The 143,527-nt window shown below is 48.1% G+C and overlaps 2 protein-coding genes and 2 long non-coding RNA genes across 7 annotated transcripts; all 4 read right to left on the minus strand.

Annotated features, from left to right (window-relative positions):
• Window positions 1-29,867: 29,867 nt before the first annotated feature.
• On the minus strand, window positions 29,868-47,016 carry LOC107180465. Its single transcript, XR_006215321.1, has 3 exons — window positions 46,864-47,016; window positions 31,137-31,229; window positions 29,868-30,304 (listed from the first exon to the last, which is right to left on the minus strand). It is a non-coding gene; the product is annotated as an uncharacterized LOC107180465 (long non-coding RNA).
• A 3,000-nt stretch (window positions 47,017-50,016) lies between these two features.
• LOC122237123 lies at window positions 50,017-53,856 on the minus strand. Its single transcript, XR_006215322.1, has 3 exons — window positions 53,700-53,856; window positions 53,255-53,365; window positions 50,017-50,601 (listed from the first exon to the last, which is right to left on the minus strand). It is a non-coding gene; the product is annotated as an uncharacterized LOC122237123 (long non-coding RNA).
• Window positions 53,857-64,420: 10,564 nt separating this feature from the next.
• PCMTD2 (protein-L-isoaspartate (D-aspartate) O-methyltransferase domain containing 2) lies at window positions 64,421-86,288 on the minus strand. Of its 4 annotated transcripts, XR_006215323.1 has the most exons (8): window positions 86,149-86,288; window positions 81,649-81,737; window positions 81,145-81,475; window positions 77,365-77,467; window positions 76,173-76,344; window positions 70,461-70,584; window positions 69,233-69,322; window positions 67,215-67,272 (listed from the first exon to the last, which is right to left on the minus strand). XR_006215323.1 is itself a non-coding variant. In XM_042979861.1 (7 exons), exons 3-7 carry the CDS (start codon window positions 81,449-81,451, stop codon window positions 66,893-66,895), a joined length of 1,086 nt encoding a protein of 361 aa, XP_042835795.1. In that variant the 5' UTR covers window positions 81,452-81,475; window positions 81,649-81,737; window positions 86,149-86,288; the 3' UTR covers window positions 64,421-66,892. The 4 variants fall into 4 exon arrangements, 3 of the variants coding, with proteins under 3 accessions (XP_042835795.1, XP_042835797.1, XP_042835796.1); XM_042979861.1 differs by lacking the exon at window positions 69,233-69,322 and having other exon boundaries at window positions 64,421-67,272; XM_042979863.1 differs by lacking the exons at window positions 69,233-69,322; window positions 81,649-81,737 and adding an exon at window positions 85,570-85,694 and having other exon boundaries at window positions 64,421-67,272.
• Window positions 86,289-98,092: 11,804 nt separating this feature from the next.
• On the minus strand, window positions 98,093-136,937 carry MYT1 (myelin transcription factor 1). The gene is made up of 21 exons (XM_042979864.1): window positions 136,883-136,937; window positions 135,864-135,894; window positions 129,600-129,662; window positions 128,664-128,911; window positions 126,425-127,348; window positions 124,565-124,699; window positions 123,924-124,014; window positions 122,776-122,889; window positions 119,709-119,923; window positions 118,150-118,274; window positions 117,355-117,624; window positions 114,305-114,459; window positions 113,213-113,275; window positions 113,033-113,101; window positions 108,291-108,353; window positions 107,844-107,927; window positions 103,296-103,517; window positions 102,152-102,243; window positions 101,413-101,516; window positions 98,959-99,102; window positions 98,093-98,602 (listed from the first exon to the last, which is right to left on the minus strand). The coding sequence occupies exons 1-21, from the start codon at window positions 136,935-136,937 to the stop codon at window positions 98,462-98,464; spliced, it is 3,408 nt and encodes a 1,135-aa protein (XP_042835798.1). The 3' UTR covers window positions 98,093-98,461.
• Between the last annotated feature and the right edge of the window lie 6,590 nt (window positions 136,938-143,527).

Below are 143,527 nucleotides of genomic sequence, written 5' to 3' on the forward strand. Positions count from 1 at the left end.
TTAGTTTGAATTCCTTCACTTTGTCATTTTGGAGGAAGTAAAAACATTAATAAAAAAATTAAATTAAGAAATTAAAAACAACACAAAAAATCAAGTAAAAGTAGCTAGATCCTAGGTATGTTTCCATCTGGTGGTTGAAAGAAGTTTGATAGAATAGAGGAATAAAGGAAATAAGTGAAAAAATAAAAAATAATTTAAAAAGAAAAAGTTTAAAAATTAATATATATATATACACAACAAAATAGAATACAATGAAATGAAGAAATTAAATAGAATAAAAATATTTACAAAAATTTTAAAAACTTGGTAAAACTAATTTTTTAAAAAAAGGAAAATAAAAATATTTTCCTTTCTGTATGCAAGAAAAAGAAAAGAAAGGTGGAAAAGGAAAAAAAATCAAACACATGAACCAGCAGACAGAATGAAATCTGCATCAAGTTACATCCAGTTGCCCCTAGAACTCGAACTGTGAAGCACTCTATAATCCATACTCTAAGCAGGCAGAGAGGTTTGTAGTCATCTTCTAGGGCATGCGCTTAGAGGGCACAGTTGGGCAGGGCTTGATATAATAGTTCCATTTTCCACTAGGTGGTGCTGCTTCGCTTACTAGCTGGATTGTTGTGGCATGTGAGCATGTGCATGCACATGCATGAGACAGGTGAAACTGGCATCACCCAGCTTCCTAGTTTCTGGCACAGGAACCCTGTGCTCTCACCCACCCACAGTCAAGTACTCCTCCTTTGTCTCTGGCTTCCATCCACTTCCCGCTTCTATACTGTCTGTGACCAAGCTGTCAGCCTGCCAGGCCGCACCTCTCTCTCTCAAATTTTATCTCAGATGGGGCTGTGTTTCCAAGCCCCTCATTTCTGAGAACTCTTCTGCTTGAACCCACTCCGACCATCTGGGGAAGGGTCTCACTGAGCAATGGCTGGATGCTAGCTTGCCTCAGAAAATGGTCATGCGATCCTTGCAGTAGCAAAGGTTCAGAGATTATGGCAAATTACAACACATAGCTGGTACCAGGTTTCACTCCACTCTGACATCTTTGTTCTAATACCAGCAAACATGACTTCTCTCCAGGGTCTGCTGGGACTTTTGCCTGTGGGGAGGCTGTATGGCCTCTACCAAATGCCCTCCAAGCAGGGGAACCACTTCTCCATATGTGGCCCACAGACCCCTCGGTAAATCCTAATCCGTGGTTCTTTGGTGACCAATATGGCTTAAGACAGTGTGAAAATTCCTCGGGAGTCTTATCTGGGTCAGGACTTGATATTGGACCTGAAAATGCTAAGAGGTGCCTGAAATACCTTCTAGAGAATGGAGATTTCCTGGTCTCCTGAGGGAGGCACTCAGTCAGTACTATCTTAAAGTTGGATCTATATTGTTAAAGAGAGAGTAAATGGTCAAAATTTCCTTATGTAAGAGTTGTAAGTTAGGTGCCAACCTTCTGGCCCATAAAGGGGCTGATAAAAGCAAGTTCTTGTAGGCGTGCCCTCTGAGGGCTCTTCTCAGAAAAAGCCACCTGTTAGACCCTCATGCCCTCCTTATCCAGGATTGTCAGAGATGAAAAATCTTCCCCTTGAAAGGAAGACACATTCAATGTATCCATTGACTAAAATGCTTCATGGTGAATTTGATCCCATGAAGGTTCCATTTTCATTGGAATATTCTAAGCAAATAAAAAGACCTGAGCAAAGGTGCAGACAACCCTGATCAATATATAGAAGTGTTCCAAAACCTAACACAGGGTGTGGGGAAAGAAAAAGACACAGGCCATCCCTAGCAAAGAGGACTCTAACACTCTTTCACTGTTTTTCCTAATACATTCCAGTTATTGTAACTGTATGTGGGGGCCTCTCGCTCATTCATTTCCTGGGTCAATGACTATGGTGATTAGAGCCAACTGTCTCTAGTTAGTCTACCTCAGATTGGAGGCTTTCAGGAATATTCCCAAGCCGCTGTCAAAACTCCTTTTAATCGGTGGAAGTTCTCTGTCTTTTCTAGCCCAACACGGACTGCCTAATTCCATTTGTTGGTGGAAAAAAACCTGACATCTTCTCATCTGTTCAAGTTGACAGACTTTAGAACCAGGAGATCTCTCTCTCTCTCTCTCTGCCCTCTAGGCTTTTATCTGCCTCGGGCTTTTAGGAAGAATGTTACCTCTTCTGCCTTTCCCCCCTCCTCCTGTTTCTGCACCACCTTAGGTGAGGCCTGCATAACTGGCTCCTATACCATCCTCAGTGCCTCAGGCACCATTGGTTTCCCCTCCCACCTTTTAATATCAGGGAGTGAAGAGCATTCCCTTGGGCCACCCAATTCAGATCTCCCCATCAGTGTCCCAGGTAAAAACTGACAATAGGGAACAAATTGAGTGTCTTTTAAGTGGATGCAAGAGAAACTTAATTAGGTATACAAAATAATTTAAGTGTGTTGGCTTAATTAAAAGTAGAGTTATCAGCATTAGATAGAAAACTTTATCTAGGTTTACTAAAGGTCAAATAAGCTCATGTTATCTGTGTTGCAATTTGTTAGCAAAAAGATAACTTAAAATGATGGTTAATTCTTTCTCAAAATTTTCATAGGTAATTGTGAAGATAGCTTTCAAAGTCTTTGGTAACATGAAATATATCAGTTTTGCTAGGATGTAAAATTGAAATTGAATTCATTGGACATCTAGGTCTTTTCCAAATGAGATAAAGTGCTAAAGTATTGACATTAGTCTTTGGGTTCCAAGACCAGACAAATATATGGGCCACCCTTTGGGTAGGCCTCAGAAAGACTCACATGCAGCCCCCTTTCTGCAATGACATCTGGGCTTTGGATATTACATGGTGATATTCCACGTTCCATGCTAAGTAATCTTGCTCCTCTTCTGGACCCTGAGTGTAGGGTTAAGGTTCGAGATAGGGTTAGGGTTTGGTTGAGGAATCTGGTTAGGGGTAGGGTTAGGGTTAGGTCCCAGAAGACCCCAGGAGCTGAACCCACAGCAGTGCAGTAGTCTCCCCAAAGGGCTGAGTCGAGGGCATAAGGGGAGCTGCCGGTCAGGATTAGTCTTTGGGTTCCAAGGCCAGACAACTCTATGGACCACTGGTCGTGTAGGCTTCAGTAATCCTCTCGGGCTGCTGCAGCCGGGCCTTGGAAACAACATGGTGATGTATCAGGGTCTATGCCGAGTGGTCCTGCATGGTTTCATGACCTCTGGCTCGTGGTGTTGTCAGACTTTGGTATTGGGTCCCCATGGGGAGAGAGCCTTACCTAGGCTTAGGGTTCAGTCCAGGGACATCACCAGGTCCGAAGCAACTCCAGTCTCGTGATCTCCCTGGAGGGCTGAAGTGAGGCCCATGTGATGGTGCAGCTCAAGTGTAGGGTTAGGGTTTGAGATGGGGTTAGGTTTCAGTTGAGGGTTCTGGTTAGGGTTAGGGTACCATTACAGTTAAGTCCCAGGAGGCTCCAGGTTCTGAACCCACAGCAGTGCAGTTGTCTCCCCAAAGGGCTGAATGGAGGGCACAAGGGTGGGTGCTGGTTAGGATTAGTCTTTGATTTCCCAGGCCAGACAACTCTATGGTCCACTGGTCAGGTAGGCCTCAGGAATCCTCTCCAGCAGCTGCAGCCCGGCCTGAAAAACGACATGGTAGTGTTCCAGGTTCTATGCCGAGTGATCCTGCACCTCTTCTTGACCCCAGGCGCATGGTGTTGTCAGACTTTGGTATTGGGACACGTGTAGAGAGCCTTACCTAGGGTTACATTTTGTTCCAGGGACGTCGCCAGGCAGGAAGAGACTCCAGTCTCGTGATCTCCCTCGAGGGCTGTATTTAGGGCCTATGCGAGTGTAGGGTTAGGTTTCCAGATAGGGTTATGATCTGGTTAAGGGTTCTGGTTACATTTCTGGCTAGGGTTAGGGTTAGGCTTTGGGTTAGGTCCCAGGAGGCTCTAGTTGGTGAACCCACAGCAGTGCAGTTGTCTCCCTAAGGGCTGAATGGAGGTCACAATGGAGGGTACCAGTCAGGATTAGTTTTTGGGTTCCGATGTCAGACAACTCTATGGGCCACTGTTCGAGTTGGCCTCAGGAATCTCTCAGGCAGCTGCAGCCAGGCCTGGCAAATGACATGGTGAAGTTCTAGGTTCTATACCAAGTGATCCTGCACCGCTTCCTGACCCCAAGCGTGTGGTATTGTCAGACTTTGGTATTGGGTCCCAATGGGGATAGAGCCTTAGCTAGGGTTAGGTTTTGGTCCAGGGACGTCGCAAGGGTACTAGAGACTCCAGTCTCGTGAACTCTCTCTATGACTGAAATGAGGGCCCATGCGACATTGCTGGTCAAGTGTAGGGTTTAGGGTCGAGACAGGGTTACGTTTCAGTTGAGGACTCAGGTTAAGGTTATGGTTAGGATTAATGTTAGGGTTAGCTTTAGGGTTAGGGTGAGGTCCCAGGGTCTCCAAGCGCTGAACCCACAGTAGTGCATTTGTTCCCTGAAGGGATGAGTTGAGGGGACAAGGGAGGTTCCTGGTCAGGAGTAGTCTTTGGCTTCCAAGGACAGAAAACTCCTTGGGCCACTGGTCGTGTATGCATCGGGAATCCTTTTGGCAGCTGCAGCCAGTCGTTGGAAATGACATGGTGATGTTCTAGGTTCTATGCCGAGTGATCTTGCACCATTTCTGTACCTCAGGCCCATGGTGTTGTCAGACTTTGGTATTGGGTCCCCATGGGGAGAGAGCCTTAGCTACGGTTAGGGTTCGTTCGAGGGACGTCACCAGGGCTGATGCGACTCCAGTCTCATGATCTCCCTCAAGGGCTGAAATGAGGGCCCCTTGCGACAGTGCAGGTCAAGTGTAGGGTTAGGGTTCGAAATGGGGTTAAGTTTCGGTTGAGGGTTCTTGTTAGGGTAAGGTTAGTGTTAGGGTTAGGTTCCAGAATTCTCCAGGCACTGAACCCACACAAGTGCAATTTTCTCCCCTAAGGGCTGAGTGGAGGGTTGAAGGAGGTTGCAGGTCAGAATTAGTCTTTGGGTTCCAAGGCCAGGCAACTCTATGGACCACTGGTAGGTCAGGCCTCAGGAATCCTCTCGGACAGTTTCAGCTGGGCCTTGGAAATGACATGGTGATGTTCCAGGTGCTATGCAGACTGATCCTACACTGCTTCATGACCCCAGGCGTGTGGTGTTGTCAGACTTTGGTATTGGGTCCCCATGGAGAGAGAACCTTAGCTAGGGTTAGGGTTCGGTCCAGGGACGTCGCCAGGGCCCAAGAGACTCCAGTCTCTTGATGTCCCTCAAGGGCTGAAGTGCGGCCCCAGGAGACGGTGCGGTCACGTGGAGTGTTAGGGTTCAAGTTGGGGTTTGCGATCGGTTGAGGGTTCTGCTTAGGGGTAGGGTAGGGTTACAGTTAAGTCCCAGAAGGCTCCAGGCGCTGAACACACAGCAGTGCAGTTTCCTCCCTGAAGGTCTGAGTGGAGGGCACAAGGGAGGGGCCGGTCAGGATTAGTCTTTGTGTTCTAAGGCTAGACAACTCTTTGGGCCACTGTTGGGGTAGGCCTGAGGAATCATCTTGGGCAGCTGCAACCGGGATTGGAAAAAACATGGTGATATTACTTGTTCTATGCCGAGTGATTCTGTACCGCTTCATGACCCCAGGTGCGTGGTGTTGTCAGACTTTGGTATTGGGTCCACATGAGGAAAGAGTCTTAGCTAGGATTAGGGTTTGGTACAGGGATGTCGCCAGGGTCCAAGCGACTCCAGTCTCCTGATCTGCCTTGAGGGCTTAAAGGAGGGCCCATGCGACATTACGTGTCAAGTGTAGGGTTAGGGTTCGATATAGGGTTACAGTTAGGTTGAGGATTCTGGTTAGGGTTATGGTTAGGGTTAGGGTTAAAGTTAGGGTTAGGGTTAATGTGAGGTCCAAGGGCACTCTAGGCGCTGAACCCACAGCAGTGCAGTTTTCTCCCCAAAGGGCTGAGTGGAGTACACAAGAGAGGGTGCCGGACAGCATTAGTGTTTGGTTTCCAAGGCCAGACAAATGTATGGGTCACCCTTTTTGTAGGCCTCAGGAATCCTCTCGTTCCATTGTAGTTGTGCTTTTCAAATGACATGGTGAATTTTCCCATTCCATGGCGAGTATTTCTGCACCGATTCCCGATCCCGAGTGTGTGGTGTTATCAAACTTTGGAATTGGGTCCCCATGGGTAGAGAGTCTTAGCTCGGTTTAGGGTTCGGCCCAGGGAAGTCTCAGCGCCAATGTGATTCCAGTTTCCTGATCTTCCTTGAGAGCTATATTGAGGGCCCATGCGAGGTTGCAGGTCAATTATAGGGTCAGGGTTTGAGACAGGTTTAGGTGTAGCTTGACGTATATCGTTAGGTGTAAGTTTAGGGTTTCGGTTAGGTCCCAGCAGGTTCCAGGCAGTTACCTCACAACAGAGTTGTTGTCTCCCCGAAGGGCTTAGTTGAGTTCACCAGGGAGGTTGTGGCCAGGGTTAGTCTTTGGGTTACAAGGCCAGAAAATGTATGGGCCACTCTTCAGGTAGGCCTCAGGATTCGTATCATGCAGCTGCAGTCGTGCTTTGCAAATTCCATGGTGATGTTCCACGTTCCATGCTGAGTATTTCTGCACCAATTCTCAAACCCATGTTTATGCTGTTTCAGACTTTGGAATTTGGTCCTCATGTGGAGAGAGCCTGAGCTACGGTTAGCATTTGGTCCAGGGAAGTTGCCAGGGCCAAAGCGACTCCAGTTTCATGATCTTCCTCAAGGGCTGAATTGGGGGTCCTTGCAAGGGTGCTGGTCAAGTATAGTGTTAGGGTTAGAGATAGGGCTAGGTGTAAGTTGAGGGCTATGGTTAGGGTTACCATTAAAGTCAGGTTTGGATCCCAGGAGGCTCCAGGTGGTAACCCCACAGTAGAGCAGTTATGTCCCCGAAGGTCTGCATGGAGTAATCAAAGGAGGGTGTCGGTCAGTATCAGTTCTTAGGATCCAAGGCCACAGATGTATTGGCCACCCTTGGAAATGGCCTCAGGAATCCTGTCATGCAGCTGCAATTGCGCTTTGCAAATGACATGGTGGTGTTCCACATGCCTTGCCAAGTATTTATGTTCTGATTCTCGAACCCGTGTGTGTGCTGTTTTAGACTTTGGAATTGGGTCTCCATGGGGATAGACACTTAGCTAGGATCAGGTTTCAGTACATGGAAGTCACCAAGGCTGAAGCGACACCAGTGTTTTGAATTCAATGGAGGGCTGAAGCGAGTGCCCATGCACGACTGAGGATCTGGTTTAGAGTTAGTGTGCTAGATAGGGTTAGGTTTAGGGTGGGGGTTAGGGTTAGGGTTATGATTACAGTTAGGATAAGGTCCCAGGAGGCTCTAGGCACTGAAAACCACAACAGTGCTGTTGTCTCCATGAAGGGCTGAGTGGTGTCCCCAAGGGAGGGTGTCAGACAGGATAAGTCTTTGGGTTCCAAGGCCAGACAAATATATGGGCCACCCTTCGGGTAGGACTCAGGAATCCTCTCATGCAGCTGCAGTCACGCTTTGCAAATGACATGGTGATGTTCCACGTTCCATGCCAAGTATTTCTGCACCGATGATCTAACCCATGTGTGTGCTGTTGTCCGACTTTGGAATTCGGTCCCCATGGGGAGAAAGCCTTAGCTAAGGTTAGGGTTCATTCCAGGGAAGTGGGCAGGGCTAATGCGACACCAGTGTTGTCAATTAAATGGAGGGCTGAAGTGAGGGAAAATGTGTGGCTGTGGGCCTGGTGTAGAGTAAGTGGGCTAGATACGTTTCAGTGTAGGGTGAGAGTTATGGTTAGGGTTACGATTGGGGTTAGGGTTAGGTCCCAGGAGGGTCCAGGCTCTGAACTCACACCAGAGCAGTTGTCTCCCTGCTCCCTCCCTGAGGGTTATGGTTCAGATGACGGTTAGGGTTAGGTACCAGGAGACTCCAGGTACCTGAAGGGCTGAGTGAAGTTTACAAGGGAGGGTGCCAGTCAGCATTAGTCTTTGGGTTCCAAGGCCAGAGAGGCATATGGGCCACTTTTTTTTAAGTCTCGGGAATCCTCTTGTGCAGCTGCAGTAGCGCTTTGCAAATGACATGGTGGTGTTCCACGTTCCATGCCGACTGTTTCTGCACCAATTCGCGAACCCGTGTGCGTGCTGTTGTCAGACTTTGGAATTGGGTCCCCATGGGGAAAAAGCCTTAGCTAAGGTTAGGGTTCGGTCCAGGAAAGTCGCCAGGGATGAAGCGACACCACTGTTGTGAATTCCATGGAGGGCTGAAGTGAGGGTACATGGGCAGCTGCAGGTCTGGTGTAGAATTAGTGTGCTAGATAGGGTTCGGTGTAGGGTGAGGGTTATGGTTAGGGTTACGTTTAGGGTTTGGATAGGTCCCAGGAGACTTCAGGTACTGAACCCACAGCAGAGCATTTGTCTCCCCGAAGGGCTGAGTGGACTACACAAGGTAGGTTGTCAGTCAGTATTAGTCTTTGGGTTTCTAGGCCAGACAAATGTATGGGCCACCCTTCGGGTAGGCCTCAGGAATCCTCTCATGTAGCTGCAGTCGCGCTTTGCAAATGACATGGTGGTGTTCCATGTTCCATGTCGAGTATTTCTGCTCCGATTGAACATTTGTGCATGCTGTTGTCAGACTTTGGAATAGGGTCCCCATGGAGATAGACACTTAGCTAGGGTTAGGGTTCAGTCTAGGGAAGTCCCAGGGCCGAAGGGACTCCAGTTTCATGATCTTCCTCAAAGGCTGATTTGAGGGCCCATGTGAGGTGGCAGGTCAAGTATAGGGTTAGGGCTAGAGATAGGGTTAGGTGTAGGGTTAGGGTTAGGGTTAGGGTTATGGTTGGTTAGGTCCCATGAGGCTCCAGGCTCTGAACTTACACCATAGCAGATGTCTCCCCGAAGGGCTGAGTGGAGTTTACAAGGGAGGGTGCCAGTCAGGATTAGTCTTTGGGTTCCAAGGCCTAAAAAATGTATGGGCCATCCTTCTTGTAGGCCTCAGGAATCATCTCGTGCAGCTGCAGTTGTGCTTTTCAAATGATATAGTGATGTTTCACGTTCCATGCTGAGTATGTATGCACTGATTCTCGAACCCATGTGCGTGCTTTTGTCAGACTTTGGAATTGGGTCCCCATGGGGAGAGAGCCTTAGCTAAGGTTAGGGTTTGGTCCAGGGAAGTCTCCAGGGATGAAGCGACACCACTGTTGTGAATTACATGGAGGGCTGAAGTGAGGGTACATGGGCAGCTGCAAGTCTGGTGTAGAATTAGTGTGCTAGATAGGATTCGGTGTAGGGTGAGGGTTATGGTTATTGTTACGGTTAGGGTTTGGGTAGGTCCCAGGAGACTTCAGGCACTGAACCCACAGCAGAGCGGTTGTCTCCCCAAAGGGCTGAGTGGATTACACAAGGAAGGTTGCCGGTCTGGATTAGTCTTTGGGTTCTTAGGCCAGACAAATATATGGGCCACCCTTCAGGTAGGCCTCAGGAATCCTCTCGTGCAGCTCTAGTTGCGCTTTGCAAATGACATGATGGTGTTCCACGTTCCATAGCGAGTATTTCTGCACCGATTCTCGAACCCGTGTGTGTGCTGTTGTCAGACTTTGGAATTGGGTCCCCATGGGGAGAGAGCCTTATCTAGGGTTAGGATTTGGTCCAGGGAAGTCGCCAGGGCTGAATCAACACTAGTGTTGTGAATTCCATGGAGGGCTGAAGTGAGGAAATATTCATGGCTGTGAGTCTGCTGTAGTGTTAGTGTGCTGTTAGTGTGCTAGATAGGGTTAGGTGTAGGGTGAGGGTTATGGTTCAGATGACAGGGTTAGGTACCAGGAGACTCCAGGAACTGAACCCACAGCAGAGTAGTGTCTCCCTGAAGGGCTTAGTGGAGTAGACAAGGGAGGATGCCGGTCAGGATTAGTCTTTGGGTTCCAAGGCTAGACAAATGTATGGGCCACCCGTCAGGTAGGCCTCAGGATTCGTATCGTGCAGCTGCAGTCATGCTTTGCAAATGCCATGGTGATGTCCCAGGATCCACGCCAATTATTTCTGCACTGATTCTTGAACCCATTTGCGTGCTGTTGTCAGACTTTGGAATTGGGTCACCATGGGGAGATAGCCTTAGCTAAGGTAAAGTTCAGTCCAGGGAAGTCGCCAGGGATGAAGCGACACCAGTGTTGTGAATTCCATGGAGGGCTGAAGTGAGAGAACATAGATGGCTTTGAGTTGGCTGTACAGTTAGTGTGCTAGATAGGGTTAGGTGTAGGGTGAGGGTTATGGTTAGGGTTATGGTGACGCTTAGGTCCCAGGAGACTCCAGGAACTGAACCCACAGGAGAGTAGTTGTCTCCCTGGAGGGCTTCGTGGAGTACATAAAGGAGCGTTCCAGTTAGGATTAGTCTTTGGGTTCCAAGGCCAGACAAATGTATGGGCCACCCTTCAGGTAGGCCTCAGGAATCCTCTCGTGCAGCTGCAGCCGTACTTTGCAGATGACATCATTGTGTTCCATGTTCCATGCCGAGTATTTCTGCACCGATTCTCAAACTCATGTGGAGTGCTGTTGTCAGACTTTCGAATTGGGTCCCCATGAGGAGATAGCCTTAGCTAGGGTTAGGGTTCAGTCCAGGGAAGTCTCAGGGCCTAAGCGACTCCAGTTTGTGAATTCCATGGTGGGCTGAACTGAGGGCGCATGAGCGGCTGTGGGTCTGCTGTAGAGTAAGTGTGCTAGATAGGTTTCGGTGTGGGGTGAGGGTTATGGTTAGGGTTTCAGTTGGGGCTAGGGTTAGGTCCCAGGAGGCTCCAGGCACTGATCCCACAGCAGAGCAGTTATGTCCCCAAAGGGCTGAGTGGAGTATACAAGGGAGTGTGCTGGTCAGGCTTAGTCTTTGGGTTCCAAGGCCAGACAAATTTATGGGCCACCCTTTGGGTAGGCTTCAGGAATCCTCTCGTGCAGCTGTAGTTGTGCTTTGCAATGACATGATGGTGTTCCACGTTCCATGCCAAGTATTTCTGTACCGATTCTCAAACCCAGGTGTGTGCTGTTGTCAGACTTTGTAATTGTGTCCCCATGGGGAGAGAGCCTTAGCGACGGTTAGGGTTCAGTCCAGGAAGGTCACCAGGGATGAAACACCACCAGTGTTGTGAAATATGGATGGTGAAGTGAGGGCACATGGGCGGCTGGGGGTCTGGTGTAGAGTCAGTGTTCTAGATAGGGTTAGCAGTAGGGTGAGGTTTATGATTAGGGGACTAAGATTAGGGTTTGTGTTAGGTCCTAAGAGACTCCAGGCACTGAACCCACAGGAGAGCAGCTGTCTTCTTGAAGGGCTGAGTGGAGTACACAAGAGAGTTTGCCAGTCAGGATTAGTCTTTGGGTTCTTAGGCCAAATATATGGGCCACCCTTTGGGTAGGCCTCAGGAATCCTCTCGTGCAGCTGCAGTCGAGCTTTGCAAATGACATGGTGGTGTTCCACGTTCCATGTGAGTATTTCTGCACCGATTCTCAAACCCGTTTGTGTGCTGTTGTCAGACTTTGAAATTGGGTCCCCATCAGGAGAGAGCCTTATCTAGGGTTAGGTTTCGGTCCAGGGAAGTCCCCAGGGCCAAAGAGACACGAGTTTTGTGAATTCCATGGAGGGCTGAAGTGAGGGAACATAGATGGCTTTGAGTCGGCTGTAGACTTAGTGTGATAGATAGGGTTAGGTGTAGGGTGAGGGTTATGGTTAGGACTAAGGTTAGGTTTAGGGTTAGGACCCAGGAGACTCCAGGCACTGATCCCACAGCAGAGCAGGTGTTAACCCGAAGGGCTGAGTGAAGTACACAAGGAGGCTGCCGGTCAGGATCAGCTTATGAGTTCCAAGGCCCGACAAATGTAGGTGTCACTCTTCGTGTAGGACTCAAGAATCTTCTCGTGCAGCTGCAGTCGCGTTTTGGAATGACATGGTGATGTTCACATTCCATGCCAAGTATTTCTGCACTGATTCTCGAACCCGAGTATGTGCTGTTGTCAGACTTTGGAATTGCATCCCCATGGGGAGAGAGCCTTAGCTAGCCTTAGATTTCGGGCCAGGGAAGTCACCAGGGTGAAGCGAATCCAGGGTGAAGGAAGTCACCAGGGTGAATCGAGGGCCCATGCAAGGGGGAAGATCAAGTGTAGGGCTTGTGTTAAGAGATATGGTTAGGTATAGGGTGAGGGTTATTGTTAGGGTTATGGTTACCAATAGGGTTAAGTCCATGAAGCCTCCAGGCACTGACCCTACAGCAGAGCAGATGTCTCTCCAAAGAGCTGAGGGGAGTATACACAGTAGGGTGCCTGTCAGGATTAGTCTTTGGGTTCCAAGGCCAGACTAATGTTCCAAGGCCAGACTAATGTATGGGACGCCCTTCCGGTAGGCATCAGGAATCCTCTCTTGCAGGTGCAGACGTGCTTTGGAAATGACATGGTGATGTTCAACATTTCATGCCTATTATTTCTGTACCAATTCTCGAACCCGTGTCTGGGCTGTTGTCAGATTTAGAATTGGGTCCCCACGGGGATAGAGCCTTAGCTAGGGTTAGGGTTCAGTCCAGGGAAGTCACCAGGGCCAAAACAACTCTAGTTTCGTGATCTCCCTCAAGGGCTGAATTGAGGGCCCATGAGAGGGTGCGGGCCATGTGCAGAGTTGGGTTAGATATAGTGTTAGGTGTAGGGTGAGGGTTATGGTTAGTGGTATGGTTAGGGTTACGGTTAGGTCCCAGAAGGCTTCAGGCACTGAAGGCACAAGAGTGTAGTTGTCTCCACAAAGGGCTGAGTAGAGTGCACAAGGGAGGATGCCAGTCAGGATTAGTCTTTGGGTCCAAGGCCAGACAAATGTATGTGCCACCCATCCCATAGGCCTCAGGAATCCTCTCGTGCAACTGCACTTGTGCTTTGGAAATGACGTGGTGATGTTCCAAGTTCCATGCCGGGTATCTCAGCACCGATTCTCGAACCAGAGCATGTGCTCTTGTCAAATTTGGAATTGGGTTCCCATGGGATAGAGCCTTAGCTAGGGCTATGGTTCAGTCCTGGGACCACACCATGAACGAAGCAACACCAGTATTGTGAACTCCATGGAGGGCTGAAATTAGGAACATGCACATCTGTGTATCTGGTTTAGAGTTAGTGTGATAGATAGGGTTAGTTGTAGTGTGAGGGTTATGGTTAGATTACAGTTAGGGTTAGGTCCCAGGAGGCTCCAGGCACTGACCCCACAGCACAATAGTTGTATCCCTGAAGTGCTGAGTGGAGTACACAAGGGAGGGTGCCGGTCAGTATCAGTCCTTAGGTTCCAAACACTGAGAGACATATGGGCACCCTTTGAATAGGCCTCAGGAATTCTGTCATGCAGCTGCAATCACGCTTTGGAAATAACATGGTGATGATCCACCTTCCATGCCAAGTAATTCTGTACCTATTTTTGTACCCTTGTGCGTGCTGTTGTCAGACTTTGGATTTGGTTCCCCATGGGGAGAGTGACTTAGTTAGGGTTAGGGTTTGGTCCACGGACGTCACCAGGGCCTTAGCAACACCAGTCTTGTGAATTCCATGGAGGGCTGAAGTGAGGACACATGCGTGGCTGTGGGTCTGTGTAGACTTAGTGAGATAGATCAGTTTTGGTGTAGGGTGATGTTTATGGTTAGGGTTACTGTTAGGGTTAGGTCCCACTAGACTCCAGGCACTGACCCCAAACAGAGCAGTTGTTAACCCGAAGAGCTGAGTGTAGTACACAAGGGAGGGTGCCCGTCAGTCTTAGTAGTTGGGTTCCAAGGCCAAACAAATGTATGGGCCACCCTTTGGATAGGCCTCAGGAATCCTCTCGTGCAGTTGCAGTCGCACTTTGGAAATGACATGGTGATGTTCCACGTTCCATGCCAACTATTTCTGCACCAATTCCTGAACCCATGTGCTAGCTGTTGTCAGACTTTGGAATTGGGTCCCAATGGGGACAGAGCCTTAGCTAGCGTTAGGGTTCCTTCCAGGGATGTCGCCATGGCCGTAAAGACTCCAGTCTCGTGATCTCGCTGGAGGGCTGAATTGAGTGCCCATGCGAGGGTGCAGGTCAAGTGTAGTGTTCGGGTTAGAGATAGGGTTAGGTGTAGGTTGAGGTTTACGGTTGGGTTACTTTGGAATTGGGTCCCCATGGGGATAGACACTTAGCTAGGGTCAGGGTTCGGTACAGGGAAGTCACCAAGGCCAAAGCGACACCAGTGTTGTGAATTCCATGTAGGGCTGAAGTGAGGGCACATGCGCAACTGTGGATCTGTTTAGAGTTAGTGTGGTAGATAGGGTTAGGTGTAGGGTGAGGGTTATGGTTAGGGTTATGGTGACGGTTAGGTCCCAGGAGACTCTCCAATCACGTAGTTTCAAATGGCAAGATTTTATTCTTTTTTATGGCTGAGTAATACTCCATTGTGTATGTATATATACATATATGTGTGTGTGTATATATATATATTTATATACACACATACATATATACATACACTATATACTATACATATAGAAATACATATATACTACATATATACTATGTATATATGTATGTATATATATGTATGTATATATGTGTGTGTATATATATATATATGTGTGTGTGTGTGTGTGTGTGTGTGTGTACCACATCTTTATCCATTCATCCATCAATGTATATTTGGGCTTTTTCCATACTTTAGCTATTGTTGATAGTACTGGTATAAACTTTGGGGTTCACGTGTCCCCTCAAAATAGCATATCTGTTTCCCTTGGATTAATACCTAGTAGTGCAAATGCTGGGTTGTAGGATAGTCCTCCTTTTTATTTTTTGAGGAACCTACATACTGTTTTCCAGAGTGGCTGCACCAGTTTGCATTCCCACCAGCAGTGCAAGAGTTCCTCTTTCTCCATTTCCTCGCCAACATCTGTTGTTGCCTGAGTTGTTAACGTTAGCCATTCTCACAGGGGTGAGGGGGTGTTTCATTGTGGTTTTGATTGTATTTCACTAATGATGAGTGATGTTGAGGATTTTTTCATGTGTCAGTTGGTCATCTGGATGTCTTCCTTGGAGAAGTGTTTGCTCATGTCTTTGCCCATTTCTTCACTGGATTACTTGTTTTTTGGGTGTTGAGTTCGATATATTCTTCATAGATTTTGACTACTAACCCTTTATCTCATATGTCTTTTGCAAATATCTTCTCCCAATCTGTTGGTTGCCCTTCAGTTTTGCTGATTGTTTCCTTCTCTGTGCAGAAGCCTTTATATTTTGATGAGGTCCTAATAGTTCATTTTTGCTTTTGTTTCCCTTGCCTCTGGAGACGTGTTGTGTAAGAAGTTGTGGAGGCCAACATTAAGAGGTTTTTGCCTGCTTTCTCCTTGAGTATTTTGATGGCTTCCTATCTTACATTTAGGTCTTTCATCCGTTTTGAGTGCTTTTTGTGTGAGAAAGTGGTCCAGGCTCATTCTTCTGCATATCACTGTCCAGTTTTCCCAGCTCACTTGCTGAGGAGACTGCCTTTATTCCATTGGATATTCTTTCTTTTTGTCAAAGATTAGTTGGCCATACATCTGTGGGTCCAATTCTCTGTTCCTATTCTGTTCCATTGATCTGAGTGTCTGTTCTTATGCCAGTACCATACTGTCTTGATGATTACAGCTTTGTAATACAGCTTAAAGTCCAGGATTGTGATACCTCCCACTTAGGTTTTCTTTTTCAAGATTGCTTTGGCTATTCAGGGTCTTTTCTGGTTCCATAAAAATTGGATGTTTGTTGTAGCTCTGTGAAGAATGTTAGTGTTATTTCGATAGGTATTGCATTGACTATGTAGATTGCTTTGGGTACTATTGACATTTTAACAATATTTGTTCTTCCTATCCAGGAGCATGGAATGTTTTTCGTTTTTGTGTGTTTGTCATCTTCAATTTCTTTCATAATCTTTCTATAGATTTAAGTGTATAGATTTGTCACCTCTTTGGTTAGATTTATTCCTGGGTATTTTATGGGTTTTGGTGCAATTGTAAACGGGATCGATTCTCTGATTTCTCTTTCTGTTGCTTCATTGTTTGTGTACAAGAATGCAACTAATTTCTGTGCATTGATTTTATATCCTGCCACTTTGCTGAATTCATGGATCATTTCTAGCAGTTTTTTGTTGGAATCTTTCTATCAGGAAAGGATGCTGTATTTTGTCAAATGCTTTCTCTGCATCTATTGAGTGCATCAGGTGGTTCTTGTCCTTTCTTTTATTGATGTGATGAATCCCATTGATTATTTCGTGGATATGGATCCAGCCTTGCATTCCAGGTATAAATCCCACTTGGTCGTGGTGAATAAAGTTTAAATGTATTGTTGGATCTGGTTGGCTAATATCTTGTGGAAGATTTTTGCATCCATGTTCATCATGAAAATTGGTCTATACTTTTCTTTTTTAGTGGATCTTTGTCTGGTTTTGGAATCCAGGTAATTCTGATTCATAGGAAGTTTGGAAGTTTTCCTTCCATTTCTATTTTTGGGACAGCTTCAAGAGGATAGGTGTTAACTCTTCCTTAAATGTTTGGTAGAATTCCCCTGGAGAGCCATCTCGCCCTGGGCTCTTGTTTTTTGGGAGATTTTTGATTATTAATTCAATTCTTTACTGGTGATGGGTCTGTTCAAATTTTCTATTTCTTCCTCTTTCAGTTTTCGTAGTTTATATATTTCTAGGAATTTGTCCATTTCTTCCAGATTGCCCATTTTATTGGCATATAATTGCTGATAATATTCTCTTACTATTGTTTGTATTTCTGCTTTGTTGGTTGTGATCTCTCCTCTTTCATTCTTGATTTTATTTATTTGGGTCCTTTCCTTACTCTTTTTGATCCAACTGGCTGGTGGTTTAACAATTTTATTAATTATTTCAAAGAGCCAGCTTCTGGTTACATTGATCTCTTCTTCTGTTTTTGTGTGTGTGTGTGTGTGTGTGTGTGAGGGGTTATTGTTGTTTGTTTTTGTTTTCGTTTTCAGTTTCGATAGCATTGATTTTTGCTGTAATCCTTATCATTTCTTGTCTTCTGCTGGATTTGGTATTTATTTGATGATCTTTTTTCCACCTCTTTAAGGTATAAGGTTAGGTTGTGTATCTGAGACCTTTATTCCCTCTTTAGGAAGGCCTGGATTGCTAAAAACTTCCTCTTATGACTACCTTTGCTGCATCCCAGAGGTTTTGGGCTGTGGTGGTATCAATTTCATTGGGTTCCATGTACTTTTTAATTTTCTCTTTAACTTCTTAGTTCACCCATTCATTTTTTTAAAAATTATAGTTTTTATTATTTACAATTTACATTCAAATCAGTTACCATATAGTGCAATAGTTATTTCATGAGTAGATTCCTTAGTGCCCCTTACCCATTTAGCCCATCCCCCCTCCCACAAACCCTCCAGTAACCCTCTGTTTGTTCTCCATATTTGTGTGTGCTTCTGTTTTGTACCCTCCCTGTTTTTATATTATTTTTGTTTCCCTTCCATTATGTTCATCTGTTTTGTCTCTTTTTTTCAATATATGAAGTTTATTGTCAAGTTGGTTTCCATACAACACCCAGTGTTCATCCCAAAAGGTGCCCTCCTCAGTACCCATCACCCACCCTCCCCTCCCTCCCACCCCCCATCAACACTCAGTTTGTTTTCAGTTTTTAAGAGTCTCTTATGCTTTGGCTCTCTTCCACTCTAACCTCTTTTTTTTTTCCTTCCCCTCCCCCATGGGTTTCTGTTAAGTTTCTCAAGATCCACACAAGAGTGAAACCATATGGTATCTGTCTTTCTCTGTATGGCTTATTTCACTTAGCATAACACTCTCCAGTTCCATCCATGTTGCTACAAAGGGCCATATTTCATTCTTTCTCATTGTCACGTAGTACTCCATTGTGTATATAAACCACAATTTCTTTATCCATTCGTCAGTTGATGGACATTTAGGCTCGTTCCATAATTTGGCTATTGTTAACAGTGCTGCTATAAACATTGGGGTACAAGTGCCCCTATGCATCAGTACTCCTGTATCCCTTGGGTAAATTCCTAGCAGTGCTATTGCTGGGTCATAGGGTAGGTCTATTTTTAATTTTCTGAGGAACCTCCACACTGTTTTCCAGAGTGCCTTCACCAATTTGCATTCCCACCAACAGTGCAAGAGGGTTCCCGTTTCTCCACATCCTCTCCAGCATCTGTAGTCTCCTGATTTGTTCATTTTGGCCACTCTGAATGGCGTGAGGTGATATCTGAGTGTGGTTTTCATTTGTATTTCCCTGATGAGGAGCAACGTTGAGCATCTTTTCATGTGCCTGTTGGCCATCCGGATGTCTTCTTTAGAGAAGTGTCTATTCATGTTTTCTGCCCATTCCTTCACTGGGTTATTTGTTTTTCGGGTGTGGAGTTTGGTGAGCTCTTTATAGATTTTGGATGCTAGCCCTTTGTCCGATATGTCATTTGCAAATATCTTTTCTCATTCCGTTGGTTGCCTTTTAGTTTTGTTGGTTGTTTCCTTTGCTGTGCAGAAGCTTTTTATCTTCATAAGGTCCCAGTAATTCATTTTTGCTTTTAATTCCGTTGCCTTTGGGGATGTGTCAAGTAAGAAATTGCTACAGCTGAGGTCAGAGAGGTCTTTTCCTGCTTTATCCTCTAGGGTTTTCATGGTTTCCTGTCTCACATTCAGGTTCTTTATCCATTTCGAGTTTATTTTTGTGAATGGTGTGAGAAAGTGGTCTAGTTTCAACCTTCTGCATGTTGCTGTCCAGTTCTCCCAGCACCATTTGTTAAAGAGACTGTCTTTTTTCCATTGGATGTTCTTTCCTGCTTTGTCAAAGATTAATTGGCCATACGTTTGTGGGTCTAGTTCTGGGGTTTCTATTCTATTCTATTGGTCTCTGTGTCTTTTTTTGTGCCAATACCATGCTGTCTTGATGATGACAGCTTTGTAGTAGAGGCTAAAGTCTGGGATTGTGATGCCTCCTGCTTTGGTCTTCTTCTTCAAAATTACTTTTGCTATTCGGGGCCTTTTGTGGTTCCATATGAATTTTAGGATTGCTTGTTCTAGTTTTGAGAGGAATGCTGGTGCAATTTTGATTGGGATTGCATTGAATGTGTAGATAGCTTTGGGTAGTATTGACATTTTGACAGTATTTATTCTTCCAATCCATGAGCACGGAATCTTTTTCCATTTCCTTATATCTTCTTCAATTTCCTTCATAAGCTTTCTATAGTTTTCAGCATGCAGATCTTTTACATCTTTGGTTAGATTTATTCCTAGGTATTTTATGCTTCTTGGTGCAATTGTGAATGGGATCAGTTTCTTTATTTGTCTTTCTGTTGCTTCATTATTAGTGTATAAGAATGCAACTGATTTCTGTACATTGAATTTGTATCCTGCAACTTTGCTAAATTCATGTATCAGTTCTGGCAGACTTCTGGTGGAGTCTATCGGATTTTACATGTATAATATCATGTCATCTGCAAAAAGCGAAAGCTTGACTTCATCTTTGCCAATTTTGATGCCTTTGATTTCCTTTTGTTGTCTGATTGCTGATGCTAGAACTTCCAACACTATGTTAAACAACATCTGTGAGAGTGGACATCCCTGTTGTGTTCCTGATCTCAGGGAAAAAGCTCTCAGTTTTTCCCCATTGAGGATGATGTTAGCTGTGGGCTTGTCATAAATGGCTTTTATGATCTTTAAGTATGTTCCTTCTATCCCAACTTTCTCAGGGTTTTTATTAAAAAAGGTTGCTGAATTTTGTCAAAGGCCTTTTCTGCATTGATTGATAGAATCATATGGTTCTTATCTTTTCTTTTATTAATGTGATGTATCACATTGATTGATTTGCGAATGTTGACCCAGCCCTGCATCACAGGAATGAATCCCACTTGATTATGGTGAATAATTGCTTTTATATGCTGTTGAATTCGATTTGCTAGTATCTTATTGAGAATTTTTGCATCCATATTCATCAGGGATATTGGCTTGTAGTTCTCTGTTTTTACTGGGTCTCTGTCTGGTTTAGGAATCAAAGTAATATTGGCTTCATAGAATGAATCTGGAAGTTTTCCTTCCCTTTCTATTTTTTGGAATAGCTTGAGAAGGATAGGGATTATCTCTGCTTTAAACCTCTGGTAGAACTCCCCTGGGAAGCCATCTGGTCCTGGACTCTTATTTTTTGGGAGCTTTTTGATAACCGATTCAATTTCTTCGCTGGTTATGGGTCTGTTCAAGCTTTCTATTTCCTCCTGATTGAGTTTTGGAAGCGTGTGGGTGTTTAGGAATTTGTCCATTTCTTCCAGTTTGTTGGCATATAATTTTTCCTAGTATTCCCTGAAAATTGCTTGTATCTCTGAGGGATTGGTTGTAATCATTCCATTTTCATTAATGATTTTATCTATTTGGGTCATCTCCCTTTCCTTTTTGAGAAGCCTGGCTAGAGATTTATCAATTTTGTTTATTTTTTCAAAAAACCAACTCTTGGTTTCGTTGATCTGCTCTACAGTTTTTTTTAGATTCTATATTGTTTATTTCTGCTCTGATCTTTATTATTTCTTTTCTTCTGCTGGATTTAGGCTATCTTTGCTGTTCTGCTTCTGTTTCCTTTAGGTATGCTGTTCGATTTTGTATTTGGGATTTTTCTTGTTTCTTGAGATAGGCCTGGATTGCAATGTATTTTTCTCTCAGGACTGCCTTCACTGCATCCCAAAGCGTTTGGGTTGTTGTATTTTCCTTTTCATTTGTTACCATATATTTTTTAATTTCTTCTCTAATTGCCTGGTTGACCCATTCATTCTTTAGTAGGGTGTTCTTTAACCTCCATGCTTTTGGAGGTTTTCCAGACTTTTTTCCTGTGGTTGATTTCAAGCTTCATAGCATTGTGGTCTGAAACTGTGCATGGTATGATTTCAATTCTTGTATACTTATGAAGGGCTGTCTTGTGACCCAGTATGTGATCTATCTAGGAGAATGTTCCATGTGCACTCAAGAAGAAAGTATATTCTGTTGCTTTGGGATGCAGAGTTCTAAATATATCTGTCAAGTCCATCTGATCCAATGTATCATCCAGGGCCCCTGTTTCTTTATTGACCGTGTGTGTAGATGATCTATCCGTTTCTGTAAGTGGAGTGTTAAAGTCCCCTGCAATTACCACATTCTTATCAATAAGGTTGGTTATGTTTATGAGTAATTGTTTTGTATATTTGGGGGCTCCTGTATTCAGCGCATAGACATTTATAATTGTTAGCTCTTCCTGATGGATAGACCCTGTGATTATTATATAATGCCCTTCTTCATCTCTTGTTACAGCCTTTAATTTAAAGTCTAGTTTGTATGATATAAGTATGGCTACTCCAGCTTTCTTTTGACTTCCAGTGGCATGATAAATAGTTCTCCATCCCCTCACTCTCAATCTGAAGGTGTCCTCAGGTCTACAATGAGTCTCTTGTAGACAGCAAATAGATGGGTCTTGTTTTTTTATCCATTCTGATACCCTGTGTCTTTTGGTTGCACATTTAGTCCATTTACATTCAGTGTTATAGAGATATGGGTTTAGAGTCATTGTGATGTCCGTAGGTTTCATGCTTGTAGTGATGTCTCTGGTACTTTGTCTCACAGGATCCCCTTTAGGATCTTTTGTAGGGCTGGGTTAGTGGTGACGAATTCCTTCAGTTTTTGTTTGTTTGGGAAGACCTTTACCTCTCCTTCTATTCTAAATGACAGACTTGCTGGATAAAGGATTCTCTGCTGCATTTTTTTTTCTGTTCATCACGTTGAAGATCTCCTGCCATTCCTTTCTGGCCTGCCAAGTTTTAGTAGAGAGATTGGTCACAAGTCTTATAGGTCTCCCTTTATATGTTAGAGCACGTTTATCTCTAGCTGCTTTCAGAATTTTCTCTTTATCCTTGTGTTTTGCCAGTTTCACTATGGTATGTTGTGCAGAAGATCAATTCAAGTTACGTCTGAAGGGAGTTCTCTGTGCCTCTTGGATTTCAATGCCTTTTTCCTTCCCCAGATCCAGGAAGTTCCCAGCTATTATTTCTTCAAGTACACCTTCAGCACCTTTCCCTCTCTCTTCCTCCTCTGGAATACCAATTATGCATGTATTATTTCTCTTTAGTCCATCACTTAGTTCTCTAATTTTCCCTTCATATTCCTGGATTTTTTTTATCTTTTTCTCAGCTTCTTTTTCCATAATTTTATCTTCTAGTTCACCTATTCTCTCCTCTGCCTCTTCAATCTGAGCCATAGCTGTCTCCATTTTATTTTGCAGTTCATTGATAGCATTTTTTAGCTCCTCCTGGCTAATCAAGGGATTAGTCCCTTGATCTCTGTAGCGAGAGATTCTCTGCTGCCCTTTATACTGTTTTCAAGCCCAGCGATTAATTTTATGACTATTATTCTAAATTCACTTTCTGTTATATTGTTTAAATCATTTTTGATCAGTTCGTTACCTGTTGTTATTTCCTGGACATTTTTCTGAGGGGAATTCTTCGGTTTCGTCATTTTGGATAGTCCCTGGAGTGGTGCTGTTTTGTCTCTTAAAGTCTTCCTATGAGTGAAGTCATATGATTTAGTCTCTTTCTCTCTGAAGGCTGAATAGTGAGTTTTCAATGTGAATGTGGGGATAAACATGCATACATACATACATACATACATACACACATGTATACCACTAAGAAAGCCATTTATGAGTTGTTAGGCATGAACTATTTTCCACCATCTTTGTCTTCTAGTTATATTCATGCCTCAAGGTGTTTGCTCATTGCAATGCATGATCTTGCTGTGTGAGGTACAAATTGTTGTGTGATCAGTTTTCCATGAAAGTCTTTACTCATACCTGCCTTAACCACAAGATGCAAATGTTGAATTCGAGGATGTAGAGCTAAGAGACTTGAGTTCCAATAACTATCAACTAGAAGGTATATTTTCTGTTGGAGAGAAATCCCCATATGATGGCAATGACTTTGCATTGGTAAGGGAAAGAATACTTTCATGCCTTCATGGTTCTTGCCCTTTTTCTGTCTCACCAAAATCAAGACTCAGGTCATGTGCACGTTTATCAAGAAAACACCTTTTTTTTCCAGAAATTAAAAAGGCCCTGGAAGACAAGTGTAATGCATTAAGGTCTGTGAAAACCACAAAGGAAGCAAAAGTCAAACAGCTGAAGGAGAAAGCACATAACCTGGAAGAATTCTATGAACAAAGAAAAGTTCCTACAAAAAAAGTAAGATGGGGGCGCCTGGGTGGCTCAGTTGGTTGAACGTCTGACTTCAGCTCAGGTCATGATCTCATGGTCCATGAGTTCGAGCCCCGCGTCGGGCTCTGTGCTGACAGTTCAGAGCCTGGACTTGCTTTGGATTCTATATCTCCCTCTGCCCTTCCCCAACTTGCACTCTGTCTCTATCAAAAAAATGAATAAACGTTAAAATTTTTTAGAAAAGTAAGATGTTCATGTGAGAACTGTCACAAGGACTGCATTTTATGGGAGAATGTGGCAACCAGTAGAGATAATTATATTTATATTGGAACTGGGTCCAGAGTATTTTTGCCCAATGCATTCAGTAGAATTGTGCCTTCCCTTCCTACCTTGCTTTCTGTGATGTAACCTTCATTTTCCTTTCTGTCTTAAGTGCTTGTCACACATTGTGTCATGTATTTGGGGTGGAAGAGGGAAGGTACCATCATTAATAACGTTAATATCTGGATCGACTATGGATCCACCTACACTGTCCTATAGGTTTCAATCGCATCACACTGTTTTGTCACCCAGCAATTAGGTCATTTTTGTTCAGGACCAGACATGGGTCAAAAATGTGTGAGGAAAAAATTGAATTCTCTTGCTGCAGAAACAATGGAAGTTGCTTTCTGGAAAGTGGGTAGGGGTACCAGAAGTACTGGATCCCTGCATCCATTCTGCCAGTGAGATTGTTCGCTGCAGTCTCAATCCCTAAGAAAGTCAATTTGTTTCCTGTCCCCTGATTTTTAAGTGTAACTCTTCTGAGTCTTGACCAAAGCCTGCAGCCTCACCAGCTCATCTTTGCTGGACGCCCCTGAACTACACTTGTTTACTTCTAAGTCTGTGCCCGTAAAGTTGTTCAGCTTCTTTGCTGTTCAAATGTATGCCCCCCCCCCCCCCGCAAATCAATGATGAGTCCTAGGGAGTTTGGGTCCAACTGCCAGGCTGGCTTTGTCCCGGGCTTCCTTCTTCTCCATCTTGGTCTTATATGTCTTCATGGGGTTGTTAGATATTTGGTGCATTCAGTCACATGCTTCTTCCTTTGTACAGTATTTCCTTTTGTTCTCAGGAAGAGATGGGAGACTTTAGAGTCCCTCACTCATGTTGTAAAGTCAAGTCTTCCTTCTGGAAGTCTCCTTCTGGAGACTCACCTTTATGTTAGTCCTTCCCACAGCTGGGGTTAGGGCTTGCTCTCACTGGCATCTTGTTTTTGTTAATTCAGAAGCTCTTTCTGTGAGTAGGTACAGAACCCTGACCACCTCTCTATCTTCCCCTTACAACAGAGCCATTGCATTACAACCACTCCAGAAAGCATTTGCTGAAGGACTGCATGAGAGACCAGAAGGAAATCCATGTGCCTTTCTCTGCCTACTGCTTTTGTGTCATTTTCTAAGAGATTTTCAATTTTGCATGTGATTCTTGAGTACATCAAGTGTCAAGTTGAAACCATCTCAATCAACACCACAAAGAAAATAGTCTGAGGGCAACACAGCAACCCAGACTTGCCAAGCATTGCCCTTTTCTGCCTTCACTATCAACGGAACCAGTCTTGTTAAAGTAGATTTGGCTCCATGAAGTTGAGAGTTTTCCATCTGAAATATGTTTCCTGGAAGTAAACCCAGACTGTATGACAGTTCATATCAGGTTGTACTCCAGGAGATGTTGTTGTTCTAAGATTGGCCTTTTGAAGGTGGAGGCAGGGGTTGCAGTCCTGAACTCTAGTGATGTATGTGAGTGAGCTGAAATGTTAGGGCAACCATATTCTGGAAGGTCGTCTTTCAGGTGATTGCCTGTGTCATGGTACAACTTTTGGACTGAGAATCAGGGCTCCCCATGGAGGTGTAAGACTAGTGATGATCCCTTGCTTCATCCTAATGGGTACAGTTGGTCAGACATGGTTTTTCACTCACTGATGAAATGAGTTTTCACCATCTCAAACAAAAGACCAACTCTGGGAAGGCCAAAAGTGCAATGTTATTTGGTGACTTTATGATAAAGGAGAGGAAACAGAGAACTAAAAAGACAGTTCCAATAGCAGAGACATTACAACAGACAGAAGTTGAATTTTCTTTAACTTAAATGGGATGTTCATTTCATTTCTCGGATTGTGTTGTCAGTCTGTGCATTTATGGGAGAGGTGGGGGAAGGGATATTTGAATAGGCCTTCAAGAGTGCTGGGAGGTAAAAAGGGGGGAACTTCTGGACCTTGGCCTTGACTGTGTATATATCTTTCCCAACTTAGGAAGCTGAAAATGACACTGTGAACTGGCAGCAAAGAAGAATCAGCTGGCAGCTGCAGGCAAAATTTGAAAATAGCTACAGAAGGGGCACCTGGGTGGCTCAGTCGTTTAAGCATCCAACTTCAGCTCAGGTCATAATTTTATAGTCTGTGAGTTCGAGCCCTGCATCAGGCTCTGTGCTGACAGGTCAGAGCCTGGAGCCTGTTTCAGATTCTGTTACATCTCTCTCTGTCCCTCCTCCGCTCATGCGTGTGCTCACTCTCTCTCTGTCTCAAAAATAAACATTAAAAAAAAAAAGAAAATAGCTACAGAAGAAATAAACAAGTACAAGTGAGTTCAGCTACTAATTACCAGCAGCTCATGAAACCTCTGTTCATTTTTTTTGTTTTTAATCTTTTTGCAATGTTTAAAGTCAACATACGCATGGAGTATTAACAGATAAAAAAGTTAAATTTTAGAAAGAACAAAACAATTAAGTTTCTAAACATTTACGGATCTCAAGTAGTGGCCAGACTGTGTGGAAACCCTGTCCATGCTAACATTCCTCGGACGTGGTGTCAATTGTCATAATCTGTAGGAAAGCAGTGTGTTGTACAATGAATCATATCCATAAACATGGTAGTGCCATTTAATGGCCCTCATCTTTGCAAGCTTGGGAAACATGATGAGGATATAAGTTATAGAAGAATAGAGCTTTATGCTAAAAGACACTTGTCATATGATTAGTTAGGGAAAGATTGAAAATGGGAAGGAATTCTATGAACTCTGAACCCTACGGGCATGGAATAATGAGTAAGGAAAGGATGTAACAATAGCTTTGATCCTACTGTACATTGATAGTCATGTGAAAAGTGTTTCATGTGTAAGAATAAATTGTATCCTGGGACAGATATGAGGTTGTTGGTAACGTGGGCAGATTATTTAAAATCATACCCAATATTGGGCCTTATCTGACAAGAGCAATTGTAACTCACAGGCAACAAATTGAACAAACACGGGAACAGCTGCAGCAGGCAGAACTCATCTTTAGACACCAGGTAACCTGAGTTCTGCCTGACATACTGAACCCTTAGCACCTCATGCGGGGGGGTCTAGTGGCCCTTGGAATCCCTAACCACAGGCTTTTCTTTGTTGGCTTTTTCAGATCACAGTTCATGAGAAGAATGCTCAGGACAGCTAGGTAAGTGTTTTCTTGTTTCCTCCTCTTTCTTTGGTGCACCACCTTCTGACTGAAGGTGGATGTGTTTTTTCCTCCCCCAGATCAAGACTCAGATCTAGGACAGGGAGATGGCGGAGCAGGGCAGGGAGGTCGCTTACTTGAAATACAGGTGTAGTCATTTGAGTTGCGTTTTTATGGGTGTTTCCAGGGATGACCCCTGCACTGTTTGTTGTCTAGTAGACGACGTGGTGTTGCAACTCTTATAGAAGTCCATTATTTTTCTGTATCCAAGACTGGACAGGATGGAAGCAAAGAGGCTGCCTGAGGGATACACGAGGCAGAAACCAATGGCTGCAAGACCAGAGACGCAGAACCCTCCAAGGAGAGGTAAGGAGCACGTTGTGATGTGCCGCAGTCTAATTTCTGCTGTGCAGCCTGTTCCTGTGGGTGATCATCGTGTGGTCTGGAAAGAGTCACAAGCACGAAGGACAGCAGGTGGTCTGGAGGGGTGACAGAAGAGTGTTCTCCTCTGGTGCCGCAGGCAGTGAGGCACTTGTCCCTGTGACTGGTGGAGCTCATGCCCCTCCTCTGACGGTGACCCTCCCACCTCCTCTAGCATCCCCCTGTCTGAAGAGCCTGGCAAGGATGACAGGACATGGGCCTCATCCTTCTTCCCACCAGGACTCAATGTGAAGACTTTAGTTTATTTGAGGAGAAGGTCATTTATTCACTAGTTTTAATGGTCTTTATTTTTGTTTGTTTTTGGGAACTGTAGCCCTACATCCCTCATTTCAAATTCCATAGAGCTTAGCTTAGTCCTCTGATGGTATCAGTGCAACTCTGCAGCTTCACTGCTAACTTCTCATAGTTTTCCTTTTCTCAATAGTGTAAAATTAGTCTGTTATATAATAACTGCTCTCATGTGGAAGGCAGCTTGTAGATAAGCTGAGAGACTGTCAATTTGCCTCAAGTCTGAAGAAATGCACCCTTCTTGAGGATTCATTGAGGATATACACCAAACCAGTATTCTCAATTTTATTCTTTTTTTTTTAAGTTTATTTCTTTTGAGAGAGGCAGAGACAGAATGCCAAGCAGGCTCCACACTGTCAGTGAGGAACTCAACGCTGGGCTTGAATTCACAAGCTGTGAGATCGTGACCTGAGCCAAAATCAAGAGTCAGATGCTGAATCCAAACATCCTCATATTTATTCTTGATCTGTAATGAAGTCGTGATTTCCCATGGTGTATACTGAGAAACCTCTGTTTTACTGATGAATTCTAAATTGCTAGTTGTGCCTGACCTGTCTACAGTTATTTGATTAATTACAAAACAACATGAACTAAGGCACCATGAGGTCTTTATCAAGGTGAGGGAATGGTTCTCCCCCTTATCCTTCGGGGTCACCTGAGGCATGTGGTATACCCTCTGCCTCAGGTCAGGGACCCAAGTGTAGGGAAAAGTTTAAGATATTTGAGGAATGAGATGAGGGATTGTTTTCATTCCGCACAGTCCTCTAAAAGCAGAATAAACCTCTGTCCCTTCTAAGGTCTTTAGTAGATCGAGAAACTGCTGAAACCTCTGTGAGTTACAGCAGCTCTGACTGTACCAAGAATACAGACAAGGTAAATGCTGGGACCATTCTCAGTTGTAACTCTTTGGGGAAACCCTCATCTTTATGTACAGCACGCTCTCCTGGCCTTGTCTTTTTTTGCGTGTTGTGTGATATGTCTGTTTCTTTGTTTTCCAAACGCACACTCATAACCCAGGAGCCCACAAGCTTCTCAATTTTTAGTCTGTCACCTTTCTGTGGTAAGTTTAGAAGCCAAAAGTGCTTAGAGACTGAGTACCTTAAGGTTTTTCCATGAGTTTCAGGAAATAATGAGAGGAGGATGACCCCGCACTCCAAACAGAAGTCTCCTGGCCTGGGTGACCCCTTCCAGACCTGACCTCTGTGGGAAGAGTGTGGCTGCTGTGTCTTCCTTTCTTGATTCTGGCGAGGAGATTAACCTGTTAGAAAGTCTTCCATATTGTTTAAAATTCAAAAGTACAAAACGACACCATGACTCCAACTTTATATCGTGTGCCCTGTGCCATTTAGAGTGGTCCTAGATGAAGTCAATGTCATCTCTCATCACCTTCCCGTCTTTGTTGGTAAATGACTTGTCTGGAATCCTTCCGGCTATACCTTAGGTAAAAATAGTTTGAACACTGTGTCCTTCAATTGTGTTTATATGAGCAGTTTCTGGTTGTGTCCCCAGTCACTGTTAGAGCTGATACAGTCTCATGACACATACCAGGAGTTTTATACCAAAACACTTGCATGAAATCTGTTGTGTGATTTTTCTCCCTCTTTTTTTCTGTTGCACATAATGACTCTGTGTCCTGTAATATGCTTAAAGTCAGAATGCCCTATGAATTAAGATGAACACATCTGAGCTTTGTAGACATTCACCACAAGTAACTTGTTCCTCACAAAAACTCTCATTCCCCTGCAAGATTCCAGGCATCCTCCACTCCAAGAGGGAAGACTCCTTTCTCAGGGAGAGGAGCAGAGGACGCACAGTGAGGGTCCAGCTGCAGAACTTTTTGCCAGGAGTGGCTGTGATTCCATGAGCAAAATATGAGCCATTTATTCCCACTCATTCTTTTGTGTTCTTAATATACCAAAAGCAGAGCATCTGGAGTCACCGTAGAGGAGGGATGCAGGGTGAACCTGGACATGGATGGTGCCTGTCTGGAGAATGCTACTTCATTAGTCTGTAATTACTTCTGTTAACCCTCTAGGACAGGACCCTTGCCATTTTACTTCCGTAGACATGGGCAGTGATGTGTGGTGGCAGTAGGTTAACCTCTTGCATCTACTACCCCAAGCTGTAGGTGGTATCCAGTGGCAGGGACAGAGTTTTCAGGTACTGATGCTACTCTCTTGGATCCTGGTGGCAGAGAAGGTGGCAGGTGCTGACACCTTCTTCTCTGGGTTACAGCTGCTTTTGGTATTGGTTCTTTTGTCTGGCATATGGATGTAGCTGTCACTTCTGTTCTGCAGGGCAGTCTGGATCTTGGGGACCTCCTCCGTTAACTGGACGATTCTGCATGCCCTACCCTAGACACGCCCCGCCCCCATGGACTATTAGGCACATCCACCTCCTGGACCTTGGTGGCCCTGGGGCCACCCGAAACCCCTCCACCTGCAACACTTGGTAAGATGATCTGAGCACTAGGACTTGACTTGTAAAACATACTCACCTTATTTTTGTTGCTGTTAGGTCTTTGGCCAAGGTGCAGAGGCGGTACCACAGACCATTGTGATGCAAGGGGAATGTGTCTGCTGCCGTTACCACATTCCTCGTTTCTCAGGATCTCATCTTTATCATTTCCCCCACCATGTGTTGTTACAGGCGTCTCTTGTGGAGAAGGAATGGGGCCGTATGCAGAAAAGCAGACATAGCGCTTCAGCAGAAATGCCCCGTACACAGTCCATGTGCTGGGATCTATGAGGCATGAGGCACAACGTAACATATGTCCATCTAGTTGTGCCCACAGCCATCCATAGTTGTTCGATGAGTGATGAATACATCTGAATCAGGGCTTTTGGGAGTCTTCATCAAGTTATAAGGGATGGTTCTTCAAGTTCTTCTTGGGGATCACCTGAGGCACACGGGACACCCTGTGCATGTGGTTTGGGATAGCTGTTGGAAGAATGAGGGGAGCGTTTCTTGTTTTTCTTTTTGATCTCCAAACAGTCTACTCAAATCAGAATAAACCTCCATCCCTTCTAGGGCTTTTTGCAGGTCCAGGAGCAGGTGTCATACCCAACAGTGACATTGACACTGGCTGTGCCAAAACTGCCGAGAAGCACAAGGTAAATGCTGTGGCCATTTTCAGTTCTAAGTCTTTACAGACAGCCACATCTTTCTGTACAGGACACTCTCCTGCCATTGTCTCTGGTTTGCGTGTTGTATGGTATGTCTGCCGTTTTTGGTTTTTTTTTTTCCCAAATGCAAAATCTTTACCCCCGAGTCTACAGGCTTCCCTGTTTTCCATCTGGCATCTCTTTGTGGTAACTTTAGAAGCTAAGCGTGCTTAAGGGTGAGAACCATAGGGCTTTTCCAATGTGTTCCTGGAATAAATCAAGGAAGATGACACCACACTCCACTTGGAAGTCTCCTACCTTGCCTCATTCTTTGTGGATCTCCTCAATGTGGAATCATTGCTCTTGCTGTTTCTTCCTCTCCTGTTTCCTTCTGTTGAGGGTTTTAATGTGCTCAGAAAAATCTGTGGGTATCCTTACAATTTGAAAATGCAAACTGCCTTCACTCCAACTTATATTTTTGTATGTGTCATTTACAATGGTCTTAGACAAAGTAAATTTCATACCCATCAGCATTTTGGTAAACATGCTGTCCAGAGTCCCTTCAGGTGTGCCCTGGGCACAAATATCTGAACTATAAGAGGTGGCATATTTTTCATAGAAAACATGCATTGAAACTTAAGTTGTGAAGAGAAAAAATCCAAAATTACCTGTGTGGCAAGTCCCCACGGTGTCCTTCACTTGTGTTCACATGAGCATGTTCTCTCGCGTCCTGTGTCACAGGTACAGCTAAAACATGGAAACTTAACACCAGACATCAAAGTGCATTTGTGTTAATTTTGTCTTTTAGAATTTCAGCTCATTTTTCCAGAGGACACAATTACCCTGTAAAGTGTACTGCACTTAAGCTGAGAAGTACCTCCGAAGTAAAATAAACTAGCTGAACCCAACTAACATGTATAGGTTACCTGTTTCTCTAAGAGCACATTTTCCCAGGTCCTCTGCAGGTCCTCAGGATCCCCATCTCCCCATGTGTCTCTGTGCCCATGGATAGCACTTCCAGAGAGGAGGAGACCCCATTGTTGGGACAGAAGTAGTTTTGGCACAGGCAGGGGCTTAGAGGCAGAGCTTTGAGCCATGAGAGCTATGATTCCATGTGTGGACACTGGTATTGTCATTCCTTGTCATTCTGTAGTTCTTCATATATACAATAAACAGCCCTTGTGGTGGAGGGGGATGAAGGGTGGAGGGTGATCCTGGACACAGATGTCTTCCTATCTGGAATATGCTACTTTTTAAATTTGGCATTCAGTCTATAAATCTTGTAGAAAAAGGGCCCTTGCTGTTTCTACATTTCCAGACACATGGAGACACTAGTTTATCCCAATCACATCCATTCCCCACCTCAAAGCTGTAAGTGGAGCCCAAAGTATGGGTAGAGATTTTGGTGCTGATACTGCCCTCTTGGAACCTGGTGGTGGGGAAGCTAGTAGGATATGATCACTGCTTCTTTGGGTTTCTGCTTTTTGCTGGTGTTGGCGCTCTGTTCTGTCCTATGAACATACCTCTCATTTCTTTTCCACAGGCTATTTTGTATGCAAGAGGGCCTGGTCCTTCCCAGGATCGCCTTGCAGGCTGTACCCCATGCACCACCTTTCACCACGTCATGGGCTGTGGGCCAACTCCCCCTCCTCCACCAGCTCCTCCACCTACTCTATTTGTTAAGATGACCTGAACTGGATGAGTGGCTGGTAAAGTATATTCATCTTCTTCATGATTGACTTTGTGGGAATGATGTAGAGATGGCTGTGAGTCTTGGCAATCCAACTACAAACTGCCTGAGGACACTGTAGCATGTCTCAAGTTTCTCAGGACATACACTCAATGGGCGGTGTCATGTCCCTGAAATACGGTGAGCTATACGTTTCTCTTGTCAAATGAAAGAGGATTTTTTACACAGAAGCAGATGTATCGGCAGTACTGGTGAGTATGTTGGAGACACAATGTTTTGGGTTCTGTGAAGAATGAGGCGCACCCCTAACTTTTAGAGCATCAGGTGTCCTGTGTGAAAGAGGGGCATTCATTAAATGATGCAGACTTTGTGATCACCATGATGGAAACACCAGTGAAGGATCCAGTGCAAAAACAGGGGAACCTTGAATCACACAGGAATAGAAGGGAAGTTGAGCACAGTAAGCAGAGTTTGAGGAGGTGAAGAGGGGAGGGTGTTGGGGTCAGTGAGATGCAGTTGGAGGTCATTCCTGGCCACAGCCTGAGCAGGGAGTGTGAGGTCCACATGGAGCTGCTATGTGGGATCCAATATGTCAGTGTGTTGCCAGAGTGCACGCAGGTAATCATCTAAAAAGATTGCTGTCTCCCTGGATTTTCCTGAAGGTTCATGATATTTGTGGGGAGAAAAGCCCTGGAGATATGGGGAATTTAACTTTGTCTTATGAAAATGCTGTATGCCCAAGTTCATATCCCTCAGTGAGACTAAAAGTGGAGACAGGATCTAGATCAGCTGAGTGCCTGCATTGGCATTCAGCCTGGGTCAACCTACAATTCAGGGCTGGCCAGATGCCACCCCTGATGGACCCCTCTCATCACCCTGACTACAGCTTTGCATCTCCTCAAACTTCTCTCACAATATTCTGAGGCTTTGCCTGTGTTCCTGCTGTCTCAGCCCTAATACCAGTTCTCAGTGGGACCTACACAGAGCCTCAGCTGTGTTATCTGTGAAAACAGGGGTAATATATGTTTCTAAGAACACTAGAAAAAGAAGACATTAAATACATAAAGCATCTGCAAAATCTCTGGGAAGTGTCCCCTCATGCTTCTCACAGTTTCAATTAAGATAACTTTCTTAACACAGAGAAATAGAGCCAGAGAGACAGATAAAATGGACACACAGAGATGTGTATCCACAATGAAAGACCTAGTCAAAGCCACAGCCAGAGATCTAAGCCAAAGAGAAATAAGCAACATACCTGATACAGAATTTAAAGCAATGATCATAAGGATACTCATTAGAGTTGTGAAATGAGTAGAAGAGTGAGACCCCTGACATAGAGATAAGAAATAACAGTAGACATTGAGGACACAATAAAGGAGAAACACGCTTGCTGGAATGAACAGAGGGATGGAAGAAGCAGCAGAACAAACTAGTGACCTTGAAGACTGAGTAATGGAAATTAATCACACTGAACCAAAGAAAGACAACAGAACTGTGCAACGTGAGATGAGATTAAGGGAACCCAGTGACTACAGGAAAGATAATACTATTCATATTGTAGGAGTCCCAGAAGGAAGAGAAAATGGGGGGGAAATTTTATTTGAGGAACTAATAGCTGAAAACGTCCCTAACTGGGGGAGGGAAACAAACATCCACATCCAGGAGACTAGAGAACACCCATCCAAATCAACAAAATCAGGCCAACACACAAACATATTGTAAGCAAACTTGCAAATTACAGTGACAATAAAGAAAAACTCTTAAAAGCAGCAAAACAGTCCTTAACTTAGAACGGGAGACCCATAAGCCTAGCTACATATTTCTGAACAGAAACTTGGCAAGCCAGAAGCGAGTGACGTCACATATTCAAAGTGCTGAATGGAAAAATCAGCAGCCAAGAACACTCTATCCAGCAAGGCTATCATTCAGAATGGAAGGAGACACAGACTTTCCCAAACAAAAACTAAAGTAGTTTGTACCACTGAACCAGTCCTGCAAGAAATATTAAGAGGGATTCTCTGAGTGGAAAGGAGAGACCAACAGTGACAGTATAGAGGTAGAAGCCACAAATCAAGTAAAACATGAATATTTCTTTAAAAAACAGTTAAGGAACTCAGAGAAATGGATTTGAAATATAATAACATCTACCAAGAACCTAGGGAGGAGAAAATAATGTGTGCAAAGATAAATGACCATCAGCTTAATACAAACTACTTAATGCAGAAGAGGTTATATAAACACCTAACAGTAACTCTATACTAAAACCCGTCATAAATATGCTAAGAATAGAGAAAAGAAATCAAAATATATCATTAAAGATAATAAGCAAAACATGAAAGAAAGGCAAGAAAGTATCAGAGAAAATCATTACAAACCACAACAAAACAGGCAATAAAATGACAATACATATATACATATCAATCATTACTTTGAATGTAAATGGAGTGAATGCTCCAATATAGAGACGTAGGGTATAAGAATGGATGAAAAAAACAAAACAGATTTAGATGCCTACAAGTGACCCACTTTACACCTCAATAATGATAGAGGATAGAGAAACATCATACAAATGAATGTCAAAAGAAAGCTGGAGTAGCAATACTTGTATCAGAAAAAATACACTTAAAAAAGTATATAACAAGAGACAGAGGAGGACACTATATAACAGTAAAGGGTACAATCCAAAAAGAAGATAAACCAACTGTAAATATATCCCACAATTAAGTGGGATTTATTCCCAAGCTACAAAGGTGGTTCAATATTCACAAATCAATCAATGTGATACAATGTATCAAGAGGAGAAAGGATAAGAACCAGATGATCGGGGCATCTGAGTGGCTAAATCCTTTAACAGTCTGACATCAGCTCAGGTCATGACTTCATGATTTGTGAGTTCAAGTCCCGCGTCAGACTCTATGTTGAAAGCTCAGAGCCAAGAGCCAAGAGCCTCCTTCGAAATCTGTGTCTCCCTCTCTCTCTGCCCCTCCCCTGCTCATGCTCTCTCTCTCTCTCAAAATTAATAAACGTTAAAAGAAAAGAACCATACAGTCATTTCAATACATGCAGAAAGGAGCATTTGACAGAGTACAACATCCATTCATGATTGTAACCCCCTAAAGTAGGTTTACAGGGAACATACATCAACCTAATAAAGGTTATCTATGAAAACCCTGCAGTTATAATCAACCTTAATGGGGAAAATCTGAGAGCTTTTCCTGTAAGGTCAGGAAGAAGGCAAGGATGTTTACTCCTACCCCACTTTTAATAAACAAATTACTGGAAGTAATTGAAACTGCTATCCACAGCCAGCAGACAAATGAAACAAAGCAAAACAAAACAAAATAATAACATAACATAAAATAGAATAACATAACATAACATAACATAAAAACAATTCCAAATCCGGAAGAAGTGAAACTTTCACACTTTGCAGATTACATGACACTATATAGAAAACCCTAAAGAGTCCACCCAATAACTCCTAGAACTGATAAATGAATTCAGCAATGTCACAGGATACAAAATCATTGTACAGAAATCTGTCACATTTGTAGACAATACTGAAGCAGTAGAAAGAGAAATTAAGAAAACAGTCCCATTTATAGTTGCACACCAAATAATAAGGTATCTATGAATAAATCTAACCAAAGTGGTGAGCGACCTATACTCTGAAAACTATAAAACGGTGATGAAATAAATTCAAGATGACACAGAGAAATGGAAGGACATTCCATACTTATGGATCGGAAGTACAAATGTAGTGAAAATGTCTATACTTCCCAAAGCAATTGACACAATTAATGCAATTTCCATCAAAATACCACCAGCAGTTTTCACAGAACTAGAACAGTCCTATAATTTGTATGGAACCACAAAAGACTCCAATCTTCAGAGTAAACAACCTTTATGTGAAGTGATAATTATGGATGACATTTTGCCTCTGGATCTTCTGCTCCAAAACACAGTAACTCTGGCCTAAGCATTTGAACAAATGTTGGACATATCCCAACCAGGGATCATTCTACAAAATACATTCTACAAACCTACCCTCAAAACTTTGCAGATTATGAAAAACATGGAAAAAATCTAAAACTCGTCATGGCCAAGTGCAGCCTAAGGAGACAGGATGACTGTAATGTGCCAGCTGGGATGAGTCTGGGATAGAAGAGGTTAAAACTGAAGCAATCTGAATACAAATATAAACTTTACTTCATACTACCATATCTCTTTGGGATATTGATTGTGATCATGTACCAACTCATATGACATCAATAGTCAGAAAACAGTCTGATGTATGCGGAGACTCAGTAATAACTTCCCAATTTTTTTGGAAACTAGAAACCCATCACGAATGAAAAGATTATTAGTAATCATGGTTTTATGTTTTTAATACATAATATTATATGACTGGTTCTAATATTAGTTACTAGTGATGGACATGTACCTATTCTTGTTGTTCTTACTATTGTTTAATTTAAATAATAGCATTCATGTTACAGAAAACTGAATGCATGATATACAATTCATAGAAACATCTACCTCACATATTTTAAGATAATAATATATGTATATACCACTGTATTATGTGGTATGTAAATTAGTGTTTTTCTGATCTTAAACGAGCATGTCATTGAATGGCTTTCCATAAAGGTGATTATCCTAGATAATGAATGATACTCAGATTTTACATGATGTACTTCACATCATGCCTGAACATTGTAAAAAATAAAAATATACACACGGCCAGATGAATCATTGTGACTGGCTCACTTATTGTAAAGAATTCTTGCTTTAATATTTTCACGCATATTTTTAGCAGGAATACAAGAGAATCAAATATTTCCAAATCAAAGAGATATTCAAAGACTAGAAGAACGATAGGGAGTTCAAGGGGTTTCAGAAGGAAGACATGTGACTATGAATGGGGAGTCACATGCAAGCAGCTTTCTCTGGGCCACTCTGACATGTTTGTATGAAGATATGTGACTTGCCAAAGGGTAAGACCCAGAATTACAAGAGGGAAAGACAATGCTTTAGGAAGAGGTGACTTGGAAAAGGTGCTTGTGTGACTAAGTGATGGCTCAGCAATCTGGCAGGGGGTCCCTGGGTCAAAGACTTCAAAATCCAGCAGTGACCTAGACTCACAAAGATCTTAGTAACATGGATCAATGTAACTTAGAGCCACAAAGATCTTAGAGCCACAGAGCAGATCTTCACCTATGATTAGAAAATGGCCACAGTTTCACAGGATATGATCATTGGGCCGACAGTAGATGGCTTAAATATTATTTAGGGCTATACATTTAATTAAAAAACTGTATGTGTAAAATTTGGGTTTGGAATGTTAAGACAAATCACAGGCCCAACGTTACTTATGTTAGGGCCCCATGTCACTAAACTAATTTCATTCCTGCAGGAATGTAACCTTTAGCCAGTCAGCAAAGAATTTCCTAGTCAGTGCTGGAAATTTAACTGGTAGATCCCTGCCATTCCCCTCACGAAGTCAATCTTGCCTAAATAAGGTATTCCATGACACTATTTTTTTAAGTTTATTTATTTTTAGAGGGAGAGAAAGACAGCACATGCAAGGGAGGGGCAGGACAAGAGGGAAAGAGAGAATCCCACGACCACGAGGTCATGATCTGAGCCAGGATCAAGAGTCAGACACTTAACCAAACCATCCAGGCACCCCGAGATTGTGAGATTTTAAAGGTTAGCAGGCTTGCTGGGATACAGCCCCGGGGGGACTGGCCTACTCCTGCAGAGAGGCAGCCAACAACTTGCAGGCAGATGGCATGGAAACAGTGATCTGTACAACGCCTGGTGCACATAGTGGGGAGATTATACACTCATCATGGAGAGCATCCCTGAGAGGCAGTGTTCACAATCAGGGGACAAAGAGCTAGGACACAGGAGCTGTGTGGTGCCATTTCCCCACTCTGCCCCCCCCCAGCATAAACACGGAGCCGTCTGCTGGAAACAAGGTAATTCCCACACTGGCTGCTCAAGCTGCTTTCACCAACCCCACCTTCCTGTGCTCTGGTGAGACTGACCTTCTAGGTCATTCAAGCTTGCTTCAGTACCAATGGAGCTGGCCCCTTCCCAAGAAGACCAGCAGAACCCCATGACTATACCACCTCTCTTGACCAGACAGTTCTGCAGGGCTTCATTTCGAGTGGTAGTCATTTCAAGTCTCATTTAACAAGCAGATTGGAGCAGACCTAGATAAGAATCACCACATTCTGGCCAAGGACCATACTTTTCCCATACAACTGGCCTGAAGGATAGAGCAGCCAGTACACAAAACAGTGCATGCAACACACACCACAGACCCTCCCTGATGTGCCAGGCCCTGGACATTGGATGACCTCCTCTACATAAAACCATTCATCTTATAGGCAGGTAACAAATGAGCTTTGGCAACACAGAGAAGGCAAATACTCAGCCAAAATGACAAGACAAGAGGAATGCATCCCAAATGAAAGAACAAGATAAGGTCATGGGAAGAGAAATGGAAGGAACACTTCCAAACTCATTCCATGAGGCCAGCATGGCCTTGAGTCCAAACTGGACAAAGACCCCACTAAAAAGGAAAACTACAGACCAATTTCCCTGATGACCATGGATGCAAAAATTCACAACAAAAAGTAGCAAACCGGATCCAACAATACATAAAAAGAATTATTCAGCACAATGAGGTGGAATTTATTCCTGGGATGCACAACAGATTCAATATCTGCAAATCGACTGATGTGATACATCACATTGATAAAAGAAAGGATAACAACCACATGATCCTCTCAATAGATGCAGAATAAACGTTTGACAAGATTCAGCATCATCCTTTCTTGATGAAAAAAAAAAAACTCATGAAAGGAGGGATAGAAGTATCGTGCCTCAACATGCGAATGTCCAGATACAAAATTCCCACAGCTAATATCATATTCAATGGGGAAAAACTAAGAGTTTTCTCCCTGAGGTCAGGAACACGACAGGGATGTCCACTCTCAGCACTGTTATTCACCATGCAGTTGGAAGTCCTATCCTCAGAAATCAGACAACAAAAAGAAATACAAGGTGTCCAAGTTGGCAAGGAGGGGTCAAACTTTTCCTCCTCACAGACACGATACTCTCCGTGGAAAATCCAAATGACTCCACCAAAAAACTTCTAGGACTGATACAGGAATTCAGGAAAGTCTCAGAATATAAAATCAATATACAGAAATTGATTGCATTTCTATACACCAATAATGAATCAACAGAAAGAGAAATCAAGGAATTTATCTCATTTAAACTGCACTGAAAACCATAAAATACCCAGGATAAACCTAACCAAAGAGGTAAAAGATCAGTACACTTAAAACAATAGAGGGGCACCTGGGTGGCTCAGTCGGTTAAGTGCTGACTTCAGGACATGATCATGCATTTGTGGGATGGAGTCCCACGACGAGCTCTGTGCTGACAGCTTGGAGTCTGGAGCCTGCTTTAGAGTCTGTGTCTCCCTCTCTCTCTCTCTGCTCCTCCCCTGCTCATGCACTGTCGCTTGCTCGCTCACTCTCTCAAAAATAAATAAACATTAAAAAAATTAAAAGAACAAACAATACAACGTCTATAAAAGAAGTTGAAGACAACACAAAGAAGTGGAAAAACATCCCATGATCATGGATTAGAAGAACAAATATTGTTAAAATGTCAGTACTACCCAAAGCAATCGACATATTCAATGCAATTCCTATCAAAATAACACCAGCATTCTTCACAGAGCTAGAACCAACAATCCTAAAATTTGTATGGAACAGAAAAGACCCCAAGGAGCCAAAGTAATGTTGAAAAAGAAAAACAAAGCTGGAGACATTACAATTCTGGACTTTATGGTGCATCAGAAAGCCGCAATCATCAAGACAGTATGGTACAGGCATAAAAACGGACCATAGATCGAAGGAACAGAATAGGGAACGCAGAAATGGACCCTCAAACATATGGCTGAGTAATCTTTGACAAAGCAGGAAAGAATATCCAGAGGAAAAAAAGAGTCTCTTCAGCAAATGGTACTGGGAAAACTAGACAGTGAGAAGAATGAACCTGGAGTATGTTCTTCAACTTCTCTCTCTATCACACACACACACCTCAAAATGGATGAAAGATCTAAATGTAAGACTGGAAACCATCTAAATCTTAGAGGGGAAAACAGGCAACCTACTTCTTTAATCCTGACGGCAGTTTCTTCTTGCTTGTCATGTCTCCAGAAGCAAGGGCAATAAAAACCAAAATAAATTATTGGGACCTCAAGATAAAAACTTCTGCACAGCAGAGGACACAATCAGCAAAACTAAAAGGCAACTGAATGGAATGGGAGAAGATATTTGCAGGTGACATATCAGATAAAGGGTCAGTATCCAAAATCTATAAAGAACTTATCACATTCACCATCCAAAAACCAAATAATCCAGTGAATAAATGGGCAAAAGACATGAAGAGACACTGTAAGAAAGATGACATCCAGATTGGTCACACATGAAAAGATGCTCAATCTCACTCATCATAAGTGAGATACAAATCAAAACCACAATGAGATATCCCCTCATACACATCAGAATGGCTAAAATTAACATCTCAGGAAATGAAAGATGTTGGCAAGGATGCAGAGAAAGGGAACGGTTTTGCAATGCTGGTGGAAATGCAAAGTGGTGTAGCTACTCTGGAAAATAGTATGGAGATTCATTACAAACCAAAAATAGAACTACACTAGGACCCAGCAATTGCACAACTCGGTATTTACCCAAAGGATACACTAACTCTGACTCAAAGTGGGACATGCACTCCAGTGTTTACAGCGGCATTATCAACAATAGCTAAATTACACAAAGAGCCCAAATGACCATTGACAGATGAATGGATAAAGAAGATGTGGTATAGTCATACGATGAAACATTACTCGGCGATCAAAAGGAGTGAAATCTTGCTATTTGCAACAAAGTGGATGGAACCGGACTTTATTATGCTAAGCAAAATATGTCAGAGAAAGACACACATCCTGTGATTTCTCTCATTTGTGGAATTTAATACAACTGATGAACGTAGTGAAAGGAAAGCAAAAATAAAATACAGAGAGGGAGTCAAACGATAAGAGACTGTTAAATAGAGGGAAGAAGCTCAGGGTTCCTGGAGGGTTACTGAATAGGGGTATGGGCTAAATGGGTGATGAGTATTGGGGAGGACAACTGGGATGAGTACTGGATATATATTGTAATTTATGGATCACTAAATTCTAATCCTGAAACTGTATTCCACTATAAGGTAACTAACTTGGGCTTAAATTTTAGAAAAGAAGAAAGATGTAAAAAAAATTAAAGAATGTACTACCAGTCAAAAGAAAAGAATATTTAAATCAGACTCTTTCAGTGGAAATGAAAGACCAAAAGTGTTACAGACAAGCAAGGATCATTACAGACAAGAAAGGATCAGAGAAAACGTCAACAATGGCAAAATAACTAGTAGAATGGCACTAAACATATACCTATCAGTAATTACTCTGAATGTAAATCAACTAAATTCTCCAATCAGAAGACATTGGATAGGGTGTCAGAATGGACAAAAAAGAAAAGAAAAAACAAACAAACAAACAAACAAAACAAGGCCTATCTAGATGCTGCCTACAAAGCCTTATTTGGACTTAAGTCACCTGCAGATTTAAATTGAGGGAATGAAAAAACATTTATCATGCCAACAATGTCAAAAGAAAGCCAGTAGCAATACTTCTACCAGGCAAAATAAACTTTAAAACCGAGACTGTAGTTTGGTACCCTTTGGGTCAACCTAGTAGTAAAATTGCATGCACCAGATATTTAGAGCAGCATTATCACCAATAGCCAAAATATGGAGAAAGCCAAAGTATCCATCAACTGATGAAGGTATAAAGATGTTGTGGGGTTGTGTATGTGTGTGTATGCATGTATACGCATATGTACCTATGTGTATGTTCATATATACATACATACATACATACATACATACATATGTATATACAATGAAATATAACTCATTGAAAAAGAATGAAATCGTGCCACTTGCAACGATGCGGATGGAGCTAGAATGTATTATGTTAAGTGAAATATGTCAATCAGAGAAAGACAAATATATGTTTTCACTCATGTGGAATTTAAGAAACAATACAGATGAAAACATGGGAAGGGGGCAGGAAAAGAGAAGAGTGGTAACAAGCCATATGAGTCTCTTAATGATAGAGAAAAAAAAGTGAAGGTTGATGGAGGGAGATGGGTCAGCACTGGCCTGATTGGGGACGAGTATTAAGGAGAGCACTTGTTGTGATGAGCACTGGGTGTTGTATGTAAGGGATGAATCACTGAATTCTACTCCCGAATCCGAGAATGCACTGTATGTCAACTAAGACTTAAATTAAAAAAATAAATAAAGCTGTAACAAGAGATGAAGATGGACACTATCTCATACTAAAGGGGACAACCAAACAACAAGATCCAATGATTGTAAATTTTGATGCACCCAACATGCAATCACCAAGTATATAAAACATTTAACAACAACCATAAAGGAACTCATTTATAATAATATGACGATAGCACAGGACTTTAACATATCACTCACATCAATGGACAGAACCTGTAAACAGAAAATCAACAAGGAAACAATGGCTTTGAATCACACACTGGACCAGATGGGTTTAACAGGTATATTCTGAACACTCCATACTAAAATGGCAGAGTACACATTCTTTTCAAGCGCACATGGGGCATTCTCCAGAATTGATCACATTCTAGGTCACAAATCAGGGCTCAAGAGGTACCCAAAGACAGAAATCAGACCAAGCATCTTTTCTGACCACAAAGCTAGGAAACTTGAAGTTAAACACACACACACACACACACACACACACACACACACACACGCACGCACACAAAGGGGGAAGGCCACAAATTAAGGGAGGTTCAAAGACATGCTCCTAAATGAATGGGTCAAACAGGAAATCAATGAGAAAATACACTGAAACAAATGAAAATGAAAATACACTGGTAAAAACCTTTGGAATACAGCAAAAGCAGTCTATGATGGAAGTATATAGCAATACAAGCCTATCTTAAAGAGCAAGAAAAATCTCAAACAATCCTAACTTACAAATAAAGGAATGAGAAGAAGAACAGAAGAAGGAAGGAAATAATAGAGATTAAGGCAGAAATAAGGAATATAGAAACCAAAAAGACGCTAGACCAAATCAATGAAACCAGGGGCTGGTTCTTTGAAAACAGTAATCAACATGAAAACCTCATAGGCAGACTTTTCACAAAGAAGAGAGAAAGGACTCAAGTAAATAAAATCACAAAAAGAAAGGAGAAATAACAGTCAACACCACAAAAATACAGTTAAAAGATAATATGAAAAACTATATGCAACAAATTGGACACTCTGAGAAAAATGGACAAATTCCTAGAAACACACAAACTACAAAAACTGAAATGGGAAGATTCATAAAATCTGAAAACAGAAAGAAATCAAATCAGTAATAAAAAAATTCCCCCCCAACACAAGAGTTCAGGGCCAGATGGCTTCACTGATGAATTCTACCATACATTTAAGGAAGAGGTAATATGTATTCTCCTCGAATTATTACAAAAAATAAAAAAGAAGGAAAACTTACAAATTCATCGTATGAGGCCATCATTACCCTGATACCAAAACCAGATGAAGCCTCCACTAAAACCAAAAACTGCAGCAGCACCTGTGTGGCTCGTTTGATTTCTGTCCAACTCTTAATTTAGGATTAGGACATTATCTTGCAGTGCGTTGGTTCAAGGCCCACGTTGGACCCTGTGTTGACAGTGTAGAGCATGGCCAGGATTCTCTCTCTCCCTGTCTCTCTGCCCCTCCCTCAATTTTATGTACTCTATGTCTCTAAGTAAATATTTTAAATATGTTAAAAAAATTAAATAAAACTGCTGACCAATAGCCCGATGAGTTTGTGTGCAGAAATTCTCATCAAAATACCTTCAAATTAAAGTCAACAATACATTAATAGAATTATTTACCATAATCAAGTGGGATATATTCCTGGGCTGCAAGAGTGGTTGCACATTCACAGATCAATCAACATGATGCACCACAGCAATAGAAGAAAGGATGAGAACAATATGATGCTTTCAACAGATGCAGGAAAACCATTTGACAAAATGTCACATCCATTCATGATAAAAACCCTCAGCAAAGTAGATTTGGACTCAACCTACCTGCATATAATAAAGGTCATCTGTGAAAAACCCACAGCTAATCTCATCCTCAATGAGGAAAAATTGAAAATTTTTCCTCCAAGGTCAGGGACAAGACAGGGATGATCCCTCTCACCACTGTTATTCCACATAGTACTAGAAGTCCTAGCCACAGCAATCAGACAACAAAAAGAAATGAGAGGCATCCAAATCGACAAGGAAGAAGTAGAACTTTCACTGTTTGGAACTGACATGATGCTCTCTATAATAAACATGAAAGACTCCCATAAAAATTGCTAGAATTGATATACTAATTCTAGAAATAAAAATATACAGAAATCAATGTGCATAAATCTATTGCATTTCTGTAGACGAATAATGAATTAAAAGAAAGAGAAAGTAAGTGACCAATCCCATTGACAGGTGCACTGATACCCCAAGATACCTGGAATAAACCTAACCAAGGAGGTGAAAGACCTGTACTCTAAAGGCTATAAAACACTGATGAAAGAAATGGAAGAGGACATCAAGAAAAGGAAATACACTTCGTATTCATGGATAGGAAGAACAAAATACTGTTAAAATGTCTATACTCCTCAAAACAATCTACACATGTAATGAAATCCCTATCACACTAACAAAAACATTTGTCAGACTAAATCAAATAATCCCAAAATTTGTATGGGACGTCAAAGACCCCAAAGAGCCAAAACAAAATTGAAGACAAAAACTAAAGCTGGAGACATCACAATTCCAGACTTTAGGTTATATGACAAAGCTGTACTGAACAGAGCAGTATGTTACTGGCAACCAACAACAACAAAAACACAGATGCAGAGATCAATATAATGGAAACCCAGAAATGAACTCAAACCTATATGGTCAACTAATTCTCAACAAAGCAGGAAAGGATATCCATTGGGGAAAAAAAAAGATAGTCTTGGGACACACGGGTGGCTCCAAAGCGTGTTATTGGTGTTTCCGCTCAGATCATGATCTCAAGGCAGTGCAGAGCATGCATGGGATTCTCTCTCTCCATTTTTCTCTGCCCCTCTTCTGCATATACTCTCTCTCAAAAATAAATACATAAACTTAAAAAAAAGTCTCCTCAACATATGGTTTTGGAAAAACTAGACAGAAACCTGCAAAACAAAACAAAAACAACAACGGACCACTTTCTTACAACATACACAAAAATAAATCCAACATGGATAAAGACCTATGTGTGAAACTTGAAACCATAAAAATCCCAGAGGCTAACTAACAAAGGCAGTATCTTATTTGACATTGGCTGTACAAACATCTTTGTAGATATATCTCCTGAGGTAAGGGAAACATAAGCAAAAATAATGGGACTTCATAAAAATAAAAAGCTTCTGTCAGCAAGGAAATAATCAACAAAACTAAAACACCTACAGGATAATATTTGTAAACGACATCTGACATAGTGTCCAAAATATAAAAAGTTATACAGCACCCAAAAAATGAGAAATCCGATTAAATATGGGCAGACGATATGAATGGACATTTTCCCAAGGAAGACATACACATAGCCAAGAGACTCATGAAAAGATGCTCAATATTACTCATCGTCAGGGAAATACAATTCCAAAGTACAATGAGAGAACACGTCACATCTGTAAGAATGACTAAAATCAATGAATGATGAAACAGCAGGTGTTGACAAGGATGTGGGGAAATAGAAACCCTCTTGCATTGTGGGAAGGAATGCAAACTGGTGCAGCCACTCTGGAAAACAACATGGAGATTCATGAAAAAAAAAATGGAAATAGAACTATGTTACGATCCAGCAATTTCACTACGAGGTATTTACAGAAGGAATACAAAAATAATTCTTCAAAGGGATACATGCATCCTGATGTTTACAGCAACATTTTCTACAACAGCCAAATTAAAGAAACTGACCAAGCATATATCAACTGATGAATAAACTGAGATGTAGTATATGGAATGTAATATTATTTAGCCGTAAAAACATGAAATCTTGTCATTTGCCACAAGCTGCATGGAGAGAGGTAATGTTATGCTGGGTGAAATAAGACTCTCAGAAAAAGACAAAACCAGATGATTTCACTAACACATGGAAATGAAACAAAACAAGGAGGGGGGTGAGGAGACAGTGACAAACAAACAGACTCTTAACTAGGAAACAAACTGAGGGTTCCACAGCGAGGTGGGGAATGGGTGAAACAGCTGATGGGGATTAAGAAGTGCACCTGGGATGGGCACAAGGTGATGTGTGGAATGGTGCTCTATATTGCACACCTGAAACTAATATTACACTGTATCTTCACTCACTGGAATTTAAATTAAAAGATAACATAAGGTTAATGACAGGTACCTCCAGGTTTTCTGTAGTTTTCAATCACTTCACTAGGTTGGAAAAATAACCATGAATGTTTTTTTTAAAAAATTATGTATGCTGTGTGGGACAGTTTGTGCTCTTACCTCGGTCTCTGGTTCCAGCAGGACTCAAAAAGTGGGTCCCAGCTCATTCTTCTAGAAGGTCCTGAGATGAGCATTTCATGCATTCATGTCCTAACGGAATGCAGTTCCCATTCTTCTGCATTTCTGTCAGGGTTTCTTCCCGTAAACAAGCCTGAATCTGGAACAAACCATCGACTGCATCTATGAGGTGATGTCGTGGGACCCCGCAATCTACGAGCCCTTTAGTAAAATACATCTTGTTCAAAAACTGTCCGGGAAAGGGAGGAATGAAACACAGGAACAACCCAGAAAATGCAAGGGCCTGTGCTGCTCAGCAACCACCTTGCCCAGGGAAGCCACCCTGCGCCCCCTCCTCAGCACTCAGTACAACAAAACAGCTTCTCTCTGGCGACTCAGGAGATGCCAAGTTGCTGCAAAGCTCCCAAGGTCTCCCCTGTGTGCGGACAGCATAACGCCCTGGAAAGGCAGCTCTGCTCTCTGTCCTGAGGCAGCACCAGAGGCCCTGCATCCTCTGGGAGCAACAGCAGCCCTTCCTGCTCTGAAGTGCCCTGGGTCAGAAAAGCCAATGGTGTGTCCTCTGCTGGTCATCACTGCCCAGGCAGAAGAACCCACCCCTCCGGGTCTGTGGTGCTTGAGCTCTCTCTGCTGGCCACCATGGGTATTCCTTCAATGTGGAAGTCCCTGGTCGCACAGCTGAGAGGCCCAAGGTGCTCTGGGCAACTAAGCCTGTTCTCTACACTGGGAAGGGTTTTAGTGACAGGGCCTGGGACACAAAGAAATCTTTTCCATCTCCTTTCTTGTGAGTGAAGAATGAAACCTAATTTATTAACGTAATGACATCATTTGTAATGTTTTAAGCAATGTTCACAGAAAAATAGACCGCCAACTTACACATGCTGAATAAGAGGTAATTGTGTTTACCACCAAAATACCCAGGTTAGATAAAGAGTTGATACCTTAGAGAGAGAGATACCGACGTCCAGCTATGGAATGAATGAGTCCTAGGGATACAAGGGACAGCCAATGGAATGGAGTCAATCCTGTAATAATACCGTTGCATGCTTTCACATGATAGCTACACTTGTGCTGAAGTACAACATAATTTATAGACATATGGAATGACTACAATGTGTGCCTAAAACTAATACAACAAATGTGTGAACAATGTTTAAATTAAAAATAGACACCCTTTACACTATCTTTAATTTCTCCTCCTTTGCCAATAAACTATCATTCCTGGGGCGCTTGGGTGGCTTAGTCGGTTAAGCGTCCTACTTCCACTCAGGTCATGATCTTGCAGTCCCTGAGTTTGAGCCCCACGTCAGGCTCTGTCCTGACAGCTCAGAGCCTGGATCCTGCCTCAGATTCGGTGTCTCCTGCTCTCTCCCCCCACCCCAGCTCGGGCTCTCTCAAAAAAAGAAAAAAAGAAACATTAAAAATGAAAAATAATTCCTAATTTAGAATCTGTGAAATTCCATTTATACCAGATTCTCTAAAATTACCATCTTGATGTTGAGAAATTATCTGAAAAGTCACTAATACTATCTTTGATGACACATATGTGACAAGGTCAGAATGCAACTTACAGGTAGCTACACATCTGTTATGAATTCACGGTATGTATCCTTGGCTAATATTTCCAATGAAATGTGCTTTAGGGATACAGATGGATGAAATAATGTCCATCAGTCATATAGGTCAATTTCCTATAGGACCATTATGCCTTCAATTACTAATTACCATCTCTTCAGAATTAAAAGAAAGCTGGGACAAGAAAATGTCTTTGAATTTGATGTAAGAGAAGACTATGGTGTTTTAAAGTGTTCACCTACCTTCTGGAATCCTCAGATTGGTTGTGGACAGGAGGATAGCAACCCACTATTTTGATGCACACAGCTAGTTCCAGAGGGAGAATATGGACCTTATTGTCAAATATTTCTTTTATCAGTATGAGCAGTCCACCTCTGCCAGGTCCAGACTGCAGCACCTGGGGGCAACACAATGACTGATGCCTGGGTTCAGAACATGAGGAAGGCCAGCTGGTGGGGGGAGGGGGGAAATCCAACAGGGCCTGGGGCAGTGAGGGAGATGGCTCTGGGTCACCTCCCCATAGGGCAGGCTCTGGTGTCTACCTGCTAAAGAGCAGCACACTCACCCTCAAGACATCCCTCTCCATGACAGAACATGAGGCTGAGTCCCACAATCCCAGGAGAAATGGGGGATACACATCTTTTCAAATGCAATGGCCTCTGCAAAGCTTGGCCCCAGGGATGTTGGAGCCTTGGAGTCACGGAACTCTGATGCCCATGATACCAGCCCTTTCTGCCCCTGCACTCAGAGCCACTCATACATCCTCTCTCCCCTGACCCATCTCACCCCGTCCACATACCTGGACCAGGTCTCTACTTTCCTCCTTGTACTTCCTCTTTGTCTCTGTTTCCCTCTAACCACATCTCTCTGTTTCTTCCTTTCACTCTATACTTGCCCGATTCCCCTATCACTCATCCAGTGTCTCTCTCCTTACCTGTCTCTTTCTCCACGTCTCCCCAGGCTTCAGGCTATCTGTTCTGTGCATGCAGCCCTGTCCAGGAGCACAGGGCACTCCTGCCTCTCCCCCTTTCCTGTCATGTTTTGTCCCAGGCCCTGATCACAATGGAGGAGAATCCCCTGTACAGCAGCTGCCCATATTGACATTTGCTATAGCAATGCTGGCAGCATGTGGACAGCCAGATATTTACCCTTGGTGGCCCAGCCATGACCCAAAAGCTGCTGGAGGGCTGGCTGCTTCCCTAAGCTGGGAGGAAAAAGGGGCTCACAGGGTTCAGGGTCCCTGGGGAAAAGTGGATTGGCTTGGCCGATGTAGAGGGAGCCATATGCTTACACACAACTCTCCTGGGCGATGTCAAAGGAACCTCAGACCATGGACCTCTGCCTTCCCCACGGCTCAATGTGGCAACAGGGGGAGCTTTATGGGACATCGTGTGACTCGCCACAAAAATTGCGCCATTTGCCCCCTTGGAGGCCACCTGGATTGGTGCTACTGGGGGCAGCTGGTAAGGTGCACAAGGGCCAAGAATTAATGCAGGGCCTCCTTACTGGTCTCCTGAATCCATTCCTCACCATCAGAATAGACCCTTTCCTGGAGACCTGCCCTGCTCATCAGCACAAACCCCATCAACTAGCACGTGCGCTGTGTGCTCATGAGTATCTATGTACAGAATTAACAACCACCACCAGAGCTCCCTAAAGGATGTACCCAACTCCTCAGATGGAACTATAGGTCCCTTCCAGGCAATACAACCCCAAAGAATGATCTGTCTTCTTCCACCAACACTATACATTCTACCTGTTGGTTAACTGCGTATACAGGAACCCCAAAGTGTACACTTGATGGGGAAGGAGTGTCGATTTACTGGAAGCAGACGCTGACACAGAAACACAACTATGACAAGTGTATTTGGGGACATTAGGAAGGACAATGTGGAGGGGACAGGGTGGGCAGGGAAAGCATTCAGACCAAGGGGCAGATTAGACACCATCTCTAAATATATAATAACCATAGCTGGTTTGTAATGGTTCAGTGTCCTCTTCAAATTTCAAACTGATTGCCCTCTATGTCAAAGTGATTTTGAGTCATTGCAAAGGGATCTTCTGTTCTCCTCTATGCATTCGGTCTTCTACAATACATCTGTGGCCTTGGATGAGCACATATTTGTGTGGCTGCATTTGTGTGTGTGCCTGTAATGGAAGACGATTATCTTCAGATCTTAGAGTTAGATCCCTGGGTGTACACATTCTCATACTTATTTTTTCCTTCTTTGTAAAGAAGGACCTGAATTTTAATAGAAAACACACAGGGGTCTTCGTTGTATCTTTTGAAACAGGAATTGCCAATCTCCCAGCCTCAGGTATTATACCCTTAGTTTCAGGAAATTGAATGAACATCTGTTGATGATCTTCTGTGTGCAGATACATTCATTTCCACCCTGAGAAGGGTGAATGCCCACTCATCCCATACATTTTACAAATTTCTTGTGTGCTTAACCACCTCTTCATCGCACTGACCTCAGAGATCAACATTGTCCCTGCTTCTCAGATTACAAAGCTGAGGCTCTGAGATGGCCCCGCTGAGAGCTGGCATTAAGGCTGAGACAGCAGGAACACAGGCAAAGCCTCAGGAAATTGTGAGGGAAGTTTCGGAGATGCAAACCTTCAGGCAGGGTGGTGACAGCAGGTGCAGGGGTGCGGTGACAAGAGTCCAGCAGGGGCGCTTCCTGGTCAACCCTGAATTCCCCGCTAAGAGTCTGACTCAGGCTGAAGGCCAAGGAAGCTGATCTACAACCTTTTGTCACACTTAGTCTCACAGAGGCACACAAACTTAGGCAGACAAGCATCCCATAAGAACCAAGTTAAACTACAAATCTCCAGGGCATTCTTTCACACAGATCCAGAACCTTCAGAAAACCAAGGGAAACAACAGTCTTTATTTAGATAATGAACTAATTTGGCCGCACTTTGGCCACAACGACATTTCAGAGATGATACCTGCATGAACTGTCCTTGAACCCAGGCAGCAAATCTCTGTGGACTTCACGCTGCACTCGCTCTCCCTGCCCAGGTTGTGGGCCCTGCCAGAAATGGCCTCCAACTCCATCTCACTGAGTCCAACACCCTCCCCTCTGCACCATCTCAGCTATCCCTTCTCATGCACAGTCTCCATTTCATTACCATGAGATTCATGTCTCCGTCTCTTGTACTTGAGGACCCATTACTGGAGCTGCCACTATTGTAGATCAGAAGTTCCATGTCATTTGATGCATGTTACTCTCTCCGCATTAGGACACTTGAAGCCCCTGAGGGGGGTGTGCCTCATCTCTCACAGGGCCAGGAACATGGACTCTGTACAAGGCATGTCTACAGAACTGATACGCCTGCTTTTCTATGAAGAGACTCTTTCCTTCTCCACAAGAGACACCTGCAGCCCAGCTCAGTAAGGGAAAATGACACAGCCCAACATATGTATGTCTTGAGAAAGCTGAAGAATCTTAACAGTGTCCTCAGCCAGCAGCACCCTTGCATTGCAAAGCCTGTGCAGCCATCTCTACGTCTTCTCAAAGACTCCAACAACACAGAAGCTGAATATGCTGAACATATCAACTTATACTGTTCAGATCACCTCACAAATAGTAGAGGTGGAGGTGGTGGGTCCTGTCCCTGAGAACACCAAGGAGCTGGAGGTGGCACATAGAGCCCATGAACAGTGATAAAGGGGATCTGTGGGGAAGGGCCTGGAGGGTGGACCTGGTAAAGAAGAAGGTCCTCTTGCATCCATAGGGACCTACGGGACAGAAGTGACAGGTATGTTGGTATGACAGAGAAGCAGAAATGCCCACAGGAGCTGAAACGCAATGAAGCAGGTGTTGGCACCTGGCCCCTTGTTCATTCATGGGTTCTAGTAGAATGGAGCATCAGTGCCAGAAAACTCTACCCTCCCACGAGGTCCCACCTATGACCTGAAGGTACCAGATGCCACAAGGAGAAACTACTGTTACCACACATCACTGCCCATGTTTACAAATGAAGAAAGCCAAGGAGTCCTATTCTAGAAGACTGATGACACTAATGCCAGTCTAATAAATGAACGCATTCCAGAGAGGCAGACATCTATGTCCAAGACCCCTCTGGTGTCCTCTTCCACCAGATCTGAAGACTTTTTATTTGCACATTGAGAACAGACAGAACATGAAGGAACGAAAGAAAAGCCCAGCACCACACAGAGATTCAGGGCCACCCCAGGGTCAAAGCTCAACCTGCCATCCCATGCCTGTCCTCACTCTGCTTCCCTCCCTGACAAAGACATCTGTGCAAGGCCACAAAGACCTCTGAGGAGATGGGGGTTCCTGGAGTCCTGCAGGGGGCCTGGAAATGTGTTTTCTGAGAGAAACACGTTACCTGTGCACATTCATTGGTCTCAGGTATGTTTATCTTAATTCACAGGTAATTCAGCTTTTAAATACAATATGAGTTGCAGAGCTATTTTGTCCCATTGTAAAAGGGAGGTTGAAATTCCACATAAAAGAATGAACAGAAACAGGTCTAGATTTCAGGTGTAAAACTCCCATAAGGTATCATGAGACAAAGTACCAGTTACAACTGCTCCTGGGACACAAGAGAACCTGCACATATAAACACAACTGAAGAACTCTGTGAGGTACTGGCCCTGCAGGTAATCACTGATTCTCTCCCTTCACGACTGCAGTTCCACGTACATTTTCGAGTACACGTGCCGCTTCTGAAAATTCAGAGTATTTCCACCTAGGGGACGACTGGAAAAATTCTCTATCGCAAATTTACCAACACAGAAAGATCAATAATGAATTCTGAAATTTACCTAAGAACACTCAGCACTGCACAAAGCACACAATATAAAGTTGGAAAGAGTTTTCATCTTTTCCAGTCACGAGGCTCATCGCAGACATTCGGAACAATTTCATCGCCTACACTGAAATAGGAAAAAATGAAAATAATAAGGATAATCCCATGTAAAGAAGGTGTGGAAGGAGTCAGACGCTGCAGAAGACTTGAGGGTGCAGGGAAGTGTCATCCTCCTCAAGTTATTTCCACAAACACAAAGTGAGACCCACGTGGTCCTCAGCCTCCACTCACTTGTGCCTTCCAGAGTCGCCAGCTAACATGATGATGTTAAACTGGAGAAGCCTGGAGGCTTGTGAGGACATAAATCAAACAGTAAAGACACCAGAGGACATAGAAAACCAGACAAGGCCAGATAAAAGTTTCCAGAAAGCATTGCAACTGAAACGGGCAATAGAATTTACCTTGTCTTTCTCTGCATCCTTGGTAGAGACACAACGGATATTCCCCATGGGAGCTGCACCACGTCCTGGGTCTCATAAGGCTGGAGGTGGATGGAGGCTGATTCTGACTTTCATAGACTGTGTGGAAGAAAAACAAACCGTCCGCCACATGTTTCATTATATTCAACTCTTTCACACTCTCAAGTCCCTTACCAGGGGCAGAGGGTTTTTCTGGTGCCTCGGATGACCCTTGAGGACAAGAGGGAGATCTGATCCTGTCCCTTGAGGAAGGTTTACAGGGCCCTGGTTCAGGTGTTTTTATAACTAATCAAGCATCTGTGAACAGCTCAGGTGTCAACTAGCTAGAAATAAAGTCAGGGATGTGTCTCATCCCTCAGAGAGCCCAGCACATGGTCTCTGTACAAGCTACATCCTAGGGAGTGCTATGTCTGTCAGCCTGTATAAGGCCTCCTTCCTTCTCTATCAGAGGCACGTGTTGCCCAGCTCACTATGTGGAAATGACTGCCCATTTCATGCATGCCCTGAGAAACTTGAAGAACGTTCCAACGTCCTCACTCAGGCTGACCTGAAAGCCCTGTGGTGCCATCACTGCATCTTCTCCAAACACTCAACAAGTAAAAAGACAAAACGTGTTTTATAAGTCAACTCATACTGTTCAGATCATCTTTCCAGATGGTGGAGGTGGAGGGTGAGGTCCCAGAGGCCACCAGGTTGGAGAAGATGGGGGTAGCCCAAAGCCCACAGATGGTGATAAAGGGCAGCCCATGGGGTGTGACATGGAGGGCACTTCTGGGAAAGGAGGAAATGTTCTGGAAGACACGTTGACCTGCAGGACAGAAATTAAACTTTTGAGATGTGTTAGGGTAAAAGGTGAAAAATCCAACACCAATACCAACACTAACATAGCTGAACACCAATGAAGCCGGAACGGTACCTGTCTCCTTCCCCTCCCCCTGGTTTCAACAGGGCAGCATCAGTGCCACAAAACTCCACCCTTCCTACTGGGTGCCACCTAGAGCTTCTAGGAGTTTGAGGCGACAAAGCAGTGCATTGCTGGCAGCATGCAGGGTACTAGCTGTGTCTGCAAATGTAGGGAAGGAAGTGGCTAGTCTTAAAGGATCAGAGGGATAATTCCAGACTACTAAAGAAAGTCTGTTCCACACACACAGGCTTCTATTTCCAGGACGACTCTCTACCCAGCCCTTCACCACCTCAACAGCTCTGTCTTGGCATAATAAGAGCTGAAATGATGAGAAAGAATTTTGTTTCTGTATCATTCATTTACATCTTGAATCCATTTCAAGTTAATTCTTGGAGTGGTGTAACATAAGGTGCTAAGCTTTATTCTTATACATGTGAATATCCAATTTTCCCAGCACCAGTTATTCAAGAGACTACTCTTCTCCACTGTGTATTCTTGACTCCCTTGTCAAATACTAGTTGACTGTGCATGCATGGGTTTAGTTTGGGCTCTCAATTTCTGTTCCATTGTCTTGTGTGTGTGCTTATGTCAGTGACATAACTGATTTCTTTGTGTTAGAATGCAGCTTGAAGTCAAGAAGTGTGATGCCTCCTGTTTTGTTCTTTCTTGCATTGGCTACTTGGGGTCTTTTTGTGGTTCCAAATACATTTTAGGATATGTTTTTCTAATTGCCTAAAAATTGCATTGGAGTTTTGATAGAGATTGCACTGAATCTCTAGATGGCTTTGGGTAGTATGGACATTGTATCCATATTAATTCCTCCAAAAGATGGACATGGGATGGCTTTTCACTGACTTGTGTGTTCTCCCGTTTCTTTCACCCAAACTGAATATCTTCCATTTCTGCACACAGGTTTTATAGTTTTCTGTAGAGAGATCTTTCACTTCCTTGGCTAAATTTATTCCTATATATTTTATTGTTTTTGATGCTGTTGTAAATGGGGTTGTTTTCTCTACTTCTTTTTAGATAATCTTTTTAGATAATAGTGTATAGGAATGCTACAGTATTTGATATGGTGACTTTCTATTTTGCAACTTTACTGCATTTCTTGATTAGATATTAACAGATTCTTTTACATTAAACTTTTTATTTCATTCTTTTACCTTATTTAAAAAAATCATTTTATTTGGGAATAGCTGACACACTATGTTACATTAGTTTCAGATGAACAACATAGTGATTGGACAAGTGTATACATTCTGCTAACCCAGGGGTAGCTATCATCTGTCACCATGTATCACTATTCCGGTACCATTCTCTATGCTCCCTATGCTATATCTTCTATCTGTGATTTATTCATTCCATAACCAGAAGCCTGCATCACCCAATCCCTTTCACATACCTATGGCATCCTTGTCTTGTGCCTGATCTTAGAGGAAAATCTTTCACAATTTCATTATTGAGCATGATGTTAGCTGTGGGCTTCACATACATGGCCTTTCTTATGTTGAGATATGTTCCTTCTACACTGAATTTTTAAAGAGTTTTTTTTTAGCACAAATGGATACCAAATTTTCTCAGAACATTTTTCTGTGTCTATTGACATTGTCCCATGAGTTTTCTGTTTAATTTTTAAAATGTATTTATTTAGTTTAGTTTAAATTTATTTATGTATTTCTTTAGTATTTATTTTTTCAAGTTTTTATTTAAATTCCAGTTGGTTAACATACAGTGTAATATTAGTTTCAGGTATAGAATGTAGTCATCCATCACTTACATACAACACCCAGTGTTCCTCACTACTAGCGCCCTCCTTAGCCCATCACCCATTTAACCCATCCCCCTGCCCACCTCCCCTCTAGTAACCCTCCATTTGCTATTTATAGTTAAGAGTCTGGTTTCTGGTTCATTTTTCTTTCATTCAATTATGCGAGGGGACACATTTATTGATTTGCATTTCTGAAACATCCTTCCTTTACAGGGAAAAAACCCTTCATCACGGTCAATGATCCTTTTAATGTGATGCTGAATTTGGTTTGCCTATACATTATTGGGAATTTTTCATCTATATTCATCACGGGGATACTGGCCTATAGTTTTCTGTTCAGGTAGTATCCTTCTCTGGCTTCCTACCAGGGTAATTCCAGTGTCATGAAATGAGTTTGGTGGTGTTCATTCCTTTTGAATCAGTGAGAGGACTGCTGTTAGTTTCTTCTACAAACGTTTGGTCAAATTCACCAGTGAATCCACCTGGTCCTGGGCTTTTTTCCCCTGAGAGAATTTCGATTACTGATTCAATTTACTTGCATTGGTTATCTTCTTGTATTGATACAGTCTTCCTTTAATGGGTCTGCGCAAACCTTCTATATCTTCCTGATACAGTCTTGGAAGTTGTGTGTTTCTAAGAGCCTATTCATTTCTTCTAGGTAGGCGGTTTGCTGGCCTCTAATTTGGCCATAGTCGCCTCTTTGTCTCCTTTATGTTTCTGTGGTACCAGATGTAATGTCTTCTCTTTCATTTACAATTCTTTTGATTTGGGTCCTCTCTCTGTCTTAGCATAGTCTATGTACAGTATTGTCAATTTTGTTTCACTCTTCAGAAAACCCACTGTTGGTCTTCTTCATATTTTCTATTGATTTCATGGTCTCAGTTTCATTGGTTTCCACTCTCATATGTATTACTGTCTCCCTTCTGAGAACATTGGACGTAGATTGTTTTTTTCTAGTTCTCTGAAGTTAAAAGTAGTTTGTTCATTTGAGTCCCAAATCTATCCTCCACGCATGCAAATCCAGTGACTCATCAGAGAACCTTCAACAGGTCTTTCCTGTCCTGTCATTCTCAGAACTTGAGAAATAGAACCAGAAAATTTATTTGAAGACACAATAGATGAAAACTTCCCTAATGCGGGGAAGGAAACAGATCCAGAAGCAGGAGGCACAAAGAACCCCCAATATATTCAACAGAAGCAGATCCACACCAAGTCATATAGTAATTAAAACGCAAAATGTCATGATAAAGAAAAATTTTAACAGCAGCAAAACCAAAGATGACAGTTACCTACAAGGGATACCCCATAAGATTATCACTGGATGTTTTTCAGAAGAAACTTTGAAACCATAAGTAAGCAGCATGGTATGGTAAAGGTGCTGAATGGAAAACATCTGCAGCCAAAGAGAGTCTATCCAGCACACTATCATTCAGATGGAAGGAGAGATCAAGAGGTTCCCAAATAAATGCTAAGCGAGTTCACAACCAACAAACCACCCCTGCAAGAAATGTTAAAAGGGACTCTTTAAGTGGAAAAGAAACACCTAAATTGACAGTATTAAAGGGTGAAACGCAAAAGCAATAAAAATGAGTATATCTGTAAAACATCAAAGTATTCACAATATGAAAGGTTTTGAAATATGAACACTACATATCTACAACACGGGGAGGAGAGGAGTAAAGAACTGGTTGTGGGGTCCCCGGATGTGGGGACCATGACCTGAACAGAATTATTCAGCGAGGAACACAGAAGTTTGACATGCCATTTTCATGGCTGGGATGGAGCTGCAGATGGGGATACTGAGCCAAAACCTAACCTTGGCCCAAACAATAGGTTTCCCCCTGAGCCCAAAGCCAAGGACTGACCCACACCCTAACATGTGCCCTCAACTCAGCTGTCTGAGGAAATCACTGAATGAGTGGTGGTTGGGCCCCTACTTCCTCTTGGGACCTAACCCTAACATTAGTCATGGCCTGGTCCCAAGGAGGTTCCACCTCCTAGGTCTGAGAAAAGAACTGATTTGGGGCCCATGACTGGCACAGCATCATTCAGCAAGGAATCCAGGAGTTTGCTATGAAATTTCCAGAGTCAGAATGGAGCTGCAGAAGGGGATCCTATGCCAAAACCTTATCCTGAACACACAAATAACTGATTCCCGATCCCAAACCCTAAGCCTGTCCCATACCCTAACAGGGACCCTCAACTCAACCCCCCATGGAGATCACTAAACTGGTGTCAGTTCTGCCCCTGCCACCTCTCAGGGCCTAACCCTACCCATAACCAAGGCTCTTGCCCTAAGGGGGCCCACCTTTTAGGTCTGAGGTAAGAGCAGATTTGGGGCCAATGACTGGAACAAAATATTGCAGTGAAGAATGCAGAACTTCACAGTAACATTTTCAAGGCCAGGATGGAGCTTAGATGGGGATGTGGAGCCAAAACGTAACCCAGGCCCATTCAGTCATCTGGTCCTGAACCCAGTCCTAATCCTGACCCAAACCCTAACAGGTGCCCTCAACTCAGCCCTCCAGGGAGATCACTGCAGTGCTGTTGGTTGAGCCCCTGGTGGTCAGACTCTGAGGTCCTGGGACCTAACCCTAACACTAATCATGGCTCTGGACTTAAGGGGGCCCACCTCCTAGGGCACAGAAAAGAATGAATTTGGGGCCTATTATCCAAGAGGAATCCAGGCATTCACCATGACAATTCCAGGGTCAGAATGGAGCTGCACTAGGGGATTCTGTGCCAAAACCTGAACCTGGAATACACATACCATCAGCCATTCCCAGGTCACAAACCCTAAGCCTGTCCAACACCCTAACTCACGCCCTCAACTTAGCCCTCCGTGGAGACCACTGAACTGGTGTCGGTTCTGCCCCTGCCACCTCCCAGGACCTCACCCTAACCCTAGCCATGGCTTGGCCCTAAAGGGGTTCCACCTCCTAGGTCTGAGGAAAGAACAGATTTAGGGACCATGACCAGCACAGAATATTTCAGAGAGGAACCCAGAATTTTGCTATATCTCCAAGGCTGGGATGGAGGTGCAGGAGGGGATCCTGAGCCCAAACCTAACCCTGGTCCACCCCATCATCTGGCTCCTAAATGCAACTCCTAAGCCTGATGCACACCCTAACAACTGAACTCCACTCAACCCTCTGGGCAGATCACTGCACTGGCTGGCATTTTGGCCACTGCCACCCTGCTCGATTGATCCCTGATCCTAGCCATGGCTCTAGCTTGAAGAGGGCCCACTGCTTAGGTCTGAAGAATAAATGACATAGGGGCTCATGTCCAGTACAGAATTATTCAGCGACAAACCCAGAACTGCACTGTGACATTTCCACAGCCCGTATCCCCTACAGCAGGTCCTCAGGAAACCCGGCTTCTGTCAGCATGGACAAGTCCCCACATTCTCCCCTCCTGAAACCCGCCCACCCACCCCGCAGCGGGTCCCGAGGAGGAGGAACACCAGTCTGTGCCGGTGGAAAGTTGGCCGGCTGGCGGCGCATGCGCCACTCAGGTCAGGGAGCTGAGCTCTGGCGCCCCCTGCAGGCAGTGAAGGCAGTGCAGGATTCACTGGGCTACCTCTAGTCTAGGTGAATCCGTTAACTTTGGAAACTCAAACTGAAACGGAGCCCAATATCCCCCAACTTCTCCAGGAATACTTAAAGAACAACTAATTGGAAACAAAACGCAATGAAACGAAACGAGGTGAAATGAAATAATGAAATGAAATGAAATGAAATGAAATGAAATGAAATGAAATGAAACGAAATGAAACGAAACAAGACAAGGTGAAATGAAACATAAACACAAACTTCGCAACTTACACCAGATTTCACTCAAAATTGCAGATCCATTTCAAGTGCAAAACTGTCAAGGCAGGTCGCTCAGTCATTTGAGTGTCCAGCCTTGGCTCAGGTCATGATCTGGCAGTTCGTGACTTCCAGACCCACATGTGGCTCGCTGCTGTAGCCTGTCAGCACAGAGCCCGCTTCAGATCTTCTGTCCCTCTCTCTCTCTCTGCCCCTCCCCCGCTTGCGCTCTCTCAGAAATAAATATTTTTTTAGAAGTGCAAAACTATCAAAATATCAAAAAGAAAACATAAAACAAAACCTACATGACCTTGGGGTTTTAAGACACCAAAACCAATCCACAAAAGAAAAAAACTGGCAATGTGAACTTTATAAAACTAAAACTTTTACTCCATGAAAGACCTTGTTCAGAGACCCAAAAGGCAAGCCTACAAACTGCAAGAAATATTTGCAAAACACACATCTGATAACAGATTTGTATTCAAAATACATTAAGAACTTTCAGAAAACTCTCAGAAGTCAACAATCAGAAAACACACAACCTAAATGAGAATGGGTAAGGATCTGAAGAGACACCTGGCCAAAAAGAAAATAGACGGATAGTAAATAAGCATACAAAAGTATGCTCTACATCCATGTATCATTAGGAAATTCCAAATTGCTCCACACCTATTAAAACTGCTAAACTCCAAAAAAAATTTTGACAATGCCAATTGTTAGAGAGTGCAGAATGAGAAGAACCCTCCTTCATTTGGGAAATGCATGTGCAGCCACTTTGGAAGTGAAAACTAGTAACAGGAAACCTCACTAAAATGAAGTCTAGGAAGGCTTGGCAGGAGAGACTCTCACACCTACCGCTCTACATCTATTGCAGACCCAACGGGACCATTTTACTATCCTAGCAGGAGGAAGAAAGGTTTCCTCCTCCCCAGACAACAGCTCAGCCAATGACAGACTGTCACAGGTCAGCCAATGAGAAGCCACTACACATCAAGCCCCCAGTTTACGCCAGTGAACTTTCTGTTTAGGACAGTGCCTCCCAACTTCCTCGGTTTCCTCTATAGAAGACTAATGCTCCTCTGCTTTGTTCCGTGTGCTTGCTTATGGTTTTGCCTAAGCTTGCTTGTCTTGGATTGAAATTCTCAACTATTCCCAAATAAACCCATTTTTGCTGGTAAAATAATTGGCGATTTCATTTTTAAGTTTAACAGAAAATAGTTTGGCATTTTTCCCCAAAGTTACACAAGTCTTGCCTTAAGAATCAACCATCATCACACTTCAGGTACTCACACAACTGCTTTGAAAAACTATTTCCAAACAAAAACTCGCATGCAGCTGTGCACAGCAGCTCTATTCGTAATGGCAAAAGTCTTCAAGAAATCAGGATGTCCTTCAAAATATGAATCCATAAGCAAACAGGAAGCAGAATATGCCACCATGCCCAAGATAAGTCTCTTGGGCACAAGTATTATTTGGGGCTAATCGATTTTAACAGACAGAAGACAGAGGAGAATCTCTGAAAACCGAATAAAAGTTGTCCTTTAGTGAGAAAAATTTACATTTACAAAGGAACCCTCCATTTGTAACAAAGTCTCTGGACTTAAACCTGATTAACAACCTTACCCCTCATATACTCTTGCTTGGTCTGATAGCCTCCCTTAATTGGCCTTCCGACTACTGAAACATTCCAAGTGATTACTTCAGCCATTTTGGGAAGTTAATCAGTTTTCCTGAGTATGTCCCACGTATACAGGATGTATACATGCAATTACAGTTCTGTTTTTCTCCTGTTAATCTTTTATCACAAGAAGTAGTCTCAGCCAAGAACCTAGAAAAGTAAAGAAAAATTATTTTTAGTCACCTATACATGCAATGCACTACTACTCAGCAGTAGAAACGAATGATCCATCACCCCTTACAAAGACATGGATGAATCTTACACATATTTTGCAAAGTAAAAGAGTCCAGTCTGAAGAGGCTACGTACTGTATGGCCCCGTTTATAGGACATTCTGGAAACGGCAGAACTACAGAGATGATAAACAGATCATGCAGTTAGAGTTCAAGGTATTCCGTATATTTTAGTGATAGGTATGTGCCACTACGCATTTGGCAAAACTCAGATGTTTCCAGCCCAAAGACTACATCATGATTATCCAACTGAATTATTTAGGATGTGGGATTGTCACAAGATATAATACAGAATGTGATACATGATCTAACTGTACTAGAAATGTATGAAGAAACTCACTGTAGGTGCCGGGGCAGAAAGTGCTAACCTAAGCAGCTTTGGGAATGAATGAAATGTGTACTGAAAGCACATAGACAGTGGGCTCTATAACATTCTTCCCCATGATACATAAAAACTATCAACATAGGGGCCCCTGGGTGGCTCAGTCGGTTAAGCCTCCGACTTTGGCTCAGGTCACGATCTCACAGCTTGTGGGTTCAAGCCCTGCGTCGGGCTCTGTGCCGACAGCTCAGAGCCTGGAGCCTGCTTTAGATCCTGTGACTCCCTCTCTCTCTGCCTCTCCCCGGCTCACACTCTATCCCTGTCTCTTTCAAAAATAAATAAACGTTAAAAAAAATTTTTTTTAACTGGGGCACCTCGGTGGCTCAGTTCGTTGAGCGTCCGACTTCGGCTCAGGTCATTACCTAGCGGTTTGTGAGTTCGAGTCCCCCATCAGCCTCTGTGCTGACAGCTCAGAGCCTAGAGCCTGCTTCATATTCTGTGTTTCCCACTCTCTCTGTCCCTCCCCTGCTCACACTCTGTCAATCTCTCAAAAATAAATAAACATTAAACATTTTTTTCTTAAAGTTCATTGGAGATGCCAACAGAAACCATCTCCTAGCCTTGTCCTCACTGCCCCAAATTGTCCCGAAGCTGCAGGAGCATCCTGGAGCCCATCATCCCCATCAAGATGTGGGTCTGACTCTGAGGCCAGGATACGTTATGATCTCCTTCAGGTCAGAGAGCCAGGTTAGGGTGCCCCCTGCTGTCCGCTGGGCTGTGGCACAGGGAACACCCGACTCACAGTTTAGCCCCTCGTGGCACATCCAGTTAATCTCTGAAATTCAGTGCCACGATTTGGAAATTCCAACTAAGATAGAGCCCATCATTCTGGTACCTTGACTGGGAAAAGAGGTTGTTGTTTTTTTTTTTAAGTAAAGGTCAATTATAAAAAAAAAAAAAATTCCATCTATCTCCTACATCAGTGCTATGATCTGAATGTTTGTTTCCCCCCAAATTCATCTGTTGGAATCCTAATGCCTGATGTGATGATGTTAGAACAGGATGCCCTTGGGAGGTGATTAGGTGATGAGGGTGGGGTCCTCACGAATGGGATTACTCCCCCTATAAGAGACCCTAACCCATCCCCTACACGTCAAAAGAGGAGAAGTATGCCAGTACAAACAGGGCCCTTACCTGACCATGCTGGTACCCTCCTCTCAGACTTCCAGCCTCAACGACTGTAAGGCATCGATTTCTACTGGTTATAAGCCACCAAAAATACCAAAATACGGTTCCGTTTTAGCAGTCCAGATGGACTACGACGGTCAGCAGCCAGTCTGATCCTGAATACTAACCCCTAACCTTGTCCCTGAACGCTGGGCCCTCGCTTCTGATCTCTGGCCCTCACCCTGACCCTAGACCCTGACACTAGGCCCCAGCTCTAGCGCATGGCCCTGGCACCCCAACCCCAAACCTTAACTCTAAACCCGAAATTCTCACCATCACCCTAACCCTCACCCCTTGCTGCCATGGAAGATGTGTGACCATTAACCCAATTATCTTTTAACATTTTCACAAAATAGGAAAACTGTGCCAAGAAACTAACCACAAACATGCTTCAGACACATACTTTCTCATGGAGTCGTAGCTGTCACTTTTCTGTTTTCGCCATCCAAACTAGGTGTGCTTTTTTTTATTTTATTTTTGAGAGAGAGAGAGAGAGAGTGAGTGCGAGCTGGAGAGGGGCAGAGACAGAGGGAGACAGAACGCAAAGCAGGCTCCAGGCTCTGAGCCGTCTGCATAAAGCCCGATGCGGGGCTCGAACTGACAGACCGTGAGATCATGAACTGAGCCGAAGTCGGACACCCAACCGACTGAGGCACGCAGGCGCCCCCTAAGTGTGCTTCATTTAAAATCACGTCTTCCCCAAGTGTACTACCATGGTACAGAATGAAGCCATAACACAACAGTGAAAGAAAACACATGATTCTAATAAAGAAAAGGTTTATTTTTAAAGATTTTTGGAAAACATGTAGTCAAGAATTTCAATCCCACACAGGAAACACAAGCCATGCCAAGAAGGCTGAAGTGCCTGAACGAGGTTTATTGATAGCCTTTGTATTTACCCAATGTGTATCTACTCATGAAAATCTTGGTTTCAAACTTCTGGCATTAATTCCCTGAAAGGTCCAGACTGGCAAAAGCATTCTTACATACACAGTTGATTTTTACACCGCATCCTTGATATTTATAAATTTGACATTTGCTGTGTACGTGTCTGTGGCTTTACTACTTTCAAGACACAAATCACACACAGAAATACATACTCCTCAGAACATAAAAGTCCACAGCTGTCTAGAACGTGGTTTACAATACAGAGGTTACAGGCCACACAGACTATACATAATCCATCTGTCGGGGAACAGACAGCAGTGCATCATCTTGGACTCTGGGGAGGGGCACTTCGGCCCAGGAAAACCCATTTACAATTCTTCTCTACGTGTATAAGATAAACACCAAACTATTTCACATATATTACATCTATATATATATTTTTAACCAAATTCTGGTTTAAGTATCGCAAACAGACAACATGTAAATACAAACACAAATGTTAGCAAAGGTCTAACCTATGTAGGGAAAAACATGTCTTATGCACGGTGAAGAGGCTTTACAGTCTAGCGTGAAGGCAAATGTGATTTAAAAAATAAATAAAACCCATGTACAATTATAGGAAAAGAACTTAGTCAAGCCACCCAGTGTGACAGATTTCACAAATATGCATTTGACCTTATGCTCCGAATGTCCGTGGATCGCAGAGATCAGTACACGCCGGTCAGCGTGATGTCGGCACAGATGTGCGCACCACTAAGTGATGTCAAGTCCTCAAGTAAACGTAAACTGGGCGCTTCTGAGACAGCGATGCCCAGCCTTCCGTTAGAAGCCAGGTTGAGAACAACTGTGAAGTCACTGTCTTTATAAAAAATTACATTTCCAGATCTAGGGCAACAGACATATTTTCCCAGCTCTGCGTGCACACAGTATCCTGTAGAAAATGATTAAATTACTTAAAAAAGAAGAGAAGTTTAAGAATAAATAAATAAATAAATAAATAAGCAGAACTCAGTTCAGCTGGTGAAACCACAAAGACACACTCAAGCTCAGCAACACCGGATAAAATCAGTCATAAAATCTGGATGATTGATCCCACAGCAGCACTCTGAGTTTGGGTCTATTGTTAACATTTGATACCACTGTTTTCTTCTTTGGGCACAAAAAGCAAGTTTGAAAAGAACCAATGTTTTGGAACTTGGTAAACACAGAAACCTGTCAACACAAAGGGCCTAGAGAAGGTAGAACCCACAAGCCCCTGGGGTTAGACTGTTATTCTAATGCAATGGAGCTACTAAGATACATACATTTGTTATTAAGAAAAATTAGAAAACGAACACATCTTCTTCTCCAGAATTATAAAAGATAAAATCTGTTAATCGTTAATGTGATTACAGAAAAGTAGCCAACTGAAGGAAAAAAGAAAAAACAGCACGGGTTGTTGTGACGTTGTCTGCAATGTATCTCCTGCAGCCTTAATGCTTCCCACCTGTTTTGAGGACCGAGCACATCCGTGCCCTAGACACCCATGAACATACTCAAGGTTGCGTCAACGGTCATCCCCAGCGTTGGAGTAAAAGTAAGGCAGCTCACTGCGCACAACGCTCGTTTCATTCTCGAGTATTTTCTTCAAGGGATTATCTGACACTGGTTCTTCTAAAGGTAAGAAAAGGCGTCAGGAAGATATTCCTTGAATCATTTTGGAATCCCAGAAAGACATCTGGCAGTTTGATACTTTTATTCCTCCTCCCCCATCACAAAGTTCTCTCTTTTAAAATTACAATGGACAACCCACATCCAATCTAATTACATTTATTTAAAATAAGGGAGCGCTTTTCAATAACGTTCCCCCCATCCAGAGAACTAAAAGGGTTAGGGGAGCTCAGCGCCAGTAATTACGAGGCTGACACCATAAAGTGCTAACGTGGACACAGGTGTGTCACACCCAGAAAAGATTTACACACTTGCAAACTTGCACTTTCACTTTTTCTAAGCAACACAGGTTCCTTTCAACTTCAGTCTTCGTAGGTTACCTCGAGTGGGAGACGGTCACCAAAGCGGTCTCTGCAGGCAGACGTCGGAGTTTCATCAGAACAAAAAGCAAACACCCTTCTCAAGAGATGCTCTCCCTTCTGAGAAAACCTTCTCCTATGCGCTTTATGTTTATCAGATTATGTTTACCGAAATGATACCACTGAATGGAGATTCTACAGGAAAACCAAGAACGAACTAAAGACAGGAAGGTCGAGAGGAGAGCACTTTCCGTCCCCACAGCACGGGCCCGGGCCACCCCTCGGGGACAGCAGGCACAGCATCAGCTCTGCCTCGGTGCCCTGTTCCCACAGACTCACTTCTCCCTGTAATAGAGCAAGTAGTATTTCAGGGGGTCTGGCAGAGGGAGGCTCAGGACCTTCTCCCGCAGGAAGTTCACCGGTGGGGCTGGCTTGGCTTCGGGCGGGGGGGCCCTGTCCTCCTCCCGCGACTCCTCTTCCAAGTCCTCGCAGCTGTTGTCGTCAGAGGGGCTGGAAATCCGACTGGCAAAAACCTCTTTGTCCAAAAAGACGATCGTTTCCATTCGACGGCGGCGCACTCTCCTTCGTTTCACCCCCGGAGCGTTCTTCAGTCCGTTTCCGCTGCTGCTCACCGTTTCCTGACGAATGACCTTTTTGATGGTGCCCCGGATGGCGATGCGAGCCAGGTCCTGGAGGCTCCGCACGGCCAGCGGCGCTGCGGAGCAAAGGAGGAGACGTGTCAGCCTTGTCTGAGAGTGACCGGGACAGCACAGAGCCCTAACCCTGGGAAGTCTTCACGTCACTGTCATTCACTGGCGTATTCACAGAACAGGCACGAGAGAGCGTTCCTGGCAAAGTCAATTAGTTAGTGCTCTAGTGTGCATGCATGTGGTCCTTCTCGAAAGATATTTTCAAATACATCGACCCTGAACTTACAGAAGCAAGATCGAGATTGTTTGGCTATTCAGTCAGAAGCAAGGGAAAACCCTGGGCTACGGTGTTCTGCTTCCTGGACAGCCAGGTTCATTATTCTATTTACGTATTCATTCGTGGGTTCTAGCTCATCCAGTGGAAACACAGAGGATGTAGGGCTCCAGAATTCTTTTGTCTATCTTAATATTTTCACAGTACTTTACAAATTGAGTATTAGTTCCTCTTTTTTGATTTAAGCAGAGAACAGCAAATCCAAACGTTTTTAGTAAGTACAAAAACTCCAAAGCATACTGAGGAAAAACAGAATCTCGTGATCAACGCAGGCTCAATTTAATGCTCAATTTAACGCAGGCAGTACGCACATGGCAACAGAAGAGCTTTTTTCTCAAAGGGAGAGGAATGAGGGGCTGTGTGTTTAAGTACATTATACTGAAAGGCAGCGTCACTTTTTTCCCTCCAGTACCTAGCTTCTGCCAAAAGAGATGGCCCCCTACAATCTAGGGGGGCTCTTAGATTGTCTGTAACATTTATCACCCAAATCAGAGAGGCCTGCACACAATTCCATGCAAGGCTCACTGTTCCACAGGAGCCCTGGAAAGTGCTCTTGCTGGAGGCTCTCAGCACCTTCTCCCCTTTGTCCACACCAGGCTTCCTCTCCTGCTCAACTGTCCCCTCTCTCGTCCGGGACAGGCTCCAGCACTTGCCCCACTCCGCAACACCGAAATCACGACCTTCCGTTCAGCGCGTCCTGCCTTTCCTTCCCTTCCCTTCCCTCTTCACGGGCTGTTGCCACTCAGTCTGCTGAACGGACTCCTTCACAGGTCACCAGACCTCCAGGACTCACATTCTGGCTTCCCTGGCTCGCCCCCCCCCCCCCCCCCCCCGAGGCGCCCACTTGCAGGGAACTAACTAGGCCCAAGCCTCTCCTGTGAGCTCCCTCCTCCACCCAGGCCAGTGGTGTTCCCTCACGTGCTGATTCCCACCACTTCCCCCTCTCCGTGTGCCTATCGATCTCTGTTTCGGCATCCATTCTGTGGCTTCGAGTAACAAAGACTGGGCAACGGCTCCTAGGGCTCTGCTCCAGTCCTGACTGGGGTCCCAAGCCTCCCACAGACCCCCATCTACAACAGATGCCGGACACCTCAGGCTCCACATCCTTCCTCAGAAAGGCCCTGTGTGCCTGCCCCTGAGTCCCTTCCACTCTAGAGGCCACGGTCTCCATCGACACAACTTTACGAGTCCAGAAAACTCCAGCCCAGCAAGAGGCAGTTACAAACAACTGGGTTGTTCGCTTCAGGAACCCTAAGCATCACGTGATTACCCGTCATCCAGCATTTGCTCTGAAGCGCTAGCCTCAAAGCTGGCATCTCAGGGTGCCCTCCATGTTGGCACAACTTTTTTTGAATTTTTTTACTGTTTACTTATTTTGTGAGAGAGAGACAGACAGAATATGAGCAGGGGAGGGGCAGAGACAGACACAGAATCGGAAGCAGGCTGCAGGCTCCAGGCTCCGAGCTGTCAGCACAGAGCCCGACGCGGGGCTCGAACTCATGGACCGTGAGATCATGACTTGCGCCAAAGTCGAACACTTAACCGACTGAGCCACCCAGACGCCCCCGTGTCACCACAACTCTTACCCAGATCGGATCAAGCCCTCACACCAAGAGACTTGTCTTCAACACCCTGCCCCTGCCCCCCCCCCCCCACCCCGGGTCCCATAGATACTCCAACTGTGCCCTCACCTCTGGTGCTACTCAGGTAGCATTCTGGAAGGGAGTGCTCCGGCCAACTGTGAGCAACGTTAGCTTATCCTGGTGGGATTTTCAGAGAGCCTGCATGTGACAAAATCACCCTGCAGCCGGCCACAAGGGTAATCAAGAAGGCAGATGCCCCACATCTCTTAGTTCTACTATCTGGTGGCTCGCCACAGCCCACATGATAAACTCAGGTCTAACCTACGTACTGGGCTGGCGTCTCCTGTACACCCTCACTCAGACCACACCGGGGAGTGGGCCACATCGGCCTCTGCTCATGCTTTTTCTCCCTTTCTTCTCTCTTCAGAGAATTCATTTTCACCCAGAAAGACCAAGCACAAAGAAAGGTCCCATCCTCTGTCAAACCCTCCCTGGCCCCTCTCAGGCACTGTCTATATTCTACTGTTGTTTGTTACATTTCAAGGACCACATCTATGGCATGTGACCTCCACTTAGCAGAGACAAAGGCGGAGCATTACTGTTCGATAAACGATTCCTCACAAATAAAAAATAAAAAAATCCTGCAAGGAATTTGCCAACACATGTATTACCTTTGGGTGGTAAGATCATGGTTACTGTTTTTCCTTTTTGTACATTTTCCGAATTTTCTAAATGATCGGAATGCAGAAACCATGCTGAATAGTTTTATTTTAAATAAGTCATTTGCAATTCTCACTGCTATGTAAATTTGTTTAAACTAGAAAACAGTATTTGGATGAACGCCAGCCCCGATGTTTGCTCCTTCTGGGTCTACATCCTGAAGGAGTTGCAGGCACAGGCCTAGTCAAGTCAATGCTCCTCAGCAAGCCTCCCACCACACACCAGCCAGCCGGCTGAGACGTGTGCCCATGAGGTGGGCCCAAGGAGGACAAGGTCCCATGACTCAGCAAGAGCCCTCTGGCTCGACGGTACTGGGAACACACTCTCTCTGGAAGAGCTTTCCACGTAGCAGAATTAACTCCCTTTTGTGGGAGTCTTCTGCTTCCAATGGCATGACCAGAAATAACTCCTGTGGATTTAAAAGAAGGCCAAAATAACCTAAAACAGGCTAAAAACAGATCATGATTTTTACAATACGTAAAAAACCATTTGTAAAACTGTAAGGCTTCAGAATCCTCTTTAATATTAAAAGCCTCCTTAAAATTTTTCTTTCTCTTCAAATTCTAACGAGATTTTTTAAAAGATCTGAAAGGTAAGTGAAGATCTTTGTACTTACGTAACTGGACAAGTCTTGATTTTCCTGTCTCTGAATGACAGGGCTGGATCAGAGGAGCAAAAGAAACAGCCAGAATCTTTTTGGTTTCCCAAGCAGAAGGACCAGTTCGTGTTATCTTAGTCAACTATCCCAAAGAGAAAATGAGAATATTCAAAAAATGTGGCTACTGTTAGTTTATATTTAATCATTCCTACACGTAAACTAAAAAAACACAGATACGCTAACAATGAAAGAACCTGACATCAGGGGCCCCTAATGTGATGTGGCAGGAAGTACACAGTACTTATTAAAATCTTTGCAAATATGTTTCGCCTGAATATGTTCAAAGCTTCTAGACCGAATTTCTGTTAACAAGAAATACATACGTTAGAGAAAAGAAGTCAAAGGATAACAAGAAGAGACAATCAGATGAGATGACTTCCCAGGGCTGTCTGCGAGAGTCCCTGTTGGGGGCAAAAGTAGGGCAGAGGGGGGGTGGGGAACATCCTAAAGTCAAAGTCATTACAGACACTCATGACCACCTATAATGCTTCAGTTTAGACTGGATACCAGGCTGTTGTTTCCAGAACAGAAACAATAAAAAGACTTTCTTGCAACATGACCACACACAAAACAAAAGCTACTGTTACAGTTTTGCCAGGACTTCCTTGAAGGGACCATGCCACCTTGGGTATGTTGGAGCTTCTCCTCACTACGGTGTTTATGTGAATTTCTATGTGACATCACCACCAAAACACACAGATTTGGAGTGAATCGCAGTCTTAGAAGCACAGGAAGAGCCTAATTAGACCACGTGGCCCTCCTGTGTGTTCTGTGTAACCAGTTTCTAACGACCCAAACAGGTGACAGTACTATTTTTGCCCAGCTTTGGCATGCTGAGATTATATGCTCTCTTGTCTAAAAATATCTAAGCCAGCAAAGCTTCTGAAAACTAAGATTCTATGTCATGAATCTGGGAACTGAAAGCATTAAGTGGCCACGTACTGGGTAAACAGGTCGCTCACATTCCTGTACCCCAGCATAAACTTCTTCTTCAAAAACTTTTTTCCAAGGAGAAATTCCAGTTATGCTAAACACCAAACATTTAAATATAATCCGTCAATAATGTGTGAACCCTTCAGGAAAACTGTAAATCCATATTCTACATTCCAGACGAGGAGACAGATACTGAAAATATGTCCATAATCCTCAAATTATTCAACATGTAACACAATTCCAGTAAAAGGTCTGAAGTATTTCTGTGATGCAACAAAGATTTCTAAAATAAGTAAAGATGTACTTAAAACAATATTCTGAGAAAGAAGAGCAAAAATGGGGACATCCAGCCCTGCCACATACAACAATCTACTAGCAATGACAGCAACAGCAGGTGGGACTGTTAGCAAGGGGACGGATGGCTCCTCTCCTGCCAAAGTCAAAACACAGAGTCTCCAATCAAGCACCCGGAAGAGGTCATGGGTATAGACAAAGACTAAGAACATCCACAAACATGGATATGCACAGCCTCGTCACAGCGGCACTGCTTGGAAACAGCAAGAAGCTAGAAAGAACCGAACTGGCCATCAAAAAATCACATTCTCATACGCCACCAAGAAACATTTTGAAATGAACAAAATAAGGACAAAAAAGAATTTCTACTTATATTGAGCACCAAATACCCAAAATGAACAATAAATGATGTATAAAACTTACAAACTATCAACTCCCATTTCATATGTCTGGATAGGGATGGAAAGAAAGTGTGCATATCTTCACGTATGAAAAATTGTGTTTGCTTATATAGTTTTTGCATAAACACATAAACTAAAAACAAACAAAATGGTTACCTACAGGTGAAGTAGAGGGAACACAGAGGGGAAAAAATTCTGTGAGTATTCATTACTTAAACTTTGGAATCTTATAAATGTTTTACCAAGTTACAAAACCTAAAACGGCAATCCCTAAAAACTGAAAACAAATGAGCTGTGAGTCAGGCTGATGGTATAACCTCACAGGAAAGCATTATTTCCAGTGACTTTAAAACATGTTAATTTCTACATCCCCGGTGTAATAGAAGGGCCAAAGAAGCTCCCCACCCCCCAAGCCCCCGCCCACATCTTGAGCCAGTTTCAGAAATCAAATTCTTGGTGCCGATGCTGTGGATAAACAAGGAGCCGCGTAGTCGAGGACTGGGACTTTAAGCATGGCAGACCGAAGAAGTCAGAAAAACCCTCTCACCCTGACTTCAAGATGGAAGTACCAATATAAATCCATGGTGTATTTTATGTCCAAAAAAACCAAACCAACAAAAAACATAAGATTGTGTGTGTGTGTGTGTGAACTTCCTAGCTCCAGAGTTCCACCGAAAAACTCGCCCAGCATCAAAGATTCCCACAAAGGCCCCACCTGTGTTCTCTAAACACCAATTCCCACTGAACTTAAAATTAACAGAGATCCTCAGAAATGGCTAGCTCCAACTTTGTTGTAAGAAATATACATATGTATACAAAGTGGGTGTGGAACATCTTTTCTTACCAGAAAGTAACAAAACTATCACAGACTACTGAAATTGTATCCAAGCCCAGGAGCCAAGCTGGAGAGGTCCCCACGGGCCAAGACAGGACATGTTAAGCTTCACTGAGAATGGTGGCACGATTAAGATATTGAGTATGTTTATATCCATTAATTCACACCGACACTAAAAATCAAATAAAATCTTACCAGTCACCACCTTCAGCAGATGCTGGAGAACCAGATTACTGAGGAAACTAGTAAACAAAAGTCAAGAATCAGAATGTATCCAGCCTCTCCCTCCACAGTGTGCCTAGGGTAACCAAATAAATGATGAGGGTGTTTCTCCTTAAGTATTCCAGGTACTATGAAGTTGCAGGATACAAAATCAATGTACAGAAATTCGCTGCATTTCTAAAAACTAGTAACAATGAAGCAGAAAGAGAAATTAAGAAAATGATCCCATTTATAATTGCACCAAAAATAATGAAATATCTAGGAATAAACTTAACCAAGGTAGTGAAAGGCTTGTACTCTGAAAGCTATAAAACACTGATGAAAGTAACTGAAGGTGACACAAAGACACAAAATGGATTAAGGAGTTAAACACGAGACCTGAAACCATAAAAATCCTAGAAGAGAGCACAGATGGTAACGTCTCTGACGTGGGCCACAGCAACTTCTTTCTAGATACATGTCCTGAGACAAGGGAAACAAAAGCAAAAATAAACTGTTGGCACTACATGGAAACAAAAAGCTTCTGCACACGGAAGGAAACAACCAACAAAACTAAAAGACAACCTACTGAATGGGAGAAGATAGTATTTGCAAATGACATTACTCAACCATGAAGAAGAATGAAATCTGGCCAAGTCAGAGAAAGACAAATACCATGATTTCGCTCATATCTGGAATTTAAGAAACGAAACAAATGAACAAGGAAGGGGGTGGGGAGGATATAAAACAGGCTCTTCGAGAACAAACTCATGGTCTCCAGAGGGGAAGTGGGTGGGGGACGGAGGAAACCGGTGAAAGGGATGAAGAGTACACTTATCTCAGGGAGCACTGGGTGACGTATGGAACCACTGAATCACTGTATCATACACCTGAAACTAATGTAACACTGTTACGTTAACTATATTAGAATGAAAATTAAAAAGAAAAAAGTGGGGCGCCTGGGTGGCTCAGTCGGTCGAGTGTCCGACTTCGGCTTGGGTCATGATCTCACAGCTCGTGAGTTTGAGTCCCGCATTGGGCTCTGTGCTGAGAGCTCGGAGCCTGGAGCCTGTTCGGATTCTGTGTCTCCCTCTCTCTGCCCCTCCCCCGTTCACGCTCTATCTCAAAAATAAACAAACATTAAAAAATAATAAAAAAAAAAAAAAAAGAAAGAAAGAAAAAAGTATTCGAGGTACTAAATGATGAGAAATGATGGAAGCAGAATTTACCATCCTGTATCCCTTAATGAAATAGTGGATCAGGACCACATTTGCACTGCTGGCATCGGGTATGATGTGAGTGTATATGGACATACACTGTAATACCTGGTAAGTATTCTCGCACCCTCCCTCCCCACCAAAAGTTGAGTCAAACTGCAAACTAAGCAAGTCTTTGGATCCAATTAGCAATTTACAGCGAACACAGAGAAGAGAAGAAATATGTAAGATACCACCACAGAGATATGTAATCTCCAAATCCAGGCTGTAGGAAACTCTATAAGACAAATGCAAGGATAAAGTTAAAAAAAAAAAAAAAAAGTTATAGATAAGAAACACTTTAGACATATATCAACCAGGGGTGCCTGGCTGGCTCAGCCGGTGAAGCACGCAACTCTTGATCTCAGGGTTGTGAGTTCAAGCCCCATGTCAGGTGCAAAGATTACTTAAAACTAAAATCTTTAAAAAGGAGAGAGCAAGATATCAACCAAATGCAAGACACAAATCAAATGTTTCTCACAAATTCCATCAGCATTGTAAGTTGATTTTTGCCTCCAGAAAAGTTACTGATACCACAGGTCTGGGAACTCTGCTGTTTGAACTGCTCTGCTGGAGAACACAACGCTCTGTACTTGGCCCAAAGCTGATAAACGGATCTGTAGCACATTCAAATATATCTTACAAATGCACAGTATGAAAACATAATTGTCTTGTTGAATTATGATGCTGCACACGTGAAACTAATACATCAATTACATCTCAATAAAAAAAGGAGGGCAAGAGGGAATTTGGGGGAGCAACAGAAAATGTTCTATATGTTGTTTGCATTGTATGCTACCTCTGTCGTCACTTGTCAAAATTCAATGGATTATACAGTTAAAATTGTTCAGTTTTATTCTATGTGAATTGTACCTTAATAAAACTGACAAAATTAAAAAAAAAGATATAATCAAATTAAACCCTATTCAAATAAACTATTCAAATAAATTCTGAGATAATCAGGAAAATCTGAACACCAGCTGACCATCTGAAAACACTAAGAATTACTTGATCGTAATTTCAGGAATTACTGAATCCTACACTAACAGCACTTGGGGTGGGATTGTAAGCAGTTTTTCTTAATTATCATATCTTCTGGATTTTCTACAATGAATGATTACTTTTTAAACAAAATAAATGCTAACATTTTAAAATTGCAGAAAATCACACAAAAATGCACGATCTCCCATTTTTATCATTTCCATTTTTCCTACTTCTTTGTGATGGAGACATTCTTCCTTAGGACCAACTCAAGTTTGATTAATCTTGCTCATTTCTTACAATCTGTTTGCCTCAGTGCAGCACAATATCCACAGCACACAGAAACATGACCAAATAGCAGACTTAGACAAGGTTCATACTAAGGAAGAGACTCCTGTAGAATGCTCACTGTCACAGAACCAAACAATCAGACTAACAATCAGAATTACGGAAGTAATTTTTATGTGTGAGCCTAACAACAGAATAAGCATACTAGAATAACTGTGGAGGAGGGAAGGGAGGTGGGGGAGAGGAAGGAAAACAGGAGGAGGCAGAGGGATGTGAGCGCAGGGCTTACAGTGCAGGCTCCAGGGTGCCTTCCTGGGTCTGCCCTGGCCCCAGCTAGGCTGCTTTTATGCCCTGTCCCTGCCTGGGTCCTCATCTGTGAAATGGATGGAATTGTTGAGGGATACAAGGAAAAATGTATGTAAACTTCCCGGAACAGAACTTGGCCCATAGTCAAACACGTCAGTTATGAAAGGAATCTGACCTTCTCCTCCAGTGGCATGACAAGGATGCCCCCTACTTTGAGAAGACTCTTCATGTATTCTTCATGCTCTTTCTGCACACCAGCCCCACAGTACACACGATCGTACTGAGAACAATCTGGAGAAATCTCCAGGCAATTGCCAATAACAAAGGAAGGTTCACAGAAGTCAAATCTAGAAGCAAAAAATGTTTTCTGTAACTGAACTGATCACATTACAAGTCTACAGAGTAAATCTATGTTAACCACGGATTAGTTTTTCATTGAACAACCCTATAGTGAGGTAATGCAATTCACAGAGCCAGAAGCTAGAAGACAGACTTCCAAAAAGAATTATACTCTTAATTAACAGAATCCAAGAAATTCCAAACAAAATATTATGGAAGTGAATGCCATAAGCACGATCCAAGCTTAAATCATCCAACCTCCATTCATCACAGTCTTTGTTCCGTTTTTATAGACTACCTTATTTAGGATCTACTAAAAACGAGTAAAATGAAAGAAAAATACATTTGGTGTTTCTAAAAATGGTAAACTCTAAAATAAGAACTTTAATGCCTTATTTAAAAATGGCAAGAGGTAATTATATATACTACTTAAAGACAAATGCAACAATTCTGTTCTAGAAACTATTAGATGAAAACGTTATCTGTGTCAGAAACACAAAAATTGAGCAAAATGAATATTCTATTTCCTTTCTCTTATTATGTTGGTGAAAAATCAGTCTTGCCCTGGTATCATAGTTAAAAAAAAAAAAAAAAAAAAAAACCTAAAGCCCCTCAAAACCACAAAATATTTACAAAACAACTAGAACAGGGGGTGCCTGAGTGGCTCAGTCAGTTAAGAGCCGGACTTCGGCTCAGGTCATGATCTCACGGTTTGAGTCAAACCCCACGTCGGGCTCTGTGCTGACAGCTCAGAGCCTGGAGCCTGCTTCAGATTCTGTGTCTCCCTCTCTCTCTGCCCCTCCCCTGCTCACACTCTGTCTCTCAAAACTGAATAAACGTTAAAAGAAAAAAAATTTTTTTAAACAAAAAATAATTAGAACAGCTATACATATACCCCTGATTCTCCTGCCAAAGTTGAATCACGTTTGCTGGTATCCGAACACTAATAAACTCGTTTCTGTCAACGAATCAAAAGTTTAAATTGTAATTCACACACCAACCCAAGGCTAGTTAGTATCTGATCTTACTTGTCAAAGCTGTCACTGGTTCGAATGAAGAAGTCCAGCTTCTGCTTTGCATATTCTATTACATCTGAATGGAGTTCAACCCCGTGGTTCACACCAAAAGGACCTAAAAGGTTTCAGAATAAGAAAACTTTTAGAACTAGGGCAAAAATTCTTACTCTTTATTTCTATTTTTTCAATTGCAATGCACCAGATTCAGCACGTATAATTACATGAAGAAATTTGCAAGGTTTTGAGGTCTTGCCACATTATTGGACCTAAATCAAAAAGCTAATCTTTAAATATGCAGGGTAGACTATGCTCGCCACGTTGTAAATACTCGTTTCTTTGACATTACTAACTCCACACCTTTCCAAAGCCTGGGCCTCCCTGCTCTCAATCATTTGAAGATGTAAAAAAAACAAAAACAAAAACAAAAAAAACAACAAGATCTGCAACCAGGAATTCAAGATCTCACTAATGAATTGAAGAAGAAAAATGTATTTCCAAATGAAACTGGACACAGGCCTATTTGCCATAAGAGGTCGCCCTACTCAGACATGAAAATTTTAATAATCCTCACAAATAGGTTTTGATCATCATTAAAATAAAACTATAACCAAGTCACAATGAAACATTTTTTTATACCAAAGGAAAATTGTCAGTAATTGGAAATAAAGCTGTAAGAAAAGGTGGACGCCCACTTAACGATAAAGTTTTTGCCTCCGTATTGAACTGCCTCCAGATGAAATCCACGGACACAGACAGCTAGGGGAGTCTCTGTTGTGGGAATCCATTTATAGGAAGGTCAGCAACGGGCAACACTCATCTGGGATCACAGAGGGCCAAAGAGTGCTCTCCTTTCTGGAGGGGGAGGGGCAGCATGACAGCCACCGGGTGCCGATTCTATTGGAACTTTGTGCTTGCAGGAACGTGAATACTTACGTACAGGTTCACCAAGCCCCACACCTCACACCCGTTTGTGTACCAGAGGTAAGTCACACTGCCATTATTAAAAGCCTCCGTGTGAAAACCAACGGGGCACGTAATACCTTATTCACTAGGCAGATATACTGAAGTCACAGTGCAGCACCGAACACCACAATCCAACAGAAATCCGGGAAAATCAGCAACCATCCGCACACCCGTACCATTACATTTTGCCACCTGGGCTTCCCTGGTCCCCTGACGGCACTACAGCCATCCCAAGCCAAGGCTTCCCTCTCCTCCACCTGGACAACTTACCTGCGACTCTCTTCTCTCAACACCTGTCATACACACAGCTGCGGCCAAAACATTCTCTCATTAAAACACACCTTACTTGAGAAGTCGCATTTTCACTCTTTACAACATCAAATCCAAATTATCTAACTTCAAGACCCTCTGCCCAGTCGCTGACTTCCACCCCCACTGCTCTCAGGCTGGCAGCATTGTACCGGAATCCAAGAAAACCTTTCTCTACCTTCCCAGTCGTCCTAGTTTCATCCGCCCCTCTGTCAACACCTATTAAGTAGTTCATTCTAGTAACACATAGGGGACATAGTTCCCAAGAAGCTTAACACCAAACACAGTGTTAATCCATAGCTCCTGACCCACCCCAATAACAAGACGATTAAGAGGGGAGGGGGGGACACAGAGCAACAGTCAGGACGAGACATCAAGGGCGTGGCACTACACCCAGACCACAAGGCCCCTGATGAGGGCACTGCCCTCCCTAATCACACTGCACTTTCGGGTCAGTGGGACAGGAATGCGGCAGAAAGGGCAAAAAGTTCAGGGCCAGGTGGAAGGGCAGCTGAGGCCAAAAACGTCAGATGAAAGACTCCAGACCTCACACCTGCAAGTACTGGGTGGCCAGCATGGCCTTCAGCTCTCGAGCGATGTGCTTGAAGCAACCCTAAAGGCCGGATGAGCTGGAGAGAGGCCCAGGACACGTGCTGTCGGGACAGAGGTATCGGTCCAGTGCACGCAGCCTCCTCCCTGCAGATCCAAGATGTCTGTGCAGCAAAGGAAACTCTCCAGTCACCTCCTTCAGATACATCCAAGCAGTACACAGTGTCCTCTACAGCCCCCCAAAACTCCCCCCCCCTTCAGGTCTCTCTCTCCCCACTGCGACATCTAGTTACATTCCCAGCAAACTGGGGACTCAGAGAACACAAGCCATTTCTTTATGACTTCTAGGGAACGTCCAGTGCAACAGGTCACCTCAGGCTTACCATATGCCCTCTTTTCCTGAGGCTCTTAGTTATTTTCAATAGCGTTTCTAACCTAGTCAACATGATACCCCATCCCCCTCTCCGCCAAATATCGTATCATCCTTAGCTCCCCCATTTTCTGCTCCACTGAAGGGAACTGCCCTTCATAATACCAGAATGACACATAACCCGGGGTCCTGTGCAAAGCAGTTTAAATCCAAGACAAAGTGCGTGCAAAAATCATTCAGCTTTAAAGAACAAAACAAGGGGCGCCTAGGTGGCTCGGTCAGTTAAGGGTCAGACTTGCTCAGGTCACGATCTCAAAGTTCACGACTTCATGCTGTCAGCGCAGAGCGCTTCACCACCGCCCGCCCCACTCACATGCTTTCTCAAAAATAAACAAACATTAAAAAAGGAAAAAAAAAAAAAAAAAAAAAAAAACCACATTTAAAAATTTGAAGATACCAATCTATAGCCTGAAGTCAAATGATCAGTCTCAAAACATCACCAAATTCCCAAGCCTATAAACTTACAAAGATACCAAAAATCTTGGGGTGCCGGGGTGGCTCAGTTGGTTACGCATCTGAGTCCGGCTCAGGTCATGATCTCACAGTTTGTGAGTTCAAGCCCCACGTCAGGCTCCATGATGACAGCAGAGTCTGCTTCGGATCCTCGGTTCCCCCCACTCCGCTCTCAAAAATAAATAAACATTTAAAACAAAAAACAAAAAACAAAAATTTCATTCCATACCCGTGAATACCAACTGTTACTGCTAAGATTGTCTGTAACAACCGCAAAGAAACAATGTTGTGGCCTGCACCGCGATGGCTCTCGCCTGAAATCTCCAACTAAGAATCTCACACCAGTTTGACCAAGAGGTGTGTGCGCACAGGCACGTTCCTGATATTCCTTAGCGGGTCTCGTCACGACGCCTGGCACCTGGGGCCTGTGGTCCAGATGCCACCCTCCAGCCCCAGCCCCTCTTCACAGCAATCTTTTAAAGCGAGGTTAGCTCCCGCTACTCATTCCACCTCACTCAGAGTAAAAAAACCGACACCTGAGCCCTCAATTGTCAGCCAGCCCTGTTGTTTCAACAACAAAAATGCCAATTCCCATGTGCAGTCTCACAACTTGTTTGGAGAAAGAGGCAAAATGTCTTCAAATAAGATAACTTGTCCTTCCCATCCCTGGAATTTATTTACAAAGAAAAACCTACAGGTATTAACTCTTTTAGCATTAAAACAAAGCAAAGCAAGACTGCTTGGAACAATTTTAACTTCCAGGGAACTTTAAACTTAATTAGTCTCAGTTTACAGACAGAGAGACAAGGCAGGCTTGTGACTGTGCGACTGTGTTAATCAGGAAATCACTGTAAGGTCCCACTGGAATTCTCTAGGTCCTGTGCTGTCCAGAAGGAGGGTGCGCTGAACGGACTGCGGAGCTTCAGGTGGGAGGGGATAGGAACAGGAGGGGTCCCCGCAGAAAACTCAAAGGCCTCCCTCCACCAGCCCGGCCAATGGCTGTGCGTCAACAATCCCGGGGAGCAGGGGGGGAGTGCTCAGAAGGCCAAGTGCCGGGAGACAAGGCCCCACACTCTCTCCAGGTTTACCTAGAATGAGCCCCACCATGGAGCTGAGGTAGCCAGTGCCGCTGCCCAGGTTCAAGAAGGAGAGGCCTGGCTGCAGGTCCAGAGCTTCCATGACTTCTGAGTAGATGCACGGGGCTGAGAGGTGGATGTTTCCATGCTTCCACGCCAGGTCTTTATACGCATTTTCTTTAAATTCTTCCAGATAATAGTCTGCGCGGTCGACAGCTCGGAAAGCCTGCTCCACCAGCTCAGTCCGGATGTACTGTGCTTCTTTCAAATTGTCTATCAGTTCATCGTTGTCCTCACCAGCACTCACAGCACCTCCCATCGTCAAGACCACACTCAGGCAATACTGCAACGGAAAAAGTTTCCAAAGAGCTGTTTACGGAACAGGTAAAAGCCCAACAGAGTTTCTAATAACACGCCAATTTCGCATTCTAAAATAATACACGTGGAATGTATTTTGTCGGTACCCACCCACCACCCCACCCCAAGGATGCCAAATTCAGAAGGTTAAAAACAAACCAAAAGTTATGTATGAAATTCCATTGTATCCATCCAGAAGGAAATTTGTAGTTCATAATATCGAATGAATCCAAATGACCCTGAGGTACCTAAAACATATTTGACCACTGAAAAACATCATTTAAGTATGAATTCGATACTTCAGTACAAATTGTCAATCTACAAAGTCAGCTATTTAGGACTGAAATTATCCTGAATATAGATCTGCCCTAACAGGGACACAGGACAAAGTCACTGAATATAAACACAAAAGAACACAGATATGTCTAAAAAAAAAAAAATCATGCTAATATCAGCTTCTCTTTGAATATTTCAAGTGTTGTAGATCACTTTTGGTAAATCATTCTTTAAAAGCAAAAAAGAATGAAATTAAGGTGAACAACAAATACTACAGTTACTCATTCTTATTTGAAATTAAAATTTAACTGGTGTCCTATTTTTATCTGACAACTCTACACCCCCACATACACAGAAACATCAAGGCAAGCGATCCATTCAGTCTGTTCTTTCGGATATCTGGATGTACAAATTTCAGGCAAAAACACCACTAACAAAACTCTCTCAGCCGACTGGATGAATGGTGACATTTTATCGTAACAAGTACAAAATCTGTTTCCAGGCTACAGCTGCCACTAGAAGTCCCACACCCCCTCTGGCAGCGGATGCTCGGCAACCTCTCCACCTCGGACCAACAGAAGGTCCGCTGCTTCCTTTCCTCCCAGCTGCCTTCAAGAAGACAAAAGCGTGACCCCCTCTGAGCCAACCGCTAACATACCATGTTCCTCCATCTAATTCAGGGATAACATTCTCCCAGCTGAGGAGGTCTTACTTTTCCCAACCACAAAAAATACCTTCTCCAATTTTATACTTACTCCACGTAACTATTTTGAAAAGAATGACTTTACGTCACATAAAATGGTAACGTTTTACAAAACATCTGACATAAAACTGTTGGGAAACACAGAAACCACCAGACTTCGCAAAGACACATTCTCCACATCATTCTCCGCATCAGGACAACTTCCTGATACTATATCATAATTTATGATCACAAGGTTTATCCTCACCTCCCCCCCCCCCCCCAGTCGTCTGCATTTCTAACAGCAGAACGACAACCATCAGCAGTAGAGACTCCATGCACACGCACGCTGCTGGCGACCGCGCCGGGAGAGGTTTTCCAGGAATAAAAACAAGTGACCACACAACGAATCGTCCGCTTCTCACAACACATACACAAAATATGTAAAACATGGGGCTTAGCACAAACGCTCTTCCATTTATGGTTGGGATCACTCATCTTCATCAAGACTTTAGAGCTGAAGGTCATACTTTCCAAAGCACTGGGGTGGTCCAATTACTAGACTTTCACCCCATTTCAACTCGTTTCAGAGCCACTGTTAGGGTTAGGGTCCACAGCCAGCAAAGTTAGCTGCAGGGAGAGTGCTAATGAGGTCATGCTTAATCTTGGATAAGCCACTTAGTGCTGAGGCGACAGTCTACACCTCTAGTCTGGGGCAGTCATCTGAAAATTTAGGTCACTGCTTAAAAGTGGAGTTGCATTTGCTGCTTAAAGGTCTATTTAGGAAAAGGCCTGGAAACCACATATACTCCACGGTGGCTCTAACCCTGCATACAATGTTCTATCATTCTACCTCAGTATCATCATTCTATCTCCAGAAAGCAAAAACTATATATTGGGTATATTTTATTTTCCACTAAGTAATCTATCATTTATTTTCAACTTCTCCTCACTTTGAAAGTATGCAAAAGCTAGCCTTTTACTAAAAGAGCTACAACTTTTTACAGGTACCACCTGCCAGCCACTGGAGCTCCTTTTGGTTTCACAACATGATGAGGCAAATTGAGCAGCTACTTTGCTCGTGATCACACACCAGTGTGTGAGAAGAAGGCCAGAATTCAAACTCGGGACTGTCTAGCCAAAGGCCTACGTTTGTCACCCCACACCAAAAGCGGCTTTTAAAAATTCTCAAGGGAGAAACATTCTTTAACACAAAACACATTGGTAATCTTTGCCCCAGATGACAGACTAAAAACTATGGGGTAACCCTACCTGTTGTCACCGGTAGGATGCATGGGACCATCTATATAGGGTTAGATATTGCTAACCTGCCTCCCTCACACTGGATACAATCACTGCTTATTACTGACCACCCACGTGACTTGCAATTCTCAACATAATTCACTACTCTGGGGTAAATGGCCAACAGGACAACCTTACTCTCCTAGTGCTCCTTCCAAAATCAACTGCCTGTGGACAGCGAGAAAGATGGTTCAAGCAGCAGCAGGCATGGGAAGGTCTCGTGACTGACAACCAAGGAGGCTATAGCTGGGTCAACACAGCTGCACAGCTGTGATGGGGGCTCAGGATTCCAGTCTACACTGGGTTTGTCAGACTACACATGGAGAGTCGTGTTCCAACCTGAATATCCCTTCTTAAGGGAAATATGGACACGGCAATGTCATACGCAAAATGAGCGAAGGAAAAGGACCCTGCAGTGTAAGCCGTGAGAGGTTTTTCTTGTCTGTAATGCCAGTGCCTAAGTTTAGATTGGTGAGGAATAAACATTTTGCCTCCTGCCACTCAATGAGGTAGAACCAGGACACCTCCTCCCAGAGTATCCTCTATTTGAGATCAGCTCTTAGTTGATTTTGATGAGACCTTTTGGGCCACTTATCTTTTCTCTTCCCAGGCTTTAAGTTTGGTTGTAAACTCCCCAATAAAGATCAAGCCTCAGAAACCCCTAGGCCCTCACCCTCGACTCCAATAAAAGCAGAACCCAGGCCTGTGCTCCCTCAATCTCTCTCTTCACAGCCTCCCACTTCACGGTGCGGCCCCAGGTATGCTATAAAATTTCCAGGCTCTGTAAGTAATAAACCTTTGTTTTTTTCAAAGTTTCCTGATGGTTATTACTGAAAGGTGTCTTAAAATCATAATAACCACAAGGGCCAGTCCAACCGCGTTGGTTATTAATAGGCTGAGACCAGCAGAAAACAGACCTAAAACCACACCTCCTGTTGGCGGAATAATCAAAGAAACACAGATTTCTCATCTTGAAAACTAAAACTCTCGAAAGGAATACATACAGAGGGATTTTCTTCAAATACTTGAAAGGCTGCCACATATACAATATTCACGGACCGATAACAACTGGGGCAGAACACATCAGATGGAGATCATTTCTACTGAACACACAGAAAAGCTTTCTAACAACTAGATTCCAAGTACTGCACTGTTCTCAGAACCTGGAGAGCCTCTCACCCCCAGAGACATCCCAGGCTAGGTACAGCTGAGGGGGGTCCAAGAGGTCAAGGCACTGACCCCATCACCTCAGAGGTCCCCTCTCATTCCACCTGTAAGGCTCTACTTCACCCAAGCAGAGCCACAAGCTGGGAGTTGTTTATAGGAACCTGACTTCACTAATTCTTGAAGGACAGTCTACTCAACACCCAAAACAGAGTTGTTTACTTCAGCCACTCCTCTGCCAAAAAAGAAAGAAGAAAACCATTACAGGTTTGTGACGAACAAAGGGGAAAGACAGAGATGTAGATAGCTTTTTTGAGGACAACACTGGAGCAAACATCCACCTGAGAGGCACATCCCATGGAAGAAAACAAAACTCGGGCACCCCAAGCAAGTTCTCCCTCCCCAGCTACAGACCTTCTTCAGATGCCTTGAAGTCCCAGGGCTCTGTGCCAATTCTAGCATCCCCAAGGCTTGGAAAGGCCAACCAACCATGTCACAGACTATCACCTCCTTTTTTTTTCTTTTTAAAGATTTAATTTTAAGTAATCTCTACACCCATGCTCAACTGACTGAGCCAGCCAGACGCCCCTAGACGATCACCTTCTGAAAAGCTCCAAGGTAGAATCTGTTTTAAACCCTGATAAACCTTGACTTGCCTTAGAACTACAAGCGCTTGCTGCTTAGTAAACTAGGGACAGATTAGATTGCACGTCTGTAGAGTCAAGCAAATCCAAGCGCGCAAGCAACGGGCACTGGGAGACCTCCGGGAAGCCCTGGAACGCTGGAGGGCGAACCGCAAGGCTCACCCCGAGACAACCCCCCCCCACCCACCCGCCCACCCGCCCGGGCAGCGGAGCAGGGGAATGAAGGGACCTGGGCTCCTTGGAGGGGAGGTGCCGGGTCGGGTTGGGGGATGGAGGAAGAGATGTGGGAGGGGGCACCCCGGGGAGGGGAACGCTGGATGGGGGGAGGAGGAGACACCCCGCGGAGGGGCGGGGGGGAGTCGCCGGAGGAGCGGGGAGAGGGGAGACAGGAAGGGAAGACGGCCGGGGAGGCGGGGAGAGGATAGGAGAACGCCGGAGCGGAGAGGGACGCCACCCGGAGGAGGGGTCCAGGCGCTCGGGGCCGGGAGCCAGGAGGGGAGACAGAGAGGAGGGAGGGGCCGGGGGGAGACGCCGCCGCCCGCCGCAGGCCGCAGGCCGGGCCAAGGGCGGCGGCGGTGGCGGCGGCTCTACCTCCGGGCTCGGCCGGCCCGCGAGATCAGGCCGCCTGGGCCGCGACCAGCAGCTCCTCGGGCGCCCCTCGCCCGTCCGCGGCCCGGCTGCGCTGCCCCGACCTCTGCCGCCGTAAACATCAGCCGCCCCACCGCGCCTGTGCGCGCAACGGCCCGACTGCGCGTGCGCCCCCGCCTGGCGCTTAAAGGGGCGACGGCGAGGCTGGTGGGCCCAGGCACGGTCTCCGCCGGAAGACTTTCCGACCGACGGCAGACTGACCTCGAGGCGCGTGCGAGGCAGGAGAGAGACGCAGGGCCTGAAGATATTGGGGAGGGGTTGGTGAAAGGACAGCTGCAGGTGAGGACAAAGGACAATGCAGGTCCGCGCTCCACCATGCAGGGACCCAGCAAGGAAGGGCTAACCGGTGAAGAAGAAATGAAAACGCTGTGTGATGCACAGTAACTCGAGGCGGTGACTACTCTTGCTTGGGCGACACGGAAGGGACATTGGAGCAAAGGTCTGCAGGACAAGAAGGATCCAGCTGTGCCAACAGAGGGGCCGATGGCTGCAGATCGGGGAAAGCAGACGTGGACAGGAGCCACCTGCCGTGCCCACACCTGAGAGGAGGCCACAGCGGGCCCCCGGCCCACCCACCCCTACTCCTCTTGAGTAGGCTGCCAACTCCCACACCCGCACCTGGGCAAACCCTTCACCTCTTTTCTGGGCCTCCGCAGAGAAACGCAGAGTTGGAACAGACCCCATGTAAGTTCTGTCCCACAAAGTGAACCGTGAACCCGTACATTCTCATGTTGTGGAGCTGGTTTACATAGCAATCTCCATAACAGACAACTGAAGACATCCCGAATGACACAAAGACCCAGCACAGTAGATTCTCAAGAAATGAAAGTTACTGTCATAAGGTTTTCATTCCTAGAGGATGATGGAGTTTGGGCAAGGGGGCAGACTGGTCAAATTTCTTTGGGTCCTTCGAGGCAAAGAGAACTGTTTTTGAGTAATATGAATAGGAGTGATATCAAAGGGAACATTATGCCAATATGAACTTCCCACTGCGCTGGAGGAAGGAGGAGGAAGCTGCCCCTAGGAAAGCATGCTGGGCGGGCCATGTGCTGGATGACAGGAGAGTGTGGTTGCAGACCCTGCAGACCTGGAGGAGTCAGGGTGTGTGTGCACCCACATGTGCGTCCCACACAGAAAGCGCAGAGTGAGGGTGCGTCTCCTTTGTTTGTCTCAAGGTGAGTCAAGGTTGTCCTCGTGAACCTAAGCTTTGGGGCCCGTGGGACACCACGTAGGCGGCCAAGCCGCTGAGGGTTGAAGGTGGACGTGATCTCGGAGCAGGGAAGTTGTGCTCCACGGCATCATGCTTTAGATGTTGTTGACCAGGGACACGGACCCTGCACAGGCTGCCCGATAAGCCCTCCACGTGAGAATAGCCGGAGATACCTTCGCCGAACACGAGTCAAGATCCTTCTGCATCTCGAAAGGGACCTCGTGGCTCTGTGTTCAGATCCACTGGCAGTACTTTCTTTAACGCTGCCTCCCCTCACCAGCCCCAGCCACCCTGGGGCCTGTCCTCTTCTGCCACCTTGATGCCACGTGTCCCTTTGTGAGCCACCTGCAGAGCTACCCAGTAAGCTTTGCGACACTCCTCCCACTCTTCCTTTCACTTCAGCCCGACCTCACGCGTGCCTTTCCAAATGAGCTTTGAGCAGCAGACCCTTCCTCTGAACCTAGCCTTGCACGCCACCCCGTTTATGTAACAATTACAAGCATCGCTGCCATGGAGGAGAGGGCTTGCCACCAGCCTCACAACCTTGATCCTGGCTTCAAATTACAGAGGTCCCACCGCTCTCCTTGACCCTCTCCCCACTGTCAGGGGTCACACCTTCCATATACTCCACCCTGTCTTGTCTCCTGTATGTCTCACCTGTCACCAGGATGCTGTCTTAACTGGCCTCGTGCCTGCTTTCTCACCACCCCTCCCTGTTCTCTTCCAAGTGGTCTTCCTAAAGCACAGTCTGATCACGTGAGCCCTCTGTTTTTCTACCTAGCCATAAGACCCATCTGCTTGGCTCTCCGGGATCATTCCCTGCCCGTTCCATGTCAACTCCAGCATCCATATACCATCAGGATTAATCTTCATAGGGTGTCACGCTAAGCACTTTATGTGGATTATTTCCGTGAAGCAGATACTGGTATGATCTCTGAGAATGACAAGAGGAGTCCCTGACACTGGAAGCTCACCTGGCGCTCACAGCAAGGCCGTGTGTTCTCCCGTCGGACCCAGACAACCTTGCAGAGGAGCTCCATTATGATACAGTGAGACAGAACGTAACTGTGCCCAAGCACAGACCAAAACAAGGCCCCTGTGTCACCCACAGAATCTCAATATATTCTGTCCCAACCAATACCCGTGACCCCTGCTCCTTCATCACCTACAGATGAGCCTCCCCCTGCCCTGCCCTCCTAACACATATCTCTGAGATGCCTCTGCTTCCTGACAGCATCCAATCCACTCACAGTTTCCCCATCTGTAAAATGGAGGTGTCAGCGCCTTGCAAAGGCCACCAGACCAACCTACAGTTGGATGAGCTTGTCTTTCTTCTTCCAGTGTGCAGGATGTTGCCATGGGGAGCTGTGGGGTGTCCCTGACAGGTGTTGGGAAGGCTTACTGAAGGGTATGCACTTGGGATGGGTGATTTGTGGGCCACTCGTGCTTAGCATACCTAGAGGAGGGGTCCCCTGGCGCAGGGAAGGTCACGTAGAGGCCTGAGGCAGGGGTGAACCTGGGCACTTGCGGCTGGAGCCACAGGCAGTGGGTTGTGTTGTTATCTTCAAAGTATAGTACTAATACTTCCTTTGGCTGAGGTAGCTTTAAAAATGTTTTTATTGTGGTGATATAGAGAGAGCATAACATTTATCATTGGAGCCACTTTCAAGTGCACAGTTCAGCGGCATTAAGTGCATCTTAAGGGTTGTGCAACCATCACCACTATCCATCTCCAGAATTTTTTCATCATCCCTAACTGAAATGTGCCAAGAAACTCTGAAACTCTGACCAAGATGGACTGGACTTGCCCTCGTGCCTGAAACAACCAAGAAATGGACAAATATGTGTAGCAACAGTTCTCAGAACCTGGACGTTGTGCAACAAACCTCAGTGACTCCTGAGAGACGAGAAACCAAAGGGCCGAGTCCTTACAATTGCCCCATCTCACTGCTGTGAGAGTCTTCAGCCTGCAGTGGCAGGGAGGAGGGGATCCCTAGCGGAGCCGGGAGGACTCCCTGAGCTGAGGAGACGAAACTGAGAATGCAGGGAGACCAAGGTAACTAGAGGTCCCGGGGCAGACTACAGGTGGGGAGAAAGATACATAGAGGACTTGGGGACCTGCAGCAGGTCCCCATCAAGTGTTCAGTTAGAGAACTAATCAGCACACGTGTGTGCAGAAACAACCCAAGGCCAGGGAAGGAACTGTCCAAAAGGGTTAGAGGTGACCCTGCCCACAGTTGAGCGGGGCAGAAAGTAATGTCGGTTACCAGCAGCCACACTGGAAAACCTCTTGGTCTCTGGAACAGTGAGAAGAGTACACAGGAGGGTCTTGCCTCAGGAGTGAGTCAGAGCTCCCCGCAGACCCGCCGCTGATCAGACCCCTCCTAACGTATCAGAGAAAGATCTGAAAGATCAAAATGTGTCCTGGCCACTGTGTCCAGGAGCAAAGCTCAAGAATATTCACGAGAAACAAAATGTCCAACACTCAACAAGATAAAATTCACAATGTCTGGTATCCACTCTGGAATTGTGAGGAATGTAAATTTAATTTTTTAATGTGGATTTAATTTTGAGTGGAATAGGGGCAGAGGGAGAGAGACACAGAATCCGAAGCAGCCTCCAGGCTCCGTCCGAGCTGTCAGCACAGAGCCCAATGCGGGGCTCAAACTCATGAACCACGAGATCACAACCTGAACAGAAGCCAGAAACTTAACCAGCTGAACCACCCAGGCACTCCTAGAATTGTCAGGAAAATAAAGACGAGGCATAATGAGGAGTTAAGTGCAGACACAGAGCTTACCTAAAAAGACCCAAATACAACCTCTAGGAATAAAAATTACAATGTCTGAGTTGAGAAATACAGTGGATGGTATTAGCAGCAGACTGGATGTTGCTAAAGAAAGGATTGAAGACACAGCAATAAGAACTCTCCCAAATAAAAAGGGAAAAGAGAATAGACGAACAGCACCAATGGCAGTTGTGGGGTGACCTCGTGTGTCCTGAAATACATGTAATTAGTGTCCCAGAAAGAAGGAAAGACACGATGGGACAGGAAAAATAGCTCAGAAAGTAAAGGCTGAAAATTTTCCAAATCTGTTGACAACTATACATCTCAATGAACCCCCAGCACAGGAGCATGAAGGAAATGAGCAAGGCACAGTATAATCAAATTGCTCAAAACCAATGATGAAGAGAAAAAAAATTTTAAACACCCAGATAACAAAGACACGTTATAAACAAAGAAGTACAGACGAGGTTGATGGCAGGTCACAAGATGCCACAAGGCGTCGCCCCTGCACAGCTGTTGTGTTGAAAGCATCCACACTCTCCTCCAAAAAGGGCAAACACCGTTTTTCCTCACAGTGAGCCATCTGTGGCCAGCAAGTGGAATTAGCCAGTTTCAGACACACCTTACGGCTTCTCTGCTACGTGTGCTGTGCAGGTGAGTGCACTTTGAGGTTATCTGAAAGTGCTGGTGAACTCCAATGTATTCCTAGATGTGAAATGATTGAGAAGGGGTCTAAAGATAATTTGTCATCTTAGAACAAACCACCTTAATAAAAAGTTAGTAATGTGTGGGCACAGGGAAGAGGTCTGATGAAGAACGACGCTGAAGTTTATGTGTCTGCTTGGCTAGGATGTGGTGCCCAGATGTTTGGGTAAAGAGTCTAGATGCCTGACAGGATGTTTTAGATGTGATTAACATTTAAATCAGGGGGGCCCAGGTGGCTCAGTTGGTTTAACGTCCAACTCTTGATTTCAGCTCAGGTGTTGGTCTCTACGAGGACAGTGCAGAGCCTGCTTGAGATTCTGTCTCCCTCTCTCTCTCTCTGCCCCTCCCCCGCTTGTGCTCATGCGCTCTGCGCTCTCTCTCTCTCTCTCAGATAAATACAAACATTAAAAAATTAAAAAAAACATTTAAATCAACAAACATTGAGTAAAGCAAACTACCCTCCATAATGTGGGGTGGGTCTTATCCAAGCACTTGAGGCCCTAAGAGCAAAGACTGGGATTCCCCAGGGAAGAAGGAATTCTGCCTCCAGATGGCCTTTGGACACCAAACTACAGCATCAACTGTTCCTGGTCTCCAGTCTGCCACCTGTCCTGCAGATTTCAGACTTAGCCACTGCAATTGAGTGAGCAGATTCCATAAAATAAATCCCCTCCCCACCCCAGTTCTAGATAGATAGATAGATAGAGGATAGATAGATACATACATGCATACATACATAGATGATAGATGATAGATAACATGAAGAAGCAGTGTCAGCCCAGGGTCCAGAGCCCTGCCTCCAGGGCACCTGGGGTGGAAGCTTCCTGAGGAGCGGACAGCCACATTTCCTAAGCTATGAGTCCTAGGGTTCAAGGGTCTCCTCCCCCTTTGCCAGCCCCTCCGACTCTCCTCCCTGGCTCCTGTGACTTACGAGAGGAAAGGCATCAGGGGAAAGCATGGGTGGGCAGCAGCCTTGGAGAAGGAAGGCCAGTCTGGAAAGACCAAACTTCAGAACTTCTGAATGCAGCTGTTGGCAGGCCAGACCAGTTGCTAACAGCGGTGACAGCAGCAGATGTATTCAATCCTCGGGCACCGGGTGAGAGGTACCTAGACTTGGAGGGCCCTGGGGGGTGGCTAGCACCTAACAGAGGCAGATCTTGGAGCTGGGAGTGATGACTGGTATAAATGGGGGGATGCAGGGAAGAGGAGGTGGGTTCAAGGGTGTCCTCAGAGCGTCAGGGGATAGTGCATGACCTGTGGCCTGGGCTAACCCTTTCCACCTTCCTCCTCCCCTCCTTCAGTAGCATGTGCTATGGACCCCTTTACGGAGAAGAAAACCAAAGCACAGAAGTGGCATGCTCAAGGTTCCCAGGCGTGAGATGGCCTCTGACTCAAACAAAGCTGCTGCCAGTGCTACTGTGTCAGAAACCGGGAGCCCCCACAAAGGGGACTTGCCCAGCACCTCTAACTGTCGTCCACGCAGTTGCCTTTTGCAGACATGCTTCCTGCCCATCCCCCACCCAACAGAGCACACATCCTGTATTTGGCCCTTTCTCCCCACTTGGTCTCCTAGGCTCTGTACTTGGCTGGTGAGGGAGGTAGCTAGAGACCCTCTGATGGGACATCTGGTTGAACCTACCCCAGGGGGCTGGACATCTCCCTCAGGCCACACCAGTTCTGACCCTCAACCTTGGCCAGAATAGCACAGGGACTCTGTGTGACATTCCATCTAAACAGTTTACATGCTTGAACAATGTTTGGAGATCACCAGTCCTGACCCAGGGCTTCAAAATGCAGGGTGGTGGCAGCAGCCCCTCCCCCCATACCAGTAGCCACCCAGGGGTGCCCTAGGACCGTTGAAAGCTTCCCCAGGACACTTTGAGCATGGTAGGGTGGCAAATGGATGGTGTCTGGATCAGAATTCTGTGAGCATGGAGTGAGCCTTGAGGCCTGAAGCAGACCACCATCATCATGAGCCCCTGCCACTGATGCCTCTGACACAGCTTTTCAGGGACCCTGAGCTGGTGGGGAGTGGGGGCATTCAAATGCTTCAGCTGTTTCAGAATGACTGGGTCCCCACTGTGGTGAATGCACATGTCTCAAGTCTTCATATGCCCCTCCTTCTGTACTTACTAGGAAACTGTAGCACAGAGAGTCAACTCGTCAGGGGCTACTCAATGCGAGATGTGGCCCCTAACCTATGGCCACCGGAGTATCATATTCATAGGACACTTTGGGACTGTGAGCTGAGAAGTCTCCCCACTGCTCAAGAGTGTGGGAGGGCTGTGGATCAGGAGAAAGATCCCCCGCCAATCCCGTCACTGCACATGCACACATAATTTCTCAAACAATGTCAAGGGGTTCCAAACTCCAAAAAGGCCCCCACAGATTCAGCTCTACAAGAAGGAAATGTGCTTGGGGGTCTCTCCCCGTGATCCCAGACCTGCTTCCAGGGCCCCCCTCAGACCTGAGCTCAGCAGAAATCACACAGAGGGCCAGCACATGGGATGGGGTCAGGCAGCTAGCTGTCATACCCTCTGGGAACAATATGAGGGTAAGAGGTCCTCCAGGGAGGGTACAAGCGTGGTGATGGCTAGGGAATGATCAGGAATATTCTGGAGATTGTGGTCCCAGTACAAGAACCACACCTTAGTTCTTTCTGCTATGGACTGAAAATGTATACATGGGAAGAAACTGCCTTTAGGAGTGTAGGAAACGGATCTTGGATAAGCCTAACTGCCCTGTGGGAAAGCACTGGCTGGCACAGTGACAGTGAATCATCCAGGCAGGCCAGCCCAGGCTGATGGGGGCAAGGAGAGGTCCCCTCGGGGACAGGTATACCTTGCTCAGCCCCATAGGCAGGAGGAGCCATAGGAGTGCTGGAGAACCCCCTCCACCTCAAGGAGGCTTCAGAGTCTCTGTCCAGTCCCAGCTACCTTAGGGAATGGTCAGAGCATCCTGGGAGGCAATGGTATCTGCCAATACGACTCTCCCGAGACTGGGGGACCTATCTGTCCATGCTGTGCCTGGACAGATTCTTCCTGGTGGCTCCTTCTCTGTCCACTGGCCTGGGGATCATAGTAGCTCCTTCTCCTGTGGCTCCTCTGTGCCCACTGGGTCTGACTGCTACATGGGGTTCAGCTGAGCTGGCACGCCTTCCTCTTCTTGAAGAGGACAGACCCCAGGGACCAGAAGGCTGGTGTAAATCCTGGCAACATGGCCAGTCCTCTGTGTGACCCTGAGCAGCTTGGTGGGCCTCAGCCTTCTGGTGTGTATGACAGGGACAATCCTAGTGCCTGCACCACAGTCGTTGACAAGAGGTGGGTTTGTCATTACTTCTCTCCTGTACCTGCTCAGGGCTGATCCAGGTAGGGTTTTATGTGGGGTGACTCAGCTGTGACTGAGCCCTTCTATGTTTGGTGCCTGATGGTGTCTTGGATTATCGAGCTCTGTGTGGGGACGCAAGCAGTGGCCCTGGGAGGCGTGTTGGAGGACTTACAAGCTCTTCTGCTTGTTCACAATGCAGCAGGTGAGCCTTGGGTGGACTCCTTACCATCTTTAGTCATAAACAGCACCAGGTTTCTCCTTTGCTGTTTTGACAACTGCCACAGAGAGAGCCATGACAGAATTAAACACGAGGAAAACACTTTTGACAGTGTGTGAAAGACACGGGCAGAAATGTGTCCAACTTGGCAGAAGGTACCCAGTGAGCAGAGATGGGTGGATCCAACGAGGGGGTCCATTGGCATGGCGCTGGAGAGGGAGCTGCACCTGTGTCCTCCACATCCACTTCCAGGATCCTAGGTGAGAAGCAGGGTTGCTCTGTGGGCTCCCCTGCCCCTCCCTCTAGGCCCCTCATCCTGGAAGCGGGAGGCTTGGGGATGGCCCCACAGGGCTGAGACTGCACCAGCTCCTCTGATTCCTTGGGGCTCCAGGCGTGCCCCTGAGACCTATACTGGCTCAAGAAGCTGCTGGGGGTGTGAGCAACCCTCAGAGCCAGAACCAGCCCAAATGGATACCTCTGTGGGAGGACCTCCCTTGGAGTTCAGTAGTCACTGAGTCCACCCCGTCCCCTGTGGTAGGCAGGGCATGGCTGATGCCACCATGCATGCATCCCTGCACAGCTGGATGTAGCCCTAATACTCGCCTGTTCTTCATCAAGTCATACGTTGGCCTCACTAGGGCAGCACCCCTGGGTGGCCCCGTCTGGGGGGCACACACGACCCGACTGGTGCTCCATGGTAACATCCACATCCATGTGGCACCACAGACACTGTGGCCCCTCTTGGTAGCTTCCATGTGGCCACGATCTCTTCAGCTGGATGAATCAGGACAGGCAGCTCATGAGGATTGGCATCTTGCTGGGCCCAGGGAGGGTCAGGCTAGGAGCAGCAGATGGGCTGTTGTGGTCACTTGGGTACATGTCCTGTGGCCTGTGGAACATCCAAGTGGAGACCCAGAAGGTTCTAGAACTGGGAAAAGCAGACTTGGAAAGCAGTGTGGGAGTAGTCTGCACACGGCAGACATGAGCGGTAGGGATGTTGATTCGGGGAAGGAGAGAGGCCAGGATGCGGACTGGGGCAGCCTCTGTGGAGCACACAGGAGGACAGCACACAGCAGGTGCAGGGTGGGGCAGAAACCAAGAATAGGCCCCGTGGCCAAAGGCAGATGAGAAGAGGGACCAGTGGAGGACGGGAGGAGGGAGCCATAGACGTTGCCCAAAGAAAAGAGGCCAGGCCTCAGAGGCCTGCACGCTGTAGACACTGAAAGGAAAGAGAGAAAGACAAGGACAGTGTGGAGTGGGGTGGGGAGGGGGGTTGGGGGTACAGCGAAGGCCCAAGCGCAGCTGCCCTCCAAACACACCAAATGCCCCCAGGTGTCCTGGACCCTGTCTGATTCAGACAGTGGTTGGAAATGAGGCTCAGAATTTCTAAGAATTTTCCTTCATCATGTCAGGTGGGAGCTCCAGGTTGGCCTTCAAGGCCAGATTCCCAAGGAGGTCAAAAGGTGTGGACAGTTCAGGCTGAAACTCCAAACCTAAGTCTCACCCTGTGAGAGCTAGAGCTCCACCTGACATCAAAGTGTGAAAATGGTGAGGCGCCACTACAAGGCCAAAAAGCCAAGCGCAAGAGCTTAAGCAAAGAAGAAGGAGGAAGAGGAGGAGGAGGGAGAAGAAGGAAAAGAGAAGAGAAGGAGAAAGAGGAGGAGGAATGAGGGGAGGAAGGAGAAGGAGGAAAGAGAAGAAGAAGAGTTCGTTCCCTGCATAACTGGGAAATGCGAGGATGGGCAACCTTCAGCTGGACCAGGAGCTCTCAAAAGATTAGAGAGTTCTCTCATCCCCCCCTTCCACCTCCACCTTTCTCTTTCCATTTCTCGACTCTACCTCCCTCCAGAATGTCCAGACTCTCTCCTACTGCAGCTGGCTTCCTCCTTGTGGCCAGGAGAGGTGGTCTGTGGCAACCCCTGTTCCACCCCTCAACCCCACCACCCCTGCCACCCCACCCTGACTGACAACCCCAACAGGAAGACTTCTGTCCAAGCCCAAGAGAAAGTTCTGCTCTGCACATACCCAGTCATGTGGGAAGAGGCAGAGCACAGTGACTTAGACCTCCTAGAACCGCCCCTTAGGGGAAGGATGTTCGTTCCACATTAGGGTCCCGAGAAGAGACCACAGGTGGAAGAGGCCACCCACCCACCCACCCAGCCACTCCCCAGGAAGGTGACTCATTAGGGCTCTCAGGGACACAGACCGCCGGCACAGTACACACCGCTCCCACACAGTCAGAGTGGACTTTTATTAGGAAATCACCCTGCAAACACACCGAGAAGTGCTGTGCTGTGGGTTCCACGCATTTCCTGAGGAAGGGGGTCACAGTTTCGGAGCTGTCGGAGGAGCAGGGAGCCTGTGAGCGGGGACTGCTCGGTGCTGCCTGTGGCCAGCACTCCTTCACAGCAGCATGACTCAGCCATCAAGAACCAGCACACAGACGCAACACAAGAAACACGCCAGAGCACACACATCTGCGCTACACTTAAATAAATAATAAATACAGAATTCCACTTGCTGTTGTCCGTGCCTGAAACAAAAGGAACCGAAGGGATGAAGAAAACCAAAAAGTCTTTCTTTCCATTGGACCAGGGGGAAAACATCCCCAAATTATCAAAATTCCTCAGTTACAAAATACTCTTTAAAAAATTCCATTATTAAAAGAATAAATAACAAAATATATAAAAAATAACTTGGTTGCATCAAAATTATAAGAAGACTTCTATATATAGAAGTTATAGCAAGATTTTTTGTGGCCTATCTCTTGTCAAATAGTCAATTTTGCTTTGATTTCATCTGTTTCCCTCTCATGGTGTCCTGGTGTGGGGTCTAGTTGAAACAGTACAAAATTAATAAATAAAAATGTTAAATAAATAGCAAATGTTAACACAAGAGGTTGTGAATATAAATACTTACATCTTGACAAAATTAAACAATGTACAGAATAATTAAACTAACTACTTTTTTTTTCTTCCAGGAAGTGCAATTTCTCTACTTTTAAATACTACCTTGGAATTGCAGTCACAACTGATTTGGACTCTATTTACACGGTAGGAACATTGTGTTTAACACATTATGTTAAAATTTTTTTTCGCGTCTTGAATGGATCTAAAAGGAAGCGAAACCTTGGTGGTCTCCTAATTAGGGATTTATCCCCTGACCTTGCCGATGCCACCTCCGCCCCAGTCAAGCTCGGCCACGACCCGGGTAAAGCGGCAGTGACGGGTCACAGGCATGAGTGGACGCACAGACAGCCAGAGACCCTGGCCCTGACCCAGACCTGGGTCTGAAGGCGGCAGCCCCGAGGGGGAGCGTGACCCCAAGCCTGCACGTGTCTGTGCGGGCTTGGGGTGCCAGCTGCCCCTAGAAGTGAGGTGCTTTAATGTGGAACTTCCAGGGGTTCCCAGGTTAGAGTCCTCAAGTTGGCCATGGGCTGCAGGTCTGTTTCTAACCCTCTGGAACAGTGCTTTATTCCATCCTTAAGACAAAACTGAGTTAAATGAAAACAGAAAACACACTTGCCACATTGACCTCACTGAGCAGACGTGTGCCCAGGGGCACATGCTCCAGGCTGACACTGTCACACGCACCACCCGCCCCGTGCCCACGGCTACCCTCCCAGCCTCGACAGACAAAGGAATACTGTGGTTGCAAACTCCAAAACTTCCCTGAGAACCTTGTCCATGAGCTTTCACTGGAGACTTTGAGCTGCTCTTCGGATTTCTTTCAAAAAACAAAAATAAATCACTTTGTAATACTTCATGCCCTGCCCTGCATTCGTGTGGGGAGGTCAAGGCCTCCAGCCTGGCAAGTGCAACGAGAAAGACACTGATTTCCAGGCACCCCTGTGGATAAGCCCAACTGAGGCCTCCCTGGGCTGCCAACTGGAAGTCACTGTGAGTTGGGACTCCCCACTGCGGGGGCAGGGCAAGGGAGGTAAGCGCGGGAGCCAAGTTGGGCTGCCCCGGATGTCCGGATTGGCGGGGTGGCTCTGGAGTGATGGGGTCTAGACCTGGATGCCCCTCACAGCCCGTTTGATGCTCTCCAGGAGGTCCTTGTTCTCGGGGTTCTGGTAGCACTCCTGGTTGGAGTACATGTCAGTGAGGGTGCTCACGTAGGCATCGAAATTCTGCTCACATATTGGCTCCTGGAGAACAGAACCAGGTTAGCAAGCTCCATCCACACGGTGTGTCCCCTGATTTTCAGAAGCCACAGAAGTCTGTGGCAGGACTCAAACCCATCTCCTCACACCTACTAGGGCCACCACTGGCACCCTTGGGCTGAAACAACCATGAGCATCCTGCTGTGGATTCATAAGCTCTTCGGGACAGCTGGAACCACTGTGGCCAGCAGCCTGTCGGGCAGAGCACCTGCCCTTCTGGCAGGACCCCAGAGGTAGAGGTGTGCCGCGCCCTCCTTGCCCTCCCCAGAGTCCTGGCAGGGGGTGGGGGGACAGTCAGCCACAAGCTCACTGGTGTGCCTGCAGGGCCACATACTGCTTACCATGTGCGGAAGGCGGATGTTGGCGAGACTTTGGATGAGGGCCTGGCTCAGGCCCGACAGCTCCAGAAACAGGGCTTCATTCTGCTCCTCAATGAGCTTGTTCTCCTCTTCGATATTCTTCAGGCTCTTCTCCATGGAGGAGATCTGCACCAGACCAAGGTGGGAAATGCCTCCTGTCATGGGGGCCCCATGGACCATATCATGTCCTCCTGGGACACACCCAGCATGCTAACTGTGCCACATCTGCTATCTTTCTGGGAGAAGGCAAAGACGTAGGGACTCTGGTCCCTGGATGGAGGAGGGGACCCAGTGACTCAGCCAGGAGTGGTGTGGGACCATGGGTTTCTATGCCACATCTGTCCTGCGGGGGCAGAGAGGAACACAGACTCTGAGCACCCTGGGCTCAAATCCCAGCCCACCACTAGCCGTACAGTTAACCTCCCCATGTTTCTTCTTCCTTGTCTGTAATGGGAATACTGCACGCACTTTATGGGGTGTCTGGCTGCCTTTGGGTTTTCTCCCCACCAGAAAGGCCAACAAAGTGCCTTAATAAAGCTGTGGAAGACAGCCACTCCTGGCTGAGTGGAGCCAGTCAATGACTCCTCCAGCACACCCTGAGAGTGACAGTGACAGCAGGGCTACGGGTCATGGGCAGTCCGGCCTACCCAGAGCAGCTCAAGCGATCAGGTGAGTCTCAGGGTCCGCATAACCCTATGCAGACATTCACGGCCAGCATGGGGAAGGTGGGAAACCTTCCCTGGGGCCTGATCTGGAGAAGACTTGCTCGGGAGGGCAGCCCCCAACCTGACCACATCTTAAGGAGGCCTCAGGGCAGAGGCAAGTTCACATGACATGTGTGACACATTAAGCTGTCCCCAGATAGAGACAGGTAAGCTGCCTTTTAGAAAGCTATGGATCAGGTAGAGTGCTTTCCTCCAACCACGTGGCTGGGAAACACCATGCTTCGTCACCTGGTGACAAATCTTCGGCTTAAAACACTTGGGAGTAGGAGTTAGGGGACTGCCTTCTCTCTGCCTGAGCCTTCGGCAGAGCACATGACTCAAAACTCCCTCTAGAGGAAAGGGGGCTCCCGGTCCTTCCAAATGGATGCCGATAAATAAAAAGGTGGAAATCAGGGGGTGCCTGGCGCCTGGTGGCTCAGTGACTGTGTTGAGCATCTGACTCTTGGTTTCGGCTGGGGTCATGATCTTGCGGTTCACGAGTTCAAGCCCCACACTGGCCTCCACGCCAGTGGAGCAGTGGAACAGAAGCCTGTTCGGGATTCTCTCTCTCTGCCCCTCCCCTACCCACTCTCTCTCTCAAAATAACTAAATAAAAACTTTGAAGAAAAAAAAAGGTGGAAATCAGCAAAAAGGGAGAAATCAGAGGTGCTGCCCCAAGGGTACACTCTGAGAAGGGAGGGAGCAGTGAGGGACAGAGGGTGGCAGTCACACAGTGATATGTCTCGGCACCCAGAGACGCCCCAGCACTCCTCTGCTTCTACTGCCTAGGAACCTGGGGAAAGTGCTGCAGAATGAAAATCCTTCCTAATCTCCATGGGCCAATGCTCTGTTTACACAGGAGGTCAGCGTGAAAGCCTGTTTTCCAGTGGAGGAAGGAACAGAGGAACAAGACATGTAGAGCTCCAATGTGTCACACTGCAGCCTCTGGGAAGGAGCCTCACCACCTTCCCATCTGTCCTTCCTGCCCTCAGATCCTGCAGGGCCCGGTACCTCCTTGTCCCTCTGCCCTTCAAGCCATAGGGGACACAGCTATGTGTGGCCACTCCTTCTGTGCTCCAGGTTCTCTCCAGCCCCCTACTCAACAGCTAAGGACAGGGCACTGTCTTCTTTTCGGAATAAGGCTTTCGCTGCATTTTTTCCTGATGACAAGTGTTCATTTTGGGGAAATCAGAGAGATGACAAATACCCTTAAAGAAATGTGTAACTCTATCACATGGCAACAGTGGCTCTTTCTGGGTCAGACGCCTCCTCATACAAATGTCTTTACCTCACAACAACCTCACAGAGTTGACTCCTATTTTTCTCTTCACTCCACCAGCAAGGACGTCAAGATGCAGATTGCCAACGGGTTTTCCAGGTCACTCGGCTGGCGTATGGCAGTACCGTGGTAGAGGCAGGCTCCAGCCAGACCCCCAGAACCCACCTGGTGGTGCTACTCCTACAGGGCTAGCAGCCAACTCTGATGGCACCAGTAACCCTGATGGGACCCCCGGCAGGGCCACCTGAAGACCCCTTACGGCTGGAAGAAGAGCCAGTGCGGGCGGGTGTGGCATGTTCTGAGTCTCGCTGAGCGCTACGCCCATCAGCTCAGCTTGGCAGCAAGTTTGATGAGGGGCTCAGTTTTCCTGCCTCACTGAAGTGCAGGCTGAGGACCAGGACCTCTCCGGTGGGGAGGGAGAGGGCGTACGTGCAGGTGGGCAGCACCACCCACCTGGGACTGCAGCTGTACCATGGCAGCCTCCATCTCTGAGTTGGACTCGTTCAGGTCGCGGATCTCCTGGTTCAGCTGCTTGATCTCTTCATCGTTCTCCAGAACTGCCCCAGAGAGAAACCTTGGTTGTGGCCCTCAGCTTTGCGCCCAGGCCAGCAGGTGGGAGTGCAGTGGAGGCCTGTTTTCTAGGTGGGACTAGGGAGCCCGTCCAAGCAGAGGCAACCTGCCTGGCTCGGTGGGCAGCTCGTATCCCACTTTTGTGCTGGAAAAGTCGATCTTGGAGACTAGCAGCCGTGTGTCTACATTTTTCCCCCTGACCCTGGGGCACGGATAGGAGAGTATAAATCTTTGGCAAGTGTTAATTGCCAAGATAAAGACGGAAGTTTTCCAGGTGGTACTGAATTTCCTCAGCTTCCCTCTTCGTTGACACTAACTGAGTTCACGAATCCACAAACCCTGAGAGCGTGGCTTCTGATGCCGCCATCAGGGTTCTCTGATGCCACCACTTGTCAATACCCAGGTTAGAGAAAGCATGGCCACTTGAGGGCCAGGATCCCAGACTTGAGGCGACCAGGGGTCCAGAGCTAGGTTGGGGGACCTGTCGACTCAGGTAAGCAGTCTGTCTCCACCATGACTCACGCTAGGAGGGGCCTTGTCTCCCTACCCCCTCCCGCCAGTACCTGCTCACTCACCCATGTCACAGACATCGCTCGGAGGAACTGCAGGAGGGACACCTTACCATCACTCGTCTTGAACTTCGTGCTGAGAACCTCATCCCCTGAGACTTTTCCCTTCTTTCCAGCAAAGGTTGCTCTGGGACAGCCAGATAAGCTGGAAGCAAAGGTCACACCAAAAACCAGTCCAAGGTCACATACCAAGGGCCAGTCTGTGATGACACATCACAATGAAAGCCAAGTCCTCATTGGCTGGCAGCCTGGTAGGACCCTGGTTGGAACTTTCTCATTCGTCTCCTCTTGCCACCTGCTCCCCGGCTCCAGCCGCCAAGCTTCCACACCCCTTATTCAGTAGCCCAGGCCTTTCCCAGCTTAGGCCCTAAAGGCTTATCCCCAGATTGCCTGGGCCAAGCTCCTCACCCCCTTCTCAGAGAGGCCTCCCTCCCTCCTCCCTGCCACTATCCTCCCCCACAGCATCTATCCTCTTGGCCACACTGCAATATCTTACTCATTTGTTTGGTTATAGTCTGTCCCTCATTTGGCCCAAATCAACTCTTGTTCTCTGCTCTCCTGAGCCTGGTATTTGGTGGACTCTAAGTCAAAGCTTGTGGAACGAATGAGTTCATTAATCTTTAGGTGGAGAGACAGGGACGGAACAAAAGAAAGAGAAGGTTTCTGATGAACAGTGTAGTGACCCCTGCACCTTGGCCAATACCTCAGCTGCCTGGCACACAGAGGAGTAGAATGGGGGAGGCAAGCCATCCCCAGGCCTGGGACAGGTGTTGGGGGCAAATGAGAGCCCAGGCAAGGAGGGGTCTTGTCGCCATGTCCCTTCCACAGCAGGCAGACGTGGGCCCAAAGTTCAAAGAAGAGACCCCAGCAGGAGGGGCCAGCTTTTCATGAGAAGCCGGCAGCCTGTGTCGAGAATGCACACACGAGACTCAGGGCTCCACTCACTCTTGCTGGAGGGACTCCACGTGCTCCACGTGGAGCAGCCACATGGGGTGCCACATGTCACAAACACCATGATCTGATACTAACAGATTTTCTATGGCTTCATCCAGTCAGCTACCAATCCAGGCCTTGCTTTTCCCTGGAGAAACTATAGGCCACAACTGAGCCCTTCCTGAGTCTGGTCCTTCCTGAAGAACCTTGCCCACATGCCCAAGACCAGGGGCCTATGAAATGCAAGCCATGCAGGGCAGTTACCTCCGGTGGGTGAGGAAGCTACCATTGGCATGACCGGAGCCATCACAGCCTGGAGTGGGGCAGGTGGGCCCCTCGTTCTTCAGTGACTTCCAGGAGAACGGTGAGCCATTAAGAGAACCCTCTTTCTGCCTCCGAGCGGCCAGCGGGCAGCCAGATGCACTTCTGTGTGAAGCATATTTGCCGCTGATGTGACCGAGCCCCACACAGCCTGGCACAGGGCACCTGGCACAAAGAGGTCAGAGGTGAGCACTGAGCACTAGATGGGGGAGGTGAAGTCCAGAGACTCTCCCATGCCAGACACTGAGACTGCTGGGGGCTCCTGGATGAACTACCACGGTTGGAGTGATTCCTGAAGCCACAGGTCAGAACCTGGGCCTTCCCAACCAGATGTAAAGGCAACAGGAATCACGTTCCCTCTCCAGCCTCACCCTCACGCCTCCTGCATAGTTGGAAGGTCAGCAGCTACCTTCCCTGAAAGGAGAAGCTACCTTCTCTGGAAGAAGCTACCTTCTCTGGAAGGAGAAGCTACCTTCTCTGGAAGCAGCTACCTTCTCTGAAAGGAGAAGCTACCTTCTCTGGAAGCAGCTACCTTCTCTGGAAGGAGAAGCTACCTTCTCTGAAAGGAGAACCTCCCTTCTCTGGAAGCAACTACCTTCTCTGGAAGGAGAAGCTACCTTCTCTGGAAGCAGCTACCTTCTCTGGAAGGAGAAGTTACCTTCTCTGCAAGCAGCTATCTTCTCTGGAAGGAGAAGTTACCTTCTCTGGAAGGAGAAGCTACCTTCTCTGGAAGAAGCTACCTTCTCTGGAAGGAGAAGCTTCCTTCTCTGGAAGCAGCTACTTTCTCTGGAAGGAGAAATTTCCTTCTCTGGAAGCAGCTACCTTCTCTGGAAGCAGCTACCTTCTCTGGAAGGAGCCATGATGCCCTTGCGCCCTGGGATGTCTCTCAGGGGCCTCTGGGTCTACACCTAGACCTCTTGCTGCCACATCACTTCTATATCACCCCAGCCATGTGTAGTGAAGTGAAGGTGTCAGATGAAACCATCCAGAGCCCACTCCCTGGGAGATTGCACCAAGCACATAGCCTGGGGGCCTGGGCAGTCACAGAAGTCCCAAGAGTGCCCTGAACCAGGCAGCGCGGGGACAGCAGGGGCTCCATCACCCCACAGCATCCCAGAATGAGACTGTCATGCCATGATGTCCATGGATGTCCCCACATCCGAAATGTGTGTTCTGGAAGGAAGAACACAGGCCACAGTGCTCATGCAAGAAAGACTCAGTTCAGACATTCCATAATGACTCCTGCCAAGTTGTTGCAGAACAGGGAGAGAATCCTCTTGGGAAATAGCAAATGCCCCAGGAATGGTTGAAGTAACTTGAGAAAAGGTTCAGAGCAAATCCCCCTCATGCTGCCATTGGAATGAGTGCACCACAGAAAACTGGCTGGAGCAGGGGGCTCTGGGCATCCACTCTCATGGGATCCAGGCGGGACCTGGGCCAGGAGCTCCCTGCGATGCCTTCTGAGCACCGACATTTCAGGATCATGGTATCTGAGCTCAGGACCACCTAGGAACCAACAACTGACTGGGGACAACATCCTCCACCTATAAGTTCTGTTTTCTCCCCTGCAACAAATGAGACTCATGTAATTTCCCATTTGTTACCCACTTTTTATAAGCCACAGACCTGGCAAACACACAGGGCCCTGAAAGGGGACACATGGCCCCAGTTTACAGAGGTGGGGTTCCTTGGGGTGGGGAAGTCAGAGGCACAAAGCCTTCAGGAGAGCAAGGGTCGTTCCGGGGCTCCTGCTCCAGCAGGTGAGGGGACGGGGCCTCATTGCCCAGAAGTTGTCCCCATACTCGGGCGTCACTTCCAAGGTGGCCACTGCAGACATTTTCCCAGCCTCCTTTGCCTGGATCCAGCCCCACTTGTCTCCTCTCCTGGTGCCCATCCCTCTCTTCCTCATCCCAGCCACGTGGGCCTCAGACATGTGGAATGGCCACTGATCCGGTCCAAGGTCATCTCAGCCATCAGTCCAGAGTGGAGACGCTGCCAAGGGCCTTGGAAGGACCCCGGGGACGTTCCATTCTATGTCTGCCCCTCGCACCTGGACACCTCTCTGCTGTGGGGTCCCAGAGACACCGGGGCCAGGTGCTCTGAAAGTGCCTGTGAGCACCTGCCATCACAAGATCAAAGGCCAAATGAGAGGCAGCCCTTCACAGTTACAACACACGGTTGAATCTAAATTCCTTTTTCCAACTTTGTTTGCAAAACTCTAACCCTCCTCATCACGAATGACCCCCTGGAATTTATTCGTAGTGAGTATTTCGGACATGTGGGTGGTAACACCACTTCTCTGTCCCTCCACAACCAGTGTCCAAATCTTTGGAGCTGTCGGGTGACCTCACATTAAGGTGTGTGTGGAGTGCCAAGTCAGGCAGCTTCTGTACTTGCCAGGTAGGCCGGTGGTAGGGCACAGGAGCTCTGTGCTACCAGGGTCCCAGGGTCAGAGGCACATCTCTTTTGTCAGATGTCAGTGTGGTTGGGGATAGCGCGGGGGGGGGCGGGGGGGGGGGGGGGGGGCGGGGAGGGGGCACGGCAGGGGCGGGGAGGGCTCTCCACAGGCGATAGGCATTGAGCTCCTAACCCTACCTACACTGGAACATCCACAGACTTTTACGGCCAGTTATTTAGTTTTGGCAAAGGGATTTAGCAGAATGTGCTGACATGACTTAATCTCAAACGGTGCAAACACAAGATGTCATAAAGGGAACTCTTCCTCCAGCAGCCTCCATAATCCCATCTAGCACGCGCTCACGAAATCCCGTCACGCAGCAGGACCTGATGCCCCGGTTAAAGTTTCTGCTGCAGTCTGCATTTGTTTAAAGATGATAGTCAATTATAAATACAGTTAAAGTTTATGGCTGGGGAGGAGGCCCTATAAAATGGAGGTGCTGAATAGGCGCCCCTCCCTCCCACCGCCTTGCCATGAAGCCATTAGGAACTTCAGCCATCCTGTAAATGCTGACCTGCTTCTAAGTCATATTCTCCACTTGGCTGAAAAAATCTTGTTTTTTAAAAAGCAAAGTTGACAGCACATTAGGAGGAGGAAAACCATTTTTCCCAGTTAATTTGAAAAATGCTGATCTTGATTTTAATCATTTGCAAATGCAGCACAATTCACTTATCATATCCCTACAGCAGGATCCTTGCTAAATCCATAGCAGCTTGCATTTATATGATCGCAGGCAAATTCCTGGCTTCTCAGAAAGATAAATACTCTTTATCCAGCCTAGCATTTAGTAGGCTGCATTCAGGACACCAATATCCACAAATTTTGTGTTTTTGATTTAGCATTCATTATAGTTTCATTGTAAAAAATAAATTAAATAAACCAGCCACAGCCTCTTACCACCAAACAGCTGGTGGAGCCAGCCCCTTCGAAGGATGTGACGCTGGTCAATCAGACCTCTCCTCCTGTGGCCAAGCAGATGTTTGGGCGCAGCTGGGATGAGCTACGAGCTGAAGCTCCAAGGAGGAGCAACCTGTCCAGGTTGCTTCCCTCTGTAGGGGCGAGCATCCAGTTGTTCTTGGCCCAAAGGTAACACGCAATCAGGACAGACCCGCTTTCTGTGGACCTGCCTGGCTATGCCCTGACCAAGCCGGCTCCAAGGCCCTGTGCCACAACACAGCCAGAACCCTTCCCTTCTACTCATCAACTGGCAAGGGGACCCACTGCCTGCTTCACCCAGTTTTGGCTCTGAAAGTCCTGGGCAAATCGAATGGTGGGTCAGTCTGTTAGCCATACCTGCAAGTGGGGGGTTTGGGGGCAAGTTCCTTCCTGGAAAGATAAGCTTGCAACGATACAGGCCCCTACCAAGTGGGACACTCACAGGTTCAGAGTTCACACACAATCCCCCTGATGACACGTTAGGTAGCCCCAAGTGGGACAGTCTGGAGAGGGTTTCAGGGACTTCAGTCACGTAAGGCCCATGTCCCCTTTCCTCCCCACAGCAGTGTCGAGGTCCCAGTTCAGGGCGACCCTCCTGGGCTCCCTCTTTCCACACCAGCTCCCTGCAAAGGCATGTGAGTGTGCAGACACACACAATTTGAAGACTGGTCATCTTCCTCACCCTCCTCTCCTCCTCCTGCACCTGACCTTTCCCATCGGACCACATTTGTGCAGGTTGCAATTCCCACGAGCGCCCTGTGGGGCTGCCCCATGCCCTGAGCCTACACCCGGGTGCCCCCCCCACCACGGTGCGTGGGCAGCAGGGCTCTCTGCCTCTCCTGGCCCCATCAAACACCCCCAGAACTGAGAAGCCCACACAGGAGGGCACTGTGTGTGCCCTCAATACAACACACGTGGCTCACAGCCTCGCAGGTGTCCACATGCACAGTAGGAGGACTTCCGTAAAAATGGGCATTGTCATTGACCAGCTGTATTAATTGAAAAAGGAGTCTAGAAGCAGCTTTTCAGGATCATAACACACAGGAAAATCCCAATTCTGCAAAGCGACCAAGGGCATCAGCAAGACCCCAGCTTACTTCATCAGCTCAGGATCTTCCTTGTCATCCTTTGTGGGCGTCACCCTGGCTCCACTTTTCTTGGCACGAGGGCAGCCTGACAAGCTAGTTTTGAAAGAGGAACATAAGCCGTGGTCATTCCAGAACAGCAGCTTCTCACACCCATCTGCCCCTCCCCACCCCTCCAGCTCTGTGATCAGCAGCCCCAGAGGATCCCAAGGAAACTTCTGTCATCGAGCACTCTACTGGACAGTAGGGCTATGACAGGAAGTGGCACCATGAGCCCTCTCGTTCTGGCTGCTAATAGCAACACGATCAGGCTTTGGGCACGGCAATTCAGATTACGGCGAGGAAACAGGCTGTGGTTGCCGCAACATTAAGGTCTTATCTGGGGCACTGCAACTGCATCTGAGGAGGAGACCCACCCCACCCCATCTAGCCCGGCACCCCAGGCCATGGCAGCCTCACCTCCGGTGTGACGCGTAGTTCCCCGTTATGTGGCCAGAGCCGTCACAGCCGGGTGTGGGGCACCTGTGGAGGACAGCGGAGCTGGAACCAGAGCCAGTGAAGACACTTGGCCACAAAAGGACCCCCTCCGTGCTCAGCCCCAATGCAGGCCCACCCGCCTCCCTAGCACTGGTCTCACAAACAGTGTGTGCGTCCTGGCTAGCCTGCTGCCGAGACGTCCGGCCTTCAGAACTTTGCCACCCCGTCTCCCCAGGGGTTCCGGGAAGGCCAAGACGAGAGCACATCTCCACTGCAGGAATGATAGGCTCCCGTTTCGGCTTTCTGCAGGGTTCTAGGCTGGGCTAAAAGGTTCCAGGACACACACGGGCCTTTGAACAGTGTTCAGGAAGGCAAACCTAACACTTAAGACGGGTTCATCTTCCTTGACGTGGCTAGGAGGAAGAAGGGTTGTTCTCGGGGACATCTGAGCAAAGGAATAGCTATTTCCTGAGCACCCATGACCCACCATCCCCAGCGCTGGTCACCTAGAGGTGTGGTTCTCAGTGAGTGCAGAATTTGCACAACCAGAGGCTTTTCAGGGGTAGCAGGCACTGGCCAAGGGTAAGGAGGGGGGGCCACAAGACACAAAAGCCCAACTGTATGCATCCAAAATGTTTGACAAACATATCACATAGAAAGTAAAAATTCCACTTTAATGTACAAGTATGGGTTTTCTCAAATTGTTTTTCCCTGAATGTCCATGGAGGCAGAATGTCAGAGTGGGGAGGCGTGCCTGACTCTGCAGGGGAGTCCACCAGAACCCTCTGGAGCAGGAGCAGGTCTTCCGCTCTGCACCTGGGTCCGTGTGAGGGTGCAGCTCTGACCCTGTGGGACTTGGCAGGATCTGAGGGCTTGCATCTGGAAAGCCTGTTATTCACAGAATACTTATCTACCGTTTCTGGTTTCAGCCTCGCACACAGAAAAAACCACGGGTGCCGAGGCTCTTTCTCAATATACAAGTGGCCCCAAAAGGGTTCTGGAGACTTGCATCAGCTGGAACAGGACATAGGTCTCTGCCTCTCACTCAGCAGAGTTCTCTGAGGCACTCGGGCCCCTGTGCTGTGCCCAAAGCCCTTTGTCGGCACCCTCTTCCACTGGCAAATGCAGCATCTGACATTCGGAGTGAGACAGAGGAAGCCAACACAGCCAAAGGACTCCCCCACAGCTTTGGGCTGCCTCCCAGACCTCAGCAGGCCAACACTGCCTGTTCCGCATCAGAGGACGCTCAAAGCTGGCATGGCAACACGGAGGAGTTCAATGCCCATCTGACCTGCTCCTTCTCCAGTCCCTTGGACTTTCTCAAGGCACCCTCCTCGTCCCTGCCCTATGAGCCACACATGAGATGCCTCCCTGGCCTGCCGGCAGGCCAACCGGTCAAATCACCATTTTGTCGGATTTAGGGGTAACTCAAACCCCTTGAGGTTATGATGGCTCCTGCTCCAGGCATGTGTGGTCACATACCAACACACACACATCTAGGGCCAGGAGGTTTTTGCATTTTCATAGAAATCACACACCACCTCCATCTAGGTGGGCTTCCTCCTCTCAAACAAACCCCGAACGGGTGCACCACTCCTGCTGGGATGCTTTGTGTCTCTGCATCATCCGAGGTCCCAGGGTGCAAGCTGCCGGGGTGGGCCCCCGGCTGTGGGCACCAAGTCCTTCAGGCATGTCAGGGTATGCCTCACATGACTCTCTGCTGAGGCCGAGGCCCCGCTGATGCCCTGCTGCCTCCTCCTCAGCTCAGAGTGCCCTGCTGAGCACTCTCCTGGCCTGCCGAAGCTAGAGCCCTTCTCCTGCCCTCTGGAAGGCCAAGTGCAGAGAGTGAGGGTGGTGCTTCTCCTGAGTCTGTAGCAGCTCAGGTGGCTGCCTGGACTCTGCTTATTCTCAATTTCAGGGTAACGTGGCAGAACTCAGGCTCAGTGCTACGGGCGGTGGCCAGGGCAGCATGGCTCCGCAGCAGCCCGGGGCCTCGCTGCCCAGAAGTGCAGGTCCATACTGTGGTGCGACCCCCAGTGGCACCTGTGAGTGAGGCTGGCAGGGGAGAGCATGCACGTGGGGGTGGACCCTGCCAGGCCCCAGCACACGTGGGCCTGGCGTCCCCAGGGGTCCCACTGAGGCACGCTGTCTGCAGACAGGTGGGGCATCTGCTCTCCTTGCTGAGGCCTGACTCAATGGCTTTTCCCCACAGCTGTATCCAGCAGAGGATGAGGTTCATGTGCCTGGAGAAGCAGATACCCATGCTGGGCGCTGGCAGTGTCAGCCACTCTTGCGCCCCTGAGGACCCACAGGGTCAGTGGCAGGAACCCTCCCAAACATTTGCTTCTGGGTGCATCGTCTGGGTAAGAGGAAGAGTCCTGCGTCTCTGCGACTCACTACAGCTTGGCGACGCACACCAGGTCTCGCCTCTGAGCCCCTTCCCTGACCCACAGTGGCGGGGGCGGTGGGGGGGGGGGGCGTCCCCCACCTGGTCACACACCTTACAGGGTATGTGGCTGCACCCCAACTCCCCGCACACAGAGTGGGCTGAGGGGCCCAGGGCAGCTGTGTGCCCTGCCCCCGACCACACTGGGCACATGAGAAAGAAGAGTAAATGCCCCTGAGACTGGATTAAAACACGGAAAACACATCATCCGAGACTGTCGCTGCACCCAGTTACTGACAGGGAGGCCTTGCTTGCAAGGCAGTGATGTAGACATCTGTGCCCCTCTGGGGTCAGGTCACCATCACGCACCACTGCCACAAGGCTGGTCAGGAGCAGCCTCTCCGAGATGCCCACGGGACAAGAGAAGGGAGGAGGGAGCAGAAGCACCAGCACACCGGGAGCACAGTGGAGCCCCGCCACGTCCACCCAAAGCCCACGCTGTGGCCTGAGGGGGCAAAGAGTGGACGCCCACACAGAGACCTCTGGGGCCAGCGAAGAGCTTGGGAGGAGTCGGGTACCTCGGCCACCTTCCCAGACCTTGCTGACCCTTGCTGAGACTGATGCAGGACTTGTTTTCACATGGGGAAGACTTCCTGTTGCTATTTCTAAACAAGTTCAGGTTAATGTTCCCCACAGGCTCTTAGTCTCAGAAGAGTGCTAACCCTCCCAGACGGCCACGTTTCCAGGCCCAGACCAGGCCCACGTTGTCCTTCCAGCAGCCCCGAGCACCCGCTCTGCAGGGAGAAAGGTCCACCGCGCACACATGTGTTCACACCTAGAGCTCTAAAATCATTCAGACCCTCAAACTGGAAAACCACGAAAACTAATCATAGTTAGAAAGCAAGTCGAATTGGAAAAGGAAACAGGAAAAAGGGAACGTGGGAAAGACGGTAAGAGAAGACAGGGAGGAAAGGAGGAGGGGAGCTGGGGGAAGAGGGTCCTGAGCCTGCAGGACTGATAGACTTCTGGGGCTGGACCTGGTGAATGGATGAGTAACTATGCAAATCAGCCATGATGAGCTGAGCCTCAGAAAATGTTTACATTAAAGCTGTGAACACTTAGAAGGACAGTTCCGGTGGTGAACCCTGCTCAGAGCAGAAAGCCCCATGGGTAACAATGAGCAATGACATGCCATGGCTGCCGGGACCAGATAGGCCTCCCCAGAGTGACAAAGAGGAGACTGGCAGGATGGGGACCTTCCAGAGATCTACAGCTTTCTGCCCTGTTTCTAAATCAGCTCAAGCCCCTTGGACGCCTTTGGCAATAACAGCTCCTCATCTTACAGTCTCTAGGGCCCTGGCTCCTGTCTGGTCCCAGAACAGGATGAGCCTAGATTCAGGGCCCCTCAATATGGAGAGGATGAACACCCTGGAAGAGGGAGTGACCCTCGAGGAGAAGAGTAGGGCCTCCTTCCTGAGCCTTTGCTCAGCCTGAGAGCCCAGGGTCAGCACTGCAGGGCTCAGGGTCACAGCGGCTGCAATGTCGCAGCTCAACCAAATGCATAAAAATCAAAGGCAGTGACAGTCCCCAACTCCAGCCCCAAGAGGACACTGATACCTGGGAAACCTCTGGGTGCTTGCATCGCATTTGAGCGGGGCTATCAGGCAGGCTAGATGGTGCCCGTGTGTTAGGGGCAGGGAGGAGAAGCAGAGAGGGGGGGTGCTCAGCAAAAAGAAGGGATGAGCGTGGGAGGATCACCAGGGGCCAAGACAGAAGCAGCTGCAGGGGCAGTAGGAGAAGGAAGGGCAAAGAGTTTTCTCTTTCATCATCAGCACCCAGTTCCTTCAGTAAGAGCCGCACAGCCTAAAGCCTGCTGAGCCACAGCAAGACTTAGAAGCCAAGGCCAGCTCTGGGCTTCTCCCAAATCTCAAGGGCGGTGAGAAAAGCAGGCCCAGACAACCCCGTACAGGGTCCTCGGGAGAGGGAGAGACGGGCTGGGCCACCAGCAGCCAGAGGCGGGTCCTGCTCCCCTCAAGGCCCTCCAGCCCTCGGTCCTCAGAGCAGCTAGCAGACCCGAGGGCAGCACAGGAGCCTGCGGCAAGGGACAGGCGGATAGCAGCACTCAGAGCGAAGAGACACAGGCAGCAGCAGCAGCAGCAGGAGCCCCAGGCAAGCAAGTCGGCCCCTCCATGGCCTCTCTCTCTGCCCCATCCCGCCGGGAGGGGCTCCCCTGGGGCTGGAGCCCTGGAGAAGGCCGACTTTGGCTGGAGTCTCACGGAAGGAGAGAGCAGAGCAAGGGAGCCGCCCAAGAGATGGGTGGCCAGGAGGGCAGACATACTTGAGGTCAGCAGAATGGGCAGCCATGAGGTTTCTGAGGCTCTTGTCAGCAAGAGGGCAACCAGAGAGGCTGAAAGAGAAGAGATGGGACATCGGGGTGAGCCAGAGGGGGAGCAGAGGAGGAGAGGGGAAGACCCACCACGCAGCACCCAGGCCAGGCTGGACCCGAGCAGGGACAAACCTGCGGTGAGAGGCATAGTTCCCGGTGATGTGGCCGCTGCCGTCACAGCCAGGGGTGGGGCAGCTGAACAAAGGAAACAGAGCGTCAGAACAGAGAGCAAGGCACACCTGCCAGGCCAGCCCCCCAGGCGGAGCCTACTCAGCAGAGCAGCTAACACTTGCTCTCGACTCACCCCCTCAGTCCTCAGAGCACAGCCCTCACCGCTCAGACTGCAACTTTCTCCCACACAACTTAACTCGAGGAGGAAAAAGGAACCAAATGAAAGCTCAGCTTGAAGCTAGGGTGTCCCTGGAGCACATGCGCTCTGCACGTGCACACGTGTGCACCCGTGAACGCGTAGGCAGGGAGTTCCTTCCCTGAGGACAAGGCCAGAGAGCAGAGCCTGGGGAGAGCCAACAGCAGGGTAGGAGGAAGCTGGTTGGGTTCCTCGCAAGGAGAACAGGAACCCCAGAAACAAACTGAGCACGGGTGAGGTTCCACCTGTGGTGCAGGTGCCAGGTCCCACCCCCCACAGTCCTCTAAGGAGAAGCAGTTCTCAGTGGGGGTGACCGGAAGGCTGTAGGGTGGCATCCGACCAGGGGATGACTCATATCTACCAGCAGCGGCCCCATTCTGTAACAATGTCTGCTTGAACCCTGCGGGGACAAACTCAAAGGGGCCGCTGGCTGGGCTGCCAGAGCTGAGGGCACCGTGCCTCAGAGCAGAGTACAGGTCAGGCCTGGGCTCCGTAAGCCAGGGCAGAGAGCTGGGGCTCGGGAGAGGGTTGGCTTCCCTCAGCCCTCCCGCTCTGTGGGCCAGAACAGAGGCCCTTCCTTGCTCTGAATCACTTCAGAGGGCTGTGTGAGATTCCAGCGCGGTGCTGAGATGACAGGAAAGCTGTCACCCATCGCCTGGCTCAAGAGCGTTGCAGTGCAGGATGCCCAACCTCTGCCCAGCAAGATGGTCTGGCCAGGAGGGCGGTCAGAGCTAGGCCAGGGAAGGGACAGGTCCAGGACTGAGCAGACCTGGTCATTCAGGGCTCAGACTAAGACATGCTTTTTTCCGGACCAGACAGGTCCTCAAGGAGCCCTCTTGGCCCAGGTGGGGACTTACGTGAGCAGCTCCTTCTTTATGTCCTTGGAGAGAAACTTCATCTTAAAGTTGGCCAGGGTGACTTCCCCAGGGTACTTGCGCTCCTCAAAACTCTCTTCCGACACTTCCTGGTCATCTGCTTCAGAAGAAGCAAAAGAATGGGCTGCTGGCTCTGACTGCAAAAAACCAGCAGGGAGACGTTTTAACCGGCTGGCGGGGGGCCGGGTGCCCGAGCCGGGGGCTGAGGGAGAGGGGCCTTCAGAACAGTGTTCACAGAGACATTTTCCGGTTTCTCCTGCCTTCTGGATGGGGGAGGAAGACTTGCCCCCAAGAACACAGGAGACAGCACCCCTGAGGGACTAGAGTGTCCCCCCCACCCCCAGCAAGAGCTCCTGAGCTGCCCCAGGAATGAGGAGCCCTGCCTACTGCCCGGAGCAATGGGCTCTGACACCTTCCCGTGGCCTCAGGCCTGTGGGTCACCTCCACCTAACTGCCACTGGGTCACCTTCTAGACACAAGAACCTATGCAAAGTGCAGCTCTTTCGGTGCTCAGTAGACAGCAGGCACTCAACAAGTGCTTGTTTAAATGCTGTAACGATGAGATGGCACAAGGAGAACAATAACATAAAAATGTGATAAGAATATTCAGTGACCTTGTGACCCCATGGCCCTATGCCTCCCCACCCAGCACGACACCCTGACCACAACAGGCAGGTGATAAGCTCGAGTTCTATGTCTGCAGTTGTTCAGCAACCACCAGAGGGCAGGGTACTCTGGACACAGGGGTGGACAAGGACAGTCCCTGTCCACAAGAGTGGGAAAGCTCAACGCCCGGCAAGTGGGTCTACATCAGAGGCAGTTAACCAGTGTGACAGTTCGTGGTCCACATCCCAGTGCTGGCACTTGTGTGTCCCAGGCAAGTTGTTCAACCTCTTGGGGCCCAGATGCTACACTTTAATTTTTTTTTTAAGTTTACGTATTTATTTTTAGAGAAAACGAGAGAGAGAAAGTACAAGCAGGTGAGGGGCAGAGAGGAGAGACAGAACCCCAAGCAGGCATCAGCACAGAGCCCGACACGGGGCTCAAACCCATAAAACGCGAGGCCACGACCTGAGCCAAGACCAAGAGTCAGATGCCCAACCAGCCGAGCCACCCAGGAGCTCCTAGAGGCTACACTTTTAAACTTGAGAGAACAGCAGCCCCTCACGGGATTTCTGGGGAGTGGAGCCCAACGTAGCGAAGGCTCTGAGTCACTGACAGTGAATCTTGTCAATGTGGCGGGTGTTGCTATTACTGCCACAAATACTATTATTGGACAAGGCGCAGACCAAGTGGCTCATTCCCTTGAGCAAGTTCGACTTAAGGTGGGTCTTTGGAAAAAATGGCAACTTCCCGGAAGCCCCAGGGAGGAGGTTGTCCCAGAGCAGGGAGAGCCTCCCAGAGGCCCGTGGATACTGGATACTGTCCTGGCTGCTGCCCAGTGCAGTGGGCTCCTTCCCATGGCCTCAGGCATGTGGGTCACCTCCACCTGGAGTGGGAAGTGAGACTGAGAGTAGAGGTGCCGCCTCACATAGGACGGATCAAGGAACCTTGGGCAGAGCTGGAAGGAGAGTCTGAGTCGGGAGCCCAGGGCCATGACAAAGGGACTAGGAAGGCCTGATACAGAAGACCTTTCTGGGGATGACCCTCCTGTGCCCAGGAGGAGAGGAAGGGCCTGGGAGTGAGCTGAGGCTCTGGGACAGAGAGTGACTGTGGGGTGGAGTGTAGGGACCGACTTGACTGGGCGGGGACCTCAGGACCCCTGAGACTGATGACATGAATCCTGGGGTGATCAGAGGGTGTGTGAAGGGAGGAGGAGAGGGGCAAGGCAGCCAAGGATGTAGCCTGAGCTGGGGATCACAGACAGGTGCAGGGAGGGGTCAAGGGAGGGACTGTAGTCACCAGGAAGGGCAGGGAGCAGCTTAGACCTGGGGGCAAGACTGGCACAAGATAAGAGCAGACTCTCCTGGTGGTCTCTGAATAGGAGGGCCCCATCTGGCCTCATACTGGACTCCCAACCACCACAGAGAAGACCACCCACACAGTTCAGCCCCCTCCACTCAGGGCTCAGTCTGAGAGGTACCCCTCTTCTGCGGCCTGACACCAAGTTGTAGCCACATGACTGAGCCAAGTGACCTCAGCCTGGGGTCCAGTCCACTCTGCAAAGTAGGGGTACACGTGAAGCGTGTAGAGGGAGCCTGGCTCACTGGGGAGACTGAACTGCAGGGGTGGTGGGTTCCCAGAGAGGAATCCTAGTCACCCCACCTCCTCCTCCGCAGGGACCTGCCCCCCTGCCCTTCTAGGGTTGGTGGGGAGCTGGCAGGATGGGGAGGGAGAACGGAGGGGACCTGCAGGCCTGCCCATACCGTGCGGAGGCTGCCTGAAGTCTGCACCATCCTCACGGCTGGGCTTTGCTACTCAGGATGCACACCTCTTTGAGGAAGAGCCTTCAAATGGCCCCGCTCTCGGAGGGTAGAATGATTGGAAAAGGATGTTTCACTGTCCCCAGACTGCAGCTCCAACACAGACGCCTGGCTTCTTGCTCTTTACCAGGTGGTGCTGGTCTTGGGACTCGGGCCACTGACCACCACAGGGGCTCCCAGGGCCAGGAGCTTTCTCCTGCCTCTGTCCAAGGAGCCAGGTGGCCAGAGTGTCCTGTGGATGGTGAGGAAGGACTGCTGCCAGAATTCAGGGTGTCCCTATCGGGACAGCAGGTTGGGGGGAGGCCACAGAACCAAGGAATTTGGGGCCACTCCCAAATGTCTCCGATGGGATATGAAACAGGCCCTTCTCCTCCCCATGCTTCCCCCGAGCCCACAACGGTGCTGATCACCGTGTCCACGGAAGTGAGAAGACCACTTCTCTCTTGGATGGGACAAGATACACCACAGCCCAAGGGTGAAAAATTCCCCAGAAGGGCGGGCCGGGTCCTAGCTTCCTAGAGGTGGCGAGGCGCGGTGTGGACAGGGCTCGGAAGCTCCTCCTGGAGAAGCAAGCCCGGCTTTACATCAGCCCCCGGGTCCCACACCCACCTCCTCAGGCTCCTCCTCTCGCTGGCGGCTGGGCTTGGTATAGTCCAGAGGTCGATCCCACTCCTCCTGGCGGGAAGCCTGGCTGGACGGGGGCGAGGTCATGGAGCCGCTTGGGGCACTGGTGCTGCTGTGGCGCTGGGAAGCATCAGGGGACTTCACGCCAGGGCTGCTGCCGCTGCTGCCGCTGCTGGGGAAGGCGCTGTCCCGCTTCCGGTGTTTGCGCATGCTCAGGTCCAGGGTTCCGTTTTCATCCACCTCGATGTCCGCAGCCTGCAATTGTGAAGGTGGGTCTGTGCTTCCCACGTGTGCCTTCTGGCACTTTAAGTCAGCGTTACAGAATGCCCGGCACAGGGTTTCCCTTGGAAGGAAGCAGAGCCACGCAAGAACAGAAGAACCTCTGGGAAGCAAGAATCTTGACTTGCCCCTCCCTGCACCTCACACGGAGGAGCCTCCACTGCCTCTCAGGTCTTGCTAACACCACAAACCCAGACGCCTGAGACACGGTGAGCATGATCACACACGGACAGGCGCTCGACATCCAGGCGCCGGGCAACGCGAGGAAACGTGCGTGTGCAGAGCCATTTGGTCCTCCTGAGGCACAGCACCCAGAGCTCTCAGAGGGAACCCATCTAACCCCCTCTGGTCATCAGGAGCCACGACCGGGAGGAAGACAAGTTTCTCAGGTGGACACCGGGTGTCCCTGAGCACCTTTTGGTGTAGGCTCATGGTCCTGACTGTGAATCCCACCAGCCCACCGCTGTCTCAGACAGAGCTCCTTGTAGGGGACGCACCAACCTTGCCGGGCAAGTCCTGTGGCTTCGTGCTGAGATTCTCAGGCATCTCCCAGCAGCGCGTGGAGAGGTTCAGGATGGCTGTGGCGGCCATGTGTGCAGCCTCAGCATCATGCGTGTAGTCGAAGCCTGCAGAAGAGGATGAAGTGCTGGGGCTGTGCCTGGGGGAGGAGGCCTTTGGGAAAGGTCTGGCTGCAAAAAGGGAACAACACCAGGCTGATATAGAACTTGAATGCATGGTGGCCACACAGACACGGGTGGGGCGGGGGGGTTGGGGGGACGGCGTCTTCGGGATGGCTGGGGGAGCACAGGGTACAGCTACGTGGAGGGGCTTGGGGCAGGGTCTTTGTCCCAGTCACATGTGCCCACAACACACTCCTACTCGTCCTCCCATAGGGTACTGAGGACGTTATTTCTGGCTCATCTAAAATTTGGGCAGAAAGAACAAAACCTTCCAAAGACATTCCAGCATCCCTCTTATTTCAAACAAATACAAGTCGTCTATTGGTGAATGCTTCCTGAGACAGGAAGAATTCTATAAGAGGAGGAGTGTATGGGACTATCGCTCAAGTAGAAAAATTTTTGTCACAACATCTCAAAAGGCTGATTTTGGTGTCCCCATAATACCACTTCAATAAAGTAACATTACTGTTCAAATAAACGTGACAAATGAGGACATAAAATGTTATCTCTTCCAGAAACTGTATGGTAGTCATAAAGTGACTCTCAAGCATGACATTTCTGATATCACAATATCACCAGTAAGTTTCCAGATATACGAAAAGCTCCTTGTGAGTGTTTGTTGGTGCCTGTACATGGTGGCAGGAAACCCCTGGCCCTAACAAGGGGAAGAGGTGTCCACACTGTAGCTGGCAGCTGCATCAGTTAGGATTTTCATTATTAACATGACAGGAACTCCTCACTGCTGCATTTCAGGGCCAAACACCTACCCCGAGATGCCAGTTCCAATCTCATGGGCACACTTCCATTTCATATGTGTTTCCAGGGCTAAGGGGCTTGCAACCCACAGATTAGTACACTGAGTAACCAAAACAGTAAGGCAGGATTTTTCTCAAAAGTTTGTAGGAATGCATTTTGTTAGTTACAAGTATTCAGAACACTTGTGGCTAACACAACACACTGTATCCAGCAAGATGGTCCACATGCAGGAAAGCGAATAGCTTCTGTCAGGCACCCAGGCTCAGCACAGTCTGGCTGAGCTGTCTGAGCCCCTGCAGAGTGGACCGTATCAGGGAAATTATTCTCAAGCCTTTGGACATGCACACCATAAAGGACTTGGGTTGTTTTGTTTTTTGTTTTTTATTTGGGGGGGGGGGTTGTTTGTTTTTTTCACAAATAGTGAAGAGATACATCAAGCTTGATGGGGAACATGGTGGCAGAAACATGGGGGAAATATAGACCCTGGGAAAGCCACCTCAGTGGACACTGGGACAGCTAGGGCCCCCTAGGGGAGAGATTCCCTACATGCTCCTGGCGAAGGGGGTCCCTCCTCCCCCATCTCTCAAACCCTGCGTCTCCCAGGAGCAGATCTCCCCTACTTACATTTAAAGGCTTTAGGTGAGGTTTCGCTGGTCTGAATCTTTGGGGCAAGCATGCGTTTGCCAAAAACCTGAGCGTCAAAACTTGCGTAGTCAAAGGTGACCTTGGAGAACTTCTCCAGCTCCTTGGCCAGGTTGGCCCTGGGTGTAGCAGGGGCCACACTGGGCCGGTAGCTTCCATACGGAGGGACTTCAAGCTGCTTCACGAAGCACATGGGCCTGAGGCGTGGATAGAGGTACAGAACCATGAGGACAGGGCTCAGGGACCCCATGCCCCGTCCCACAGCCTGGGCAGGAACCCTTCAGAACCCTTTGTGCACGGAGACCCTCCGCCATGTCCCTCTGCTAAACGGTGCCTGGGGCCTGATCTATATGAAGAACTGAAACCTTGGAGAAACAATGCCATGTGCCCTTGCAGACGGCATTAGCCAGAGAGGGAGGGCCCTAGACTTTGCCCCAGAACTTAGGAGAGCAGGTTTCAAACTGCTCTGCTACAAGAGGTATGAGTCCTTGGCAGGCAACCCTACAGGGGCATCCCTAGGACGGTGGCTAGCCACACCTAGACAGAATTCTCCTGGTGGAATAACAGAGCTCCCCAGTGAGGAGGGAGTCAGGGCATCTAGAGGGGATGGGGTGTGTTTCTGAGAATCAGGCTCAGGGAGGGCCCAGCTCAGCTTTAGCCCTCACTACCCTTTGCTCGAAGGCATTTGAGAAGAGCCCTGGTGGGGCTGAAAGAGTTAAGGACGGGAACAAAAAGGCCACTGCAGGCATTCAGTTCATCATCTCTGAAGCCCTTGGAAGAGCTCAGAGTTTTGAATGCACAAGAGCTAGCATGAAGACACCAGCCCAGACAGCACAGGATCCAAGGGCAGGAAGAGCCAGGTGGAGAATGGCAACCGCACAAGGTGTGGACAGGCTTCTGCGCTACCAGCTCAGAGAGAAGGAAAAGAGGAAGGGAGGCCTGGGAGACCCGTCTGCACACCCACTCTCTCTTTGCTCCTGAGTCTGAACCAAGAAATGACTTCAGTCTGAAAAGAGTGGATCACAAGAATTAAGAAGGGGTCAATGGTGAGGTCTTCAAGGGGCTGAGTACTACAAGAACTTGCACGTGGCCCCAAAACAGGAGCCTGGTGACAGAAAGACCTGCAACCATGAAGAGACCAGCTCTGAGTCTGGACCTTGGAAAAGCAGACACCCCCAAGCATGGGCACATTCTCCTTCCCCAAGGAGGGTGGAAGGGCCTGGTAGCATCTGAAGAAGTTACTGGAGTGTGCTCAGGCACCTCCCAGGAGAAAAGAGAATCCTAAATTTAACATTGGTACCATGGCTTCCTGGGCCAGGGCTCCATCCCACAGCAAAGACTCAGTGTCTGTGACACTATCAGAGATTTGCAAAGGCTCTCCCCACACCCCAGGGCGTGACACCCAGAAACACAGCCACGCAGAATGAACAGAACCTGAACAAAAGGCTTCTGCATCCTGGTCACCATCACGACCATTGGAGAGGTTCCTCACCAGGGCCCGGGGAAGCAAAACATCACTATCTTGTTCAAGCCTCATGAGATACTTTCGAAGCCCACAAGAAAACATTGTTGCCCACTTTTACAGGCAAACAAATGGAGGTCAGACTTCCTGGGGGCACAGCCACCATGTCTGGAGCCTCCTTGCCCCCCACCCTGGGCTCACTGGGCCTCACCTGCCTGCTGGTTTGGCATGTTACCCGTGACTTAGACTGAGGCAGGAAAAGAATCGAGACAGTAAATGGCAGGAAGCTGGAAAGAGCAGTTACAGGATGAAGGTAAGAAGCCGCTTCCAACCATCCTAAGAGCCAACAGGTGGACGGAAGCCAACTGGATGTGCAGGGCCAAAGACACGCATAGACGGAAGCGCAGGAAGGTGAGGCCCCGACCCCGGCCCTGGCCCCGCCCAGAGACTCCACACACGGGACCCACAGAGCAGGCCAAGGCGGGCAGCCAAGTTCCTCCGGTTGAGAATTTGCCAGGCACACACCAGGGTTGGACGGGCCCTGAAAGGAGGCGGGCCCCTCTCCAGACCAGGGTTCATGCAATTGCCCATGTCTGTGACTTCCAGGTGTTAGGCCTTTTCAGGGTACAGTGGCCCCCATCTCCCACATTCTCCTTTGGGAGGCAGACATGGAACTGTGGTCTGGAAAACTGAGGAAGGGGAAGAATGTATGAATCCTAGTCCCTCAAAGAAACAGGAAGCAGCGTGTCCGCTGAGCGAGGACAGTGAGGGGTGGGGTAAGGGAATCCCCCAACGGGTAGAGAACTATGTTGAAGATCAAGACCCTGAAGCCAAGCTGGCCTGGGGCCAGTGCCAACTCCCCCAGCCAGTAAGTGTTACCTGGGGCAAGTTCCCGAGACTCTGGCCTTACTTGTGGCACCCGCTTCACAGGGTCACATGGATGGCAGGAATGCTAAGCAAACGCATTCTGAGTGCTCTTTCAGGAGCCCCCTTATTGCTGACACGTGTCTACATGCACGCACACACGTGTGCACACGTGAACGCATGCGTACGCACACGCACACAGGCCCCCTGCTGCCTCAGAACCTCTGGGGCCAATGCTCTGAAGGGTACCACATGCACCCACTTCTCTCCCTTGGTTTATGGTCCTTCCTTGGAGTGAGACAGCCAGAAGGAGCAGTTCCGGTGCTTCTGGACAGCAGTGGCCCTCGGCTGGTGCGGTCTGCCCTCTGGAGACAGGACCAGCGTCTCCACAAACAAATCCCTGAGTAATCTCAAGCGGTGAGATCAGACGCCTTTGGGGAGAGCAAGGCAGGGGCAGCCTGGTGGGTGTTTGTGCCACAGCCGAAGCACCGGTGAGGGGGGCAGATGTCAGACGCTGTCCTGTGTGTGCCCAGAAACTGTCCTCTAGGGGGCCCCGAGGGCAGCTGAGGGCATCAGCACACACATGCACATGCACACACACGCAAGCATAAACACACACGCACACATACACACACGTGCACATGCAGCCCCAGAGACACTGGGAAGCCCCCTCTAACCATTTTGGGAGGCAGCCCCTTCAGTTGTGTGGCTCAATTCACTCACCTGAGGATCCGATCTGAATTGGAGCTGTTCTTGGAAGGATCTCCCCCTTGCGGCTGTTGCTTCTCATGAGATTTGGCTAATTTTTCAGCAGCAGCAATGGGGCATCCGGACAAACTAGAGAAAAGGCAAGGAGGGCAGCTGAGCATTCTCCTTCAGATCCTGCCTGTCCAAGCCCAGAAGCCCACAGACACCAGTAGGAGCCCAGAGAAGGCTCCTGTCTCTCCAGCCCTGTCCTCAAGCCCTCAAGGTAGCAGCTGCACAGTCACTTTCTGCTTTGGGAAATTCTAAGCAATGATGCACACAGACAAAGTATATCCTAAAAGCCTTCAGGGCTCTGGGCAAAGGCACCTCCTCTAGGCAGGTCTGGGCAATGGGCCTGCCTCTCACCTCCCTGCTCTCCCCCGACATGCCAACACGTCTCTGGCTCAACTCAGGGAAGCCCAGGGCCCCATGGGCCACACAACTTGGGTGCTGACCCTAGAGGTTACAGACTGTACCACGGCCACAGCAAGAGGCCCCAGCCCTTCCTAGGGAAGCACCCAACCTGGGACATCAGGGAAGCAACTTCATCTGTCAGGACAGAGCTGACCATGGCTGCTGGAGAGGTGACTAGTCACAAAAGCGCTCAGGAATTTAGCCTCTTCTCAATGAAGTGACCTCAAAAGCTCTGGCCTCCTTTGTGAGAGCACATCCCATCACAACCCTGCTGCCCAAGGCGCTCCAGGCAAGGGTGGGGGGTGTGGTCACCTCTCACTGTGGAAGACAGCAAACAGCTAAACCCTGAGTGCATCATGGGAGTCTCACTTCTACCTGGGTCTCAGAAGCCACAGTGTAGCCCAGAGCTCGGTCCTGGCCAGCCAAGGCCCACCACGAGCAAAAGCTAGAGTGCAGAAGCTTCCCAAACGTCTCACAGCCTCCACCTGGCTTTCCCGACAGGCAGTAGGCCTCTCTGAAGAGCACATGGCCATCCCTGCAGCCGCCCTCTGGTCTCTCAGGACCCCACCACAGCGACCATGCCTCCGGGTGCCACGCTGACCCTCCACCAAGAGGCCTGCTCCAACCTTGCACCCGTCCCAGGCCAGGGCTCAGCCCACGGCCCCGCCCACCCCACCACACAGCCCTCGCCACTCCCAGCACAGCCCGAGTACCTTCTGTGCGTGTTGCGGTTACTGTTCACGTGGCCTTGACCTGTACAACCAGGAGTGGGGCACTTGAGCACATTCTCGTGCATGGCCAAGACTGGAAGAGAACCAGGGAGAGGGAGATGGTGAGCCCCACCAAGGAGCATGGAGGAGCCCCATCTGAAGTCTCCAACTCTGCAGGGCGGCAACTTAGAGCAGCAACCCAGAGTGGCTCCCAAGCCTCAGCCCAGTCGAGGCACACTCCCTCCCACTGTGGCCCCTGCTTCCCTCGCCTTCAAACCCCCTGGTTGTTCTGTGAGTCACCCTTTGAAATGAATGTTCACAATCACTGCCTCTAGCTTAGGAGTGAAAAGGCTTAGGCTTTCCCCTCATGGCCCTCAGAGCACAGATGGCTGGCTCTTCCCTGGCTTGCTGGCTCCTCCCTCCCGAGTGCCTGTGTCTGTGGCAGGCCCTCCTGGGGCCTGGCTGCCATCTCAAGGTAGGTAGATGGGCACACTCCATATCCCCGGCCATGTAGGACTCAAGTTTGGGCACCTGGACAGTGCCAATCCAAAGGGACAGGGCCCTGGGATGGGGGCGGGGGGGGGGGGGGGAACGCTACATCATCCAAACACCAGAGATGGCTTGAGCTGTGCATAGCTACTCACTCTCCGGGGGAATCCTGTCCTTGTGGGGGCAACCAGATAGGCTGCGGTGGTGAGGGTACAACCCTGTCACATGGCCAGTGCCATCACAGCCTGGTGTTGGACACTTGATCTCGCGCTTCTCAGCTCTGGAGGGATCTAAACACACAAGAGGCATCGGTTAGAGGGTAGCCAGAAAGCCAAGTGGGGAGGAGGACAGAACAGCCATGACTCTTCACTCCGGCTGTCCAGAGAGGAGAGTGGCCAGACTGCCCGAGAGCCTGAGAGGGACCAGGGGATGGCTAGCTAGTTCTGAAGAAACTGGTCCACATCAACTGTCCTCATGGAAAAGCCCAGAAGCTGCCCAAACTGTAAGTTTGTAAACTGCCCAAACATGTAGTAAGTTGTGCAGCATTTTAAAGAGGACAACCCAGGTAGCAGCTGGTGCCCTCTTTCCCTGCTCCTACTGACTTGTGTGAGTCCCACTCAGGGTGGGGCCATGCCTCCAAGAGCCCCCATGCCTTGAGGTCCAGCCTCTGCACAGAGAGGTGAAAGATGTGACGAGGTCCCTGCCAGGATATGTCCTTTGGATTTGACAAAGTGACGAGGACAAAGAAGTTAACTTGCCCAAAGCCACAGGACCAATATAAATGCCTGGGCAGAAACTTAAACTCAAAGCTCAGTTGCTGACCTCACCTAGGCTCTGCAAGCCCAGAGAGGTCACTGTTGAGTGTGGGGGCCAGAAGGGAACACCTGCCAGGACACAGATGATCCCCAGAGCACAGCCGGTGTCCCAGAGAAGTTCCTAGATGGAGCGGTTCCCCTGGGGAGAACACAGAACTCACACAACCACACTCAGAACGCCCACCCCGGCTGAGGCAGAAACCCGAGCAGGTTCTAAAGTGCAGGACCCCTGACTCTGCCTCTTCACATTCAAACAGGCAGGAAGCTGGACCTTCACCAACCTAGCAGGCAGGGTCATCACAAACGATCCCCGGAGCCTGCCTCCTGAGCTGCTACCGCTGCCACACGGGCTCTAGCCGGGCTCGCGCTGTGGCGGTGCCTCGACATCAGTCGCATCTCGCCCACTGCCGGGTGCTTCCAGCGCCACTGTTTGCCTCACCCTGAGGCTCTGTCCCCTGGGCCTGTGCCCTCAACTCTACCCCTGAAGGCAAGGCACCCTGCGTCTGGGTCCCCCCAATGTCCCATAGGCCTGCGTCACCCAAACACCTGCACCCGGGGCTGTCACTCTGCCTGTGTCCCCCAGCCATGCCACTCCCCAATAGTGTCCCACCCATATCCGCCCTGATCTGTGGTCCCCAAGCCCACCACCCTCAGGCTGTTACCCTACACAGGCCTCAACACCCTGTCCCTAAATTTGTATCACATTTACCTAGGTCTCCTTGTGTCTGTGTTCCCTCAAGACTTGTGCTGGCCTGAATCTGGGCTCCAAGCAGCTTTCCCCGACACCTGTGCCACCCTGAAGGGTGTCCCCTTGAGAGCTGTGTCCCTCAGTATCTGCCCCAGGCCTGTCTCACGTGAGGATTCCCAGAAAATCTGGGTCCTGTGTCCCCACCTGTCTTCCAGCGGGGGCTCCCCAGGGCTCACTCGAGTCTCTTCATGACCCAGGTGTGTCCCCCCCAGGGTCTGCCTGTGTCTCTCCATGACCCAGCTGGGCCCCCCGGGCTGTGCCTGAGGTGCCGGGGCCAGCTCACTGTCCCTCCCACGCTCCTCCTCCCACCTGGAGCCCTGTGTCTGTCTCTGGATCGCCCTCTGTGAGAAGTGTGAGCATGCCTCTCGCCCAGCCCGCATCCATGCCTGCTGGGGACAACCCTGGACGGAGGCGTTAAGGATGGGTGTGCAGGCCCGGGCCTCCAGCCCTACCTTTGCCGCAGTAGTTCTTCCGTGCGGCATCCAGAGGCCTCACCACCTTGCCCGGTTCACCAGGGCCCGGCTGGCCCTGCTCGGTGGGTGGGCAGCCTGGCTCGCAGACGGCTTGCACCTGCTCAGCCTTCAGGGCAATGGCCTGCTCCAGGAGGCCCAGGTTCCCACGTGTCATCATGTCATACATCTCTGACTCATCAGTGACTGCAGACTTCTGGGAGCGCGAGTCTTCGTCCTTGCCATCATCAGAGCGCACCTCCACGATGACAGAGTACTCGGGCTTGGGGCTGGGAGATGCTGGGTGCCGGGGTTCCGGGGCCTTCTGGGTGGGGGCATGGGGGGCATCCTCCTGACAGATCACATCGGGAGCGGCTACTTCTTCCTCCTCTTCCTCCTCCTCCTCTTCCTCCTCCTCCTCTTCTTCCTCCTCCTCCTCTTCCTCCTCCTCCTCCTCCTCCTCCTCCTCCTCCTCCTCTTCCTCCTCCTCCTCTTCCTCCTCCTCCTCTTCCTCCTCCTCCTCCTCCTCCTCCTCCTCCTCCTCCTCCTCATTACCCGGGTTGACTTTCATCTTGCTTGACTCCTCGCTGACCATGCCCTCCCCAGACTGGGGACCCAGCTCCTGGGAGCGTTCCCTGGCGACTTCCATGACTTCCTCTGTATCCTCTGGCCGGATGAACACGTCCTTCTCCCCCTCATCACTGGTGGCCCCTTCTTCGGCCTCCTCCTGCACCAGGTGCACAACACCGGGGCCCGGCTTGGCCACCTGACCCAAATCCTCCCCAACTAGCGTCTCTACGGCAATCTGGCCCAAATTTAGGAGAGAAGTGGCGATGATCTCCTGATAACTGCTGTAGCTGCCCTTGGTGGGGCCCGTGGGGCTGCTGATGGGGTTGGATCCGAAGTGGGGCTTGACAGGGCTCCTTCCTGCACAAAATCGGAAACAAGTGTGAAGAGCACAAGAGGCAGGCTGTCCCAGCACAGCCTGGGGCTGTGGTCATTTCTGCCAGCCCCTCTGCCTGGACCTGGAGACACGGTGAACTTATTTCTGGTCCTAGATGGAGTAGTCACCGCTGTCTTTGAAGCTGAGGAACGCTCCGATACGTTTTACTAATGGTCCTCCCCTCGATGTTTACTTTCTCAAGTCAAGTAAACCTGCATCTCATAAGATGGAGCTTAAAGCACCCATCGGGTTTTTTTTAATTGCTCCATAATTAGCAAGTACTAAATGAATTTATGTTTTCAAAAGACTCAAAGTTGAACCTCTTAACTGCCATGGCTATGACGTAGCAGGTGTTCGCCACACACAGGCCCTGGAGGACGGTCGGCAGGGGTGTCCAGGGTGCAGGAGGCAGCCCTGCCGTCTGACCATTCCCAGAGGAGCCCAGCCAGGGCCGGTGCCCAGACCCCAAACTCACTCCTCTGTAAGAAAGCAGGCAAGCTAGTCCTTTCTACCTAGAGCCCTTGGGGCCACACACCGCTTGAGACACAACCGAAGACTCGGGAGGGAGGTGGGTGTAAGGACTCCCCCTGAATTGGCTCCAAAACAAAATAAAGCTCCATCTCAGACCCTGCAGGTTCAGAAGACACAGGCAGCTTTGGGGTGGGGGGTGCTGGGGGATTTGGACCTCAGGTCTCAGTCCCACCCCCAGGGTTCTGTAGTCTGCCAACGTTCTTGGGGGACATGGACACTTTTCACCAGCATTTGCCAAAGTCTGGGTGCCCCAACGAGGCTGGTGCTGCTGAGCCCCACAGGGAAGAAAGTGAAACAAGGAATCCCTTCATTTCCCCCTGCCGCTCCAGGCTTCCCTGGGCACCCCCACAGAGTCTCATCTGATGCCAAGCAGACCCCTCACTCCCACCCCCAGGCTATTCGTTCCCAGTGCCAAGTGGAGTGGGGTCTATCCCCCTCTGCTGTACATGAGACCCTCCCCCAAGCACAGACGCACAGCCCATGTCCATCTGTCCATCCATCTCTCATATGCACATAGGCACACATCCACAATCATACACACAGTGTTCGCACAGAGATGCGCCCACAGACCCCCCAAGCACCCTGTACCGGCCCCTCTCCAGGAAGCCCCAACAAATGTCAGGACAAGACCTCGCTTGTTCTCAGGAATGGCTTCCTCGGCAGCCCTTTCACTAACTCAGAGTGGGCCCCCTCCCCACTCACAGGCTGTGATTCTCCAGGGCCACACTAAGCGCCCTTTATTTCAGGGGAGAAAGAGCCACAAAGCACCTTCAGCTGGTTCAGGACGATGAATCTCCTCCTGTCCTGACATTTCAGCCTCGTCCTCCTCCAGAGTTCCTTCCGATTCATCCGAAACAGAGGCGTCCTTCACCTCAGCATCCTCACTGCCGTCGGTGTCCACACTGTAGCCCTCGTCCAGAGCCAGCTTCAGGGGGTGGGACTTCCGCTTGGACACCAGGTGCTCTGGCTGGGCACCCTCCAGCTTCCTCTTCTTGGCCAGAGGGCAGCTCTGCAAACTGGGAGGAAGGAGACCAGGCCAAGGGCCACCTTGTCAACACCCCCTGGGGGGTCCTCCCTCCGGCTCCTCCCCTCACCCTCCGCAGCCCCTTTCCCTGTTGTGAAAGTTTGTCTTTGCGTCTCATCACCAACCCAAGCCAGAAGCCCCACAGTCAAGACTGGCAGGCTGATGTGTTTAAAATTTTACATTAATTGTCCACATTAAAAACTTAGATTATTTCCTGCTTCTCTCATGAGACCTAACCTCAGCAGTCCCATCCCAACGGCACCCCCTGTTGGGAGGGGGAGGGGACTGGCCCCAGGCAGCTCTCCTTCACACCCTCTGTCGGACACAGCCCGCTTCCTCCCACCAAGCAGGTCAGCAGGGTCCCCGGGGCCCTTCCTTCTCCACCTCCAGACCCTGCACACCCTCACCCACTGAAGTCAAACTGATACCCCAGGATGACAACAGTGACAACCAGGTCATTTGGGTCACCAGTGTGTACGAGGTCTGCTCTGAGCTCTCCCTCATGGACTCATCCAGCCTTACAGCCCCCAACAGAGAGACTGCGGCATGACATGCCATGACCACACCGGCCTCAGCAGCCGCAGGTGGAAATGGAAGGTTCTAGATCTACAAAAGGGCCAGGAGTGGGGTTCCAGATCCCCAGCAGCCCAACATCTCTCCCAGGAACCCCCTTACCTTACCTGCGGTGCCTGGAGTACTTGCCCCGGATGTGTCCTGAGCCGGTGCACCCTGGGGTGGGGCAGCTGGGGGGAGACAAGCAGGACTGGTCACTCAGTGGAAGGACCCGCCCACCCCAGGCCCTCACCCTGAGGAGCAGAAGATTGTCTCCAAACAGTGCGTCTCAGAATGGCTGCTTGCAGTTTGCTAAAAATTAATGAAATAACTCACCCCATTTAAATAAACGAAGGGTTCATTACAATTTTATGAGTGTGTTTAATTAAAGATCTGTATGTACGAGACCAAGACTTCCAACATCGGCGCCTCCTAGATGGCTTCTTTTTTCTGTGGATAAGTCTTTCCCACTGCAGGCGAACTGCAGGCTTCCAAGCAGCTGGGACACAGGACCCTCTGTGGAGCCCCCAGAACCAGCACCTGAGGCTGGCCCAAGGGCAGAGCAGAAACACTGGGCTTCTCCATGGCCATCGCTGGTGCTGTGAGGCCTGCAGCCCCTGCCAGGCATGCCCTTGGCCTGGCAAAGTAAGCAAGTACCTCCAGGCAGGAACGGCTCTATGTAAATATCCAGGCCTGGCCCAAGCTACAGGCCCCCAGCTGCGACCCTCCTCCAGAACCTGCAGCCTGGTGCAGGAAGGTGAGTCTAGGAAGGCTGATGACCCAGAGACTGCCATAAGATGTGGGTGGGGGTGCCGCTGGGCCTCGTGCTTCCCCCCCAGGAGCCAGGAAATGCGGTTAAAGGTGCGGCCCCCAGGAGTTCCCCACTCTCCACTGTCATCTGTCTCCCCGCTGAACCAAACCCCAGAAAGCTCTGGAAACTTCTGATCGTGGGCACAGGGTACGCCACCCAACCCACTTCTAGAGTCAGCTCCATGCGAGGCCACGGTCCTGTGGGCCGCTGAGCACATCCACAAGCCACAGAGTGCAAGAAGCTGCCATCACCTCATTGTCCGGAATGGCCAATTGATGCCCGGAGAAACAGAGACAGCATGGAAGACCACCCAGAGGAGGGGCACCTGAGCTCCTCCCGGGAGGGGCCGTCCCCAGGTGCCCAAGACAGGAAGACCTTGTTTTTAGGTTTTAGATCTAGGAGTGGCATCACGGGGTCAGAGCTCCCCACCGCAGATCAGGCTCTCCCAGATCCGGCGAGGGAAGGACGGGGTGGGCCCCAGAAGGGGCAGGGCCCTAGACTTCTGTCTAGACACACCTGATAGTTTCTAATTTGATTGATCACGGACCTGACTGCAGAGCACTGTGGGCCCAAGTAGCCACGCAGGCCACACTTATCAACCGGTCGGGGAGAAACAGAACAGTCTGTGGAGACAGAGCCCCACCCACCCTGAGCTCACCAACAGCCCTCGGGGTAGCAAGGGGAAGCAACAGTGTCCCTGAGGCCCTCCCTGCAGCCCATGGCCACCATGGCTGATCTCAGTGCTGGTTTTCATGGGTTTAAAAGTCAGAAAGGAAAGGAGAAAGGGAAGAAGGGGAAAGGAGGAAAGGGAGGAAGTGGGGAGAGAATGGGAGACAGGGAGGGAAGACGTGCCACATTTCGTTGTGGATTTCCTTGCCAGACAGACAGGACTTAGCGCTGCCCCCAGCCTGTCTATTCTAAAATCTATGCCCCATGCTTGCTTTCACTCTCTCAAGAGCTAGCTTTGAGACTTTTCACAAAAGGTCCTTGTTATTGGGGATTTGAAGCTGAGGTCCCAATTAGCCGATTAATCACTGAGTTAATCAGGCAATTATGTGACAGCTGCCGTGGAGGCCTGCAGGCCACTGGCACTGCCCCCAAACACGTCACCAGCTCCAAGCCACACCTCCACCCGCCAGTTCAGAAGAGTCCTGGCCTCTAGCCTAAACGGAGCAGGATAGGCTGGGAGCCCACGTGTGTGGAGCAGGTGAGGGCCACTCTGGGAGGAGAGGCTGGAACCCCCACGCTCCTGCCCCCCACGCAGCAGCCAAGGGAATGTCCAACAAGGGCAACGTGAGACCTGACCAAAGCCCAGGGGCTGCAATGCCAGCAGCCTATGCCTCCCAGTTCACACAGCTTCCCCTACAAGCTTCCCCAGCGTGGCGTCGCTGAGGCCCAGAGGGTGCTCAGGGCCAGAGTGTGGAAGCAGCACCAGCTCCAGGCATCTGGAGCCTCTTGCCAGCATGTGGGATGAGGAAGACCCAGCCAAACCCTGTCCCTGAACCCCCCAGGCTCCCTGAGTGTGGCAGAGACGGAGAGATGGTCAGGAAGGCTTACAGACTGCCTACTCACAGTCAGCACTGAGCAGGGTCCGGGCCACCGCTCTGAGGTGTCTGAACATAGACAACAGGTGTCAAGGGAAGTCGAGGCCGAGGCCGAGGCCGAGGCCGAGGCCAGGAGGAGCCAGATCCCAGCTGGAGCCCCACACTCAGCTCCCGTTCCTCCAAGGGATTGGCCTCCCTCCAGCCCCCTGGAGACAGGTGGAGAACTCTGCCCCCACTCCCATCTGTCCCATAGGCAGGAGCTGACCACTGGCTCACAGGAGGCCCTCAGCTGAGGTCAGGTGGGCTGGGTGGGAACCAGGGTGCAGTGGTGACAGATGGGCAACTCTCCTGGAACCTGGAGGCGGCTCCAGAAGGGGTCCAACCGCTTCCGTCTGCAGAGGAGTTGGGTGCCCCAACTTCACACTAGCCGTCGCCTCTAGCAGAGTCACTCTGAAGTTGTGTGACGGCAGATGGGCCCAGACCAAGACACAAATGAAGTGTCTATTGGTTCTTCACTAACGTGAAGGGGAAAAACACCAGATCCATTTGCTCTCTCTTGGGCGCTCGGTGTTAACTTCAGGGCACGGAGCAGCAAAGTGGGCTCCAGAGGCAGGAGAAGGCGATGAGAGCCTCACCCACTCCTTGCCAACCTTCTGCTCTGCTCTCATCACAACAGCCGCCATGCCACTGCTCCGAGAACAAGCAGCTTCCTGGGAGCTCTGCGTGAGCTGGGGAAGAGACAGACCGAGCAGGGGATGGCAGCAAGTTCTGGGAGGCATCATTCCCTCATCCGTGTGGCGAGGCTCCCAGGTGGAGCTTCACCCTAACGCAGCCCCCCTTCCAGTGATGCTGCATGACTTCATCTAACATCACAACGTTTCTCTTCCAGGTCCCAGTGAGTTCTCTCCCTGTGCTGGCGTCTTTCGTGTACACCTCACCAGGACGGGGGTCTCTTCTGCTTAGGCAGCACAGCCGCTGCCGTGCCAGAGGGGGAAGATGTCCTGGCTTGCAGCGTTTGCCCATTCTTGTGGCACAAAGGTGCCTAGGGCGGCTGACGTGCAAATAAAGGGGTGAGAGCCACGAGGGCACCACAGATCACAACCCCACGTGTAGCTCACGGCCGGTGCACGGTTGTGAACACAGGAGTGACTGGCACCTTCCCGGCAGGACATGGGCAGTTTTTTGGCATAGACCTCTCCATTTCACTCCAAGCAGCCATTCCCCAAAACCGGAAGAATTGCCGAAGACCTTGCTGCTAGCAGACATCAATGCGTTAGTCAGTTTCCCCACTAAAAAATATAAGGGTCTCACTATCACCAAGTAAATAGGTTGAGACCACATAAAAAATGAAGGTGTTCACGCAACCCTCTCCCATGCACTGGCTGGGTCCTCTCTGAGAATATTTCAAAACAAATCTATTTTCAGAGTCATTTTTGGTTCTGCTATTGCAGAATTATGAGAGAATACCCAGCCCTTTGGATCTGCCTTTCCAACTGCCGCCATAACTTCATCTGTTGCCAAAATTAACTGCTATTACCAAACCCCAGAGCTTCCTCAGGTGCTATGCCCAGCCTCCTCCCCTTCACTGTCCTGAAGATGTCCCCACTGAACGTCACACGGCCCAGGGGAAGTGGTACCTCCTCCTGGAAACCAGCTCTCACCCTGTGCCCCTGCCCCTTTGAGCATCCATCCACTTGTCCACCCATCAGAGAGGGCACCTCCCCTCCAGCGAGCTAACCCTGTGCTCAGGGAAAGCGTGTTCTGTGCAGCTTCCATCGGCCTGGTCTGGCTGCCTTTCCACCCTCACCCTCCCACCCTGTGACCGAGGCTAGGGCTTTGAGCAGTGGAGTGTGTGATTCTGCTCTTGTGGTTGGACAAACTTTAGCCCTCTGAGCCTTGGTTTCCCCACTTCACAAACAGGACAATAATAGCACTGGGAACCGTGTCCTAAGAGCAACACTATGCTGTGCAGCTATAGCAGAGATCGCCACACACCTGGGCTCTGAGTGTGTGGCCTCCCTTTGTGCCCCTTCCTTTCTGTTACCAACTTATAGCCTCAACAGTTAGAGGGATGCTGGGACACTCTGGGGTCCTCTCCTTTCCCTGGCTGGCAAAAGCCACTCATCAACAGGTCTGGTGAAGAATAAGACAGTCCTGGGGTGCCTGGGTGGCTCAGTAAGTTGAGCGTCTGACTTTGGCTCAGGTCATGATCTCACAGTCCATGAGTTTGAGCCCCACGTTGGGCTCTGTGCTGACAGCCCAGAGCCTGGAGCCTGCTTCGGATTCTGTGTCTCCTCTCTCTGCCCCTCTGCCTCTCACGCTCTGTCTGTCTCTCTCTCAAAAATAAATAAACATTAAGAAGAATAAGGAGGAGGAGGAAGAGGAGGAGAAGACGGGGCACCTAGGTGGCTCAGTCGGTTAAGTGTCTGACTTTGGCTCAGATCACGATCTCACAGTTGGTGAGTTCATTCAAGCCCCCCAGTCGGGATCTGTGCTGACAGCTCAGAGCCTGGAGCTTGCTTCGGATTCTTTGTCTCCCTCTGTCTCCTCCCCTCCCCTGCTCATGCTCTGTCTCTCTCTGTCTCTCAAAAATAAATAAGCATTGAAAAAAAATTTTTTAATCAAAATAAATTTAGAAGAAGAAATAGAAGAAGAAGACGACGATGACAGTCCTGGCCCCAGGCTTGTGCAGTTTAGTGAGACTCTTTCCCCCTAAGAACTGAGAAGCGCTGATGCCCTGGATTGATGCAGTTACGTAGGAAGAACTGTTCCAGGCTGGTGGCAGAGAGAGCAGGGAAGGAACATCATTGACCCTCAGAAACTAGACTGTTCTGTTTGTCCCCAGCTGGGAGTCTGGAAGATCACAGAAACCCCCCCTGGGGTGTGGTTGTCACCCGTGGCCCTTGAGCATGGACAGAGCACCAAGCCGATACAGTCCTTGCCCACCGTCTCAGGGTGCGGGGGGCACTGGGGGCTCTGTGGTGTGCTCAGCACCAGAGCTGCTATTGGAAAGAGGGTGGGCTTGGAGCCCTTCCTTCCTCCAAGGATGAGCCTCTGGCAGGTGACCTCAGCTGCAGTCCAAGCCTGGCTTCAACTCACAGGAAATTTGTGAAAATTAAATGGGGCCCCTGGTGCCCACCTGACACACTGGGACCCTCAACAACATCACTTCCCTTTCTTCTCTCATGTTTGAGCCAGAACACATTGACACTACCCCTCCTCAGAAAAGGTGGGGAGAACTAGGGGCTGATTTTCTTGGTTGGTTGCAGGACGTCATCAGCGCTGTCTGAGCAAAACAGCACTGAGGGCTGGCACCAGAAGAGCCCAGGCCCACAGAGTCGCAAGTCCAAAGGATGTGTGGGTGGTGCTGGGGGAGCAGTCCTTACACACAAGCACTGGGGCGGCTTTCTCTCTGGCCTCCCCCACCCCCACCCCCCACAGCCCCAGGAGCCGAGCCCAGGACAGAAGCAAGCAGGTGAGGGCAAGTCGACCTCTGGGGAGGAGAGCCTGGCCCCTCTGCCCTGACCCAGCAAATCTCCGCAGTAGGCTGTCCTCCCTTCCTCCTCAGGGTGCTCATGCCTTGTGAGACGTGACCTAGAATCTGGAAAGTCACAGGGCTAAGCCATTACAAGATCACCAACACACAAAAACACTGTCTGCATCTAGAGTCAACGGAAAACTTGGGACCTGGACAGCCAGCTTCCTCAACTCTGGCCAAACCACCAGACACAGAAGCATTTGTGAGAGCCCACTAACACAGCACCTTGTTGCTGGCTGGGGACCGTGGGGACTACCAGGGCCTGGTGGTGACCAGATGCGAGCGTATCTGTGCCCCTGTGTCGAGGCTGGCTGCATGGTAGGGCCAGGACAGAGGTGGAGGGAGGGCCGAGAAAGGTGAAGACAGCTGGACTCATGGCGAGGAGGAAAGGGGTCCAGGGGTGTGCTTGGTCAGTCCAAAGTGCCCAGTGTGGGACATTTTGGGTGTTCGGGGTCACAGGCATGCGCAATGCTGGGAGCTAGCAGAAAGCCTTTCTTACCTGAGGTCGGCACCTGTGGGCTCTGGGGGCACTGGGTGAGAGAAAGAGAGAAACAGGGAAACACATGTGGGAGTCCGAATTGAAAAGGCACATCGCCCTCATGGCACAAATGGAATAAAAAGCGGAGGCAATCCCAGTGAGAATGGAACCCCGTCCTTTCCTGACCTCCTGGTATGTCCTGCAGGGTCCAGTGGAGCGAGCTGCCACCTCTAACCTGATGCTGTGCCAGACTCTCCCCACGAGAGGCTGGTAGTTTTGCAGACTGGGTCAGACGCCCCACCTAATACAGGCTCTCTGGGCCCTCGGGGCCAGGATGGTTTCCCTTTCTCTAATTGCAGCTAGAAGTCAGCTTCCAGCAGGAAACTTGACCCAGCAGATAAAGCTGGACAGAGAGAACAGATGGGCTGAGCGGCTGGTCCCTCAATGATGTAGGCCACCGGGGGCAACATGCACCAGGGTCCAACTGGCCAGCTCACCTGAGAAGCTCAGTGTTCTAGCCCCTCCGTGAAGGCCACCCACGCACGGGGACACGCAGCCCTGGCCAGTGTGTGCTCATGGAGTCAGGGAGGTGAGGTTGGCCAAGGGTTCAGCAGGGCCTTGGCTCCCTGTCTCCCCACCCCACTGCCAGTTAAATCTGACAACTGCCCATGGCCATCCAGCACCAAGACTGACGTCCTGGGAGGCAAGGAGGCTGGTGACGGGAGCCTGGCAGCATCTCAGTTCCAAACAGAAAGGTCTGCTGGGCGAGCTCTGCTTTCCCCACTCTGTGGGACTGCCTGCCTCCTCACCTCCACCCCAGGCAGCTTTGTCTGGGCCCCACAGCAGCCCTCCTAGGCACCTTGAGGCTGAAGAGGCCTGAAGCCACCAGACCCATGGACCCCAACTGCCCAGCGTAAGGGGAGGAGCATCCCAGGGCCTGGTCATCACTGTGGGGTTCTGTTTTCCTGAAGAAAGTGACATTTACTGCTTTAGGGCCTGGGACTCACAGCCAGACCCAGCTGGGAGGGGACGGCACTCACCTCGGAGGGCCTTGGATCGCGTACGAGCCCGCTTATCCTCATGTTCTAAGCTCATCTGCAAGCAAAAACAACTGTGATGTTAACCGAAACCCAGCACAGAACCACCCCTCGAGGGCCACACTGGACCTCCAGCCGTTTTCTGGCTCAAGTTTTACTGGTGAAGGTGAATCTGTGACACAGAAAGACAAGGAGTGAGCTCCGAGGAGGGGGAGGCCTGAGACCAGGAGCAACAGGTACAGGGGAGGTGCTTCAGGACAGAGACCACCAGTCAAGGGCGGGGGGGGGTGTCCCTTGCCTCCTGCTCCCAGCCCTCCCACTGCCCCACACACACCCGAGCAGGAACCTCAGGCAGGAGCCCTACCCCACCCACCAGCTCTTCACAAATGTTAGGGTCTCATAGAATATGGCCTCCTGGCAAGGCTGAGGGTTCCACCCAGCACTCACTGGGGGTGGCAGGTGCTAAGGCACCATGGCAGGTCACCCACTGGGCCCCAGAGCCCGGCTTCCCACAGGAGTGAGTGCCTTACCACACTGGGATCATCCTCTTAGATACAGGTGGCTGGGACTAGAACAGGCCTTCACAAAGTGTCCAGAAATGAATGACTTCGATTTTTACTGTGCCGTCCCAGGGAGAGCCCAAGGACAGGCAGCCTGAGCAGACCTTCCCTAACGTGAGACGGGACACTCAATGAGTGTGTGCTCCTATGCTCGATGAGTGTGTGCTCCTACACTCCATGAGCGTGTGTTCTGAGAGGTACAGGGGCCACCAAGGCACCACCACCCTGGGGAAACGAAATGCAAGTTATGACACCACTGTAAATGTTCTAATAGTCATGTTATAAATGTAAAAGGAAACATGAAGCAGATTTTAATAGTAAACTTTACTTAGCCTAACCTATCCAAAACATCATTTCAACAGTAATCAGTATAAAAAATTATGAATTGGATTCTGTTTTATGCTAACTCTGAGAAACCCGGCATGTCTCCTGGATTCACAGCACATCTCAGTGTCCCCGGCCACATGCTAAGTGCCCGTGGCCACTGTACCATATAGCCCAGCTTTAGAGGTGGGAACCAGTCTCAGGTGAAAGCCGGTTAAAAACAGGAATGCAGGCCAAGGGGCCATCTGGACAGGACCCACAGTCCACCCTCCCAGGGATGTCCCTTCTCCCAGGAGAGGGTGAGTAGAGCTTCCCAAGGGGCATGGGGCACCCCACACAGTGGAGAACCCCTCATATCCTCTGGCCACCCCACACGAGCCCATCAGTATACCCCACATTCCCTGCCCCCTGCTAACTTCCAAGGGGAACACTGCCTGTGTAGTCCCATGAGGGAGTCGAGGGAGAGCCTACAGGAGGGTGAAGCCTGGGGACAAAGGCCACAGAGAGGCTTGAGGTGGGGGACGCCCCCAGGGGCTACAGGTCATCACCTAGGATCTTGGACCTATGTCACCCAGACAAATCTGGGCAGATATGTAATGAAGAGGTAGGAGATGGGTGGACCCCTGAAACATTCCTTGTCTCCAAGGGAGAGAGGCCCGGTGGGGAGGGACCTCCGCCTGGCAGGATGAACCCCAGGCACCCCAGGAGCCCCAGGAGGCTCCAGGAGAGCCAGGGCCCACAGGGCTCACCACCTGTCCCAGGCCGCAGCCGAGGTCGTCAAAGGGAAAGCCAGACAGTGGGAAGAGAAGCAGGAGAAAGCAAGGAAGGGCTACAAAAGTGGGGCTGTAGGGCCTAAAGACCTGCAAGGGACAAGTGCTGAGGTACCACCCTCCAAGGAAGAGAAGGAATCCCCCCAAGAGGTAAGACAAAATTCGCAAAGTGAACCTCCCCCCCGCCCGGTGGCACTAACATGCAGTGATTTATGTGATTTGTTAAGGAAGAAAAATCAAAACCTGGGGTAATTTATGCAACCTGTCGACCCCAGGCTGCAGAGCCACGGTGCCATGAGCTCTGCGTTTATTACAGCCTTCCAAAAGCTTGGAAGACAATTACTATAATCTCTATTTTTAAAGCAGAGGTTCCCCGTGGACCAATGACTCATATTTAAAGTGAAGAGAGGAGCAGGTGTCAAAGGGACTTCATTACATTTATGAGCCTTCAAATGTCATCTGCACTGAGCCCGAGCGCAATGCCTTCCGATGTAGGCCGCACAATGGAGCTAATGCGTCTGATTGCCGGGCGCCTGCTTTCAGCTGAAATGCAATCTACAGCTCTTTTTTTTTTTTTTTTTTTTTTGTCAGTTTTCCCAAGGAAATTGGCAATCATTCTGCTAGGTTAAAGCGTGCCTTGGCAATTTGGATTTCCTGCAGATAAATTATTCAAAGAGCAGAGAATAGAGAGAGTTGCAGGGATGCGTAATGGGCGCTGCTTGCAAACTGCGAGCTCCCATTGATGAAGCTAACAGCTGTGGCATTCATTTTGCTGAGCACCTTTCCATTTGCAATTTATCTGCATCAAACGGTCAATAAGTGAGAAGTTCTCTTCGGTGCATGTAGCTTTGATTTTAAAAGGGGGAAAAAAACTCAACCACAGGAAGAAAAATGGGTTAGCTCTTTAATATGAGGATGAATCTGTGAGACCCGATGACGTGGGACATCAACAACGAAGCAGGGAGACTTTGATTTCTGAGCCGTTTGAAACTAGCAGTGGTGGCTGCCTCGGAAGCATCTGGGCAAAGCTGTGATAAAACCAGCTCCACTTGATTTACGATTTACGTTGTTTTCCTTCCTGGAGAACTGAAAGCACTTCAGAGGTGGGTTCTCCTCTGGCCTCACGCCCTGTGTTGTAGACGGAGAACTGATGCCCATACAGCCCAGCACCGCCAAGGCTTGTGCTGCTTGGCTTACTGGCAGCCCCCCAGGGCCCTCTGTCCCTCGTCACACAAAGACAGGCCACTCACTGGTGCAAAGACAATGAGACACTTCCCAGTGGTTCACTGATTTATTTTTAAAAACCATTTGTTCCAAGCACAAGCCAATCAAGTCCCTATTTTTGTACAGCCCAGAAATAACTGAATGGCCTCTCACCTGGAGGGTGAGAAGGTCCCCTTGTCACAGCCAAGCCAACCTCAATCCCCGCTCTCACTGTGGGGCAGTGATCTCTCTCAAGAACATTGTCTGCGCTGTTTCCATAAGCCAACTTCATTCTGCCACCAGGAGCATGTCTAACAGCTTCCCTGTGCCCCTTAAACCATCATTCCACTCTAATAAATATTTCAGTAGTTCCATCTTCAATAGGAAAACTATGGGAGGAGAATAATTTACAAATGCAAATACATCCTGTTTTGCCACATCCATTAACCAAAGAGAATTGTCTCTTCACCCTTCCTTTTAACTTGCTTTGTTAGTACCATATAATGGGTCTCATTCAAGAAGGTGTTACTATTTTGTTCTGTAATGTATTTTTTTGTAAAGTCAAGATTAATCAGGTATGCTCTTTTTAAATACCAATGGTTCTCACAACACCATGCTACAAAGACCAGCCCCTTTTAAGACCTATCTGCATTGCCAAAACTGAGTTCCTTAAGTTGGACATTTATCAACTTGGGAACCAAAAAAGCAAATGCAGTAATTATGCAGCCTTGAAACCCATGGGTTTGTCTGGATTCTTAGGCTGTGGTTGTCAGAAATGCACTCAGAACCCAGACGCACAGCCAGTCACAAAGCAGAGAGAGCAGACTCTCAATGTCCAAGAACATCCAGTCATAGACTGTTCACGAGGTGTGCAATGACGCTTAACAGACTTCGTGCCGATCTTCTCCTTTACCCTCAGAGATCAGGTCTGCCCCACCCTCACCCCCACATTCAGGAGCATCCGTGGTGGTCTTGAAGGGGTGCCCCTCCCTCTTCTCTCTCATACATCCTTCCTCTCCCTCTCTTCTTCTCTTTCTCTCTCTCTCAGTTCTTCTTGGCTCTTCCCACGCATTCACAACTCCAGCCTCCTTCCTCTCCACCCTATGCCATATCCCTGCCCTTCTGCATGGATGGCTAAGGGCCAAAGAACAGAATTCATGCTGAAGCTTTCCTGCCGCACCCCCCCCCCAGCCCCTGTAGGAGGAGAGCCAGCCTCAGCACCCAGGTGGCAGAGTAGAGCTCAAGAGGGAGGGAACTGCTTAGACTTGGGAGCCTGGGTGGGAGTGAGGAGGCTCAATGAATCAGTGAAGACCTGAGGGTCTTAGGGATGATAGCTTCAGGGTGGGAGGTACTCCAGTCTTGGGAAGCAGGAAGCATCCCTGGGTGGCCTCTCAACAGTCAGGCCTGCACCTCCATTTTCCCACCCTTTCCCCCTCACTCTCCATTCTGTGCCTTGTCGTTTCCCTCATGGCCCTCACTTCAGTCTGAAATAAGCTCATTCATTCATGCTTTCAAGGCCATTGCCTCTCCTATACAGAGCCAGGTACCATGGCTTCATTCACTGTTCGGCACATATTATGTAAGGACAGACAGACAGGTGAAAAGATGAACGACAATAGTTGGAAACATGTCTGAGATCCCGGAACTGCAAAATGTGGCCAGGAGCAGTTGGAAGGGGCTGAATAGGGACCAGACCCTGAAGCTGGGTGGGGTCCAGACCCCCTGAGACCACTGGGGACATTCATCCCACCCCTGGCCTGGAGGGAGAGACAGGCTAGTGTTCATTTTGTTTAGAATGTGTTCCAACAGCTAGCAAAGCTGGAAAATTAGACTGGACTTGGGACAATTTTTTAAATCCACAAGATTATATGGATTATAGTGTCTCTGTGGGAGGATTTTGGTGTTTTCCCTGCTGGAAGACCTAGACAAAGAGAGGGGAGCACTCACTGACTCCCAGGAGACCACAGGCAAACCTGCCTGGAAGGAAGGGGTGACATGGGATGCGGAGGGCAGAGGGACATAACAGGGGCGTGTCAGGGAACTGGCTGTCACCTACCATATTGGCTCCAACAGCATCTGCCAGTGTCCCCTTTCCCCAGGGGAGGGAAGGGGGGGCAATATGGGCTGTTTTATTCTCTCAATTGTGCACAGCCAAGGGCAATGTCAACCCAACTCACACATCACCACTGTGAAGCCCTTCCAGCAGATCCATGTACCTAACACTGAGATGAAGCTTCACTGAAGGATTTGGGAGCAGCATTAAAGTGTCTTCCTTGCTCCTTCTCCCCATCAAGCTTTCCAATAGAATCCTCCAGAACCCCCAGTGCCAGTCCCATATGCTGCTGCCTACCTGCACAATCTTCCTGGCTTCCTGTTCTTTTGAGCACATACCTGTATGACAGATCAAGAGTCAGCCCGAAGAGCAGCTTTCTTCTTCAAAGGTGTACAGGTTCTACTACCTCAGGAACCCTCTGCACACATTCTGCTTTCCATTCTCTGATATGTGAGGCTAAATCACATGCCCACACCCCTGCTCCCCACCATGGCTACCACAGCACCCTTGGTTCCTTGAAATTATAGTTCTGTCGCCTCTTTGGGGGTGTCCAAATGCATGTCTGAAATTCTCCTGACATCCACCCATTGTTCGACCTACTGGCAGCTGAATAGAGCAGACTTTGCCTTGGTTTGTAGAAAGGATAACCCATGGAGCATTATCTAGCACATGTCTTGGGAGGGGTTCTCCTAACATCTCTGGGCAGGGAATTGTGGCTCACTCCAACCCCAAATTAAAAATTGTATGCAAACAGGGGTGCCTGAGTGGTTCACTTGGTTAAGCATCCTACTTCAACTCAGGTCATGATCTCATGGTTCGTGAGTTCAAGCCCCTTGTCGGGATCTGTGCTGACAGCTCAGAGCCTGAACCCTGCTTCGGATTCTGAGTCCTCCTCTCTCTCTGCCCCTCCCCCACTTGCACTCTGTCTCTCTCTGTCTCTCAAAAATAAATAAGCATTTAAAATTTTTTTAATTATATGCAGACAAAGAAACAAAAAATAGACTCTTAACTATGGAGAGCAAACTGGTAGTTACCAAAGGGGAGGTGCATTGGGGGGAGGGGGAGAATGGGTGAAATAGGTGAAGAAGATTAAAAGTACACTTATCATGATGAGCACTGAGTACCACATAGAATTGTTGAATCACTGCATTGTACACCTTAAATATAACACCGTATGTTAACTGTACTGGAAATTAAAAATAACTAAATAAATAAATTTTTAGAAAATTATAATTATATAGTAGACACTCTGATAAAGCAGCCATGTCTGGGTCCAACTGTTTAAAACTCCAACATAGGGGCTTCTAGGTGGCTCAGCTGGTTAAGCGTCCAATTTCTGCTCAGGTCGTGATCTCGCAGTTTGTGGGTTCGAGCCCTGTGTTGGAGTCTGTGCTGACAGCTCAGAGCTCGGAGACTGCTTTGGATTCTCTGCCTCCCTCTCTTTGCCCCACCCCTGCTTGTGCTCTCTTGCTCTTTCTCTCTCTCAAATATAAATAAGTAAACATTAAAAAAAGAAAAAGCTCCAACACAAATGGAATATCTACCTACCCAAGTGTAGGAATCTAGTAACATCCAGTGAAGCAGGCCAGAAAGGCCATGCCCAGTGGCACCTCCCTCCCTTGTCAGGAGGAAGGGCTGCTAAGCGTCCATGCAATCAGCCTTCTCCTGGATTCATACCTGGAGTCCTCCATTCAATATTATGTGATTGGGGCCCAAATGTTTCATTCTTGAAGGTCAG

Source organism: Panthera tigris, chromosome A3 (assembly GCF_018350195.1).
Source record: "Panthera tigris isolate Pti1 chromosome A3, P.tigris_Pti1_mat1.1, whole genome shotgun sequence".
In the NCBI taxonomy this organism is placed as follows: domain Eukaryota; kingdom Metazoa; phylum Chordata; class Mammalia; order Carnivora; family Felidae; genus Panthera; species Panthera tigris.

Bases quoted from the DNA above. Each gene is read 5' to 3' on its own strand.
- PCMTD2 (XM_042979862.1), bottom strand. From the start codon at position 81,451: ATGGGAGGTGCTGTGAGTGCTGGTGAGGACAACGATGAACTGATAGAC. The intron at 76,345-77,364 runs GTAAGATCAGAT...TTTTGCTTCTAG, and splicing joins ACCAGTGACAGCTTTGACAA to ATTTGACTTCTGTGAACCTT. The intron at 70,585-76,172 runs GTCAGATTCCTT...TCTTTGGGATAG, and splicing joins TCATGCCACTGGAGGAGAAG to TTGACTAAGATAACACGAAC.
- MYT1 (XM_042979864.1), bottom strand. From the start codon at position 136,937: ATGAGCTTAGAACATGAGGATAAGCGGGCTCGTACGCGATCCAAGGCC. The intron at 117,625-118,149 runs GTTGGTGCGTCC...TCACAATTGCAG, and splicing joins CACAGGACTTGCCCGGCAAG to GCTGCGGACATCGAGGTGGA. The intron at 113,276-114,304 runs GTAAGTCCCCAC...TCCTTTGTTCAG, and splicing joins ATAAAGAAGGAGCTGCTCAC to CTGCCCCACCCCTGGCTGTG.